This window comes from Peromyscus leucopus, chromosome X (assembly GCF_004664715.2).
Source record: "Peromyscus leucopus breed LL Stock chromosome X, UCI_PerLeu_2.1, whole genome shotgun sequence".
Lineage (NCBI taxonomy): Eukaryota > Metazoa > Chordata > Mammalia > Rodentia > Cricetidae > Peromyscus > Peromyscus leucopus.
The window spans coordinates 40484117-40628295 of NC_051083.1; the positions used below are offsets into that span (position 1 = coordinate 40484117).

The 144179-nt window shown below is 37.9% G+C and overlaps 1 protein-coding gene and 1 long non-coding RNA gene across 2 annotated transcripts in view; both read right to left on the reverse strand.

The window, feature by feature from the left end:
- Nucleotides 1–2385, reverse strand: part of Prrg1 (proline rich and Gla domain 1) — a 3880-nt gene extending 1495 nt beyond the window's left edge. Inside the window, exon 1 of the mRNA XM_028872039.2 lies at nt 1–2385. This exon is cut by the window's left edge and continues 1495 nt beyond it. Coding sequence (XP_028727872.1) covers nt 1651–2220 — 570 coding nt within the window. The 5' untranslated portion in view covers nt 2221–2385 and the 3' untranslated portion in view covers nt 1–1650.
- A 51940-nt stretch (nt 2386–54325) lies between these two features.
- Nucleotides 54326–115790, reverse strand: LOC119086629. Its single transcript, XR_005089961.1, has 2 exons — nt 115639–115790; nt 54326–54359 (listed from the first exon to the last, which is right to left on the reverse strand). It is a non-coding gene; the product is annotated as an uncharacterized LOC119086629 (long non-coding RNA).
- Between the last annotated feature and the right edge of the window lie 28389 nt (nt 115791–144179).

Genomic DNA, 144179 nt, shown 5'->3' on the forward strand with positions numbered 1-144179 from the left:
CCTAAATTTTCAGTGATAAACAACACATATCTCCTCATCCACACTGAATCAAACATCTCTAACTTCAGATTTAATTAGAAAGGAAAAATTATATAGTCAGAAAAAATTCAAAGCAATATTGCTGTGCTAAGATATAATATTTTTCATCTATCAGACCTATAACTAATTCACGTACTTTGGTGTAATTTCCAGCATTTATTCATCCTATGCTGCATTGGCAAATATACTTAAATTGGCACAGCTTTTATACAGTCCAGATTATGTCAGAAGGTAAGTAATATCCTGGACATTCATATTAGGAAAATATTAGCTATTTATGGAGAAGACTGCTCTAGTTCTCAATATGTGAAAGCTCTGCTCAATTCTAGGGAAACAGAGAAATGTCCCCTTGTAGCACAATATTAATATTAGCGTCTTAATAGTTCTTCACATTGCACAAATTACTTGTACATATATCATTTCATTTGACCTTTCTTATTCTTCTGAAATAGTTTATTTTGGCAGTTCATTCACAACCTGCTCCCTCTACTCAAAGGGAAAGAAATAAAACTATTGCAGCTAAAAAAAAAAAAGATAGACTGTAAAACAAAACAGCAACACTAATGAAATCTATGTGGGACTATACTAGATTGAGTGTGCACCTGCTATAGCAGATACTGTGTAATCACCTTCCATCAACACAGTGTCAATTCCAAAGTCACAGCTTATAACTAAATGGAAAATTGTGAAGATTTCAGCCTGTATAAAACATTAAGAAAATACATCAAAAAATTGGTTTTAGCTAAACTCTTGAGTGCATGAAGAATATATGATAGCAATGAGAGAATACAAATTAGTGTAAAAGAAAAAATGTTACCCAACACAATGAGCAAAGGGGTAGTCAGAATCTACTCCCTGTCACTAACACATACATTATTCCATTACCTAGAAATTCTTACAAACAAGATATTAATATGAGTAGCATGAAACATTCAAAGATGCTTTTAATGGGACAGTGAGTAGTACTTAGCCAAGAAGAAAAACCCTAGTACGAAATGAGCTAAATGCCGCTAATGACTAATGATTTCCTTGTTATACTCTACAATCAGTCTGTCTTTCTCTGTGAGATGTTTCTAAAACTGAGAATGAATCCATGTATATTTTTCCTTTGAAGAAAGAAATGGGAGGTTAACCGATGTCTATAATAGTTAGAAAACATTGCATGTTGCTGACTATCACATAAACTGTTGGTGCCCCCCCTGTCCTTTTCAATTTTGGGGAGTAATGCTGTCTTTATGGGTGGTGTGGTGGAAGTTAGTTAATTATACAAGAGTTATACACATACTGGATGATGCACATGTGGCTATATGCATATATATGTATATACACATACATACATATGCATATTTGTACAGACATGTGTATGTTATACAGCACATAAAGACCTTCACTGGCATGTCTTTCCTTCATGTTTTCTCTTGTAAAAATGAATGTGGATAATACTTTTATAATAAGAAACAAAACTAAAGATAAATCAACCAGTAAATGTGAAGTGGTATGCTGTAGGAGTCTAATAAGATAAGTCAATGCACATTTATGTAGTGGTAAAGTGCTAGAAAGTTCTTCCATTAGTATTTTAGAAATGATTAGAGTAAAAAGAGGTTTGCAGCTTCATTTGATGGTGGTGACCACAGGCACCATAGCAATGGCACTAGCTGAGCTGGAGTTAATTATGTCTTCATATTCTGGTGGTGGGTCTAAGTGAGGTTCTGTTTCACTTCTTCTCAAGTTCATCTGGCCAGTTGCTTCCTCATAGGTCGGCGGGGGATCACAGTTGGAAAGTCGAGTGGAGACAGAATCTGAGCGCCCAACAACGTATTCTAAAAAGCCTGGAGACAATCCACTGTTATCGAAGACTTCATCTGGTGGAGGAGGTGGAGTAATAATATTAAGATGTTGAGGAAAAGGAATGTGGCTTTCAGCTACTGTTTGTCTCCGAGTTTTATTTCTTAGAAAGCATCTCCAGATTAAGAAGATGACAAGGAGAATAATGAAGAGGCCAAAGATTAATGGAAAAGTAAGATAAAATTGAAACCAGTCACTTCCTCTGTTGGTCTCTCCTTGTTGTGCTTTTGTGTAGGTGCTCCAAAATTCTTTCTGAAAATACAAAACAAAATAAATAGGAAAAAAAATCAGTATGGTCAAAACACGGTAAGTATGAACAAATTCCTGTGTTCTCATACTGACAAAAACCCAGAATCAGATGTGTTGGTTCAAGTGACAAAGCCTTATTTTACATTCCAGCAAATAACAAATATAGAAGCCCCTCATTAGAATGGGGTTATTCCCAAAGAAACTGATTATCATTTGAAAACATCGTTAATTTGTTGTATTTAATAAACTTAACTACCAAGTATCATAGCTTATAGATAAGTACACTGAAGTTTCTGGTCTCTTATGGTTGCATGGCTGACAAAGGTAATGAAGAGCTGCAGCTTTTAATATTGTATACTTTTGGTATAATGGTCAATTTTACAACTACTAATTTTCATTACATAAAATGACATTTAGAATACAGATTTTAAACTAAACAGCTAAAAGAGAAACAAATTACTTGCAATTTTATCACAAAGACATTAAACATTATTAATATTTTGGTATCTATCATTTAAAAAAAACTTTGAGTCTGTTCAGAGTAAGTTTTCTTGTATCTCCATGTGACATTTTTATCATCTTCCTAGTCCCTTAGATTACCACATCCTGTTTCTGTTTTATCTTATCAATGAATATAAATGTGTAAATATGATTTTGAGAAATTACCTGTCACCTTAGATAAAAACAATAAAATGTGGGGTTGGGGATTCAGCTCAGGCCCTGGGTTCAGTCCTCAGCTCTGGAAAAAAAAAAAGAAAGAAAGAAAGAAAAAAAGAAAGAAAGAAAGAGAGAGAGAGAGAGAGAGAGAGAGAGAGAGAGAGAGAGAGAGAGAGAGAGAAAGAAAGAAAGAAAGAAAGAAAGAAAGAAAGAAAGAAAGAAAGAAAGAAAAAGAAGGAAGGAAGGAAGGAAGGAAGGAAAGAAAGAAGGAAAGAAAGAAAGAAAAAGAAAAAGAAGGAAGGAAGGAAGGAAGGAAGGAAAGAAAGAAGGAAAGAAAGAAAGAAAAAGAAAAAACAATAAAATGTGTTTCTAAAACATGAAAATGATTTGGAGAGCTAGCTCAATGGTTAAGAGCATTCGTTACTCTTGCAGCAGATCTGGGTTCAGTTCTCAGCAGCCATATGGTGGCTCGCATCCATATGGTGGCTCACAACCACTGGCAACTCCAGTTCCAGTAGATTCAATTCCCTTTTCTAGTCTCCTTGAGCACAGTAGATATTCATGTAGGAAAAAAAATCCACACACATAAAATATACATGACTAAAAGTTAAGCAGGAAAGAAAAGAGAAAGAAAATGAGTCATTTTTACATATACAGTTTGCATAATTCAATTTCTTGTTTCTTCAATATGATGGGAGCTTAAAATCCAGGGACTAATATTTTTGTTTGATTTAGAAAGTTAAAGAAAAACAATCAAACTTTTATTTTGAAAAAAGAAAAGAAACTTTTAGGCAAAAGCAGATTTGTTAAACCTATTTTTCTATTTACATATAGTGAAAGTTTTTCCATACAACCAATACTGTATTATTGTATTGTTTATCATACCTATCTTGCAAGTGAGGAAAGGGAGGCCCATAGTGGATACATAGTATTAAACTTTTAATTTGTAAATTTGAGCTGGAATTTCAACCAGGAGGCCTGGAACCAAAGCAAACTAAGAAGCAGTCTGTGTTAACATGATATAACATAAACCAATTTGGCCATCTCTTGGAAAATTAAATGTTTCTTTTATATTTATTGTATAATTAAAAGTCAGCCAACATATTTTACAGATAAAATATTTTCAATTAATGCAACAATGATATAAATAAAAAGGTACCGGCAAATTATTTCCCTGGGATGTGGAATTATTTTGTCCTTGAGTCCAGGAGTTCAGAGAAAGAAAGAATTACTAAAGGTAATTTATATTTTTTTCTGTTTGTTTTGTTTTGCATTGCTGGAGACTGAACTCAGGGCCTTGCACATACTGGACAAGTACTATACCAATGAACTACAACCCTAGCCAGGGAAATTCATAATTTTAGAGCAGGCTAAAAGTATTCAAAAGGTAAATATATTCTAAAGCTGTCAGAAAGGTTGGAAAATCATTCCAGAGAGAAGAGGAGCATGGGGGAAGCATCTTATTATGGAAGGGAAATTACAGAGGAGAATTCAATAGGTTAACGATTCTTTGAAAGAATATTTGACTCTCTTTAAATATGTAATTTTCTATTTAAATTTCCTCACTGACACTTATGAATAGGATCTGAGTGATTCAAGCAAGGCCTTAACAGCTCTACAAATAATTGGAAAGAGTAGAACTGCTCATGTTTTTTAAGATTAAAAAATATTTATGTATATGTGTGAATGCATGTCATATGTGGAGACTAGAGATCATGTTGGAATCCATGCAGATGGGGTTACAATCAATTCAACTGCCCAACATTGGTGCCAGCCCCATAACTGTTCATGTTTTACCTTCTTTGATTATTTAGCTCAGAACCCATCTGGGAAGGCAGAGAAATGGCTGATTTCGCAGTTCATTTGAACTGCTGAGGATGGCTTAAAAGTATTTACTACAATTCTTTCTTGAAAAAGAAGCACATGTAAGGGGGGGTGGAGAGATGGCTCAGTAGTTAAGAATGTTTTCTTCATGCAAGGTCCCCTTACAAGCAGGACAAATGAATAAGAGCAAGTATCTTGAAAGGGACACGTTTCTTATGTCTGATGTAGATTGATTGTGATTTATTGCTTGAAACTGGACATACTGTCACTGTCTCCAAATCACTGTTGATTTAACAAGGAAGGAATAAAATGGCTATTTGATAATGTCACAGTTTAAATCTGAACTGTTTCCTAATGGCTAATACTTTAAATGTTTGTTTCTTAAGTGTTATGATTTAGACCTTTTAGACCTTTAGTCAAGCTGGTTAGATTTATAATCACCTAAGACACATTTTCAGGAAGGTATTTTCAGGGAGGTTTTTTTTTTTTAATGGAAGATAGGCCTACCCTGAATATGGAAAGCTAGGGTACTAGACTGAAGAAAAAAGAAAAAAAAAAGAGGAAGTCAACTGAGTACCAGCATCGAATATCTTTCCCTGTTTCCTGGCTATGCAATAAGACCAGCTTCCTAGTGATCCTGCCACCACAGATAGAATACTGTGGCCACCATGCCTTCCCCACACAAATTTTAAGGTAAAATAAACCATTGCTTCCCCAAGTTGTTTTTTTTGTCAGGTATTTAATAGCAGTACCAAGACAGTAACTAATACAGAAAAATGGTACCAAGAAGTAGGCCAACTCCTGACATAAATCTGACCATATGATAGTTTATGGGAAAAAATTTATGGTAAGAATGTAGAAGAGTTTGCAGTTGTGGGCTAGATAGACAAACCTTACCATGCTATAAGCAGAGGTTAGTGGGCCATGAAGCTGCAATCTATAAAATCATACACCAAAATAAAATAATAATAAGGACAGGGGAGGCCCAGTACACAGGTTTCAGAGTGGAACAAGGATGCCACTGGGAAGTTAGATTCTGGCTACTTGTATTATACTCTGGCAGAGTCATGTAGCATTTTATCAGTGTCCTGAAAATTTGTGTGAAGCTGAATGTAAAAGTAATGGAGGTCATTTAGTGGAAGAAATTTTAGGAGATAATCTAACATTCAAGCTGTGACATAGTTCCTGCTAATTGCTCTTATTCAGATTTCCAGTGAGAGAGAGAACAGCAAAATACATGCTTTGGGAAAGAAAGGAACAAATCAAGAGTATGAACAAGTTATGGGAACTTAGAACCAAGTTGCAGTCAAAGGGGGTACAGAAAGCAGCTAAAGAGAAACCCCACTGCTCAGCACTGGAACAATAGGAAAGGTACCCTCCTTAAGGAAAGACCCCATCCATAAGAACTGACTGTTTAAAAAATGCAAATCCAGTCATGTGTTTTGGCATATGTCTTTGATTCCAGCACATGGTAGGTAGAGGCAGGTGGATCTCTGTAAGTTCAAGGCCAGGCCTGGTCTACATACTGAGTTCTAGGCCAGCCAGGGATACATAGAGTGACCCATCTTAAAAATGCAAATTTACTTGGAGGGAGAGCCAGAGCCAGAACATTACTTCAAGGGTTCTCTGCTCTAAAATAGCAACCTAGGGATATATTTTCCCAGATTCAGAGATTGTTTTAGACTATGTTTAACTCTGTTAAGTGGAACTTTTCAACAATCTTTAAACTGTGAAGGCAATGGGAACTTCTGAATTGGAATTTGGTATTATAAGCTAGCCATATGCCTTTGAGAGTTAGGGGTGGAATGTTATACTTTAAAGTGATGTGTTTAGCAACCAAGTTAACAATTGGTAGGGCCGGGCGGTGGTGGCACATGCCTTTAATTCCAGCACTTGGGAGGCAGAGGCAGGCAGATCTCTATGAGTTCGAGGCCAGCCTGGACTACCAAGTGAGTCCCAGGAAAGGCGCAAAGCTACACATAGAAACCCTGTCTCGAAAAACCCAAAACAAAAACAAAACAAACAAACAAAAAAAACAATTGGTAGAGTTGTAGTAATTAGCTAAAACGATTATTTATTAGTTAATTTATTTAATATTATGTGTATGAGTTCTTTGCCTACATGCATGTATATGTATCACATGCATGCCTGCCTGTTGCCCACAAAGGCCAAAGAGGGCATTAGATCTACTGGAACTGGAGTTATAAAGGTTGTAAATCACCATATGGGTGCTGGGAACCAAACCCAGGTCCTCTACAAGGGAAACAAGAGCTCTTAACCACTGAGCCAACTCTCTAGGCTCCATGGTAGTCAATTTCAATTACTGACTTGACTGGATTTATAATCACCTAGGAGACACAACCTTTGGGTATATCTGTAAGGCCTCTTCTAGAGAGATTTCCCCAGGGTGCAAAGAACCACCCTGGATGTGGATAGTATAATTTCATGGACTGGGGTCCGGGACTGAATAAAAAGAGAAAAGGATAGACTCAGGTTAAGCATTCATCTCCCTGCTTCCTGACTGTGGAGGCCATGTGTTCAGATACTTCATGCTTCCACCACAACCACCACCACCACCACCATGCTTTCTCTATCATCAAACTGTGAGACAAACAAACCCTTCCTTAACTTTTTTTCTTGTAACTTTATTTTGTTGTTGTTATTGTTTTTGTTTTATGAGACAGGGTCTCAGTATGTTGCTCTGGCTGTCCTGTAACTCACTCTGTAGATCTCTGTAGATCTTTGTAGGCCTTAAACTCAGAGATCTGCCTGCCTCTGACTCCTGAGTTCTATGATTAAAGGTGAGTACCACTATGCCATGCTTTTTAGGTTGCAGTGATAAGACAGTAACTATTATACCAGCCAATGGTATGTCTGAAAGATTATGGAACATTTCAGGAAGTGGGCCTAACTGCGATTCAGCAGTCATTCGGAATGGGCTTTGAAACTTATATCAAGTCCCTTTACCTGGTATGTTGTGTTGTGAAAAGCCTCCACTATAAAGCTTACACTGAGCTCTTCTACCAGGTATTTCTTTCCCTGACAAACTGAAATCTGAAACCATAAGCCAAAATGAATTTTCCTCTTTTAAATAATTTTTATCTGGTATTTTTTTGTCATTTCCATGGAAAAGTAACTCATACAGGTAAGTAGCCATGTGCCTACCATACTTCTAATGACTAGAGACATGAAATTCAACAGTATCATCTTAGGCTAAAAGTATGTAGTACATTGCTTTTCTTTCTGCCAGATAATACCTACACTATAGAAATCATCTGAGCACATCATAGTCATGAAACAGTTGTACACTGAGAATTATTTGTCAGCACCAGGTAAATTTAGATACTGTTATAACTTACTATAAAATAGTATCAGTAAGGGGCTAAAAAGATGGTTCAGCAGTTAAGAGCACTTGCTGCTCTTGCAGAGGACTCAGGTTAGGCTTCCAGCACCCACGTGGCAGTTAATAACTTTATAATAAAATGATTAAAAGTGTGCATGAGGCCGGGCGGTGGTGGCGCACGCCTTTAATCCCAGCACTCGGGAGGCAGAGACAGGCGGATCTTTGTGAGTTCGAGGCCAGCCTGGGCTACCAAGTGAGTTCCAGGAAAGGCGCAAAGCTACACAGAGAAACCCTGTCTTGAAAAACCAAAAAAAAAAAAAAAGTATGCATGTTTAGTGCTTATATGTGTATGTATAAAACATAAATGGAAAGCAGAAATTTTCTAGTTTTCTAGGAAATTTGCTAATTCAATTGTTGTTGAAGTATAATACATTTTCAGTGTTTGGTCCAGTATTTGCAAGAGGCCCTGACTACATAAGTGATTTAAGCACTCTTATTTTTCAGCATCCTAAACTACCTCAAGGTATATCATGTTTGACAATCAGGGTGCTAAAGAGTACTTTACAAAAGTGATTTGTTAAGGTATAGATTCTAATTCAGGAAGATGGGGCTTGAGAGTTTGCCTTGCAAACAAGCTGTGAGGCCATATAGTTGATGCTAGGCCACAGACCACTCTCTGAATCATTATGATGCAAATGCTGGTGCTCAGTGCTTGCCAACCAAGATGTCTCCCAGAGGTTAAGGCGTTCAGTCTGATAGGGACCTACAGGATGATACTTCTAAACTTCTTTAGGGAAGTTGTACATATAGAATAGGTAGAACACCTCTATGCTAAAGCTCATAGTGAACTATTACTTTTATTTATGATGATATTAGTGGCTCTAATGTCCCTTTTGCTCATTTACTTCCCAACCTGCCCATCCATTCCTGTCTGTTTTAAGTTCAGGTGACCAGGTTAGCATTGCAACTTTTTGCTCTTCTTCGGCTTAGGAAGAGCAAAGGCGGCAATCTATCTTCCTGTCAAGCAAAGCAACAGCTAAAGATTTTCCCTTTCAAATGTGCAGTAATCTTGTTAGTTGTAACACAAGAGAGACCTCCAGTGGTGAAATAATGGATGTGTACTCCATTTCCTAAAGCCTAAGTACCAAAAAGAAACCTAGAAGTGAGTGTAACATGACACTGGCTGCCGTGGTGATGGATAATAAAGGAATGCAGTGTGCTGTGAATTATCTGACTTACATACACAATCTCCATAATGAAAAGGGATTAATATTTTTGTTATTCTGTTTTACATAGGAGGAAAACAGAGGCAGAGACTTTAAAGAATTTACCTAAGACTACTGAAGACAAGTAGCTAAAGTGAAACTTTCACCCAGCAATCTGTACATAAAGATTACTATAGCAAACTGCTCCTCTAAAACACAGAAACAAGAAGGATCCATTGAATTGACAGGTTTTTTATTTTTAATACAATTAGATGACTATTTTTTCCTCATATGTACAAGGGAGCAATGTATTGACATTTTCATATGGAGGGTGAGAGGGAGAGAGAGAATGTAAATATGAATATGAAATAATATTCCGAGGCTCATGTATTGGAGGCTTGGTTGACAGCTTCTAGGAAGTGGTTGGATCCTAAGGGCTCTGTCCTAATCCTTTGTTTGATTCAAAATACAATGACATTATTAGGAAGTGGTAAAATGTAGGTAGGTGGTCAGGCCCGCTGTGGGAAATACGCTACTAGTGGTGTCAATTTGAAAGATTTACATTGCTCCCAGCTCCTTCTCTCTCTGCCCTCCACGCAGCCTCAGTAGGGCCTGGATCCTAATCCACTGGCCCCTCCCATAATGTAAGCAGACAGTTGTCATGCCCTTCCACTGTGACATTCTGCCTCACCTTAGTCCTAGAAATGTGAAGCCAGCTGAATATAAACTAAAAATGCAAGCCAAAAAATTTTTTTCACCTTGAAATGGTTTTGCTCAGTTTTTTGGTCATGGAATTGAAAAGCCTAAGACAGAAGTTTTCAAAACAAACAGCTAAAGAAAGACCAAGTTAGACTTAAGAGTGGCAAAGGAAAAAGAATACTTTATGGAAACTTGATTAACATGGCTTGAGGGATGGCTCAGCATTTAAGAGAACTGACTGCTCTTCTATAGGACTCAGGTTTAATTCCCAGTACCCAACCTTACAAACATCTTTAACTCCAGTTTCAGAGTATTCCATACCCTCTTCTTGCTTCCTCAAGCACCACATGCATATAGTACATAGAGATAAAACAAAAACAAAAAATCATTGAACCAAACAAGATGTCCATCAACAGACAAATGGATAATGAAAATGTGATACATATAAAACATGGTATTCAGCTTTATAGGAAATCATGAAATGTGCAGAAAAATGGATGGGCCTGGAAAGTACAATATTGAGCAAGATGAGGCAAACTCAGAAAGAATGAAAGAATAACAAAACAAAACATGCATACTGTACCTCGTATGTAGACGCTAACCCTATAATGTGTACATTTATAAAGAGGTCTAATTGTGGGTTAAAGCAAAAACAAACAAACAAACAAACAAACAAAGATCCCCAAAAACAGAAAAAGAAAACAGAAAGACCAAGAGAGAGTAATAATAGATAATGAGGAAAGATAAGGGGTGGGCAAAAGGATGCATAGTACATAAAAGAGGAAGACACATGAAGCTACAAGGGAACTAAGGGTAGCAGAGTAGCAGAGGATGTGGTGGGGGAAGGCAAGTCACTAAAACAAACTTTGTCCAAAAATGTCATGATATTTAACACTTTGTATACTAATTTGAAAAATGACAAGAATGTGGGAAAAAGACTTGCAGGGAGGGGATAGGTAAAAGGAATGGAAGGGACATAAGAGAGTGAGGGTGATAGTAATCAGAGTTACTTTATATATGCATTAAACTGTTAAGGAATAAATTTAATAAAATATTTTTTTTAAAAAAAGAATCATCGTACATATTGTCTTAGCTACTTTTCTATTGCTGTGCTAAGATACCATAACCAAAGCAACTTATAGGAGAAACATTTTATTGGGGGCTTACAGTTTCAGAGGGTGAGTCCATGATCATAGTAGAGAGCATGGCAGCAGGCAAGCAGGCATGGCTTTGGAACAGTAGCTTAGAGCTTACATCCTGACCCACAATCATGAGGCAGATGTGGGGGGCTGTTGTGGAATGTTCTGTATGTTGTAAATATGTATTGCTCTGATTGGTTGATAATTAAATGCTGATTGGCCAGTAGCCAGGCTGGAAGTATAGGTGGGGCAAGCAGACAAAGAGAATTCTGGGAAGAGGAAGGATGTGGTAATATTGTGTTCACCAAAATATTGTGCACTCTAATAAACTTATCTGGGTCAGAGAACAGAACAGCCACTAGATATAGAGGCCAGAAAATGGTGGCACACACGCCTTTAATCCCAGCATTCCAAAGGCAGAGATCCATCTGTCTGGATCTCTGTGAGTTCAAAGCCATACTGGAAACAGTCAGGCATGGTAACACATGCCTTTAATCCCAGGAAGTGATGGCAGGAAGCAGAAAGGTATATAAGGCGTGAGGACCAGAAACTAGAAGCTTTTGGCTGGTTAAGCTTTTAGGCTTTTGAGCAGCAGTTCATCTGAGATCCATTTGGATGAGGACTCAAAGTCTTCCAGTCTGAGGAAATAGGATCAGCTGAGAAATTTGCGAGATGAGGAAGCTATGGCTTGTTCTGCTTCTCTGATCTTCCAGCATTCACCCCAATACCTGGCTCCAGGTTTGCTTTTATTAATAAGACCTTTTAAGATTCATGCTACAGAAAGACAGAGTCAGGAGTTGCCAGCCAGACACAGAGGAATCAAGATGACAAGGCAGAACTGAGAAAAGGTACTGAAAGGGAAAAGTCAGTAGCTATCTTGAGAGATGCCTCCCCTCCCCTCCTCCAAAGGTATTTGCTGACCAGCAGTTTAGAAGGGATTAGAAGTTGAACTTAAGGCTGGGAAAATAAACCTATGTATCCTGGACTTGGCAAAACAAGGTATGGGGAGTAATGGACTCAACTGACCAGAAGTTGACCTTAGAGGAGTGTAGGACTGCAACAATAAATCTGAATGTATCAACAAAACAGGACATGGGGAAGCAAAATTTATGTCTCCATAGATACCCTGAATCTTGTTAGCAGTTAGTAACCTTATGCTTACCTCACCCCTAACCCCCTCATCCAATCCCAAACTGCATGTAAACTTTTCCTATATAAACCCCTTAAAGTGAGTGCTGGGGGCTGTTCTCCTCCACCATGTCAGATGTTGGATGGTAGACCTCTGTGTGCTTGCCTGGGATAATGGCTCTGTGGTGGTCTCACATGGGGGTCTTGTGACCTGGGCACAACAGTACCAAGCCATGTGGCTAAATATAGATAAGAATTATGGGTTAATTTAAGTGTAAGAGCTAATCAGTAATAAGTCTGAGCTAATGGCAAAGTAGTTATAATTAATATAAACTTCTAAGTGATTATTTTATAAGCTGGCTGTGGGACTGCAAGGGCTTGGCGGGATCCAAGAAAAACTTCTGGCTACAGGGGAGGGGGTGTTAGCTAACTGGGAGTGGCATGGGCTTTTGAAACTTCAAAGCCTACCTCCAGTAACATACCTCTTCCAACAAGACCATACTTCCTAATCCTTCCCAAACAGTTCTACCAACTACAGAACAAGCATTCAAATATTTGAGACCATGGAGGCCATTCTCTTTGCCTCTTAGAGTCCAGGTGGATTGTCAGGTTTTCAAATAGACATTTGAGAAACATCATGGTTTTGATGTAATGTGCCTGGATAATCTCACTAGAAAGAGAACAAAAAACATTGAGGATACCTGCACATTTAAAGGAGGTATCCAGAAGAGCTGTTGGCCCCACCTTGAAAATGTGTAAGCTACTAAGTATCTAAACATGTTCACAGTTTATCTAATATTTAAACCAATTAGTTAGCTGGCGGAAATCATAACCCCCACGCCCCTGCCTCCGCTACCCATTTTTATCCTTTTCATCTCATTCCTCATGTGTTCTAATCTTTTTGAAATATCACATGTAAGAGACAAGAATGACCAGAATATTAATTCAAAAGTATGATAATGGTGGGCTTGAGTTATATTCCCAGCTAACTAATTGGTTAAATTTAGATAAACTGGTGAACATGTTAGATCTTAGTAGCACACATTTTTCAGAGGGTGGGCCAACCTTTCTGGATCTCTTTAAATGTGCAGGTACCCTATGTTTCTGTTCACTTCTTCTAGTGACGATTATGCCAGGCACAATAGATCAAAACATGATGTTTCTTCAATGTCTATTTGAAACCTGAATCATCCACCTGGACTCTAAGAGGCAAAGAGAAAGGCCTACCATGGCGTTCAAATTTTGAATGCTTGTTCTGTATTGGTAGACTGTTGGGAAGGATTAGGAAGTATGGTCTTGTTGGAAGAGGTAATGTTACGGAGGTAGCTCGGAGTTTCAAAAGCCCATGCATATCCAGTTAAGCTAACACCCCCTCCCCTGTAGCAGAAGGTTTTCAAAATAGTCTGGACCACCACTGTCCATACCTGTGCAGTCCCCGCCAGCACTTTTGAATTTAAATATAATAATTCTAAGTCTACATTTTAGATATTTGTATAATTATATGGTTTAATTGATATTAATTTTTTTTTTACACAGCGTTATTTAGCTACAGAAGGTTACTTATACATATCAACTTGATGGTGTGAATTTTGGCTAAGTACGCAGTACACTCATTAACGTATATGCCGAAACCACTTAATCAATTAGGACATACTCACAAAATATTATAATATTTAACCTATGTATCTCTACCTTCGCATTAAATGTTTCTTCTGCAGTTAGGAAAATGAGCTTTTCTATCTAGGACCATGGCCATAGAGATCAGGTTGAGATATGTAGAATTTCTCTCTACACACCCAAGATTATACCTAAAATCAAAACAGGCAGATACGGGCTGAGATTTGATGACATAGCCAGTGCAAAGTCAGGTCGGATGAGAAACGAAGCCTTCTTACTTGGGTGGTTTCTCTAAATGAGCAGGTAGCACCCTGACTAGTTCTGTCAATGGATTCTCGCTTTACTTCTGGAGACGCTTATGCTACTATAATACAGAACCATCCTGTAGGAAGAGTTTATGTCTTCTAAACCTGTCTCATTTATAAAACAAGCAACGTCTTCACTTGACACCTGGAGTCGAGTGATGATTAACGGACGCAGTCACCTAGAGGCACTCATCTGTTAACCAATCTTATCATAGACATTCCTACTTTTATGTGCAACAGGAATACAATTTATACCTAAATACAATAACATTATTTTCTTCAGTGCTCTAGCCCTAGGTGAGCTCATTTCAAGCATTTTCAAAGTTAAATGATAGCATCTTCACAACAGTTAAACTGCATATGAATCTATATTATTGTACATTCATCATTCAGTTACTCGCCATCATAGGACACAATCAGTTACTTGTACGGATCTGAAATATGTATTTTCAAGTACAACCTTCAGTTAGCACTGAGTAAGTTACAATGCAGACATATATTTGCACCTCTGTACTGATATCAATGTATTGATGGCTTATCCATTATATGAGCTAGAGTAACCACTTGATTTAAAAAAATTCTGTGTAAAGTAGACCATTTAGGTATAGTGTTCTTGTGAGAATTATTCTCAAGAGGTGTATGTGCGCAAACAGGTGAGAGCAAATAAGTGCTAAGAACATGATTAGGGTATTCTTAATTAATAGAGAGGATATCACGCATCTCATTTAGCTACAGACATATCGTCAGCAAGTCACAAATGCCATCGCAACTATACCAATATATATTATTTTTTTATATGTCCACAAAGAGCAAAAAGCAAGGAAGATAAAATGTAATGTTCAAACGTCACTTTCTCAAATATGTTTGTACTTGCTGACACAAATGGCCTACCAGTCTGTCAATCATCAACTATTGCATTCACCTATTTTCTAAATATCTTCAGACCCTCGGCTATTCGTGATTATTAGCGTGAGAGGATCGGATTTAAATAGCTCTAATTGATTCTTTGTCTGACAGAGTTCAGGCTTCATTGAACGCTGTGGAACCCAAAAGCTGCATACAGCCAGTCATACTCAAGAATATGCGCTAACTGTAGTAATCACCAGGCTTGGTAGTCTAATATCACATTACCTAGATAATACCCTGCTCCTTATTATTCATTACCAGTTATTCCTTACAACTCTCGGTTGAATTCATATTCCACGCGTACTACTCATTTATTTCCTACTAGAGCTAGCTGGCCTGCGCAGTTAGTTGCTTCACTGTAACTGACTCTTACTGGGATATTTTATGCTTTTTATATTTAATAGTCACAAATGATGACCTTTTTACTGCAATATGCATCTTACATGATTAGTTGTTTTTGCCCTACATGAGAGGAGTGAGTATTTTTTTAGAATGTGCACACACGAGCGCACAGGATTCAGGTTGAGGATCCATTATAGGTTAAACTAGTACGAGGATAGTATAAATGATTTAGAAAACAAAACATCGAAATTGCAGGAAGTATTAGGTAGAGAGGTAAAATAATGCATAAGCCTATATCGGCTGATCCATGAAGTACATCACTCGTGCTTCACTCGGAGAAGTCAGGCGAACACATACTTTCCTCCAGAAATGATGCCTACTTCTCCACTTCAGTATCACGGGGAACAGGTACGCAGTGTGTGAGACATGATTGCAGATAATTCTTTTTAGCGCGGACACTCACTCTTCATGGCTTCTTTCTGCTGGGCCTAGACATTAAGAACATCACCATATTTAACTATAGCGATAACAAATTTATTCCATGAGAGTGCAGTATGAACTGCATCCGTTTCTTCTTTAGTTTTAGAGAGTACTCAGAGATTGGAACCAGAGGACCCACACGAGGCCAATAAATATATAAGGCTTAACTAAATCTGGAGACTAAGGTCTTTTGTTTTAATCTTTGCTCCATTTTGTTCGCTCTATTTTTGCGCCCCAAGGCCAGACACAAATGCTTCCTCTCGCGTTATGGGTATCTTTCGTGGAGGTGGGCGGACCCTCAGAAACAAGTCTCAACCTGTAGTCACTAATCTTAAGCTCACATTTTCTGGCATATTTACCTGCTCACTTCCGCCACCCCCACCCCCCTGCTCAAGCTATCAATTTATCACAGAACGGGGTAAGTGGTGTTAGGCAGGGCCACAGAATTTTCCCACACCTCTCACCCTATTAGAAGAACACTGGGCTATAAGAGTGTAGTTAGGCTACAAAGATGTGGCAGAACTCACTGAGACCATCCCTACTAGAGGGCAATCGGACGCTTCTAATTCATTAAAAGGTGAGAAATATTTTTCAGCTTAAGTGAGGGTAATCATCACACATGGAGTATTTTTGCTGAGAACTAACACATCAACTTTTATAGGAAACAGTTAAGCACAAGAATGAGAAAGAAAACTAGTGTACATTTTGCTGTCTAAGGCCGCATAATTGGATGAAGTTGGCGATTGGAAATGACCCAGAGGAGCGACATCGCTACATGGCTCGAGATGTTTTGAGCTCTAATTCTCTGTCATCTCTAGGGGTGCGACGCTTACTATAAATTCTACAGATACTGCAAGGCGCTTAGAATCATCAAATGGTTCTCTTCCTAACGCCAGTCCACCATGTGTATGTAACGAGGTTTTGCAGCGCCAAACAGTTATTGGGTGGGAAACACAATTATTAACCCACAATTGCACCATAACCTCACTCTTCTGGATGACCACACCTGAACTCGAGGCTGCATGTACAGGTGGCTGGCTGTACTGGAGAGCCTGCATATAGATGGCATTCACTTTGGCTCATCGAAACGCCCATGTGTTACAATGTCAAGTGCACGACTGGTCACTCGACTGGTATGCCTACAGGCTGGACAGGGAGACGTCCCATGGCATGACATAAGCATCATATTTACCCAATCCTAATCGGTTCTTGATTTTTTTCATGTCGCGGAAGGAACCACTTGAAGCCTCACGCTCTGTATCGGAAGTGTCTCTATAAGAACATCTATGAGTGCCGTACAATTATGAACTATGTCACTCAGGAAAGGAAGATGAGGTCACAAGCTGCATTCCACGTCGCGTCTCCGCCAACTCATATGCAGTTGCCAATTGCCAAGCAAGCACACCGTGGCAGGTAAACGTATGGGAGATGTAGATTGCTGAAATTGCGAATGTGGCTGTGTGACTGGCGCAGCTGCACACGTCAGCGACTGTCGCACTGAGAGGATCAGCACGATCAGGGTGGCTGGCAGAGCGGCAGCATATATTCATCTGGAGTGCGAGCGAGCACTTGGTGAGGATGGGCTGCTCGCGACTAGATCCTCATGTTCTTGGGTCTCACCTGGGCGTAACTAAGAATGCGCAGGGCTCCGTGCCGCTTGCCCGAGGATGGCAACCTCCTGACGCGTCACCTGAAAGGACGGTTAAATGTGCGGCGAATCAGAATATGAGACTGAATTCCTTAATCAGAGGGTAAGCGGTCAGGGGTCAAGGGCCTTGTGACGAAGAGGCACAAACTCGCTGCCTTTGTTAGAAAGCACGCGCCAAAGTCCAAAGAAAGGTACATGTATGAGTTCTAATTTCGGTGTAGCAATATCTAGATTAAACGCTCATTTTTAAATTTACTAAGAGCCCTACATATTGGATTAAGTTTCAGGGGCAGATCGAAACGGGGTGAACTGACATTATTCTATTATAGATCACGCAGAGAATCCGTATTAATGTAAGGAGAATAAACTTGTCTGTCTGATTCCACAAGATGTTGTGTGTGGTATTTGTGTTCACTCTCTAATATAGTGTAAACCTAATTATAATAAATACATGTGAGTATGACAGTACTATGCCACCTAGATCACGATGGCTAGAAATTATGGTGGGGCACTCGCGCACATCACTTATAGGTCCACTCGCACTCCGAAGAATATGAAACCCTCTGGACTTGTGAGTTCAAGGCCTCATTGGATAAGCCACACGTCATGCGTGAGTAGCTATCGCCTCTCTAATCCCGAGCAGAATATGTCTATCCTTTAATCCCCGGGCAGTGTGTAAGAAAGCAGGCAACGTATATATACCATGGCGATGAGGGAATTGAGAACTAGAAGCATTTTGTGCTGGTTTAGGCAATCCTTGCGCTGTTCCAACTTCCAGGCTTTTCCGAACAAACAGTTCTTAGCTGTAGATTTCCATTATCTTCTAGATGTATAGCAATACAGTAGGTTAGTACCACAGAATGTGCTCTTCGGAAACAGTGAGACCTAGCAGAGGTAAAGTGGCAAGGAGAAGCTGAAGAAGATTGTGGCCATGTGTCTGATATCTCTCTAGAGATACCTTATTGCCAGCATGGTACCTTAGCTGACTCTCAGATACACTCGCCTCAGGTTTGCATTTTATTCAATCCAATGAACTTTTCAGATTCCCCTGAGCATTCACACTCTGCTACTTACTCGAGCAGAGCTACAAGTGAGCCGTAGCATGCATATACCTGGCATACTAATTGAGCCAACGACACAAATGCACCCTTCTATTAAAGTGTTTGTTTTTAAAGTTATTGCAAATCAAGTAGCATTCTTTTTAGTAACATCTGGATACGTCCGTGTTCTCTTCATTTTTAAAAATTAATTTAATGTGTAATGGCATAATCTCTTGCCAGCATTTATGTCTGTGTACCACATGCATGCCAATACTCTGCACAGATAGATGGCATCGCATTCTCTTGAGCACTAAAGGTAGCAGATAGAGATGTGAACGTGCTATGGGAACATCATCTCGTTATGACCTTCTAGCGCAAACAGCATTGTCCAGATAGCTATTTACCACTGACGCCTTAGCTTCTATCGCTCAGCGCCCGCAAACTTCTCACATATAACTCTTTTTAATTATTTTTTAGATCACTTATATTACATGTCTATTGTCTTCTTCCCGAAGTTATTTATATTCACCTTCTTTATAATAATGCTAAAGATGTAAATATTTGTGTAGGAGAGAAGAGTTCTCGCCATCGGTATATTTTATGTGTTATTGTTATTCTATGGGTCTGGTGTTTGTTTATACTAGGTGCTGTGCTGGCGAGTGGGTCGCCTGTCCGTATGGACAGGACACTGCGAATTGACAAATGGCAATTATGAGCGATAGGACACCCTCAACCCCACATATAGGTTATTATAAGCTAGAGTGCTAACACATTACTCTCCATGAGCGACTTCATCCAGTCCGCCTCTCTAGCTCCAATTCATCGATCACGTTACATCGTAGTCGTACTCCCAACATTTCTTGAGATAGGTCTCTGGTTAATGAGGCTCAGGCTGGTACTTGAAACCACCTAAGTAGCCATAGTAGCACACTTGTGAATTTCGTGTCTTCCTTCCCTTCAATTGTGTCCTCTAAGATAACGACGCAATATATTATCATGCTGTGTTCTTATGAGATGATGCGAACTGAACTAGGGCTTTTCATCATGCTGGGTTCAATGCGCTGATCAGCAACTGCTGCTGATAAAGTCTTCATCACTTTTCCTGGTGTTTTTTTTATTTTGTTATGTCAAGTCATCTGAAATTTGCTGCTTCAAAGTACAATGCCTTTCGTTAACATGAATAGTTCCTCTATCTGTTCTGGTACAGATGCCATTCAATTAATATATAAATTCTTTTATCTTGAAGCGCAATATTTTTATCATGTGACATTAATGTCTACTGACATTTCTGAAAAAGGAGGTCACAGAGTTCAGGGGCAATGATAGACGGCACGCGCTAAGGCTTTCTTTGAGTTTCCTTATACTCTCACTTATCGCTGGTCCATTGCGCATGGTCTTGGCCATTATATTCATGGAAATTTTATTTTATAATGTTTGTATTTATCTAAGTATTCGTCTTCATTTATCTGCCTCCTTTTTTAGTGTTGGTCAGCTATCGTAATAGCTCTTTTGGGACATATTCTTTTTGTTTTTTTTTTGTGTTTTCATGAGTGTTATTTTTCTGTGATGTATATCAGTGTGTTTTTCTCTGTGTAGTCTTTGATGCGCCTTATCCCCTTGGATTGACTATCTACTTGGTAGCATACCAAGGTCTGGGCCTCGAAACTGCACTGAGTAGAGTCCCCGCCTTGTCCTCTGCCTGCAACGATAGCTGGATCTAAGGCAGGTAGAGCGCAAAGGGTTGAGCACATGACGGCGGCTGCTATGGTAACATATCATAGGAGAGCTCCTATAGCAGATAGTTGCCTTTATTAAGAATCGCATTGAAATTCACAAGTGGTTTGTTTATGGTTGTAGGAGGATACTACAGGTGCATGGCTGGTGTGGAAATGAATAACAATATGCCTTTGAGTCTGAGGCACGACGACATTATGGATCATGGTAAGTTCCCTTAGAGAACGTTAGACAGCCACACGAATTCGCACCGTTTCCCTCCTTAAACACTCAAACTTTAGACTTGGAGTATTGAAATGTTTTTAGATCTGAACCCTTCCTCTAATGCTAAAAGGCTCCAATGCTTTTATTGAACCAGTACTTCAAACCATGACTCACAATAATTGTTTTCTCATGTATCTATATATACTGTTATATGTAATTGTCAGTTTATCTTTCACGCAGTTAACAGAGCTCGAACTTAAACTCTGTATACACACCGTATCGCCGCTCGCTAAGAAAGTGAACTGGTACGGCAATGGTACTGCCATCAATGTTTTTTCTCCCATCTATAATTAGTTATTTACTTGTATGGGCTCATTGTTCTTGTATTATTGAAAACTTTACGGTTAATAAGTGTTCCAAAGTAAATGTTTCCATTGATATGCTATCTTAGCTGAAATTCACCTTATGTTCCTTAATTTATACACCTTATGTACCACGAGGATAAATAAAAATGGAGCATGGCAATCTAGTATCTCATTATCAAGGTCTGAATGAAAATTATAAATAAAACTTGTAGATTTTGAGGGCTTGAGGCATAAGTTATGTGAGTAGTGTATGAAATAAACTCATAACTCTCGAGCATAAGAGCTTATACATACATTTTTTTCTCTTACCTGGCTAACGTCACGCTTCTAGCATGTAAACAAGAACATGAGGTTCCTGAAATCGGAGTAGTTGGCATAGAAGTCAGGTAAAGGGAGACAGTTCACTACATATCAGTTGGGACCTAAAATGCAATATAGTGCGCAACAACATCATCTAGATAATAAAAGCGTATTGAGTCTGCTTAGTTTCATAAACAAGGAAACTTTAGGATGTACAGGCACTTGAAAGCGCATAGAATGCAACAAAGCTAATATGGAATAGAGAGAAACATCATTTGTTAATGTCTACTTTTCTCATCTAACTCCATGGAACAAAGAAGTTAGAGATAACTTCTTCCATGTTCTAAATGTATTTTCTACGTATCACATCATTACTTAATTTCTTATCTATCAACGTAATTGGTATATAGCTGCTATTATGTGGGCAGACTTCATAGCTAGAAACCAAGACAAATGTTGAAATAGCTGCTGCCCATACGCGATAAAAGTTTTGGGGAAGAAAGACACACTGACCATACATGCCAACAAATTCAATGCCAGATGGTGATAAATATTCCTAGGGCTTGGGCGGGGAGGTCACAAAAGATAGAATAGTTTCCTTATTGAGGAGTGGTGGACAGTCTGCACGGAGGATGACCCCTGACTGCAATCATCAAGCTCAAGGGTATATTTATTTAGGGTATATATATATTATAGTAATCTATATATATATATAATAGGTTTGGAAGGTAGAAACAGAAAGCAGGGATATAGACAATGGCAGCCACCACGGATGGCATTTGAGGGCAATGTAAGGGCAAAGCAGAAATGTCCACAACAAATGTCCAATTGAGGTTGGTAGAGTCTATAGGAAGATGTGGATAAAGATTGTGACTCTTACTGTAGGCCCGAAATGACAAAGTGATAAGAGTGAAACAGTATGGGCTACTTTAATAGGTGACTACTGAATTCTCTAGGCTCTTTACTGAGGGAGTTATTGAAGCGCAATTACCAGAGATTACTAAAGTTGCTTTGTTTTGGTTCTCTCTCAGGACTGTTGGTGCCTTATAACTCATGTGACAGCCACTAGACCTGGATCTCACTACCATAGTCTTTAACGGTTTATTTAACATTTATTCAATCTTCCTCTAACCTAACTGAGTATTGTTTCTATAGTATGATGCTACTATGCCAAGAGTGATTAAGAAATAATTTATTAAAATTGTGTCATTTCTAGGACATGCTCTATTTAACAAAAATATAGAATACCAAATGATTCAAGAGATGGCTAAGTTGAGTAATTTAAGGTACGTGCCACTAAGCTTTGCATGACTGAGGGCAGCCAGCATAGAACTCACATGCATGTAAAAACGTTAGTTACTAACTTGTTCAGACTGTCGCTCTGACACTTACCCTGAGCATGATGCCCCTCCCCTCTATCCTCTCTTAAAAAATAATATAAGAGTATGGCAAACAAAGCCTCTGAGTAGGCCACTGGGAAGCGGCGAAGTGGATCTTGGCAATAAGCAGCGGAGGGGAACGGTCAGAGCTAGAGTTAGTACTAACAACTTTTCCTACAAACGTAACTCTTGACTTGAAGAATGTTCAAAAAAAATAAATTTTATCCTACTGATGATGAATATGTGATAAACATTTATACTCCTCTGAGAGTGGGTGGTTCTTGTCATGCTTTCTCAACTTGACTCCAAAATTATCATTTGAACATATTGTCAATACATTGGCTCTCCTGTTTTGGTCTAGTGCAGCATATGATAGAAACATTAGATAAGGTGCAAACAGTATCGATAAGGAAGTTGAGATTAAATTTAATTGATTATAATGAAATTTAGGAGGTATAAAAAGATGTAATAGCTCGGTGTTCAGAATAATCATTCATGCTATTGGGTTAGAGTCCTCTTGCAGGTTCGAATGTTCGCGTCGTGAGATATTTAAGGATAAGTGGATAAACCAGGGTTGTATAGGCCTAATGTGTGTGGAGGGTTTATATTTCACCCTTTATGGTGGTCAGGCAGCTAAGCAGAAGAGGCAATGGAGGGTGCGAGAAATGAAAGCTATAACACGGTTAAAAGGTGCATTCCTCACCTCAGCTTGGCCTATTTTTCTCTTCCCACTGAGGTTCCACTCCTCTTTCTAAAGTTGGTTCCAGGAGGTTAGAACAAAGCAAGCTTTCAACTTTACAATGAGTCTGGTGGAATTCACTTACACTTTATTTCAAAACGGGGGCATATTACAAAAACTAGTTTTTGTTGCTATAAGATGCAACAAGTACATGGGTGAAGTTTTTAACATACTGTACCAGGCGCCAAGTCAGCGATGGCTATTTGGAAGGAGTGCAATACTGAAAAAAAAATTCCGCAATTTAAATACTGACTCACAACTAACCTTCATTCTTATGGTATAAACAACCAATTAGGTAAATAACATAAAAGTAATAACATGAAAAAAAGAAGTGCCAATTGATTTTACTACCTGGGTAGGTAAGCAAGAGCCTTTCACATAAGCTATTTGTACGCACACTACCATAATCAATTGGTATGAAACTACTAATCTAAAGTTTGAAGACTATTCAGGGGACACACATGTACAATTGTCCTTCTGAAAGGAGAGGAAAGATAAAACTCGAAGCAGTACAAATCCAAAAGAATAGATAATTTGTACCGAAGCAAATACGCATATAAGGCAAACTAACCAGCGGAGAAGTAAATATTCTGGCACTAAGGAAAATATATACCTAAGAGATAAATAAAATGGCTATGGTGAAAGGAGGGGCTGCATTGTTAGAAATGTTGTGTCTGGTATCCATTGGTAGTTATTTATCCATATGCACAAAAAAATTCAACTCACCTACAATTATTCTGTACATATGAAATCAATTGTGAGGTAAAAGGGATCAGCAAAAGGGCTGATGAGACTAAAGTTTGGTGTTCGTATTTATACAGATTCGAGAATTTTTTGCATTTATGCTTTGGGCCCGCTAGCATTTTACTCATAGAGTGCAATCTCCTTCGATGTGCTCCGGCTGTACTTCTTCAGCTGCACACCCCCCTCCCTTAGGACCTCATTCTGGGAGGCCTTTATTCTTTAATCCAAAACAAAAAAGCAACCGTCCCACTCCATTCTTTAAAAATATGCTAATGCTAAACTCTCGCCGTGATATGCCTGCAGCTTAGGTTGATGTTCTCTTCTCTGTTTTAGGGTATTTACCATCTGACAACCACCACGCCTTTATTTAGCATATTAGTATTATTATTTTTCTTGGTGGCAATAAGCGCATGGGGATCTTTCACACAAACAGTAACCTCACCGGTTGTTTTGGAATTCCCACCTGTAGAGCAGACTGAATGAGGGAATTAACATCCTTGGTTTTGCTTTAAAACTCCTAATAGCCCCTTGGCTTTTCGCTCTTTGCTTGAACAGGCTATGATAACAAGCATTTGCCAGTTCAGAGCCTAAAGGATAAGAAAGTAAGTGCTCTCTTGTTAACCTCGTTGTACAAAGAAGACCAAAGAACGCCAGAAATGGAGAACTAAAAGCAGATTTTCTCATAGGATACAAAAAATACTTGGATACTGCGAGGAACTGAGCTCATAGCTATTGCGAGAGGCGAAGCATCACTACCACTGAACGCTATACCCTGCCTGTAGTCCCAGGAAGCAATAACAATATCTTAAATTACTCGAAAGCTGTCCCTTACTTTACCTACACCAGACTTTCACTGGCTCATCATCGGTATTCGGGCTCTACGGTCTGGCGGGTCGTCAAAGGTCTCACATGAGCCTCTAAAATGCCCGTAATCTAGCCTAAGCTCCACCATCATATCTACTTCTAAAATATTCCATCATACAAGTCTAGCTCATTAGTGACTCACAGAACGTAAAGACAGCACCTACTTTTATATCTGAGGGACTTCTAGGACAGCTATGAGTGTAGAATGAGGCATTGTCGTTTGCCACTATATAAATTTCTATGCTAAGCACAGCACTGTAAGTAATGATGGCTCCACAAAGACAAGCACAATGCTTTAGACCGTTGCCTCTTACCATAGTACACAGCATCACTATTCAATAGATGTTACATGAAGGATTTAAACTTTATATTATGCCTGTTTAAGTGTGAAAAGCATGTACATCTGTTAAAGTTGGAGACACATTATGAAACGCTGGTCCAAATATTAACACATCATACCTATGGCGCAAGAGAGGCAAATTCCTTGTTGGGGGACACAATAGGGTCTACTTTTGAGGCAGCGTACCAGAAATTTTATTCTGGGTGACATTTATTTTTTAATGCATTGATTTTCATGCAAAAGTGCGTCTCTGGTTCTCTTGGTCGTGATCGTGAGAAAGCATACAACTAATTTGCTCTCAACATTGTGTTTTCATTCGCTACACGGCAAACTCACCAGCCCCTCTTCCTGATTAGAATCTTGGTACCTTAACACAATCACTTTTAAAGTACTTTAGCAGCCTCACATGTATTTTTGCTCCAACAAGCTCACTTATTTATGATCCACTTCGGTTACAAAAGCTCACGTCATTTAGGTGGAATTCTTGGCTTAGGTGTGTATATACAGAGATATTTAAGGACGTTTTGTGTGCTTTAGCTGATCTCGAGAATTATTACATAGGTTAAGGAATACCGAATACAGATAATAAGCATAAAGAGTGCGTAATAAGTTACCACACTTTCATGTGGCCGCGAAAGTTATAGACTTAGGAATTACCAAAACACATTGGAAGAAAAATCTGACTAATACATTCAATGCTCTCCCTCACAAAACCACATTCGAACGACATCTTAATAAACAATCCTTTAATAGTAATACGTGGAGTGAAATATATCGTCTTAACTTCAGAACCAAAGCTATTTGATACTTTGTCAATTATACAAAAAAGGAATATGTGCTTTTAGTCACTGTGGCCGGGAGGAAACCAGTAGCATAATTAACGCATGTTATACTAGCTTTCTCAGCAATTTTAGCACATATTCTGTGAGCAACTCATGGTTGTTTTAATAAATAGACTAATTAAATCGACGATATGCACTAACTTATATATTCATTACTGTAAGTGGATATCACCCAAGAGCTCATATCTGCAAACCAAAACCAAAAGCGAGTCTACTGGCTACCTAAAATAAAATACAAATCCAATGCCCAGTAAATTTATATTAAACTTAGAGAACTAATTACTTCAAAAAGACTTAATCATGGTGAATAGTCTCATTATATGATCTTCGTCTTATATGTAAAAGAATATATAGGATTATATTCCATAGAGAGAGCTTTGCTGAATATCATCACACACATAATAAAAGATATAAAGATTTACTGCTACACATCAGTCCAAATAAGAAAAAGTATTATAATATTTCCATTCATAATGTCATGATGTGTCACGCTATACTTGTAATGCATCTTCAAGTCTCAATTTCCAACATCATTAAAAGACACAAATTATTAATCTCCAATGAATTAAATGTAGAAGTTTATATCTTAATTAAAAATATTATGAAAACTCGCACTCTGTGGAGCCTCAGGGGTCGGAATCAAATGAAATCAAGCACAGTGCCATAACCACTCTGGGCTATACAGTTGAGGGCAGAACTACTGAAAGACAAACAGTTGGTTGGAGAATTATCACGCGTTCAATCGGTAGCCTACTATCTTCGCCTTTGCCCTCCAGTGGTGGTCTAAAAGATGGCACGGGTGCTCTGGATTCAAATACGCAGCGCCCAGGCCAGGCTGGCCAATGACCAATCGCAAATGAAGAATGAAACTCGACGCTGAGCACATTTGCCAAAAAGCAATACAGCACAACCTTGTTACTTAACATATTAGTATCATTTTTGTCACATGTTTACCCTTATGGGGGATGCTTTTAATATTTATATATAACACAGAAATTTAAATAAGTTTTTAAACTTTCTGTTAATTCTTCGCCTGCAAGTTGGTGTCGTATTTTGCCCCTGTCAGGTATAAAAAGCCTATGACCCGTGCCAAGTCATCCTCACATGCCTATAAAGAACTCGTTTTAAGTTGTAAAAAATGATTAGAACTACTTTGCTATTTTATAGACACTATGTGCCTAACTCATGGTTCAAAAAAGCTATACGTGACCATTGAAGGAGTCTGAAAAAGTCCAATGTGTTTCTTATGTTGGTTAAGAGAGCACTTGACCTCTGTCTTACTATGTAGGATTAACCAAGCTTATTAGTCTCCAGCTACCCAGTTAAGTGATTTATACCCCACAAACTATCTGTATAGGAGATCTTAGAGAGCTCGCAACCTCCAATTACCCTTCTTGGTCTACTATGGACACTGTGCATATTCGTATTAAATAAATTCACACATTTTTCTATATTTTTTAAATTATTTATTGAATTTTTATATTCTCTTCTTGGTTTTGCGACCTAGGATACTCTCATGATCTAGGCTTATTAAACAACATGCTAAACTTTTAATTGTTAGCTCCAAAAACTTGATCAGCCATATTTTTGACATTTCCATTAACAAGTCAGTAATTCCAAGTATTAGTCACCATAGTGAGCCGCTAGATGAAAGTTTCTCAAAACCTGAATCACACTTAGGTCAATATTAAAATAATGGCTTCAACATTTGTAGTAGCATTCATTTGACAAAGAAATGGAGGTTATATAATTTCAAGATACATTGCTTCTCTATGAAGCAAAATGGCATTTTACAAATCACATTCCACTTCAATGCTAAATGTTAACCTTAGCCCTACCTCATATCGGGCTTCTCTCAACCCCCTCTCCTGCCTTCATAATTCCTGGTCAACATTACCTATTTGTCATCTATATAAGTTTAAAAGCATAAGTAAGTGATATGTCAGATTGTAGACTCCGTAAGGCAAGGTCCTCCAGTTACCACACACCAGTTTGAGAGAGTCTCACTTTAACCCCACGCTATACTGAAGTAATCTATGTTCCATCTCTGATTTACACAAGTTGGGTCTAAATGATAATTATGGAAACCTTAGAAAGATTTTAAGCACGCACTTGTAGCATATTTAATTAAAACTAGTCTACGACTTTAAGGTCTTTAATGTCTATTACAAGGTGAGAGGTATAAATTATTACTATTTTTATTAATGGCTTATGGTTTCATAACGATGTAAAATTATGTATAGGGTCGTAGTGAGAGGTAATATGGAGTATTGACTCATCGCGTGTGGATTTAGAAGGAACCTTCAGTGTAAAGGCTTTTTATATTAGTGAAAGCCTATTATCACAATCTCTCACTGACAAATTCAAACATTTTATTCCCAAGTCAACAGTGGTGTGCAACTTCGATTATCATAAAGTCTTTCTTCAAAATAAAGATGGCTCCCTCATTCCCCAACCTTACATGTGAATAATGAAACAGCTATCTGATTTTAACTGAGAGCACCTAGACATTTTTTTTTCCGCGCCTATAGACATTTTTATTCGTGCTTCCATCTGATATTTCATGTAAGTGAATATCACTTAATGGATACATTGGGATGCAATCCTTTTCCTATAACTCTCATTTAAACCAATTGTCTGTGTTTTCGAATGTATACACTACAGTACGACACAATCAGAAATTGATCTCAGTAAGTGTTCCAGCTCGCTAATTCACTTATTATTTAAACAGTTTACCATATGTCTGAAGGTTTCTTCTCCATATCTGTAAAAACCTATACCCAAATTTTACAGATCAGCTTCCTGACGCACATAATCAAGATAGTATAGAAGAATAAGAGATATCTTGAACTTTCAACACGGAAAACAAAGCATAAATATCATGAAGTAGGAAATTATCAACTTCTCATAAGGTGGCTACCTAAACCGGAAATGAGCATTAGCAAAGTAGCTTAACGTCATAATGTAGAAAGCAAAGTAATGCAAAGGATGATACTGATATCGAGCGCACACGAAAACTTATTAATCCTCCAGATCGAATGGTTCAAATTAAACCAGGAGCATTCCACTATATAACATCTCTACGTAATTTCCTTCTAGCAAAGAAGCCAAGGTAATATAATACCTGCAGGAACTACTAGATGTTAGGCAAGTCATTCTTTATCTCCTGCCAAATGACTTTTAATATAGAGATATTCACTACATGAAGGTAAAATTTGAGCGCAATATAGGGCAAAAAAATGAATAGTATTCATATGAGGATACAGTTTTATCTGCCATGTAATCTATGGGAAGCAAGAAAGGGAAGAACAGACATTATGACAGAACTCTTCTAAAAAGTGAGCTAATTCAAGAAATATCTAATGTAGACTCTGCATAAGTGAACCTAATAATGTCTACCATTAGGAGAGGGACTCTAATTTGAGAATAAATATCATTCAGCCAAGTATGACGAAGCCTTGCCAAGACGCCTACAAAATTCAAAGTTCAGAAAAAAAAGTTAGTCGAAGGGAGCGTTGATTCTTGATCCACATGGAACTCACGAGTGTGGGAGGTTGTTAAACCTTTAAATTCGACGCACTCCATTCCGACCAAATATGCAACACACATGCTTAATGCACTAGTATAGGAGGCACACACGCTGGTGGTCGTCGTGAGGTGAGAATGTGATTTAGTGGGTTAGTGATATTTGTACATAGAGTAGAATACCGGACAATCTAATGCCTTATAGAATAGAAAAATTCACTCCCATCATGGCCTGTCCACATTATGCTCTTTTTTGTATTGTTTTTCTTATTGAAAAATAAATTTTTTCATATGGTTCCTCCAACCATGGCGCCTCAATTGCTCCCCCAGAGTATCCTACGCCATAACACCCATTTTTATGTATTTCTTGGGAGTCTTATTTGCATATTGTTTCAGTATAAAACAAACTAGGCTAAATAAACAATAAACAAAAACCAACTGGAAGATACGAAATAGAAATCAACCCGCTTATCCTCATATGAATTACAATCCATTCTCCAATGCAAATATTCCATGAAACACAAATTGGTCAACGCATACTCTAAAAGTACAAGTCCCACGGGGAAGCCCACCCAGTAAGACAATTACCAAGTTGCCCAACACACCAAAGTCAAGTAAGATATGATAAAAAGTTACTCACCAAAAATTGCACCTTGAGTTCACATTTGCTAAGTGTGCCCTCAGGGTCGGTATCCTTTAGGTGCACTCGCGGCATGGGGCGCTACTCATAGGTTGGGGGTCAATATATGTCTCCTCAGAAATGGAGACTGCCGACCTTATAAGATAGACCAAACTAGGTTTGTGATTGTAACACTAGAGATTATGTATTCATCACTTTGGTTAGGGGATAAGTTCCACTTTCCTCCCATCTCAATGCGTGGAATCCTAGTCAGTTCTGTACATGGTCGGGAACCTGATAAACAGGCCAAATACGGGGTGGTTGGCGTGCAGATGTCCACGCAGCTTTCAAGGCATTAGCCTTGCCGCGTACATGTTGTCAGCTGATGGCTAGGCAGTTGGACTTGCATTGAGAACTTTTAAATTTCTAAACGCTAGAAATCGCTCCTAAGGGTATATTTCATGGTGTTATATGTTCTTCAGCATACTGCTTTAGCAGAGCGCGATGCCGTGTGGGTCAATTTGCTTCCCCACGTAGCTTAACAAACATTAACATTTCAAGAGTCGATCGATCTCACATACCACAACGGCTTCACTATACTCCAGTTCCCAGCTGTGCCACGATGGTATACAAGACCTTGGGCAAGAATTCCACTGCTCAGGTGCAGGCCACACTAGATCATGCTAAGATAATCCGGAGGTGGGGTCGTTGTTATTGGGTCTGTCCGTCGCCAGCTGGAGGCTGCCACCACTCATCTCCCGCGTAGATCTTTGGATTCCCCAGGAGACCCCATTCTACACCTGCTCCTCCACACCGATCATTGTCAGCACGAATGAGCCATTGACAGGAACTTATCACCCATGCTTGGCTGCCATAGTGGGAGATCATAAGGCACTAGTCCAGCCAAGGACAGATGAATAGGCCACAAGCAGTCAGTAAGGACACAGACCAACTCTTGCTGCACTCCGCAATTAAAGAGCAACACCACGATATATTAACCATTAGAAGGAATAACCATACAGTTAAATTCCCAAATTGGAACAGAGAATTTACCTATAATCAGAATCATTTGCAGGTCATACCAACCTCCAGAAATTTTCAGGGACCATACAAATTAGCATCTAGAACGTACTAAAAGGGAAACCGAAAACAATAGTGTAATTTTTTTCTTATATGTTATACAGCCTACCCTAACAAAGACATAACTGGCATGATCAGTGAGCTTTGTTTTTTGTTTTTCTAGACCAAATCATCACATTCCAAAAATTTGTCTAAATGGCCGAGCGCTTATAAGTTCAGAAAGCAAACATGAGAAAGATACTTTAGGGCAACTAGGTTACCTACCCTCTGGGTTGAGATGTCCAGACTAGTCCAGAAACATCAAGACTGAATACCTTCTAATTGCAGATGCAGTTGAGGCAACGCGCAAAATGACCTGACTTTAAATTTGTATGAAGATGTACTCAGAGGGCACTTAACACTTGGTTAGTAGGAAATGAAACACAAGGCCTCGCCGCGCTTAAAGGACAATCATCATAAGAAGTTAAAATCTGGCCACATAGCCGCCTCCCAAGTGCTGGATTAAAAAGGCTATCATCGCACATGAGAACACCACCCTGTCTCGAAAACCCGAACCAACACGCACTACAAATATGATCATTTAACAAAAAAAAAACAAAATTTGAAGAGTATGCATAAAAGCACATTACTTAAAGTAAAAAAAGAAACAGCAATATATCATCTAGAAATACGCATGAACGCTAAAAAATTGGAGCCAAAATCGAAGCACAAAGCTTCCTTGTAAAAATGCCGGCACATGATAAGCCAAAGAAAACACAAAATATTAGTCCAAGCCAAAAAAACTATTTCCAAAATTTGACCTCACAAAGGGAAAAAAGATTCAACCGAAAGCTAAGAGAGAGGCACCATATTGAAAGAGGAATTTTTAAATAGAATAGATGTGAAATGATGAGAGGTCATTAGAATCCAGAGTCATTTACACAGGATTAGCAACCATGACGGGATCACAACCACATCTCCATGGGAAATACAATTCGTGAAGAGGAAAAAGAGAGAATCTTTAGTGTGATAGAGATAACAGCTAGCAAATATGTAGGTTTCATTCTCGGGTCAAAACTACACAATGTTTATCTATATCTTAAGGAAACAGGACGATGTAACTTAACACATAAACCATTGAAGTTAATTGCTTTCACTGGGCTCTGGGCTGCACACTCCAAAGTTACTAGGTTACACTATGAACAAGTACCAAACTTAAGAATAATAAGAAAGAAGGATGAGAATATGAATAACAACTCGAAAACAAAGAAAACTATTTTTTTAAGAATATATCATGAATGGGAAACTTTTCCCTACACTCTAAAGTAAAGGACATTTGCTTATGAAGGTAGCAAGAATGGTTTACAGACACCAGACCCAAGACATTAGGACTTGTACTCAGCTAAAAGAAGAGTACCCCACACCACCAATAATGCTAAGACCAGGGCCTTCGTAGGCCTTATTGCGGCAAAACCATCTTACAAGTAAGTAACACCCACCGAACCAAGTTGAAACGAACATACTTTATCATTACAAGGCCCTTACTCAAGACGCAAAAAAGGATAAGAATTAACATGACATTGAAGGCGAGATCTAATCATAAAACGAAATTATTGCCATTACAACACCCCCATTTAGTTCTCAATCTGGAAGACTATTTGCTAAAAATCATTGAAGGGCATGGTATTCTTGTATGTCTTTTGGACAAGACACTCCATGAGATGACTATCTCCTGATTTACTGGGATCCGGGGAGGTCCACGTTACCTATTCCTACTCTTAACACTGCAGGAGCGAAAGAGCTTTACCATATCCACTAATTGTGGGAGAGTGGAGTCCACAAACATAGGGATTGCAGATTCCTGATTCAAAGTTAAATTTAAACCAAAAGCTTATCATACAATTTCAGAGAGTACGGTATTGATAGTCTTAGAATGGAATTTAACAGCTCGCTGTCACCTTTTATTCTTGGATGACCACCATGCATAAACCGCTGGGTAATGGACCGTAAGGACACAGCTATAAGTTTATTAAAGATCCGATTTCCACGCATAACTAGAACAACTGCTTCTACTGAATTATCACTGGGTCAAGGAAGAAACAAAGAAATTAAAGACTTTCTAGAATTCAATGAAAATGAATGCATAACATCCAAATTTTGGGACACAATGAAAGCCATGCTCAGAGGAAAGTTCATAGCATTAAGTGCCTTCAAAAAAAATTTGGAGAGAATTCATCCTAGCAAATTAAAGCCCTAGAACAAAAAGAAGTACACACACCCAAGAGGAGTAGATGGCAGGAAATAATCAAACTGAGGGCTGAAATGAATAAAATAGAAACAAAGAACAATACAAAGAATCAAGGAAACAAAGAGTTGGTTCACTGAGAAAAATCAACTAGATAGACTAACCCTCATCTAAATGAACTAAAAGGCAGAAAGCGAATATCCAAATTAACAAAATTAGAAATGAAAAAGGGGACATAAAGCAAACACCGAGGAAATCCAAAGAATCATGTCATACTTCAAAAACCAGTACTCCACAGAACTGGAAAATCTAAAAGAAAAGGACAAAGTGGATAGATACCACTTACCAAAGTTAAATCAGGATTAGATAAATAATTTAAACAGACCTATAACACCTAAGAAATAGAAGCAGTCATTAAAAAAGTCTCACAATCAAAAAAAGCCCAGGGCCAGAAGGTTTTAGTGCAGAGTTTTAACAGACATTCAAAGAAGTTAATATCAATACTCCTCAAATTATTCCACAAAATAGAAACAGAATGAACACTGACAAATTCTTTTTATGAGGCTACAGTCACTCTGATACCCAAAGCATACAAAGACTCAACAAAGAAACAGAATTACAGACCAATTTCCCTCAAGAACACTAATGCAAAAATACTCAATAATATACTGGCAAACCAAATCCATGAACTCATCAAAAAATCATCCACCATGATCAAGTAGACTTCATCCCAGAGATGAAGTAATGGTTCAACATGCAAAATTTTGTCAATGTAATCCATTATATAAACAAACTGAAAGAGAAAAAACAACATGATCATCTCATTGGATGCTGAAAAAGCCTTTGACAAAATCTAACACCCCTTCATGATAAAAGTCTTAGAGATATCAAGGATACAAGGGACATACCTAAATATAATAAAAGAAATATACAGCAAGCCAATAGCCAACATCAAATTAAATGGACAGATACTCAAAGCAATTCCACTAAAATCAGGGACAAGAAAAGGCTGTCTACTCTCTCCCTATCAATTCAATATAGTACTTGATTTTTCAGCTAGAGCAATAAGACAACTAAAGGAAATCAAGGGATAGAAACTGGAAAGGAAGAAGTCAAAGTATTGTTATTTGAAGATGATATGATAGTATACATAAGCACCCTCAGAATTCTACCAGTAACTCTTACAGCTGACAAGCATCTTCAGCAAAGTGTCTGGATACAAAATTAACTCAAAAAAGTTAGTATCTGTCCTATATACAAATGATAAAGGGGCAGAGAAAAAAATCAGGGAAACAACACCCTTCACAATAGCCACAAATAATATAAAATATCTTGGTGTAATTATAACTAAACAAGTGAAAGACCTGTATGACAAGAACTTCAAGTCTTTGAAGAAAGACATTGGAGAAGATAACAAATGATGGAAAGATCTCCCATGCTCATGGAACAGTAGGATTAACATGGTAAAAATGGCCATTTTACCAAAAACAATCTACAGATTCAATGCAATCCCCATCAAAATTCCAACACAATTCTTCACAGATCTTGAAAGAACAATACTCAACTTCATATGAAAACACAAAAAACTGAGGATAGCTAAAACAATCCTGTACAAAAAAACAAACAAACAAACAAACAAAAACTTTTGGAGGTATCACCATTTCTGATTTCAAGCTGAACTACATAGCTAGCTATAGTAATAAAAACTGCATGGTATTGGCCTAAAAACAGACAGGTTGATCAATAAAATAGAATTAAAGAACCAGACATAAATCCACATACCTATGGACACTTGATTTTTGACAAAGAAAGCAAAGTTATATAAAGGAAAAAGGAAAGCCTCTTCGGCAACTGGTGCTGGCATAACTGGATGCTGGCATGTAGATGAATGTAAATATATCCATATTTATCATCCTGCATATATCTCAATTCCAAGTCGACCAAAGTCCTCAACATAAAACCAGATACACTGAACAAGACAGAGGAGAAAATGGGAAATAGCCTTCAACATATTGGCACAGGAGACAACTTCCTGAACAGAACATCAATAACACAGGCACTAAGATGAGCAATTAATAAATGAGACCTCATGAAACTGAAAAGATTTTGTAAGGCAAAAGACATGGTCAAAAGGACAAAACATCAGCCTACAGAATGGGAAAGAAATCTTCACCAACCCGACATGTGACATAGGGATGATCTCCAAAATATATAAAGAACTCAAGAAATTAGACATCAACAAACCAAATAATTCAACTAAAAAATGTGGTACAGATCTAAATAGAGAATTCTCAACAGAAGAATCTCAAATGGCCAAGAGAAAATTAAATGTTTAACATCCTTAATCATTAGCAGAATGCAAATTAAAATGACTCTGAGATTCCATCTTACACGTGTCAGAATGGCTAGGATCCAAAACAGAAGTGTCAGCTCCTGCTGGAGAGGATGTGGAGCAAGGGCAGCACTCCTCCATTGCTGGTGGGAATTAAAACTTGTATAGACATTTTGGATATCAGTATGGCAGTTTGTCAGTAAACTGGGAATTGATCTACCTCAAGACGCAGCTATGCCATTTCTGGGCATATACCCAAAGGATGCTCAATCATACCACAAGGACACTTGCTCAAGTATGTTCATAGCAGCTTCATTACTAATAGCTAGAAACTGGAAACTGTCCCTCAACTGAAGAATGGGTTAAGAAAATGTGGTACATTTACACAAACAATGACATCATGAAATTTGCAGGAAAATGGATGGAACTAGGAAAGACCATCCTTAGCGAGGTAACCCAGACCCATAAGATAAACTTGGTATGTACTCACTCAAAAGTGGCTATCAGCCACAAAGTAAAGGATAACCATGTTACACTCCCATACCCAGAGAAAGTAACATGGAGGACTCAAGGGGAGATGTATGAATCTCACTTTAATGGGGAAATAGAATAGACATCACTGGTGGGGGGAGGGGTCTAGATGGGGGGATGGGGATGGTAACAGAAGGGATCAGGTAGAAGGATCAGGTGGGGGAAGGATGGAGGAAGAGAGTACTGGAAGAGACAACTGGGGTTGGGGTCATCATCTTCTAGCATGAGCTAGAAGAAACCTAGTGCAATGGAAACTCCCAGGAACCTATGAGGGTGACTCTAGCTAAGACTACTAGCAATGGGAGATATGGAGCTTGAACTGGCCATCTCTAACCAGGCAAGGCTTTCAGTGCAGGGATTGGAATACCAACGAACTTGTGGGAGTGGCCAACCAATGCCTGGTCCAACCTGAGACCCATACCATGAAAGAGAGTCCACCCCCCACACTGCCTGGAGGGACAGGACCCAGAGGTGGGATAGCCCAGAGTCCTAGGATAGTACCAAACACAATTGTCAAAAAAAAGTCAATGAAATGATTCTAATGATATTCTTTGCATCATTAAAACAAATGTTCACAGCATAAACAAAGGTAAAATAATATTCTCCAACATAAAGCTTCTTGCTGTGCCTTAAGTTACAGAAAGTCATGCATCTCCACATGGGTATTGGGAATCTCCAGGCCTCTGGAAGAGAGTAGCAAGCCCTCTTAACTGCTGAACTCTTTCTCCCACACCATTACTGTGGCTTTGATAAGAAGGATGAAGGTTAGTCCTCTGCACAATCCACTCCTATCACTCAGTCATAGAGTATTTTCACCTAGTATTTCCTTGGCCACTTTAGTTCATAGCCTTGCCTGAGAATAAAATAGGCACTATGGTTTGTATGCTGCTTGCCTGTCAAAAGGTTTGTGTGTTAAAGGCTTGGGTCTCATTCGGATAGAAGGAAATGGTAGACCTTTGAGTGGTAAAGAATAGCAAGAAATCCTTAGGTCACTGGAAGAGTATCCTAAGAAGGGCTTGTGGAAACCCATTATCTTCGTGGCTCCCATTTGAAAATATGATTTGTTTCTGTTATAGGGTGTTATAGCAATTCACCCTGAAGTGACTCAGCTAATAGAAGTTTTAAGCTGTGGGCTAACCAAAACTGTTTTCTTTATAAAGTCACTATACCTTAATCATTTCAATACAGTAACACCCCATAAGCATGGGAAAGTGAAATTCTAGGTAGAATGGTGTCATGCTAGCATTGTTGTAAATTACTATCAGCCCGGTTGGACAACCTATGCATCAGGAACTGTACTGCTCATTTTAGTGACATTGGAACTATTCTGAGTACCAGAAAGATTGGTTTGCATGCTCTGTTAATTTTCTTTTTGCTATCTTCTTTTATTTAAAAGAAAAACAGTCTTATTACATGTAGCCCAGGCTAGGATCAAACTTGGGGTCTTTCTGCCTCAACCTCGCAAGTGCTGGAATTACAGGCAAATGATCTGTTTTGCTGTAAGACTCTTACCAGCACAACAAGAAAATCCAGATTAACAGAGAAAGGCAACGTTCTACAAATGAACTGTTGAAAAGTGGAAGGTCTACCCCTATAGACTTATAGTGCGTAACTCTAGACTTCATGGGTTTCCTATGGGAATATTGTTGAAATGGAAAGAAAAAAAGAATTCATTTTTTTCATTATGGGAAGCTTATAGTTATTTGAGTAACAAATATGATCTAACTAATATCTCAAAGTTGTTAAGTGGCAAACAAGGTAGAAAATAAGACAAAGTGTCCCATCAAACAGCTCCGTGAAAAAAGAGAAATCCAAAGCATTGGTTCTTCAGTAAATTTAGAAGAATAGTATCAATCTCAAAATTACTCATGAGATACTATACATAGATGAAGGTTTGCTAAGTTCAAGGCTTAGCAAATACTGGATGGCCAATAAGTAGTAATTTGACTTATGGCAGTTATTCCATGTAAATAAAACAACAGATTTACTCAACTGATAATAAAATTTACAGTGGAAATCTGGAATAAACACAGACAGGGCTGGCTTACACTAAGTCTGTCTTAATTCCTTTCAATTATCCATTGTTGTATGCTTGCTACAGTATGCTGTGATGAATCATAAATATTTGGGGTGAGATAATCAGGATCAAAAACTTCAGAAATTATTCTGAATGTATTTGAGGACTAGTTTTTGTAAATGCCATGTGTTTGTAACAAAATCATGAAGAAATATCCTTTACCATAATTTATATGCTGATTTTTAATTTTATTTTTGTTAGCTGTTTGTTGATAGGCTCATCTTTGGAATTTTAACAACAGGCCACAAAAGGAGCTGTTATGAAAGAAAGGAAAAATAAATATGCAACAGGTATGTAGGCTTTGAGAATCATGCATAGTTACAAGAAAAATAATACTGGATTAATTATATTGTTTTGAATTTAGGTGGATAATCCAAATGTGTATTCAAATATTTTATGTACTAATTTTGGGCATAATAGTAATATTTCACTTATTCAGAAGTAGTCAAATAAATCTAATCTCACATGCAAATGTGTACATTTTATGCTTACCTTACAGTGAAGCCCCGTTCCTTTAGACAAATCAAGAGTCCCTTTATTCTATCCATATCCTCAAGACAAACTATGAGACTTGAAAGACACATTGAACATTAACACTGAAAAGCACAGCAGGAAGACATAAACTGAACTAAATCAATATGCTGACAGGAACAAGAAGGGAAAGCCAATTAATCTAAATACAGGGTAAAAGAAAATAAAAGAAAGCCCTTCAAGGGTTAATTAGAGAAGAATCTAACTTCTCTTACACTGACATGTCTCAAAGCACTAGCCATCACTATTTTTATCATGGTGAATGAGTCACCAATAAAGGAACATATCATGTTCAGGATAATGTTCATAAAGACAGTACATTTACACAATCTAATTTAGAACCGTTTGCACAAAAAATTAAGTGCATGGCTTTGTGCATGGTAGGCCAGTGCCCTGCCTCTGAGCTATACACCCAACTTAAAAGTAAGTGTTTTTTAGAAATTTTAATTTATTTTTTTAAAATTTCTGTTGTATTACTGGGCCTTGAACTTGATGCTGTACTACATGCTAGGAAGGTTCTCTACTACTGAGCTTCACTTTCAGCCCAGGTTTTCAAGCAATCAATCTATGCTAGTTATACAAATGAAAAATTTGTTCCCAGATAATGAGTAAATGTTGGTATATCAGACACTAAATCTATAAGGAGTCCACAAACTAATAAAAAAAGCTTTTTATTTTTTTCTGAAATAAATCTCTGACGTCTTATTTATTTGTGAATTTCTTATGCAAGACTGGACAACACACAAAGGTATCAGCTTATTCAAGTTTCCTGACTGTCACATGAAGCTGCCTTTAGTGATGCATTGTTCAAATCTAAGAGGCAAGTGAAAGTGAAGAATGAGAACAGCGCTGTGGTGAAAAGGCTCTGCATTTGTAGATAAGACATATGCATTCCTGTTCCTGCTTTGGTACTAATCTGACTGCATGATTCTAATGCCTGTTACTTAGCTTATCAGAGTTAGCTTCTTAATTATTGAAGTGAAAGTGCTGGATGAGAATTCTTAAAGTTGTGACAGTAGAGAGATCCACCACTGGAAAGACTTTGAAAAATTGGAATACTACTTCATATACAAATCTTTGGGGGACATATACATACTATTTTTTAGCCAAGGTTTCACCATCCCCCAAACCAACAAACATACATACACAGAAGAAAAATCAGCAAAGTATCATCCTTGTCTAATTCTGTGCTGAGATTTTTTTTTTTGAATCTTATAAAGTAGCCAGGAATGGTGTTAGTAGCCAGGTGTGGTGTTGCATGCCTTTAACTCCAGATCTTGGGAGGCAGAGGCAGGTGGATTTCTGAGTTAGAGGCTAGCCTAGTCTACAGAACAAGTTCCAGGACAACCAGGGCTACACAGATAAACTTGTCTCAGAAAAAAAAATCTTTTGAAGTGTCACACTCATAATCCCACATTTACTTCCTCATAAGCCAGAGTGATATCATTAATTACTCCATTGTATCTGCATGAAATACAATGCCTGCAAGCTTATTTTTTTATGTCAACTTAGGTATTAAATGAGTACTTATCAGACTGATGGAAATAGCTATCCTTAGGAAAACGAAGTCTCACATTCTAAAGCAACATTATACTTACTAAAATAATTAAATTATGCAAATAAAAGATGCTTCTTAGGCCATTCTCTTTGACTTACAATTGTAGGAAAAGTATATATTTCAATATTATTTTAAAACAATAACCTATTTATGGAAACCACAAATTGGTATTTATGAGGCTGGTAAATATCAATCACACAATTATAATTCAAAATGCCTTGTTATAACCAATCAGGTTATCATAAACTTATTCAAGAGTTCAGGGATTTAAAAACTAACTTGAAGTTGTAGAAGTTCTCATAAGCCCTGAACATCTAAAAATATTAGAGAAAAAAATAATTGTTATAAAAAGCTTTAATATCCCAAACCTGGTTCCTAAGGACATGATGGGTATGAAGACTACCTAAGACTTCAAAAATTATCACTGTAATGCAGGAGGCACACAATAAAATATCAAATAACAGGCAATGTTCCTGGAATGGAGAATGTGCCAGGAATGGATTTGTATAACAGAGAAGACAAAAGAAGTAATGGATATCTATAAGCCAATATTCTTTAAAAGCAAAATACACATGGTTCATCAGCAGTGACACTAACTACTTCAATAAGGTTTTCATAAAAGCTACATTTTAGGTTGTATATTCAGATGTCTCTTTTCTAGTGATTTTATGCTGCATAAAGAAAAATGAGATGCAGAGAAATTGTCTAATAGAGTCTCCCACAAAGGAAAGTAAATAGTTGATGACTTTCGTTTGAAGGACTTTTAAAATGTGTAACCTCTTACAAAAACAATTCCTCATGAAAGGGCAGATGATAGTACCAATTCTGTACTATCAATTCTGTCAAATTTCTAGCAATTACACCAATTGATTTAAAGATACAGTATGTTAGTACATGTTATTTCTACACTAGAGACAATGGCTTACCTAAAGAAATCAAATATAAAAGTTCAATGGTCTAATTTGGCATAATTAAATACATAATAGAGTGGAGTCATCAAAACAGGATGACTATTCCATGATGGCTAGTTCTCCTGTAACTAATGTCTCAATTGTATCAGCAAAGAATATAAGTAGTCTTAGTGCTTACACACACTACCACAATAAAACTTCTATTTGGATTTATGGGTCTTGTCTATACTGATTATTTTTCTGTCCCAAACAAAAGAACTACTTACCTTTACGTAAGGGGCAAAAGGAAGCCATATATAACTCATTAAATCTAAGCTACAGTTCTGAACACATAGATTTATGCTATAGTGATTGCTTTACTATCCATCAACACAGACAGTATAATATGTATTCTATTTGACAGCTGCAGTCTAGACTCTAAAAGTGGATAATTGTCCTAGTCAGACCCCTAATACATTCAATCAAAATGTCACATTTCACAGGTACCACAAAAACATTCAGCTACACTTCTCTCTAGCCTACAAATAGAGCACAAAACAAATCAGGGAAGTGAAGTTTCAGTAACAAATGTGTTCTTGTTTTTTTTTTTGTTGTTGTTGTTGTTGTTTTTTTTTTAGAATATGGATTTTTGGGATTTCGGGGACTTTAGGGGTGAAATTAGCTCTTAAATGTTAATTTGCTCTAGAAATGATAGCATGGAAGTTCAGCTTGAACACAGTATTCTTAAGAAGGCTGGTCAGTAGTAAGCTTACAAGGCCCTGTGTGCATCTGCTGACTTGAGTATTGCTGGTCACTTTTAACTAACTAGAGAGTTTAGAGGAATACCATTGCTAGAAATATGTCATATGTCACAGAAGAATTTTTCATCTAAGACATTGTGATATTATCTGAAAGGGTAAAAAAAATGAGATTTCAGGGAGTTTAAAGAGTAGGACATATAACAAGTATATGCCAAAAGATTAATTTTTACTTTATGTGTATAGATATTCTTGCCTGCATGTATGTCTGTGCACCACATGTATGTCTGATGCCCAAAGACACCAGAAGAAAATGTCAGATCCCCTGGAACTAGAATTACAGGTCATGAGCCACCATGTAGGTGCTGGGACTCAAACCACTCTGAAAGATGAGCCAGTGCTCTTAACCGCTAAGCCCCCTTTCCAGTCTGCATATGTGCCTTCTTACTGATAAAAGTCTTCATGTAGCAAAATATGGTCTAAGACCTTAGCTGACACCAGGTTAGTAGATAGCAGAGAGGCCTATATCCTATAAGCCTTTAACAAGCAGATACTACAAATATTTACTAAGAAACAACCTAATAATCATTAAAGCCAAATTGATCACCAAAATTGTGGATTTTTTTTTCTGTTTGCACACTGAAATAACTTCAGTAGGTGCAAATTAGTGTTTACAAAACACAGGATCTAAAATGTGAAAAGCATTTTTTGAGATTCATTTAATCAAATGGTGGTATCCTAAAGTTAACTAGTCAAGGAATCCTCTTCAAATCAAAGCTATCGGAAGAAAAAAGACAAAAAAAAATTTCTAAAATGGAGTTATTCTGTCTGAAGCCCTTCCTTTTCTCCCTTCCCTCAGGGGCACCTTTAGAAAACTTAATGCTTCACTGAGTGTAAGAGAAACCACTGATCCATCTCAATCCTTTTATTTAACTGACTAGGAAATGGAAATGTACAAGCTAAGTGACTAAACCAAAAACATAGACATTTGATTATAGGGTTAGAATTTGCCTCAGTCTCTAGAACCATCTGCTTCTCTCTCTTTGACTCATAAGAAACATAATCATATCATAAGGATGAAAGACAAACCGCAGGCTGGGTAACAATTTTACAAATTATATGTGATAAAAGACCATTACACAAAGCAAAAGCACGAGGACCGCAAGTTCAAGGTTAGCCCTGGCTACATACTCAGTCCTTGAGTCAAAAATTCCAAAAGAAAAAATCATTTCATTACATGGATAAACAACTCTTAAAACTCAAGAATAAAATACCAAACAGATGGATTAACAAATGTGCCAAAGACCTTAACAAATACCTCACCAAAGTCAAGTATATAGATATCAAATGGACCTATAAAACAATACTACTGTAGCAGTGATTCTCAACCTTTCTAATGCTGTGACCCTTTAATACAGTTCTTCATGTTGTGATGACCCCCAACCACAAAATTATTTTTGTTGCTACTTCATAACTGTAATTTTGTTACTGCTGTGAATCATAATGTAAATATCTGATATGTAGGATATCTGATATGTGACCCTTGTGAAAGGGTTTTTTGACCTTAAAGGAGTCATGATCCACTGGTTGAGAACCACTGTTCTACAGTATATATCATTAGGGAACTCAAGTAACATACCACATGATTCCATTTATATGAAATATCTAGACTAGTTGAATTTGTAGAAACAGAAGGCAGAATAGAAATTTCCAGGGTCTTTAAGGTGGAGAAAATATACAGTTACAGATTACTGGGTATGGGATCTTCTTTATGACTGATGAAAGTGGTTTAGAAATTGTTGGCAGAACTAAATGTGAAGTTGGTGGGTAAACACCCCACAGAATGGTGCCATGAACAGGTTCTAAAGACAAATGAACAGGGACTAAAGACAAAGGAATAGAGTCTAAAGAAAAAAAAGTAGGAACTAAAGACAAAGGAAAATAATAGTTTTATACAGAGTTTTTGGTGATAATGTTGAGTTAGATCCTGCCAGTGGAAAAAGGGATATGTCCAGTGTTATAATGGAATATATATATATGTGGGGGTTTATCCTCAAGAGAAAAGGAAAAACGGACTGGAAGGATGTCTGATGCTGCAGTGCAAAAATCTCCTCTTTCAAGTTTTCTATTTTCTATCTCTTTAATTTATACCTGTGAAAAATAAGTATAAGGTATAGTGTAGTAATATACTATAGGAAAAACTTAGAAGTGTAAGAGCTTGTAGAAAAAATATTTAAGATAAGTTAGGCAACTAGACAGAACAACTTTAATTTTCTAACTTTGGAGGCTAGGAATGCAAACGTGGAAAGAAAAATCTTTCTTTGAGCTTTATGGGTAGTAAAAAGGCTCTGAGTTTATCGGACAGAAAAAAGTTTCCTATGGAAGCTTTTGGTCTGGGGACAGCTGAAATACTAAGTCCAAGAGGCAGGAGAAAGTGATTTCTCCCTGAGGCAAAAATGCGAGTGTAAGAAGCCAAAATGTTTAAAGTTCAGAAGTTTTGGGAAAAGTTGGTCTTTCTCTTTTGGGGAAAAAAAAATCTTTCTCTTAAACTAATAGCCTTTCTTGGGAAAATTGGAAAAAAAATCTCTCTAAAAAGCCTTAATCTTTCTCAAACTAAAAGCTCTCTTAAAAAAACATAAACTAAAACCTTTCAGAAATTTCTCTCAGAAGTGTGAAAAATTAGAATCACCTGAAGATTAGCTCTAAGGGAAAACAACAAACCTCTTATAATAGCAAAACCTCTCTAAGTCTGTCTTTCGAGCCAGAAAAATCCTCCCTGCAATGAAGGAGGCAGGGATGGAGTTCCCAAAAAACTCTCTAAGCTCTGTCTCTTCAAGCTAGTAAAAGGTAGCAGGTCAGAATATCCTGAGGAAACGCTTGGGAGAGTCCAATGGGCAACAAACTGTTTACTTGGGAAAAGCAAAAAAGCCAAGCCTTTCAGTTACAGCTGAGCTGAGGCATCAAGGGTTTTGTTTCTGAGTGAGCACTTGTTGGAATGAAAGGGTACTCCCAATTGCCCTAACAAAAAGATCCCCTGAAGCAATGAGCTTAAACTCTGTTAAGTGTTGTATGCTCACTTCTAACCAACAACTGAGAAGCAACTAGCCAGTACCTCCAAGTTTGAGTACATTCTGGGGATACCAGAGTTCCTGCAGTTGTGAATAACTTCCTGGAGTGTAGAGCTGAGGCAGCAAGGTGCAGGACCCAGGGGAAAACTGCTAATGAACAAACAAAGCTAAAGGTGGCAGGAACGGCACAGTTGCCCGCTTTCCTGCAAGTCCTGGGTTGTTAGGTGGGGCTACACAGTGTCCACAGCTGCAAAAAGAAATCTCTCTGAGAAAAGCTTTCCTAGAAGAGAAAGGACCTTTCTGGGAAAGCAGTAAAGCAAAACAGTGTCTGCAGTTGGGCTACTGAGTCAGGAATGCTGCCTGGGGAAAGAGCCCAGCCAGGGCAGAACAGAAAACTATCCAGGAGTAAAGCTTTCTTTTCTATCAGAGATAGCATCTTTCTGAAAAATAACTTTGTTTCAACTGACTCCTGGTGAGATGAAGGAGTGTAGCCCTGAGGGGTGACTGCCTCTGGCATAAACTCTGTCCTTGAGCACCCGGACAAACAAATGCAACCCCCTGGGGGACTGGGTCAGGTAAAAGGCCTGATGAGGGAAGTACACCTGTCTTAATGTGAGTTTAGAGATGCCAAAAACCTCCCTTGTTAAAAAAGCAGAAGCTTGATTTTTCAATCTGTTCACAAATCACACAGACCCCGAAAATAGAGACAGACTAAAGACCCTACCTTCAGAAGCAGAGAATGGAAACACATAAACTATGAACCAAAGGCTGAGGGGCCTCCAACTGGATCAGGCCCTCTGAATAGGTGAGACAGTTGATTGGCTTGATCTGTTTGGGAAGCAGTGGTACCAGGTCCTGTGCTCATTGCATGAGTTGGCTGTTTGAAACCTGGGTCTTATGCAGGGACGCTTGGCTTAATCTGGGAGGAGAGGACTGGACCTGCCTGGACTGAGTCTACCAGGTCTATCTCAGTCCTCGAGGGAGGCTTTGCCCTGGAGGAGGTGGGAATGGGGGATGGGCTGGGGGGAAGGGGAGGGGGGCAGGAAGGGGGAGAACAAGGGAATCCGTGGCTGTTATGTAGAAATGAATGGTATTGTAAAATAAAATAAAAAGGGAAAAAAGGCAAAAAAAAAAAAAGAGTTCAAGTTGTAAGACTGAGAAAATAGTAACTAACGTATAGCAATATTTATGTTATCATGTTACTGGGAATGATGGACTAAGGCATTCTTTAGGTTTGCAAATGCATTAAGAGTTTTTGGTTTAGAAAGGGTTTGATGCAGCTAAGACTGCTCTAGTCACCCAATCCAAAAAAGAAATGCCATCTTTATCATCCTCTCCTCCCATACTGGGAGGTATAACAGCTATGGAGATTGCTGTGAGCTTTTAACGAGTTATTTTTATATATTAAGAAAGGGGGACCTGTGGGAGCCCATTTTCAGGTTCCTAGTGGCTTTATCCAGCAGGTCTACATAGAGAGGATGATTAGGAACACGGGCGTGAGTGCAGGTGTCTGAGATGGTCTGCACTTGGCTGTGCTGGGGGAGGAGGTCTTTTGCTCCACACCTTAGTGTTTCTATAAATACCCTGGGGCAGAGACAGTCAGGACCCTTTGGAATAGGTTCCAGGCCTCTCGAGGCTATCCTGTACTTTGTTTATCTCCACAATCTAAATCTTTCTAGCTAATATTTCCTGCTGCTCTCACTCAAGAAAACTCTGGGGAACTGTGGGGGTTGATGGGTAAACACCCCGCACCTACATACTTTGAAATGACTATGCTTGGCCAGGCAGCAGTGGCGAATGCCTTTAATCCCAGCACTTGGGAAGCAGAGTCAGGTAGATTTCTGTGAGTTCGAGGCCAGCCTGGTCTACAGAGGGAGATTCAGAACAGGCACCAAAACTACACAGAGAAACCCTGTCTTGAAAAACCAAACATAAAGATAAAAAAATAAAATGGCCACACTTATGTCACTTTGGACTCAATTTTAAAAGGTCAATTATTTTGAGATTAAGAAATCATTAAAAACACATATTTTGATAAATAGCTATGCTTATACTCACAGACAAAAGATACTCCTAACCTTAATCAGAATAGCCTCCTCTGACAATGAAAGGTGGTGAATGCAGAGCCTCATGGCTACCCAAAATGTACAGAATAAACAATGGTTGTAGGCCCAGTCCTAAACAACCCTTTCTAAGGCTAAGAAAATACTGTGCAAGAGGGTATTAGGAAGTATGTAAAAGCCAGAATAGATGGTGTGGGGCTGTGAAATACCATTCTCTGGACTTGACACTACCTTTGCAATCAGTCAAAGATCAGGGTATAAATAATCTGTGAAGGAAAAGGGAAGGAGAATCAGGGAGCCCTTCACTTTACCCTCTGAACTATTGGTTTATTGACAGGTTCTAAGAAAGGAAAAGGCACTGTCTTAGATTGTATACCTATTGCTGAGCCCACCAACCTCCAGCCATTCGCTCCAAACCCATGATCATACAGACGCCCTGGTTAATCTCAGTGAGTCACTGTGGTAGTTTCAAAGAAAATGGTCCCCAAAGGGAGCAGCACTATTATGAGGTATGGCTTTGTTGGAGTAGGTATGGTCTTTTTTGAGGAAGTGTGTCCCTGTAGAGGCGGGCTTTAAGTTCTCATATATGCTCAAGCCACACCCAGTGTCTCAGTTCTCTTCCTGTTGCCTTTGGATAAAGATGTTAAGGACTCTCAGCTCCAGGACCATGTCTGCCTGCATGTTGCCCTGCTTCCCACCATGATAATATACTAAACCTGTGAACTGTAAGCAAGCCACCACATTAAATATTTCCATTTATAAGAGTTGCCATGGTCATGGTATCTCTTCACAGCAATAGAAACCCTAACTAAGTTAGTCATAAAACAAAATGAATAGATATAAACATGAGAGAGAGATTTGTAGGGAGGGTAAGAATTAACAGAGGTGGTGAGGAGGTGGGAGTTTAAAGTGGACACTATGCATTGTGTACATGTGTAAAGTTGTCTAAAAACAAATTTAAATAAAAAATTTAAAAACTCAACTTATGAACTGAGTGTTATATTCTCAAATCTATATAAAAGGCAAAAAAGAGACTACATCAATGACAAAAGGTCACTTTAGTGGGTTTTAAGAGCTAGCATGTCCATTAAACAGCCCATTTTTTTCTAGTGGAAAACACTTGCCAGGAGTAAATAATGGTAGCTGTCAAACCCAAGTAGATTTGTATTACTGTTATAAAATTAGGAAGATAAGTGCTTACAATAAACTAGTGACATCATCTAAACTGCAGCAACACAAATGTCACCATAATACAGAGACTCTAAGATCTAATAAAGGCAAGAAAATGAAATAATTAATTGACATTAAATAAATGTCATTACTTGAACTATACAAATCAAAGAGCTTCCAAATAACATTAGGCCATATGTTAAGAGACTGTCAATTTACAACTTGTCAATTGAAGACTCATTCCTTGTTTGAAAAATATGGAGCTTTATGCCAAAGTTGACATTCAGAATGCAAAGATTTGAGATGTGCTGTGTCCGTAGTAAGCCATCTTTCCTCATATTGTCATGCTGCATAACTCTTGGCTTAATTCATATTATTGTCCTTTTTACCTCAAAGAACTCAACCATGTTTCCAATGTATCAAGACTTTGTATGAGGATAGATCACTAGTCTATGCAGGACTACCAGTGTTTGTTTGCTTATTTTGTCTTGTTATTTTTTTAAGTATTTTTTTCTGAGTTTAAGGATTTTACACTATATCCCTTAAGGGATCAGAATACTGGCTGGAAAGATGACTCAGCCCTTAAAAGCTCACAACCAAAAAGAGAACAGAATACATTAATTGTTTTGTGTTTGTTTCATTTTTATCAAACTGTTCCTTCTACAGTTGGGAATAATAAGCCTTTAACAACAGCAGAGATCACAAAGAGCCTATGAGTTATGAAATGTGAAATCGCAAAGCTCATTTTCTAAATCATTTATTCTTTTAATTAAAATATTTTTTGAAATTTTTATATAGGGGTTCTTTCTTTTTAGTTTTTTAATCTCTTTCAGGAGTTCTTAATCACCATATTATTACTATCATCATGGAAGGGTTTTTTTTTTTTTTGGTTTGTTTTTGTCATTTGTTTTGTTTTGTTTTGTTTTGTTTTTTGAACAGGTTTTCACATAGGGCAAGCTGGTCTTCAACTGTGAAGTTGACTTTGAGTTCATCTTTTTCTCTTTACCTTCTGAGGGCCTGGTGTATAGGCTTGTGCCATCTTGTCTGGCCCAAGGAATGCCACCATTGAGAGCACTGCTCTTTGTTCATTCACAGCTGAACAGCAAGGGCATGCTACCATTATGTATGGAACATGAAGGTAAGAAGTGACTTTTCAGACTCAGATTTTATAGGTCTAAAACACTCTTTTAAATTTAGAACTCTGCTTCTTGCCTCAGCGTTTAAATGAGCTCTGAAATCTCAATACCAGAAAAGGAAAAAGAGAAAGAGTTAAACTACTTTCTCACTTTTTCTCTTTATCTTGCCAAATAATACCTGCTTGCTATTCCAGATATGTTAGTTTCTGTAAAGAAAAGCAAAACAAACAAACAAACAAACAAAACCATGTGTTTAAAGATGCATGGCCATACTTCCTATTTCGTAAATAGGGCACCTATGTCTTACTGTTATTGAAACACCACGATGAGCCTCCTCAGCACCTCTGTTCTTTTTTTCTTTTTATTTATTGTATTTGTCTTTTACATCATGTATTTTGAACCCATTCATTTCCCCATCCCTTCGCATCTTCCCTTCGCCCGTACACACAAATAAAACAAAACTGAAGAGAAAAAAATTTTAAAAATGGAAAAAAATATAAAACATCTCATCATGGAAGCTGCAGAGTGACAGTGAGTCATGCTGTAAACTCCTCTGTTCATACATCTTTATTTGCAAGTGTTCATTGCAAAGAGTCATTGGTCTGGTTTGAGGCCTCTGGTTTCTACTTATACTATCTATGCTGGGCCCTCACTGGGACTCTTCCTGGATATCCTGTTTTTGCCCTGTGTTGTGGATATCCTGTAGCTTTGGGTCTATGGGTCAGGTCACTTCACATGCTCCAGCAGATCATAGATGGGGTGAATGTTGGGGTGGGCCAAGTTATAACCCTGGATCTGGGCATGGGCAGCTGTAGGGTTGGTCCACCAGCCAGTTCTCACCTGTCCTCACCACCAGGGAGAGCTCTCCAGCACTGCCCCAACTAATTCACCTCTTGCAGCAATGAGTGAAGGGTAGGGCCAGTTCTCCTGCTTTCATGCCCTCAGGATTGGCTCTCCCACTCCAGCTCTATTATGTTGCCCATACAAAGTACAGGGGCCATTCTACCGCGTGCTGCAGCTGGCGAGGGGTAGGGACAGCCCTCCTGTTCTTATGAGCCCAGGGCCAGCTCCTCCACCTGTCTCAGGCACTGATGGTCTGCAGGTGGTGGGGAGGGCATCTCTCTTCTGCTCATGCTACCACATGTCAGGTGAGTAATGGGGGCAGCTCTCCTTTGTTCATAACATCAGGGCTGGGTCACCCTCACCTCCAACCACTGAGCAGCTCTACTGTACTGCCTAGGGGAGAGGCAGGGCCCATTTCCTGAATGCTGTAGCTAGTTCATCAACTCTCCCCCACCCATGCCACCCCAAAGTAGATGGGTAATGGAGACAGCTCTCCCATCCTCACAATTTTGGGGCTTGCTCACCCACACTTGTGCTAACAGGGTTGGTTCTATTGTGCTGTCCTGGTGAGAGAGCACCTCTGTTCTTAAAGTGAAGACAGGAAAATTAGCCATGAATAACAAACAGATGTAACAAATACTGCAAAAGCACTTGTAGATGTGATGAATTCTAACACAGAAAAAATTTCCATATGAATAGATATATCTTAAAAGAATCAGAACACAGATAATAATAAAAATCACAGTAAAATCAATTTGTTTTATGGATAAAGACATTATTCAGAGTACTGTGTTGTCTAAAAATCATTTTGTTAGAAATGTACTAATTAGGGGAAGAATAGTAAAAATAAAACTTTTTTTCACCTGAAAAGGCAAAGTCTTCCCATTCTCTTCTTTGTAAAAATGCTAATTTTCTACTACAAGTTTACATATAATCATACATCGTTCTTTTTTTGAACCAGCATCTCATAATTTCATGTCATAAAATTATGGGTTACATGACACATTATATTCTTTTTTCAAGAAAAGGCATAAAGATAAAAGGTCTTTAGCCAAAAGGATAACTTTCACATAGGACATGTGAATAGTGCTGACTGAGCCTTTTCTTTTATGGGCCTTTGCTTGTGGAATGTTCAGAACAAAGCTTGTGAAGTGAAATGTCTTGACATCTGCTATGATCTTTGACCAACTGTGCTGCTGGCCTTTGAATTTCTGCAGTCCTGGGTCATTGTTTGTTACAGGATTATTATATTTGTGGCACTTTGCTATCTGAAACAGCTGTGTGATTTTGCTGTCACCAAAAATGTAGTGGACACTGAGCTATTTCACTTTGATTATCTGTCTATACCCCCATGATATCAGAATATCCTTATGGATCTGAAAAAAAATAATTACCCCATACTTTTCTTAGCAACAGAGGGCTCCTGTCATGTAATCAACTTGACACATTACTAATAATTAGGATATTTAGAGTTCATCAGAAGAAATGAAAACTTATGATGACATAAGACCTAGTTCTGCATTTTCACTCTCTAATATATAAACTATTTATAGGTTATTCACTATAGATATTTTCTAAATCAGTTTCAGTTTATATATAAATATATTACCTTAATTTTATAATAAGAGTTTTCTTACAACACAAGATAAATAAGATAATTGTCAGAGGAAACATCTGTGAGTTACAAAGTACTGCAAATACTTATTGATATAAAAATAACTACAAATTCTTGAGTCCTAAATTATAAGTCCTAATAAAATACTTCATAAAGAGTAAAAGCAATTTCAATACTACACACAGTGAACACTATAAACACTGATTATAGTCAAATAAGAAATTAAATATACATGTCTTTTCTTTACCTGCCCTCCCATTTTATTGTGATGAGGTCTCATGAATTACAGGCTGGTGTCAGAATAGCTATATGTTCAAGGTTAGTCCTGAATACTTGGTCTCATATCCTTCATTTCCCAAGTACTAGAAGTGTCAACATGTACCAACTGCTCATGCAATGCTCGAGACTAAATCCAGCACTCTAACAACTGAACTACATAGTCCCCGCTCCTCCTTTAAAAAATTTAAACTTTATGATCTTTCATGTCCCATTAATAAAAGTTTCATATACTTGCAAAATATTGATTTGTCTTTATTAAAGAATAGTAAAATACATTAACTTCAATTTAAATTTCTCACACAAGTCTGGTCTCATCTTTGCAATTGTGTCCTGTTGTATGCTGTACTGAGTTATGTTTGTGAGAATGTTTACCAAATGCAGTAAAAATTTCATTATACAGAACCAAAAAAGAAAAATATAAGCACACATAGTAACATTCTCTTTTTTCCACTAAAAGTATCGGCAATTAACCAATATAATCAAGCAAACCTAAGTAAAGCTTAAAGAAAAAAGGATGGTGTCTCTTTGACATTTATAAGAATGCTTTCAATGTGGTTACCACCTGCAGTCAAAAAGCAGCTCTCACAAGCTTTCTGTGTTTGTAAAAACAACATTATGTGAAGCACTTCCGTTTTTCAATCTCCAGACTGGAAATATGCCCATCTTTGCAGACTACATTACTATATCACAGTATGCTAACCACATCCTCCTGAGGCTGGAAGTACAGGATGCATTAATTCTACTTCAGAGATGAAAAAAATCCCATTTAGGGAATCTTTGAGATTTAACTGAAGTAGTGGCTATGGAACTTGAATTTCGGCCTTTAAACTCTGGATCCATATGTTTCATAGCATAGTATTCCACACAGCATCTTTCCTCAATACCCTTTATAGCATGTTGCTTTTCTTGGTGTGTGTGTGTGTGTGTGTGTGTGTGTGTGTGTGTGTGTGTGTGTGTGTGAATGGTTCAAGACAGAGTTTCCTTTGCTGTCCTGAAACACACTTTGTATACCACACTGGCCTCAAAATTGGAGATCCACCTTCCTGGCTTTGCCTCCCATGTGCTGGGATTAAAGGCATGTGCCACCATCACCCGGTTTAGCATGTTGTTTATATTATTTATATGGATTAGAATTATTTATGAAGTCATTGTTATGGATGGTCCATATTAGTAATGAAATGAACCTAAATTTCTCTATTGTCTACTGTCCATAATAACTTCATGTAAAAGCAAAAATAAGCACAAAGAATTCATGCAATGGTTCTTAGTGCTGACTTTTTCACTTTAAAAGAAACTAAAAACACTGGCTGCATAAAAGCAACTTTTTTGTTTGTGTTATTATTTTCTTTAAAAAAATATTTAGTAATTTATTTTTGTGTATGTGTGCCCAAATGAGTTTGTGTGTTCAACATGCACACACATGCCTACAGAGGCCACAGGTATTGAAACACCTGAAATTGGTGTTACAGCCAATTGTGAGTTGCCTGGTGTTGGTACAGGCAAACAAAACTAGATCCTGAAAGGAGCAGTAAGTAAATTAAGAGCTCTTAATTACTGATCCAGCCCATTTGTGTTACTATATATAAAACTTAGATACCATCAAAGCATATGGGTAACTCTGGCAAGAGTTATAAAGAAGTTGGAATTTGGGAAGATTTATACAATATCAAATTTGAACTATTTCTACCTGTACTGCCAGATACACACACACACACACACACACACACACACACACCACACACACATACACACACACTACTATCACCACCACCACCACCACCACCACCACCACCACCACCACCACCAAAAACAAATATCAGAAGAAATAAAAGAACCAGTGAGTAACACAAAGTATGTTGATCTATTTCTGCATAGCGCTGGATCACATCAAATTTTCTATCACCAAAAAAAAAAAAAAAAAAAAACACAACATAAGTATCTACAAACATATTTCTAGTTTCAATTTCCCTGGAACACTAGATTACTATTAGGAGAATCTAAATCGTTTCAAAAGAGAAGAGAAACTTACCCCTCCCCATTTTTTTTTTCTTGTGGCTTCTGGCAGGTCCTGGATGATGATTCTCTGCACAAAACAGAGCACATACACAGTCAGATTCACAGAGGCTGAGTCACTACATCAGATAAGCTCCATTACAGCTGATGTAGTCAGTGTGAGCATTTCATTTCAATGCATTCTAATCTTGCTTCCCGACAAAACTCTTTTCTCGATCACAGATACCCAACCTCAGAGAACAGAAACAGTATTTTGGAAAGCATGGGCTGTCTATATCAACTTAACTATGACCTTCATTATCTGGTATAAGTTTTTGCCCTTGCCAAATAAAACTCATCAAATTGACTCATTCTTATCTTTTAGGAGGACAGCCTTATCAACAAAAGATGACAGGCAAAAATGCCAAAGGCTGGATGTTAATATACCAGGCTATTAGCTTGCCTGTCTCTGCCTTCCCTTCATTGGCATTCTGTGACAAGTACAATACCCTTTACCATGTAACATTTTCCTGAATGGTGTCAAACAGCAGTGCCCCTAATCAAATTATCCTTGAGGCAAAGCAGCCCACAATTATTTCCAATAAACATCATGAATCAAGGATCATGGATTCCCAACAACAAAAGCATAAGAGAAACAAAGGAAATACACAAATTGCAATTATAGTGGGAGAAAGGTACATATGGCAAAACAGAAATTCTGTTTTATAGATGAAAAAACAACATACACAGAAGCCAATGTATATAATTAATGCTTCAATTTCTTACAGGTATAAACCATGAAGCTACTAGTTACCAGTAACTTGTCATGCTCTCAATGTGTAGTTAAGCAGCTGAGTGCAGGGTGTGTGTGTGTGTGTGTGTGTGTGTGTGTGTGTGTGTGTGTGTGTGTGTGAGAAAAGATATGATCTATCAGCCCATTAAGAAACTTACTTGAAGTTCCGTAGGGGAAATCAAGAATAAATACTAGACTGAAACTTGATAACTAGTTGTACGGCACCAGATAAACCATTTTCTATTTCAAATTATTCACAAAGTATACTCTGTATACTCTATAGGGTGTTAAAATATGTGATTCAAAAGCAAAGGCTCTCTATTAAAATAAATCTATAAAATGCTGATATAAGCCTATCACATTTGTCACCAAACTTTTCAGATACTTAAAATGATAGTGATGGGCTGGAGAGAGAGCTCAATGGTTAGGAACACTTGTTGCTCTTACAGAGGCCCTGCATTCAGTACTCAGAACCCACATGGTGGTTCACTACTATCCTTAACTCTTGTTTCTGCAGATCAGACTCTCTCTTCTGACTTTCACAGGCACAAGGAACATATACACTCATGCACAGACGATAAAACAACCTAAATTTTTAAAAACAGGTATTGAGAAATATAGCAAAACTATAACAACTTATTTGGCATTTTACTATGAGCAACATTTCTCTGCATTTGATTCTTTAGGGCATTCTGTATCATTTCATCTTTTGAAATCAGTTGAAGTTCCTCAAAAAACTTTATACAGGGAAGGGTCAGGTCTTATGAGCTCCTCACAAAAACACCAAACAAAGAAAACAGAAAGAAATGAATGAGCCGGGCGGTGATGGTGCATGCTTTTAATCCCAGCACTCAGGAGGCAGAGCCAGGTGGATCTCTATGAGTTCGAGGCCAGCCTGGGCTACTAAGTGAGTTCCAGGAAAGACACAAAGCTACACAGAGAAACCCAATCTCGAAAAACCAAGAAAATAAAATGAATGAATGAATGAATGAATGAATAATGAGTAATCGAGAAGAAGGGGATTGGGGAAGTGGGAGGGGAACAAAAGAGGATAATGGAGGGTTAATATGACTAAAATGCATTATATACATATATGAAATTATAATAAAATCCACTATTATATAATTAATATGTACCAATAAAAAGGTTATCTTAAACTTTTATGAAAAACACTGGTTAATATATAGGTTGACTCTTCAAGCTAAATTAAGGTACAGAATTACCCTAGTCCCACTCACTGGGATTTCTCCTTGAAGTCATCTGTATATACTGTCTCCAGAAACCAAGAGTCTAAAGTGTCAGTTGCCTCCTGATCTTTCAAGTGAAATTATTCTGGGACAGCATTAGAAAAAAAGCCCATACAGCAAAGGGTAATCCATCTATGTACAAATGATGACTTGAAAAGTTAAGTGGGGTAATGGTGGTGTGCCGCAGCTTGGATTTTAAGAGGGTAGCACTGGCAAATACGGGGAAAGGAGAATTAAGGAGTGAAGATAGCTTCACTGGAGACAGTGATATCAAAGATGCTAAAGAAATCTGGCAGGGCTTAATTTTATTTTTTTTTTTAATTTCTTGTTTGTTCTTCTTTAATATTTAATCAATCTCTTTAGAAAAGAATCAAGCCTATTTCTGTTGTTAGTGGGAACCACAAAGGAAAGGACTATGAGGCATGGGCTGGGATTTTCAAAGAGCAGCTGCCTCCTTAGAGGTCAGAATGGTGGGGGTAAGAGATGTCATGTAGGATTGCTTTCTTCCTGAAGAAGATGAAACCAAGGAAGCAAAAGTCTGTATCTACCCTAGTCAATACCTACCTCACCTAGACATCTACTGGCAAACCTCTAAAGATCACTGTTTTATTTTAAACAAAATGATTTCCTTAAAGATACAGAGTTTCGAGCCTACTATGCGCATTACCCCAAGCCAAGCTCTATTTCAAGTTGTCTCTTGCTTTTGCTTCTGCTGCCAAGGTTCAATGTGTTTCTTCAACTCTGATCCTTTCATCTCGGGTCTCCTTTCATCTGAGGGGTAGGTGTGTGTGTGTGTGTGTGTGTGTGTGTGTGTGTGTGTGTGTGTGTGTGTGTATATGCATATGTGGTGATATTGTGTTCCCCAAAATATTGTGCACCCTAATAAACTTATCTGGGGTCAGAGAACAGAACAGCCACTAGATATAGAGGCCAGAAAATGGTGGCACACACACCTTTAATCCTAGCATTCCTAAGGCAGAGATCCATTTGGATCTCTGTGAGTTCAAGGCCACACTGGAAATAGCCAGACATGGTGACTCATGTCTTTAATCCCAGGAAGTGAGCCTTTAATCCCAGGAAGTAATGGCAGAAAGCAGAAAGGTATATAAGGCGTGAAACCAGGAACTAGAGCTAGTTAAGCATTCAGGCTTCCGAGAAGCAGTTCAGCTTGGATGAGAACTCAGAGGCTTCCAGTCTGACGAAACAGGATCAGCTGAGGAATTGGCAAGGTGAGGTTAGCTGTGGCTTGTTCTGTCTCTCTGATCTTCCAGCGTTCACCCCAACACCTGGCCCTGGGTTTGTTTTTATTAATAAGAACTTTTAAGATTCCTGCTACATGCATATATGTATGTTTGAGTTTGTGTTCTGTGTGAGGTACTTAAAGGTTTTACTTCTCTAAAAATGGGTTCTTCTCAATCTTCTTTCCCAGTCAGGTCCCTATCTTAAACTAAATAGCACTCGCAGCTCTTCCATTTATTTACCTAGCCTAGCACTAAATAACCTCTATAACAATGGTTGTAAACCTGAGGTTGCAACCCCTTTTGCAAACATCTAGTTCCAAAAATATTTACATTATAATTCATAACAGTAGCAAAATTACAGTTATGAAGTAGCAATAAAAATAATTTTATGGTTGGGGGTCATCACAACATGAAGAACTACAGTAAAGGGTCACAGCATTAGGAAGGTTAAAAACCACTGCTCTATAACCAGATCCTGTTTTCCTGAAAAGAAATATATCAACCATTAGTGTTAGTGTACACCTTTAATACTAGCACTTAGGAGGCAGTCAGGTAGATATCAGGTGAGTTTGAGGCCACTGTGGTCTACATAGGCAGAGATACATGTCAGACTCTATCTCTCTATAATATAACCCTTTCAAAAAGGTCTCTAGTTGCCCCATAATTATGCTTTGAACAGTTGTAAGTCTATGCCTCAGATTATTTGATCTGTATTGTCTACTCTACAAAAATCCCACTCATTCCTCAATATGAGTAGTGGCACCTTCCCTCATTATCTAATTAAGGTGTACTTTTTCTTTGAACCCATAGTCTGAAGTTTTGGCCCTATTACATACAAATATGCATACTTTATAGTACCTATCAGACTAATTCTCACAAAGTAATTAATGTTTCTTCTATATATGTATGGAGTCTGCACAGGGTAAAAGATTATTCCCATTGAAAGATCTAATGGCCTACACAAACAGATTTAGGGTATGATCTTCTAACGAATATATTGAGGACACAACATTTACCTTAGTTTCCCTTAGTTTAGATTAGTGGCTAAAAACTCTAGTAACTCTATATGCCATATTAATCAATTTTAAGAATTGTTAAAAATATTTTATTTACTATTTTTTAGATTTTAGATTTTTTATATGTATGGGTGATTTTCCTGTATGTATGTGCACCACATGCATGTCAGGTGCCCAAGGAGACCAGAATAGGGCATTAGATCCCCTATAGCTGTCATTTCAGATGGTTGCAAGCCATGATATGGGTGCTCAGAACAGAACTTGGGTCCTCTGTAAGAACAGCAAGTGCTCTTAACTGCTGAGACATCTCTCCAATGCCCAATGTTAAGATCTCTTACAAAATTCATCTATTTACACATAATTAATGGTCTTTCAATTATGTTACATTTTTACTTCAGCTTTTATTCACTTTAGATTTGTCCTTTAAATTAGTATTATTTCATTGCTTTTAGTAGGATTAGTACAATTTAGAAATGACAATTTGATGGAAATGTCATGTTCCAGATAGTACTGAGGTAAACTAATATATATATCAGATCAACCTTTGTCATTATCTGGGAAGTATTATTATTTTAATTCACCAAATACCAAACATAAATTAATAATACTCAGCATTTAAATATAAATTAAATAATTAGTTCGTAACAATATATTAGGCCAATTTTTAGGCTCTTTTATAGTCCTAGTAGTTAAGATGTCCTCAATTTGGTAAAATAATTATAATTATGTAGCTTACCTCATATTTTCTCTAATTTTAGTTTTATATATATATATAAAATTATGTTGTCATATATATGTATATATACACATATATAAAAAACTATGTTGTATGTTCTGCTTATTTTCAACCTCTGAATTGTTTATTATTGTATTTTTAAACTGCCTATGTTTAACATGTAGAACACAATGTTATGACATATATTTCTTGACAGAATATGCATAAAGTGATTACTACAGGAAAGCATAGCCCTTTAAATAACAACAAGGCCACTTTTCCAAAGGCTGGAGTATCTGGCCATTGGGGTAGGGAAACTAAGGGTTGCTGTGGGACAATCTGTATGTTAAATGTGTTGTTCTGATTGGTTAATAAATAAAACACTGATTGGCCAGTAGCCAGGCAGGAAGTATAGGTGGGACAAGGAGAGAGGAGAATTCTGGGAAGTGGAAGGCTGAGGCAGACACTGCCAGCCGCCACTATGAAAAGCAAGATGTAAGGTACTGGTAAGCCACGAGCCACGTGGCAACTTATAAACTAATAGATATGGGTTAATTTAAGATATAAGAACTAGATAACAAGAAGCCTGTTATGGCCATACAGTTTGTAAACAATATATGTCTCTGTGCTTACTTCGTTGGGTCTAAGTGGCTGCGGAACTGGCGGGTGAGAGAGATTTGTCCTGACCGTGGGCCAGGCAGGACTGGAGAAAACTCCAGCTACAAAGGGTCACGGATATTACTCTAATCCAGTTCCATACAGATATCCAGCCTCCCACGTGGCCTTCCCAACGCCATGATGACCAAGAGAAAGGTCAGCTTGGAAGGGCCTAGGAGGAGCCTAAGTGCCCCCCCCCCCTGCAAGGCCGTCAAGCCTGAGCCACTCCTGCCAAGGTAGCAACAAGAAATATTCTGAAAACACCTAAGTGAAAGAATAAGCTCAAAATTGATTGTTGTAGTTACTCATTGTACATAAATTAATTAACTGTAGTAGGGTAGCCAACATGATCTTATAGAATAGTATGTTGCCCAGAATAAGTCACCAGACAAAAAAGTGCAAACAAAAGGAGAAGGGATAGCAAAGGGCAAACAGGCTGGCGTGACTAACCAAGAAACTAAAGAAGATTTACCCACATAAAAGGGAGACACTGAAAACTATAGAGTCCTGCCTCTAGAGCAGAAGAGAAAGAAGCCAAATCCAACTGATCATGTGTCATGTCTCTTAGTATGCCCTGTCTTCCTTTTTCTACAAGCCAGAGCAATGTCCTTATATGCTATTTTGTAAATGTTGAGTTTCTTAGGAGCTCTAGAAATATTTTTTTAAAAAGGAGGAAATCCCACCTCATCGCAATTTTAAGTGTAAATAATTAAGAGGTGAAGTCATTCACTGGTTGTTTATGTTTTGGTATAACCAGAAGATAGCAGGATACTAAATCAAGGAAGACTGTCATTGTCTGAGAGTCCAGAGGGGACTAGTTTTATATTCTTCAAAATAAAGTATGCTAAAGAACAATTCTGAGTCTAGTCATGTATTTGTGTCTAGATTGTTTTGAATTACTTCTGGTCTGATGTTTTTAATAGAACAATTTACAAACAAACAAGCAACAACAAAAACACTTATTGGTTCTTGCCCTGTCAAAACTTTGGTTCCCTCTATTCTGGTTATTATAGTCAGTTTTCCTAACAATTTTGATAATGTTCTAGAAGAAAGAAAATTTGAGGATATGATGTATGTGATATAAAACCATGAATCAGTGGATGTAAAAGATTATACACATTTGACAGTTATGTGAGATCTTCTTTAAGGAAAATGTGTGGACAAATCAGAAACTGGAACATTAGTGTAAAAACTGTTGAAAACAAACACAAGGGCTAGAGAGTTGGCTTAGCAGTTAAGAGGACTTGTTCCTCTTGCAGAGGATCTGGATTGAATTTTCAACACTCACTTAGGGGCTCCAGTCCCAAGGTATCTGACACCCTCTTCTGACTTTCACAGGAACCAAGCACACATATGGTACACACACATACATTCAGGTAAAACACTCACATATATAAAATAATAAAATGAATATATATATATATATATATATATATATATACTAAAATAAATATACACACAATGCATGGCTCTTCAGATTTTTATGTGTGTTAGGAATTGTGTATGAATTGAAATGTCTATGCACTGATCCTCAACCAATAAGTTCTAAGTTACAAAAGATAAAAATAAGTAAGTGAATGAATAAATAAATAAATGGCAGGTTATATATAATTTGATAAAAAAAAATCTAACAAAAGGTGAAAGCACAGTACAGGTTTTGGAATTTACTATCTTAGACAACTCATTTAACCTTTTAAGCCTTTCTTTCACCATATTGGGATTATCCATGGAATCTCTAACTTCATAGGCCTTGAGGGGAGTTTAAATGAAAACAGCTATAATAGTTCTTGGGATCAGTAAGTAAGATTATGAAGGTGTTAACAAAGGTTTGGCAACTCCTACCCAAATGGTTTGGTTCCATCTGATTCTTCTGGTTTCTTTTCAGTTGGTCAATCTGGCTGAATGCATTCAGAATTAATAATTACAACTTAAGAGAGAAAGGTAGTATAACATTTATTTTATTAGTAGGATTAAGAAAATTAAAATTGATTTTTAAGATTTTGCTTCAGATATAGTATTAAACTTTGGGATGGCAATCTTTAAGCATGTCCTTTATTGTTTCTGCAAACACTTGCCCTCTTTTCCCCCTGTAGTTATTCTTCTAAAAATCCCCTGAGATTCAATTACAATTAGCTATTAGTTTCAAATACTGCAGGCTACATTTTAATTTGTGGAGATGCACACTGTTTTACTTTTCAGTCACAAGGATATCATGGATGGTTAGGCAAGCTGCTCACTTCTCAGCCTTCCCTTGCATGTTGACACACGGTAACAATCACCTCTGGCCAACTGCTTATGGCTTTACCAGTCCGAATGTGTAGTTTCTTTAACACATCCCAAGGCCCTTCTAATTTCAAGGTTTAAAAGGCCAAAGGGTCCTGTAGTGCACCCTAGAGATGAGGTAGTCCCTTGAACCCTTCCCTCCTATGATATCTCCTAAAGCTTTAGACCCTTTCAGCTGTCAGGGGGTTCATCTGTAAGACCTTTGTCTTGAGACAGGGCCATACAGTATAGCCTGGGTTAGCCTGGAACTCACAGAGATACTTCTCCCCAACCCAGTGGTGTGACATGTACCGCCACACCTGGATAAGTTTATTCTATTAGGCCTCTGGAAGCTTCACTTTCATAGTTTTTTTGATCCTATATACTACAAATAATAAAGTTTCAACTGGTATTTGTTGCATGTATGTTGTTGTGACAAGGCAATTTCTCTTGGGTCATCTTATCAGGGCCCAAAACAACCCTATGAGGAAGAAATAATAATATCTATTGATAAATTTGAAGAAATCAAATTCCTCATGTTTACATAGCTAGAATGTAAGAGCATTTCAGGATTTGGTTAACATCTCAACACATTTATATTGAAAATGCTACTATTGTAATTTGTTAATCTTCGGAGATATTTGGGATAGTCTGGATCTGAAAACAATCCACAAAGGCCATGTGTTATAGGCTTGGTCACCAGCTAATGGCACTACTAAAAGGTTGCAAAACTTTAGGACATAGAACCAAATGGCATGAAATAGGTCCTGGGAAGCATGTCCCAAAAGAACATATTGTGTCCCTGTTCCCTTTATTATTCCCTACTTCCTGGCAGCCATAAGAGTACAGCATTCTTCCATCACAGCCTTCTGTTGTGATGCACTGACTTAGCACAAGGAGAGAAACAAGAGAGCCAAGTGACCATGGACTGAAACTTGTGAAACCGAAAGAAATCCTTCCCCCTGGCTGATTTCCTTAGGTATTTCATTTCACAGAAGGAAAGCTGAGTAACACAACACCAGTGTTATTAACATATTGATCAAGATTTAGAATACATTTCAAGACCTTTTTTTGTTTTTGCTTGTTTGTTTGGTTTTTTTTTCAAGACAGGGTTTCTCTGTGTAGCTTTGGAGCCTGTCCTGGAACTTGCTTTGTAGACCAGGCTGGCCTCAAATTCAGAGATCCGCCTGCCTCTGCCTCCCAAGTGCTAGGATTAGAGGCGTGGGCCACTACCACCCAGCACATTTCAAGATCTTGACATAGGGTTTCTGACAGCAAATCTGGTATTCTTTCAGTCAAGTATTTAATCATAAAATAGCTATTTACTTTAAGGCTAGAGCTTAAACTAGTAGTTTAACTGGTAGAGTGCTTGCCTAGCATGACAAAGGTCATGGGTTCAATTTCCAGCCCCATGTAAAACTTAGCATGGTGGTGCATACCTATAATTCCAGCACTAGGCTGTGCAGACAGAAGGTTCTGATGTTCAGGGTCATCCTTGTCTATATAGTAAATTCAAGGCCAGCCTGGAATACATGAGATCCTGTTTCAAAAGTCAAAACCAAATGTTTACTTAATATCATATTTCAGTAATTTTCCTGAACATTAGGGTGTTAATGGTAAATAAGACAGATGTATTCACTGCCGAGTAAAGCTTAGACTTTGTGGAGATGTGTGTGTGTGTGTGTGTGTGTGTGTGTGTGTGTGTGTGTGTGTGTGTGTTCATTATATTTATTTTTTATGTTCAGAATATTTTTAAGGTGTAAATAAAGGAACCTAATTAAAGAAAAGCTAAAAGTCCAGTACAATGTTAGCATGGTAAATGAGAGAAGGTTAAAGATAAAAGTAAGTGGTCAAATTATTCAAAGCTTTGTGAGTTGAGTTGTTACAGCATTAGGTATCTGTTCTCACTGCAGTGAAAAAACCATTAACCAATTCCCTTGTGTCCATCAAACAACCTATTCCCTGAGAGCTTAATGAATTCTTCTAAATTCCACTAACCTTTAGCTGCTTCCTATTCACTTCACCAGCTCCATTGTCTATAATGTATAAAAGCAATAACATATAAAAGATTGAGATACAAATACACATAAGTGAATACTATGTATTAAGTGAATACTATATATTAATATTTACTTTTTAAAAATTCATAAACTATTAAATTAAAATACTATAACACTACAGATACTTTATATTTAGTATGCAGTAAATAATTCATATAGATATATACATATGTGTATATGCATGAATGCAATTCCTCACTAGGTAGATGCACCAAAATCGTATCAAATACTGCTGAATTTTGAGATACACTGTAGAATCTGTGCCACAATACTAGCCAAGTTATACAATTAAACAAAGAGTACTTTCTGCCTTGTTTTCCAGTTTTTTTCAGATTAGAGTAGAGTAATATGCAAGAAAATCATCACAGTCATCTTTTCAATTCAACAAACTGCCTCCCAGATATATATTGTGTGTCTGTTAAAATGCCTAGGTCCCTGGGAGTGCAGCAGTACACAATACAGACAAAAATCTCTGACCTCATGAAAGTTACAACTTAGAAGGCAAAAAACAAAATTATTTCTGTGCCAGTTTATTTAAATAAGTAAAATATGTAATACTTTAAATAATGAGAAATAGTGGTAGATATTAAAGAGAAAACAATTATGGAGGAAGAACAAAAATTATTAAAATAATAATTGTGTAAGATAAGCATTTCTGTTACTTTTATTCTTACTATTTGTATGCTTGCTTGTTTGTTTGAGATGGGGTCTTAGTATAAAGCCAAGGGTGATCTAGAACTCATGATCCTCTTGCCTCAACCTTCCAAGTGCTCGAATTACAGAAGTACACCATCTTTCCAGACTCACTTCTGATCTTCTGGTACTTGTTTGTTACTAGTTTGACACAGCAGTTGGTATTACTATATGTGAGTGGTAAGTAGACTTTTTCTATAGCATATTCAAGAGTAAATATTTACATTTCAAAGGTCTCTGTTATGACTAATTCTTCTGATATAGTATTAAAGCAGGCATAGAAGTAAATTTGTATGTAACTATGATTTAAGGAGGCCAGTGAGAGGGTTCACAGTGGGTTAGGGAACTTGTCCCCAAGCCTGACAACCCAAGTTCGATCCCCAGGACCCATACGGTTAAAGAAGACAACCCATTCCTGCAAGTTGTCCTCTGACCTCCACATACATTCTGCAGTATGTACCCTCTCCCATCCCCACAGGAAGACAGATAAATAAAAATGCAAAAAGTTTGCACTTTATGCAAGGATATTAAAATTTGAATTTTGTATAACTGTCATGTGTCACAAATTTTTAAATATTTTTCCATCATTTAACATGACTCTTGCCTCCTAACTATACAGAAATAGGCAGTAGGTTGTTATTTTCTAACCTCTAGTTAATTCAGAAATTTCATAAACAAGTGAAAAGAAATATAAGGCTATTCACTGTAAACATTATTGAAACATAAAGATCCATAACCATCAATAACAAGCTAAAAATTCTCCAATAACTTTCAAGTGAGAGATACTTAATTTTATATGACAATGGTTAAGTTTCAAGTATATGATAAAATATTAAAGATAATGGTATAACAATCTAAATCATGATAAACACATGTCAGTGAATATGAATTAATCTTTGCATACTACATCAAACAATCTAGATGCCTATAAATCACTTATTGATGTCTATTGTATTTCCTAACAGAAAGTTATTTTATCCACTGTACTTCAGTTAATACTTACATTCCAACAAAATACCAAAGTTTATATTCAGCCTTGTCCTCTCCCTTTAATTCCACAATTTCAAATGCCTCAAAAAATCTATAAAGATATTTTACCACCATCTGAAATACTACAGGTTCAAATTCAAGTATTTTTCTACTATACAAGTAAATTAGCTCTTCCTCAATTTCATTATATTAGTGACACATTGGACCATAACCCCCCCCCCAAAGAAAAAAGTAAAGGGGCACTCTCTGGACACTCTGGGAGTGATAGCAGCACTGGTTTTCATAGTAGTAAGGGCACCTCTTGGACTAGGTATGAGGAAAGTACTGTTAGGTACTCATAATCCCTAGCCTGGTTCCTTTTTATTATACATGAATTTAAACTGTTTACACTCTTTACATAAATGGGATCAAAATATTTATAAATACTTTTTGTTGTAGCTTCTTTTGCTGAATATTTTGTTGTCGTCTTGTAACATTTAATCTGTAATGTGTTTATTTGCACAATTGATTCATATGTACTACTGTTTAACTTGTGCTATGGTGTGATATAAATATTGGTATTTCCATAAAATCCTATGAATTTCTAATCTTTGAGCTCTATCCTCATGAGCAGGATTAGGATCCTGATAAAAGAGGCATGAAGGTGTCACCAGCCCCACCTATCATATGAACATGCAGCAAAGTGTCATCTTAAAAGAATGAGTCTTCAGAGACACTGAAACTACTTCCTAACTACACAGACTGTAGGAAATACATCTCTAAAGTTTATAAATTACCTAGTATCAGGTCATTGGCTACAGAAAATTTTGATATATATACGCAATCCACATTTTGACATATTAGTTTATAAGGCCTTGGATTTTTTTAAAGCATCTTATTTCTGATATCTACAAGCATATGAAATAACCCTAAGGCCTATCTCTGTAATACTCCTCTCTTCCTTTTCAGCAATATGCTAACAGTGGGATAGTACTGAAGTGAAAATAAAAAGGAAGAGGTCCTTTCTGGTAGGTACTTTCTGGTCTATTTAAATGCAAGGCCCTGCAAACTATAGTTTTAGTACTGTCAGGAGAAATTGAAAAGAAGACTTTAGCATAACAACTCATGAAAATAATAGCAGCAGATAAGATAGCATACTCTTATCAGATCATTACATAAAGTTTATTTGGGTAATCTTATGACTTAAACACAGTACTATCATTACTCCCATTCTGTAGATAAGGAATTGGGCATATAATGGTTAAGTGATTTTCTCAAGATCATAATAGTATCTGATATGATAGAGTTCAAATTATAACATGGCTTGAGGAAACCCAGTAAGAGAAAAAATATGCCATGTTCAGTTGATACCTCTGGGAGACTTGTTTTTTTTTTTTTTCTTAAGGCAAACTGAGAAGGAGTGGATCTGGGGTAGAGTGCAGATAGTGGGGGAAGACCAGGAGGAGTTGTGGGAGAGGAAACTGCAGTAATGTAATATATGTGATGATGAGAGAAGAATAAAGGAAAAAAAATCTTCAAAAAAAACCAAACAAAAATGAAAAAAAATATTGTAATATGGCTCAATGATATCAATGACACCATAAATCTGTTGAAACCAAAATTTAGATTGAGCTCTCTGTATAAGTGTTGATCTTCAAGATATTCTCTGTATAGAGAGAATTATGATACATATACAATATATATATATATATAGAGAGAGAGAGAGAGAGGGTGGAATTTACTCACAAATAAGTTCAGGTAAGTTGGTACATGCCTTTGATCTGAATACTAAAGAAGCAGAAGAATTAGAACCATTTCAAGTCCAGTCTTCAGCGACATTAGGAGTTTGTGTCCCAAAAAAATGAGCAATGAAAGCAGAGATTACAAAGGAACAGAAGGAAGCTCTTTGAAGGTGGGTAGGAGAGTGTAATCGCTTATTCATTATCTTGATTATGACAACAATTTCATGAGTAGATACATACATGCAAAATGCTTCCAAATCTTCAAACATAAGCATGATACCAATTTACATGACAATTATACTTCAATAAAGCTGGACATTAAAAGGCTGAACTACACTATTCAATACTCCAATCATAAAACAAAAAAACAAAAGTATTTCCACATAGTATTGAGTGAAGAACAAAACACTTCAGAAGAGTAACTGTATACATTTCATTTATTATAGACATATAAACACATATGCAAAACATGGTTCTGGACTTACAATGGATCAATTTACTGGTTTTCAACTTCATAACTGTATGAAAGTGATATACATTCAAAAGAAAAAGCATATGAACTTTCAATCTGGATCTTATTATATTGTATGTTACCAGGCTGGTAATATATAATCTGATCCTCTCTTGTTTTTGTTAGGCAGTGGCAATGAGCCACAAATACCAGCCAGCCAAGCAAAACTGCCATGACTCTATGTGGCTGAACTATGATATGTGAACTGCATTTTCAACTTAAGATAGTTTCAAGTCATGATGAGTTTAATCTTTGTGTAACCCCAATGTAAGATTGAATGTAAAATGTTACCTCTCTGTGTGTATGTATATACATGCTTTAGCTTTGGTTAGTACAAAGTGCTTTTGCTGAGGCTTGTCTCAATTATGCATGTGAGTCAACAATCTTGGAAGCAGACTCTCAAACCCTTTCAAGCCTTCAAATAACTATAGCCCTGGCCAACATCTTGATAGTCATATGAAAGTAATATGCTATACTAAAACCAGACAGTTATACTACTCCTGAATTTCTGATTCTCAGAAAAACACATTTGCTAATTGAAGCTGCTAAATATAATTTATTGTACAGCATGACATAGATAACACAGCACATATTCTTTTATGTAATAGTTTTAAATATAGCATATATATTATATAGGTAAGGGAGACTCAACTCTTTGTGGGGCCCTAGTGTGGGAGTTAAGCATTGTTAAGTACTATTAATTATTTTTACATGTATTAGAAATGTTAGTTCTATGTTGTTTTTCCTGTCTTAGATAGGATTTCTATTGCTGTAAAGAGACACCATGCCCATGGTAACTCTTTTTTGTTGTTGTTGTTTGTTTGATTTTTTTTTTTTTTGAGACAGTTTCTCTGTGTAGTTTTGGTGCCTGCCCTGGATCTCACTCTGTAGACCAGGCTGGCCTCAAACTCAGAGATCCGCCTGGCTGCCTCTCGAATGCTGGGATTAAAGGCGTGTGCCACTACCACCTGGCTTCCACAGTAACTCTTATAAAGAAATAACATTTAATTGGGATGGCTTACATTTTCAGAGGTTTAGTACATTATTATCATCATGGCGCAACATGATGTCATGCAGGCAGACATGGTGTTGGAGAAGTAGCCGAGTGTCCTACACCTTGGCTTGCAGGCAACAGAAAGTGGTCTGAGTGTCACACTAAGTAAAGCTTGAGCAAAGGAGACATCAAAGCCCACTCCCACAATGATACCTATTCCAACAAAGCAACATTTCCTAATAGTGCCACTCCCTATAGGCTTATGGGGGACAATTACATTCAAACTACCACACTACTCTATTTGCAGTACTACTTTTAATGTTTTCTTTGAGTGATTAAAAGTGCCAATGATATGGACTGCTCAGTGGTTAAGAGTACTGATTGCTCTTGCAGAGGACCTAAGTTCATTTCCCAGCACCTACATGGTAGATTACCACCATCTGTAACTCCAGTTCCAGGTGATCTCAGGCCCTCTTCCTGACTTGCATGGGCACCAGGAATGCGTGTAGTACACATACATTCAGGCAAAACATTCAGACACATAAAATAAATAAATCTAATATTTTTAAAGTAAAAAAAGAAACATGCCAATAATAGGTAGCATTTGACAGGCCCCTTTCTTTTTATTTTCCTTTTATTTATTTATTCTTCTCTCATACAATACATCTGACTATAGCCACCCCTCCCTCTACTCCTTCCAGTTTTTCTACCTCACCCCTCACCCCCCACCCCCAACAAAGAGGGAGAGGAAGGATTGTAGGAGCTAGAGGGCTAGAAGACACCATAAGAACACAGCCCACAGAATCAACTAAGTAGGGCTCATGGGGCCTCAGAGACTGAAGTAACAATTATGGAGCCTGAATGGGTCTGTACTAGGCCCTCCGCATAAATATGTTATGGTTGTGAGGCTTAGTGTTCTTGTGGGACTCCTAAAAGTGGGAATGGGTGCTGTCTCTGACTCTTTTGCCTGCTCTTGGGTCCCTTTTACTCCTATTGAGTTGTCTTATCCAGCCTTGATCTGAGAGTTTGTGTCTGGTCTAATTGCACCTTGCACCTTGTTATGCCATGTTTTGTTGATATTCCTGGGAAATAGAGGAGCAGTGGCTCTGGGGGAAGTGTGTGTGTGTTGGGGAGAGGGCTGCTTCCCCTGGTGTTGCAACATTGGACTCATTAAGAGGCTTCTCTTTAGTGTTTTGTCATTGGCAGGACAGGCTATACTGGTAATATGAAGACTATACAATGGAAGCAGCAGAGCTGCAGCAGTGATGAAGGAAGCAGCAGCAATGCCACCATTGAACAGATGTAGAGTTCCAGAGAGAGAAGAGGACAATGCTAAAGACCATGAAGGTCTGCAAGAAACAAACTTGTTCTTGGTCATTGGAAGTAACAACAGTCATTGTTGTTGGAAGCCAAGGATTAGAGCAGCTGCAGAGTGCCAAGTGCAGATTAGGACACTGATCAAAATTTTATGGGCACCCTAGAAGTCCTCCACATATCCAGTCCTTACATTCCTACAAGGATAGTCACTAGGCTGATTGCACTCAATTTTACACTGTAGTTTAGTTTTACATAAATTTTAGATGGGGTAGTTAAGACAGGGTTTTACCACACAGTCTAAACTTGCCCTGAACTCACTATGTATTCAGGCTAGCCCCAAACTCAGAATCTTCCTGCCTCAACATTGCCTCTTCCTGCTCTGAGTGCTGGGGTTACAGGTGTGTGGCAACATGCCTAGCATAGTTTTGCATGTTTTAGAATGTTTCATAAATGGCATCACAGTGTGCACTCCTTTACATCAAGGTCCTTTGGCTCATTACCACATTTATGAGATTCATTCACATTGTATGGACCTGGAGTATGCTCATTTTCACTACTGATTCTATGTTAGGTGCATGTTAACTTTATACTATCAATGAACATTGAGTTATTTCAGATATGTTTCCTATAAATGGCATTGTATACATTCTTATATATGTCTCTTACTGAAAATGTCTGCCTATTTCTTTTGACTATATGCCTATAAATAGAATTATTGATTCATAGACATGCCTACGTTCAGTTTTATTCATTTGAATGAAGCCATTTTCCTATGCAGTTGTACAGCAGGCTTCCAGTTGTACATTCTTGAAGACTTTTTTTCAGTACTCTGATAGAAGGAAGTAGTATTACATTGTGCACTTTGTTAGTGAGTGAGAAATTTGAATACACTTTCTGTGTGTTAATTGATCTTTTGGAGATCTTTTGTTTACTAGTTGTTTCAAGTGATATGCATTGAAGTATATATTTTTGTTTGTGTTTTAACATTATTTGTATATGTAAACATGTGCACATGCCCACGTGATAAATATTTGTGGCCAATTGTGCCATAGCACATGTTTAAAGTTCAGAGAAAAACACTGTAGAAACAGCATTTTACTTCTACTATATATAGATTCCAATGAACAAAGTCTGGTCACCAAGCCTGGCTGTCCCCAAACTTGCTATGTAGGCAACTTGAAGGTTACCCTTCAACTCTTGGTCATCCTATCTCAAACTCCCAAATTCTGGAGTTACATAAATGAGACAAGAAACTAGGCTGGGGCATATATGTTTAAAATAAGCAAAGGGTCATAATTTTATAAAACTCTATATGGCACTTTGAAAACAAAGGCTTGAGAAGTAGAACCCTCATTAAGAAAGAGAGGGCTTGTGAGATGGCTCAATGGGTAAATGTGCTTACCACCTAAGCCTGGCCAATCCTCAGAACCCATGTAAAAGGGAGAAAAAGAGAACTGACTTCACAGGGTTGTCCTCTGACCTCCATATGTACATGCGTTAACATACAAATACCATGGGCACATAAACTATAATCTTTTTAAAAAGAAAAAGAACATCTAGTGGGAACATCTCTAGTTATCTCTTCCAAATTATAAAGACTGAGAATGAAAACAAGAAAAGCAGTAAAGAAAAGGAACCTATAAAGCAAGAACAAGACAAGTGGTGGATATTATAGAAAAGCATGTGAGTTAAGATATTCATCTTTTTATTAGATAGGAAGTAAACCACAAACAGGAAATAGGTCAAGAAACATGTTAGCCATAGTCAAAGTCCAGAAAGGCTTTTCTGAATAAAAGAAGAGGTTACAGATGGTCTTTACTCCCATTTTTATAGTGCTATGTAATTCAGGGCAGTCCAGCATTCTTAGGATAAAACACTAATAAATTTTCCATAAACAGAAATGTATACAACTTGCAAATGGTATACATATCTCAAGGGACAGAAATCCATCCTTTATAGATACTATTGAATTAGTCAGCAAGGATATATTAACTTTTCTTCAACCTCAAAAGCCAACATTAGGCTTTACTTTCCTTCTTCTTATTATTTTTCTTTCTTTTATGAGTTACCAGAATGTACTATGTCATTAGCTGCTTATTTTAGTTTACTTATTAAATTTTTAATAAGACTCTTCAGAAAGCAGAACAATCAGTAAAAGAAAGTTAATATTACTGAACAAGATCAATGCCTAATGGACACCACATGTGAGTGAAAAAGTAGAAGAATAAATAATGTGGCTTTGGTTTCAAAATCTTAGGCACATTACAGCACAGAATTTTGGCCCAGAATGCCAAAAAAAACTAGTATGTTTTAAATGTGGTCTTATAAGAGATTCAGATACTGTATTTTTTAAATGAATTAGATCATATATAACAAGAGCTCAACAAAACCAATTAAACCAGAAGAAACAGATTGTGATAATTAAAATTCTGGCATTATCATATTCTGAAAGTATGTCACCAAAACAGACACTGAATAATCACTGTAAATAGCATATGAAACAAATTTGCTAGGTTTCAGAGGCCTTAAAAGGAAAGAGTCATTCCTAACCTATATATTGCTATTACATCACTATATAACAAATCATGCCACTGTAATAAAAAATACTTAAGGATATCACACTAATGCTATTGGGAGAACCAAAATTCAGTTGCCTGACATACACAATTAAAACATTAACCTCAATTCCCAAGACTAAATAAGAACCTGCAAACATGGCTCCACAGTTAAGAGCATTTTAGTGCTCTTGCAGAGAACCTGGGTTCAGGTTCCCAGGACCCATATCAGATGGTTCATAACTACCTGTAATTCTAGTTCCATGGGATCTGATGCCATCTTCCGCCTTCTGTGGTGACCAGGAGTGCACATGATGCACATATATACTTATACATGTGCAGTTACACATACACTTAAAATAAAAAAAACATATACCTTCAGAGAATGATTATTTTGAAGGATTAAATTCTGAAATAAACAAGATTTATAATACCTTCAATAATTGTTTCTGCTGGATTAGATACACACACAGAAAAAAAATTATTTGAGGGCTGGAACTATAGGTCACTCTAGAGTGTTGCCTAACATGCACAAGCCTCTAGCATCTCAAAAAATTTAATAGTGTAAAGTTTTTCTTATCAACGATCTATTTCCTACAAACTAATACTACCCCACATAAAGTAAGAATTACAACCCATAAAAACACAAAAGTAGGTTTGTTTATAAAACAAAATTTAAAATAATCCTGAGGAAGTGCTATTTCCTTTTGCAAACTAATAACTTGCCCTGCAAAAGCAGCCCAAAGAAATTCATGATGGATTCCTTGAAGATTATATTGTTTTGTGACACTAACCACAAAGACAAAGAAAACCTAAAAGATGATGGGCAGTACTAGGCTTCAGTTGTCTGTTTTGTTTTTAAACTCTTTTCTATCTAATTGAACTGGAAAGTTACGAAGCCTCAGGAAATAAAAAGCAGAATTATGAATTGAGGGTGAAAGAAAATTCTACCAACTAGAAAATAAGCTTAATCATATTTAACTAAAAATTACAAATTCCTAAAGGGAGATATAATCTCATAAAGTCTTATTTTGTTTAACATAGACTCGTGTTTATCACTATACTTGAAATATACTAATATATTTTAATAAGCTGAGCTTATGTGATATTCTGTTTTGTGATCTACTTTTTAGAACCATTCACTCTAAGAACTTTCCTATAAAATTAAATTTAACAAGTGTTAATGGCTATAGGATATTCATGTATAATAATTTAACCATGTCCTAAATGTATTGCTCTTTGAAAATAAAGTTTGCTAAATCTAATCATTTAAAATAAGCATTCTGTAAGAACTGATCTATTATTTGCTGTTAACAATAATGTAGCAGGAGGCTGGAGAGATGGCTCAGCAGTTAACAGCATTGGCAACTCTTACAGAGGATCTGGATTCAATTTCCAGCACCCACATAATGGCTTACAACGGTCACTAACTCTAGTTCCAGGGGATCTGACACACTCTTCTAGCCTCCCTGGACAACAGGTATAGATGTGGTACAAAGACATATGTGGAGACAAAACATTCTTACACATAAAATGATAATTAAATGTTTTAAAGAACCTCCTTTACAATAAACAAACAAACAAACAAATAAATATAATGTAGCAGACCAGGCATAGAGGTGCATGCCTTTAATCCCAGCACTTGTGAGGCAGAAGCAGGCAGATCTCTATGAGTTCCAGGCTAGTCTGGTCTACATAATTCTAGGCCAGCCATAAATGAGATCTAATTGAAACTGCAGTGAGACATTGTAATAGTAGTAGTAGCAGTAGCAGCAGCAATGTAACAGTATTTTAAAATAGCAATTTTAATTCTCACTTCTGTTTACTTCCTTGGGACAAATAAATGAGACCACCAGATATGGAAATCTGTAGATCCAGCTATCTTATCCTTTGAAGCAAGCATATATATACTTCTGGGAAAATTAAACAAATGATTAATAGCTCTTTATATATAAGTAAATTAATTGAACCAATTTAAGGACTAATGCTGAATGAAGACAGTATGACAGTGGCAAAGATAGAGCATAGATTGTAAGTACAAGGTAATTGACACCAAATGAGGCAACTCCTATCAGGTCAGTGTGTTCTGTTTCTTAGTCAGTTGTGAAGTATTTGTAGGACAATGTTTTATCTTTCATTGAAAGGTTTCCTGGTTAAATGTACTGAGACTCAGGAAAGCTTGCAAAGGACAACTCAAGGAGTTGCTTCATACACTTAAAGTGTTTATTGCAGGAATTCTTGTATGCACATGATAGTTGTCTCTATAACTCTCAAACTGATGTATTTATAGGCCCAATTATATATTTTTGATCTCGCTTAATTTGGTACCATAGACTATAGCCAAATAAAAAAGAAATAGTGTACACTAATTCAACACATTAAACTTAGTATTTCAGTATCAAATGCAATTTATCCACCTGCTGTGGGATGTCTTTCTGTATGCTGTGAATATGTATTGCTCTGATTGGTTGATAAGTAAAGCTGTATTGGCCTGTGACAAGGCAGCTTAGAGGCAGGCAGGAAATACAAGCAGATGAATAGGAAGGAGAAAGGCAGAAGGGAAGAGATACGAGCCAGAGCCCAAGGAGCAATATGTAATGGGATGCAGGTAAAGCCACGGAACATGTGGTGATACATAGATTAATAGTTATGGGTTAATTTAAGATATAAGAGCTAGCTAGCAAGAGGCCTGCCATAGACTATACAGTTTGTAAATAATATAAGCCTCTGTGTGTTTACTTGGGTCTGAGAGGCTGCACACCGGGCAGGCCACAGGAAAACTTTCGACTACATTCACCTGGTTTTCTGAAGAATTAAAAATTATGTAGGTTAAATGATATAATAAAAAAAGATAATATGAAGTTTATAAATACAAAGCATTTGAAGAAAACATGACACAAAAAAATTAAAAATATATAATACAAAAGATTCAAGTTTGTACATAAAACTAGCTGAAAGGTTTTGTAACATTGATTAAAAAAAAAAATATAGTAGTAGATAGGGCCAAGAAACAGAGTTACACAAGCCATGGTGTCACTAACATAAAAATAAACTCATTTCCCAGAAGCTTCATCACTTATGATTTGAGACTAAAGGAAAAAACTTACTCTGCTATCCTCAAAAGAAAAGCAATGAAAAGTCTTCAATATGCACATGAGCAGATTTTATAGTAAGTTTCTTATGCCTTTTAGTTTTGAAGTAGTGCAACAGCAATACAGCACAGAATATACACTACATTTATATATTTATAAATTAGCCCACACAAATGGTTTCCTAAAATTGCCTAGATATAAAGTATACCAATGGAGTGACCACGACTAAGACAATACTTTGGACTTACTTGATCCAGAATAATGCCTGATGGCTATTCTATAAACAAAACCTGAAAGATCTGACTCATTCTGCTGGCCCTTCTCCAAAAATGGAAGCAAGCAGTCCTGAAAGAAATGCTGATAAGCAAGCAAGCACAGGGGCCAAGAGACTTTAGAATGCCATTCCATGCTAAATTAAGGGCAAAGTTTACAGTTCATTTGAGGGAAGCCTTGGATCCTAAGAATTACCACTTAACAACAGTAGATTGTTGAAAGCTTGAAAAGTTGATTCCCCAAATCTGTACCGCCCTGGAAGCCAACAATCAAACCAAATCAGGATATCTGTTATCATAAAGTCGCAGATAAAAAGAAACCTCTACACCTTGTGTTGGAGTTCCATCTAGAGATGATGTACTACTGTTTTGGTATTTTTTTCTTGGATTTTTATCACTTTGGTATTCCACTTTCAGGTGAGTGAAACTGTTTCTGTTAATCCTTTATTTCTTTTAGATACACACTATTCTTTTCATTGGAATTGAAGTAAGGAATAGGTGCAAAGCAGATTTGATTTGAAAATTTTAGTTTTGCTGTCTCTGCCCTACATTGAGAACATTATACTATTTCACTTCATCTGTGTATTAAGATCCCTGTAAAGCCAGGTACAGTGGTACATGCCTTTAATCCCAGCACCACAGAAGCAGAGGCACACAGATTTCTGAGTTCAAGACCTGCCTGAGCTACACAGTGAGACAATGTTTCAAAAACAAATAAAGCAAACAAACAAAAACAAAAGCCCTGAAAAGCCAACATGCAAGAGGGCAGAACATGCTTATAATCCCAGCTCTCAGGAAGTAGATAACTCTTTTTTTCTAGGCATTTGACCTCATAAATTTACTTGGCTCAGTTTCTCTATATTCTAAAGGAGTTAGGAAATAAAAATTGGTAAAAGAAAATGGTTTGAATTACAATTTGGCCAAAGGGGAGGTCTAATTTCCTACCCACTGTGCCTATGGCTATTTTACAATTTATAGAAATCCACACATGGGGCAAAGGCTAGAACACCTACATTTTTGGTAGAAAGCAGAAAAATGACATGTATTCAATGTGGCCACATTGGGAAGGTGGAACTAGAAATCCACTGAGCATCCCCTGCCACCACCACCACCACCAAATCCATCTTAGGGTCCTGAAGTAACATTAAAAAAAAAATAAGCAGAAGGTCAAGAACACACAAATCTAAGAAGTCCCAGTCTAGGTGTAGTCCTGCTCACCACTGAACTGAGTTTTCATTGAATGGACTTTAGTCTAATCCTTAAAAACTGTGAAATCTCTCCAGGGAGACAAGTTTCCACTCTGGCTAGGGCTTTTTCCTTCTCCCAGCAAGAGATTTCTGGGGAAATTACCATTCCTTTGAGATTCATTGATTCAATAGTCTGATAAATAGAAAGACTCAAATGTCTCTAGACTATCATCATTTCTGCTAGGCCCGTTACATTTCCCCACTTTCTGTTTTAACACCTCAATTTTGAGGTAGAATATGTATATGTCTGAAGCAAATACAATAAACAGAACACAAGTAGGGACAAGAGTTAGAACAAAGTGCTAGGTAGTAGCCGTGTATTAAGAACCATTTTCATAACCTCTTGGCTTTTCGTTACTTTCAGAAGGGCTGGTACAAGCACCATCATCTTGTTTGTTTGAAACACAGTCCTGTCATGAAGCCTAGGCTAGCCTCAAACATATGATCCTCTTGTTTTCACTTCCCAAGTGCTAGATTATAGGCAAAAGCTGCCATGCCTAATGTAACATCTACAAATTTAACTGTGACATACACTTAACTGCGTGTGTTGGTTTGAATGAGAATGGCTCCCATAGGCTCATATACTTGAATGCTTGGTTCCCAGTTAGTGGAACTGTTTGAGGAAGATTAGAAGGTATGGCCTTCTTAGAGGAGGTGTATCACTTGGAGTGGGCTTTAAGGTTTCAAAAGTCCATACCAGTCTCGTTCTTATTCTTTCTCTGTCTCCAGCTTGTGGATCAGATGTAAGCATTCAGCTACTGCTCCAGCACCATGCTTTCCTGCCTGCTGCCAAGCTCGTCCCTGTCAGGGCTGTGGAATCACCCTCTGAATCTGTAAGCAAGTCACCAATTAAATGTTTTCTCTTACATGTTGTCTTGGTCGCTGTGTCTCTTCACAGCAACAGAAAAGTAACTAAGAAGTTGTCCTTTGCAGAGGAGAGAATTGTGGGTAAGAAAAATGGGGTTTTAAGGAGTCTCCATTTCAAAAGATATGATGTTTGGGGGAATAGAGGAGTCCTACCCACTTAGTCTTTGTAGGAGCTCTTTGTCCACAAGTTTGGCAGGCAAGAACTGGCAATGTTTCTGTCTTTTCTTTGGAGACTAGCTTCAAGCCCTAACCTCCTTAATTCCTGTTTTACATACCAATTTTGCAAGTAAAAATGGGTACCTGATGGGTTAAAGGAGGAACAAGTGTCTTTCTTTAGAATATATCTTGTCAGCCGGGAGGTGGTGGCACACGCCTTTAATCCCAGCACTCGGGAGGCAGAGCCAGGGGGATCTCTGTGAGTTCGAGGCCAGCCTGGGCTACCAAGTGAGCTCCAGGAAAGACGCAAAGCTACGCAGAGAAACCCTGTCTAGAAAAACAAAAAAAAAAAGAATATATCTTGTCATGACAGGGCTTTTATATAGCATCAGAGTTCTGTGAGCCCAGAATGAAAAATAATATTACTATTTCACAAATAAGAAAACCAAAGATTAGCTTTGGGGTTTTTTCACAAAACCACTACATGATTAGTACTACTACTGTGTCCCGGGTCAGATTCATACTCAAATACTATCCTTATTATAACATTAAGCTAACAATGGAAAAACAATCAGTTTTTTTTCCCTGAAAATAGATTCTAGTCTAAAGTAGATGTTGATATTTAAAAGGCCATTTTTGCAAAGCTGAACCACAAGTCCTAACCCAAGACTTTCAAACATGGAGTCCAGAGATACTCTTTCAAGACTATAATGAGAATGTTATAATTGAATCAACCCAGCCCTCTACATATGCTGAATAACTTTCTACTTCAAAGACTTTGCTCATACTATGTGGCTTTATTTAAATGTTAGTTCCTCGTAAAAACTTAATTGATTGTGATTAAGAGCAGTACAATTCCCTTCCTCCTTAGAAAAGCATGTTAGTTAGGCAGCATAAATTATCTCTATCCTCTGAATTTCGATAGGATTCAAATCACATGTACTCATTCTTATTAGCAAACTTTCTAACTGTGCATAGTATTTCCCTCAGATTGCAAACTACTTAAAAGATGAGGGCATGACTTGGCCTATGCCAGCATCATTCAGCAACCAGCTGGCACAGAAAATGCTTAGGAGCTGAGAGCTCAGACACCAAATCTCCTCAGCAATCTAAATAAACCAGGTGTCTGCTTCACTACTTTCGTTAACTATAAATTCCACTAATCTTTTTGTTCCCTTGACAAACTATTGCTTTCATTGTCAACAATAAACAGTGAAATGTGGGCAATATATCACATAATTGGTTTTCTTCTTTATGTTGCTTTGCTTTTTTATTTAATTTTCTTCTAGTTTCATATAAAATAATTGGTTTCCTTAAGACAGTTTCATACATGTATATCATTGTATATGGATTTCCCATTTTTCTTTACTTTTATTTTTCTACTTTGTCCCTAAAACAAAGCCATCTGTGTTATCACTGAACTAAATATAGATTCTTGTGTGATATGGCTGAAGAATATTTTCTGTTCATCAAACTGATTTACAGCCTTTAAGGTCATCAACCCATGAAATGCATACATTTTATTAGATGCTTTATAACCCCTTACATGCAGTTATTTATTTAACCAGTCCTCAACGTTTGTTCATTTAAGATGGTTTCATTTCATTATAAACAAGAGAAAAGCACACTCCTCTATATGTTTATACACATCTGTTATTATTTTCGAATATTAAACGTCTTGGGTGAATCATCATTAGGTAACTTGCCATCCAGAAGGATGTGATGAATTTCATTTTACTACCAGTGTAACAAGAGTGTTACATTCCAGAATGGCAGCAAGGGGACTGGTAACAGAAGAAGGAAGCAAATCAAATTAGAGAAGAAAAAAAACCTTTATAAAACATATTTAAAATCAAATGGCAAGTACAGATTTTTCTACTATACTGGTGTTTCTACTTTAGGGTACCTTGATCTTTTATATTTAAAAGAAAGAACTTTTTGTCAGGCATGGTTGAACATACCAGTCACCCTAGCACTTTGAAGATGAAACAGGAGGACTGCTGCTAGTTCAAGATGAGTGTAGTCTACATCGTGAGTACCAAGCCAGTGAGGGCTATAAAGCTAGACCATATCTCAAACAAGTAACACTAAAAGCAACAGAATTCTTTCTTAAAACAGTACCTTAACACATGTGAGTGAATATTTGTTTTTCAACTTTAACTCAATAAGTTAAAATATGATCCCTCATTAGTTTAGAATTCCTTGATCACTCATTGAACATGTACATATAGGCTGGACAAAATTATCTCTCCAGCCTTTTCTTTCTGCATGAAACCTTACAGTTTCTTTTTTTTTCCCATGGGTATGCCCATTTTCAGAAACTTAAATCTTCTACAGACATGAACTATGCTGTTAGAATCTTCTTACATATATGGTCTTTTTATTCTTTGGTGGTGTGGTCTCGGATAAGTTGTCCTTGCTCTACTCAATCACCTCCTACCACACAGAATATGTTACTCCTATTAAATTCAGTGGGGCAGACACAAAAAGATGACATGAAAGCAGAAGGGAAATTTCTTAAGAATGATTCCAGAAACAAAGAGTGGAAAAGAATAGAGGGGTGAAAGTGACTAAATTCATTATATAAACATATGAAATTGTAATTAAAACAAATAAATAAATCTATGAAAACTATTTATTTCCCTATATCACCTACTTTTTACATCTCCCCAGAAAAACAAAAAAGCATTGTTTTTAATAGGTCTGGCAGAAATGAAGCTATTTTGTGACTCTCAATCTGACTCTCAGACTATTGAAACAATGGGCTCCAAAGAAATGGAATATGCTGGTAGAAGGAAAAGATAGCAGAGGGGTAACTTGTTTCAAAGAAAAGTGATTTCAAAGAGTTCTAACAACTTCTCAGACCACTTTACACATGAAATTGAAGCCTAAACAATGACGGGTCCATGGTGGGTAGAACTATGCTTTGGTGGGGACTGCTTAGAGTGTCCTTGACCTTCTATTTAAACTTCAATCTTATTTCAAAACCAGTTCACTGGGTCTCTTTTTCCCCTCTTCCCAATGTTGCCACATTAAATAAATCTCCCTTCCCTGCTTTCCACTATTAGCTCTTTTCATTGACGACAAGTGGCCAAACCTGGCTTGGGCACAGGCTTTGATCCCTAAGTTTGATAACATACTGAGTAACTATATCATTCTATGGAGAATTGAAATCTTTGGTCACAGAGTTAAGAGCTGTTAGTTTCACAGCCCAAAAAACCTTCTTTAAAACTACATTAACATCTTCTAAGGCCATTACCACCTTGAACATACCAAATCAGGACTGAAATAACCTAACATATGGGGTCTTGTTCAATCTTTTCTTCCTCAATGTGTTCTTTAATGAAGAAAACGCTGTATTATGAAACTGGACACAATTTTCTGAAAATAAAAAAAATACAGAAACATTATTAAGAGCTCTTTTTTTTTCAAAAGCCTGTAGAGGGAACCACACAGTCTCTGAGGGAAAAGATTAGTCTAATAGATATCAGTATCAAAATGGCATTTTCCTATTAATGTAGCAAGGACATAGGAAGTCATGTAAACAAATGTTTTGTATATAAAGAAAGAATAAGACATAAGAACTGACAACTATCTGAAGAATGTATAAAAAATACATATAAACTCAGAAATTATAGGAAGGAGGCCCTTAAGTGGAAAATATAGGTGGTCAGAAGTGGTGCACGTCTTTAATCCCAGAACTCGGGAGGCAGAGCCAGGCGAATCTCTGTGAGTTCAAGGCCAGCCTGGTCTACAGAGCGAGATCCAGGACAGGCACCAAAACTAAACAGAGAAACCCTGTCTTGAAAAACCAAAACGAAAATATATATATATAAAAAAAAACAGAGATAGAATAACCCACCCAAAACAAACAAACAAACAAACAAAAAACACAAAAACCTTGGATCCTGAAGTTTTCCAAATGGCCCAAGCCTCATTCCAACCAGATGAAAAATCATTGATAACCAGAGATTCTGTTGGATGCATCTATTAAACAAATTCACCACAAACTCTATCACCAAGTTTTGCAAGCAGGGAAAGGGTTAGAGAGTTATAACAACTCAGCTGGTAAGAACTTGCCTAGCATGCACAAAGATCTGGGTTTGATCCTTACCATGAACCAAACATGTGAAGATGCCTGTTATTATAGCTCACCTCCAGGAAGTGGAAACAAGAGAATCAATTCAAGATAATCTTTAGTTATATAGTGAGTTCAGAAAAATCCCTATTTAAGGCCAGACTGAATACACACACACAAAAAAAAAACCACACATACACAAACAAACAAAAAAACAGGGCATTTAGAATTCTAAGAAGCACAGATTATTTTAATATTCATAGATTTAGCTTTTACAGAAATGAATGTTTTCCATACTGCTGTGACTCTTATGGAGTTGATCACTTACATACTTATAAAACTTCTGTATTACTGAGGCCAAGCTCTTGGAATCATATTACCTTCTACTATTGACATCTCTATTTCTTATGATATTCTTCCATCTTAGAAATAGTCAAAGTAACTTTAATTTGAAACTATGTGCCAGATAATACTTTAAAAATAAATACATTTCTCTGATGGCTACTGATGTTGGATATTTTTCATATGTCTATTGGTCATTCATGCTTCATCTTTTGAGAATTGTGCCCTCATTTCAATAACATATTTATTGATTAGGTTACTAAATTTCTTGGTTAGTTTTTTGAATTTTTAATATAATTTATATCTTAATCCTATACATAACATCAGATATGTAGCTAGCAGTATTTTCTCACTCTACAGACTATATTTTCACTTGATTAATAACTGATTCTTTGCTATGAAACAGTTAAAAAAAATTTTCTTAACTCCCATCTGTGTCAATCATTGACACTATTTCACGAGTGAGTAGAGTTCTATTCAGAACTGTTTGCCAATGCTAATGTACTGATGTATTTTTCTTCAATTAGTTTAAGAGTTCTAATCTTACATTAAGGTCTTTGATCCATTTTGAATTGGTTTTCATACAGAATGTAAGACAGGGATCTACTTCCATTATCCTACATGTGGATAATCTGTCAGCACCATGTATTGAAGAAGCTATTTTTTTCTCCAATATATGTTTTTGGCATCTTTGTCAAAAATCAGGTGTCTATAATAAAAACCACACTGAGATACTACCTTACCCCTATCAGAATTGTAGTCATTAAGAAAAAAATAATAATAAAATGTTGTTAAGGATAAAAGTGAACCTTTATACATTGGTGGAAGGAAAGGAAATGTAAACTAGTCTGGCTGTTATAGAAATACGTATGAAGGGTTCCTCAAAAAAACTAAAAAAAGACTTACAATATGACTCACATGTACCATTTTTTAGTATTTATTCAAAAGATTATTATAATTCAATAATTTACAGAGACACTTGCATATCAATGTTTATTGTAGCACTATTCACAGCAGTTAAGTCATGGAACTATCTTAGGTGCCCAGCAACATAGGAATGAACTTAAAACTGTAGTTTGTACACACATAAAAAAGAAAGAAGTTATATCTTTTGAAGGAGAATTAATACAACTAGAGATAATCATATTAAGTCAATTGAGTCAGTCTCAAAAAGACAAATATCATGTTCCCTCTTATTTATGAATCACAGACACATAAAATCATATGTATACCAATGACATATGCATAGAAATGAAACTGGTGAAAAGCGGGGACTAGTGCAGAGGTAAGGGGTGAAAAGGATGGTAATAAAGTATGGTGGTATGCTCAAAGTACATTATACACTTGCCTGAAAATGGCTTTTTATAACTCGGTATAATAAAAAGAAAACAATAAATGCAAAGACTGAAGGAATACCAAAAAGAGATGTTGAGCTTGAGACTTAACATGGTATGTCTATTTCTAAAATATATATGTAACATAATTGACTGTACATGTGTCATGGCCTATTAAGGAGTGGGGAGCAACCATTGCACATGTTTCTTTAGGCCAGTTCTATAAATGCTCTTTACAATGCCTTTCCCCCTTGCCTTTTTCTAGTATAAGGGCTGGAAATTTTTTCAGATTTCTGTATAACCCAATTTTACCCAAAAGTGATGTAAAAAAAAGTCTTCTTTGTAAGAAATTATTATTCTGACACACACTCCTTCTATTTGCCCTCTTTCTTCCTGCATGGAATAGAGTTATCTGAACAATTACAGCAATGAGAAAGCCTGAGGTTATGACTGGCAGACTGAAAAAATAGAAAAAGTATCATCTTGAAGACAGTCATTCTGAACTATGCATTTGCAAACTTACTCTATGAAATAGCTATATATACCTACCTAAGGCTCTATTTATGGCACTTCCTATTTTCAAGAAAGGTGGATGCAACAAAGATGGACAGATGAGTAATAATTAAGCTCTCTACTTGCATGAGAAAGGCAGATACACATCTTATATTCTACAAAAGGACACACTGTGAGAAAAACAAGGTTGGCTACATCTGGAAAAATTTATGAAGATAAAGACTTGCTTGCCAGGAGCAAAAGGGAAAGAACACATTATTCTGCCTTCTGCCCACCTCTATTCCCATGCTAAAAAAGATTGGAAGCCTAGAACATTGTAATGAAAGATAATTTCTTATCTTTACAACAATATTTAAAAAGAATTTATCACAGCCAACTACTATGCCAGAGCTCAATGATTACCAAAATTAATATAAAACTTGTCCCATACTGTATATACTGTAATAATGGACATAGCCAAGGCTACTTCACTAAACCAACTAGTCACAACTCAGTGACTACATAAGTATGTATCAGATATACTGTTGCATCTGATTTGAAGTCTGATTTTTCAAATCTTCTGACTAAAACCTATCTCATTCCTTACCATGTAGTAATCACTTCACTTCCAGAATAAAGAGAAAAGCATCATGATGTCATTTGTGATCATTAAAAAATCTCAGTGCAATTATGATCTCTGGCAAAGATCCCAGGAGACTAAATCAGACTATTGTGTAACTCACAGCTTCAAAGTTCAAAGTCTTTAGAGACTAACTGGATTTAAGAACTTTAAAAAGTTACCTCACCATCTATTCATTTCCTTGGAAACTGCCTCTGAAATGTCTAGCTGCAACATTAACTACCAAGAAAAGTCAGTCTTAGAAAATGTTCCTCCTACAAACCAATGTGTCTACTAATTTGAGGAGAAAATTGTCTTTGACCAAGTATTTGCTAAACTTCATCACATAATGTGGTTCCAACACGTTATATGATTAATTCTAAAACAGACTTTCTGTCTGTAACACAAACATTGAAATAGGAGTCAAGTCCCTTGAAAGCACATGCCCTTATTTCTCATTTAACTGAGGCATCCATCTACCATAGAGATGTGAGAGTAAGGCAAAGGATAGAAATTAATACAGTTTTTATAGAGAATCAACAGAAATGCAACTGGATCCTCAGAAGAATCAAAACACTCCATTAAATTACAATGCTGTGGGATGTCTTTCTGCATACTGTGAATATACATTGCTCCCAATGACTAATAAATAAAGCAGCTTTGGCCTATAGCAAGGCAGCTTAGAGGCAGGCGGGAAATCCAAGCAGAGATACAGAGAGAAGAAAGGCAGAGAGGGGGAAGATGCCAGCCCATCATCCAAGGAGCAGCATGTAAGGGACATAGGTAAAGCCATAGAAAACATGGCAATACATAGATTAATAGGAATGGGTTGAATTAAGTTGTAAGAGCAAGTTAATATAAGCTGAAGCCATAGGCCATACAGTTTGTAATTAATATGAGCCTCTGAGTGATTGTTTTATAAGTGGATGCAGGACCACGGGTGAGAGAGATTTTTCCAGACCGCAGGGCCGGGGCGGGACTGGAGAAACTTCTAGCTACTTTTTGGTGTTCAATGTGGTAGCAAGAATTTCCATGCCAAACCTGAGAAAACTTTTTTAAAAAGGGTTCTAAAATGGAGCCAAGAGCAACTTCCTAGTTTATGTCACTCATGGTGGGCATCGGTACAGAGACATGTCCCCTGGCCACAGAAGGTTTCAATAGCAACATGGCAGACTCCTGAAGTCTCTGATGAGCTAGGCTGTGATACAGAGAGGCTTCTGCCAGCCACTGCTTGTTGGTTTGGGATCACTGACTTGGGCTTAACAACACAGGCATACTACTTAATACTGCTTCCCAGAATTGGGGAGGTAAGTGTGACTCCTTGGTACCTGTGCCATGTTGAAAAACCAAGTAGAGTGGAGCCAGCAGCCAGGGATGCTGCCGCTTTGATCTAGCCATGCAGCTTAACAGTTTAAAATCTCTCCTGGTCAAAAAATGATTATAGATACACATTAGGACAGATTCAGATGGAAAAAAACTCTAAATAGGTTACACTGTATGTAAAAAGGTGCATAGTCTTGAGAGAGAGAAAAGAAAGGATATAGATAGTCATAAAAATAAAACAAAGTCTTAAAAGTAAAATAATATAAAAATACAGTAAGTCACATAAAGATGGAAATTACACAGAGTTGTCTTTGGGATTTTTAATTATGTTGTCTTTGGGATTTTTAACTAGAGAGAGACATTTGATTGTAAAGGCTGCTGAGTTAAACCTATATATATATTTTAAAGGGATCTTGACTTCAAAATTTTGGTCTAAGGATATGTTATTTTGGAAAAGAGGTTCTACTTTTTTTTTTTTTTTGAGAAGTTGTGGATTCCTTCCAGGTTAATATGGTTCCATCAAGGAAGACCCCCTGAGAGGTCTCCAGATGATCCAACATCCAGAACAGCTTCAAGGCAACTGGCTGAGATGATCCAGCCTCAAAGACTACTCCAGTTAAGACAGATTAACAGTGCCCCCAATCAGCAGGAAGTAGCCTAGAACACTATGCCCATATTCCCTAAAAATGGATTATGGATATTTGTCTTTGTTTAGGGGGTAGGTTAAAAAATTTTGTTGGTCATTGTCAATCTCTCTCTAAATGAAGAAAGGGGGATATAATGCAGAAAGGCATGATATGGAAATGATAGGATAAAAGGGTAGATTATTGAATCTAATTTAATCCAAAAAATAATTATTAATCTTACATACCTTACATTAGTATAGATTTTGGTTTACTGATACAAATTTAAAGTTAATTTTGTTATACTGTATGTATATTTGTACTCTTGCTTAAGGTATTATGTTTATGCAACTCACTTAAAATTGTAATATATAAGTAGGAAATACAGATTAATAGTCATCTATGATAACCAAGCTTATAATTATGTTAGTTAAGTTTTTTAGGTATGCAAAGATATATTTAAATTAGGTAGATAATCTTCAAACACTTCAAAGACAGAGTGTGGCATTTAAAATGTTTTAAGAACTTAGACTTTTCTGGACAGTGAGATATGTCTGTTCCTAGCAACGCCAATTGCTTCAAAGAAGATATGGACATCAAAGAAACTCATCATGGGGTTTATCTTCTTGGCAAAACTAGCCAGCCATTTGGGCAAGAAACAGCTGCTCTAGCCTGGACTGCTTGACTGTTTGTTGTGTAACCTGGGCATGCAGGACCCATGGGAAAGTGACTACTGAACTTTGCAAGGCAAAGTTGTCCTTCAGGTTCCTGCTTCACAAAGGAGACTGCAAGACATTCTGCAGGACACAGGGAGAAGCAACTGATGAATTTTGCCAATAGGCGAGACAATCCTTTAAATTTCCTGCTTCACTAAATAGTTTGCCAGAGACTCCAGACCTGTAAGCTAAAGATGGATGCCTCAACTTTACAGAGGAATTTGGATGACTGTCCAGGTAGCTAAATGTCTCTGTCATTTCTAGAATTATAGAAGTTGCTTGCCATGCACTTCCTGTTTACTCAGGTAATATTATGTCCTTCTGGGGTCTTTGATGTAATTGAAGACTAGATAGTTATAATTTTCTTTGGTTATGATAAAAGATAAATTAGATATAAAACTTTAGACTCACAAAAATAGGATAAATGATAAAATATTTTCTTTAATTTTGCCAAATACTAATATACTAGATATTATAACTATAATTCTTGCTTAATAATTGTGTTGTTATATATAATATTACTATGTTAAAGTTAAAACCTTCCTTTATGATTAGACAGAAAAAGGGAAGTGCTGTGGGAAGTCTTTCTGTATGTCTTGCCCCCATTGGCTAATAAATAAAGCTGTTCTGGCCAATGGCAAGAAAGCTAACACCCAGGTGGGAAAACGAAGAGAAATAGAGAGAGAAGAAAGGCAGAGTCAGGGTAAATGTGATCCAGCCATCCAAGTAGGAAGATGTAAAAGTACTGATAAGCCACAAAGCCATGTGGCAAGACATACATCAATAGCAATGGGTTGAAATAAGTTGTAAGAGCTAGCTAATATAATCTGAAGCTATAAGCCACACAGTTATAATTAATATAAGCCTCTGAGTGATTATTTTTTAAGTGGTTGCGGGACCACAGGTGCGAGAGATTTGTCAGGACTGCAGTGCAGGGTGGGACTGGAGAAACTTCCAGCTACATTACAAATTAATCTTTTTGAATCATATGGGGGGGGAGTGTACCATTGGCAACATGCATGAATATCCATTAAAAACATTCTTTAGCCTTACTTGCCTTGTTATTCTCGTCTTAAATTGTTGTCCTCATTTTCAGTCTTCACTGATGCAATTAAAGCCTGAAAGTAGCTTAGAATGCTTTATTTGAACTCATGATACCCAAGAGAAAAAAAAGCTACTTATAAGTTGAATATATAGCTATGGATCACAAGAGGAACAGCAAGATGATTACTTAAGGAACTGAGAAATGCCCAAATATTTTCAGGGTTCCCCAATCTACCTATATCACTAAGTGCAGACCTAGGGCAAAGAACTGAAAGCACTTTCTGGTTTATGAGGCTGAATACTTGAGTGAATACCAGAAAAGAGTTCCATATTTGCATCTCCTTTAAATAAATCACCCTAACAAGTCAATGCCAAATGTTCAACTTTAGTGAGAGTTCAACAAGGTGATTTTGACTCCATTCCCATTCAGTACTGAAGACTACACTAAGGACTTTAATTTACCATAACAGTATCAAGAACTGATAATTTCTTACATGTGTATTAATGTGATAGGTAATGAGCCCAAAGTCAAATGGTAATTTAATAAATTTTAATGAACATGTTAACCTCCAAATCAGAAATAAAAACCTTTCCTTCTTTGCTGTTCTACACTTTTAAGTCTGTGATAATTTTCTCAAGTCTCCTATTTCTATATGCATCAAGGTATTCCTATAAATAATCTCATTCACTTTGCCTTTTGTCTATAAGGCAGAAACTACGAAATGAACTTTATTTAATTACCTAGCTTACTATTCCCTACAGTCCTCCAATAAATGAGTTAGCCGTACAAAAACATCATTACAGGGATTTCCCCACAACAGTTCATTACATAGCACTATATAACAAAGCATATCACAATAGGCTAGTGTTTACTTAACATGGTTTCAACATGTCTGTTTAAATACATGACTACAGGAAAACTTAAAAATATTTTTCTTTAATGTTCACCCTTAGCTAATATGTAATTTATTAGGGCAAGTGCATTGAATACCCAATTATCCAGTAGGCCTTGTATTAGATGCAGTTTCTATAAAGCAAGCATTTGTCTCAAAACAGCTGTAAATAGTTTTCTTTTTATTTAAAAAATCTTCAGAGTCTGTAAAAAATATTTTCAAATTCAATATAATTTGGAGAGGTGGGATTACATAAGGTGCTCATAGCCTCCAAAGGGTTATTCTTACCTCTAAAAATTGTCACACTTACTCATTGTTTTATGGAAACAAAAGACTTGAACATATTAAGAACAGTAACTAAAGGTAATTTTGAGAAGATGATTCAGTAAAGCAGAGGTGGGTGTTTCCTTTGGTTTAGTTGGATTTTCCATCCTAAGGGAAAAATGGGCCTCAAATCTTTCCACTTCTGGATCTATATAGGATCCCCATACTAATAGGATCCCCACATACAAAGAGGAAAGAATTATAAAGTCTAAAAATCCAAATATAATAAAAAGATAAATGAACTTAAGGTATAGGACAGAGGCATACAGAATCTGAAAAGGAACTCAGAATTTCTAGGAGGGATGGAAGACACATGGAGCTCTTAACCTTGGCTTTTGGCCAGGGCTACGCATAGTGCATATGGTGAAAGCAGCAAGAGAGAGCAGTGTGGGAACCCATTCTCGGGTTCCTCGTGGTTTACCCAGAAGGTCCGAATAGAGGATGATCAGGACCACGGGCCTGAGTGCAGATGTCTGAGATGGCCTGCACTTGGCTGTGCTGGGGAAGGAGGTCTTTTGCTCCACCCCTTGGTGTCTCTATAAAAACCCTGGGCCAGAGATAGTCGGGGCCCGTTGGAATAGGTTCCAGGCCCTCTCGAGGCTATCCTTTATTTTCTATCTGTTTATCTCCGTGATATTCTCTGCAATAAATCCTTCTATCGAATATTTCCTGCTGATTGCACTCAAGAAAACTCTGGGGAATTGTGGGGGTGGTGGGTAAACGCCCCACAGAGCAGTTAGAGCACATGGGATAAACTTCTAATTTTTCTGATCTACAGAATCATAAAAGCCATGTTGGAAAATACTGAAGAGTGTGGAAATAAAAGGAGGAAGAGTCAGGGAGAGTCTACAATATTTTGTCATCCAATATCTCTAAGTGAACCCTAGATTAAGCTCCTGGAGAATAGCTATGAAACAAAATAATTGTAAACTGAGACTAGAACTGACACTGTGAATTCACCAATATGTGCCAAAGAAACAAAGAAAAGTAGAATTGGGAAAAAATTTTCTAGTAGAAATGAGATGAAAATTTGGAACTATATGGTAATGAAACTACATCAGAATCTGTAAAGTGCAATTAATAGTGCTTAGAAGGAAATTTAAAGTCTCAACTATGTTTTAAAAGGACATAATGTAATATTAACAGTGTATTAGGTTTTCTTTTGCTGTGATAAAAACATCATGACCAAGGCAACTTATAGAAGGAAAGGCTTATTCAAGGCTAACAGTTCTAGAGGGATAGGAGTCCATTACTATCATGGAGGAGAATATGGCAGTGGGCAGGCAGGCATGGCACTGGAGCAGCAGCTAAGCTCACATTCTGATCCACAATCAGGAAGCAGAGAATGCAGGGCACATTGGGAATGGCTGAGAGTTTTGAAACACTAAAGCCCACACCATACTTCCTCCAACAATGCCACACCCCCTAATCCTTCCAAACTGTTCCATCAACTTGGAACTAAATATTCAAACACATGAACCTATAGAAGCCATTTTTATTAAAACCACCATAGATAAGTATTACGGAAACATTTCTTTTAAAAACGTAAAATTTAGAAAATATTTTTCATGAATCCTATTATTTTCTAGAGATAATGGCAGAATAAGAATACCTGCAAATGCTTACACAGTAAAACCTTGCTTCCTTAGAGACTCAAAACACCGCAGATTGAACAAATCACTGGATAGATGAACAGGAGGCAAGAACATATTTCAAGGTTATTAGTCTGAATAAACCCAAACACTGTCACTACTATTCCTTTCCTACCAAGATTCAGATAAATGTTTCTAGAGGGAGTGGCTTCAGAATTGCCATATTTCTTCCAACTTTGAAAACAAGAATTTCTAATGAGGGAGATGTTGTTGTTTAACTTAGTGTGACAATGTAAGAAAAGCATTTCAGATTAATCCCAATAGAAAGCTCTGCCTTCTGTCTACCTGAAAAACTAAGGGTCCCATTCTGCCCAAAGATAGGCTCAAGGAATATCCCAAGGCATACATGCCAGCCCAGCTGAGTTGTTTCTTGTGTCACAAAAACATCATTAATGTGGTAACACAGCGGCTTAGAGGCCCATGTGCATTACTACTATACCTGTCATGTTACCTTAATAAAGGTACACCACTTATTTAGCTGTTAAAGAGACAATATATTATTTATACAGACAGCAAAAACAAAATCAAGAATGGTATTACTTTCCCAAAGCAGAAAGTCCTTCACTCAACTGAAACTAGGAAGTATGTGAGGAATGACCTTAAGGTAGTTTCCCATCCATTTCTCCATCGCTGGGCAATCCATGCGTCCTTCCTAGGGTCCTCCTTACTAGCTAGCCTCCCTGGAGCTGTGGGTTAAAGTCTGGTTAGCCTTTGCTTTACATCTAGTATCCACTTGGTAAGACACTTTGCACAGCCTTGGTGCAGGGAGGAGGGTTTTCAACCTGCCTCAACTGAATGTACCAGGCTCTGTTGACTCCCCATGGGAGACCTTGCCTTGGAGGAGGTGGGAATGGGGTGTGGGTTGTGGAAGAAGGCTGGGGGGCAGGAAGAGGGAGGACAGGGGAATCTGTAGTTGGTATGTAAAATGAATAGAAAAATCTCTTAATAAAAAAAAAGAAACCCGTGGGGGAAAAAGGTAGGTTCCCATTTAATATAAGAAAGGAAGGGCACATGGACATAAATGATGAGAAGAGATGGGAGAGGTAATGGGAGTAAGGATTAGGAGTATCGGGGAGATGAGAAGAAAGGAGAATCTTCTAAAACATACTTAGTTCAAAATGTAACATATCCAATACTTTGTATAATAAGTTAATAATTTAAAAAAAATAAGCAAAGAGGGGAAGGTATAACAGATATACAAGTGAGGCAGGAGGCAGGGGAAGAAATTCTGTACTAAGTGATTTTAGTTTATGATAGGCAGTCATGTCCATGTTCTTCAGTCTTCATGAAAAAGATCTGGTTAAATAAGTTTTCTATGTACAAAATGAGTTTGAGTCATGAAGATAATTGATTGCATTAGCCAAACAAAGGGTAAAAGGTGAGAAAGGAGTTTAAGAGAAAACTCGAGTTAAAAACTATAAATTTGAGTGATCTATCATAGGAAAAATACTATTAAAAATTATCTTTCTACCTTCCCCAAATTCACACCATCCCAGCTAGTCCCCAGTCCCAAAAACTTCCACCAAGCAGGCCCAGGTCACACAAGCCAGAACAGTTGAGTGGCAGGCATATGAGGGGAACTGTACCCCTCCCTGGATTCTGTTCCCCATGATCCTCCCCCGGGTCAATGACATCCCAGCTTGTCCCTAGCCCTGCTGCTGCTGGACCTCTACCCCCAATCCCAGTAGACTTCCACTACTGAGGCACAGACCACAACAGCCACAACTGCCCTCACCAGTAAATAAGTGGCCCTTCCTCAGAACTTAAGCAGACTCCATAGGCCCAGACACAATCCATACCAGTTAGAAGAACACGGGCCATAGGCCTACACACAGCCCACACCAGTGGAAAGAATAGCCCCAGCAGCTCTACTGGAGGCCAGGATGCTCCTAAGTGCTCCAGAAGACGACTCAGGCTTTACTGGAGGCCAGGCTGGATCTAAGGACCCAAAAAATCTTGGGATGTACTAGAGACCAGACTGGATCAAGGGACACAAGGCCCCCAAAATCCCAGCAGAGACACCCTACTGGACCTGAAGACTTATCAGTCACCAGGACCCTTGGCCATTTAGGTCAGAAGACAGAGAGGAAACAGAAACCAAGGAACAAAACACCCATCCAACAAAGACAAACACAGGAATTAATACCTAGACCTATAATCACCACAAAATCCAAATGCCTCTTATGTCAGTGTAAGAACACAATCAAAAACAAAAAGGGCAATAAGTCACCACCAGAAACCAGCTCTCCTAGCACAGCAAGATCTAAACATTACAACACAGTTGAAGCACAAGAAAAAACCTTAAAATAACTTTATGAAGATGGCAGATGTCCTTAAAGAGGAAATGAAAGAAAAATATCCTTAAAGAAATAGAGAAAAAGACAGTCAAAAAATTGGAGGAAGTCAATGAATCTCTTAAAGAATGTCAAGAAAACCAAGAAAAAAAAAACAACAAACAGTTGACAAAAACAAATAAAATTGTTCAAGTCATGAAAGTGGAAATAGAAGCAATAAGGAAAACATAAACTGAAGATATTCTGGAAACAGAAAATCTGGGTAAGAAAACAGGAACCACAGATGCAAGCATCACCAACAGAATACAAGAGAGGGAAGAGAGAATTTCAGGAACTGAAGATACAATAAAGGAACAGATTCATGAATCAAAGAAAATGTTAAATCTAAACCTGAAAAAAAAAATCGAGGAAATCTGGGACACTATGAGAAGACCAAACCTAAGAATAATAAGAATAAAAGAAGAATCCCTGCTCAAAGGCCCAGAAAATATATTCAACAAAATCACAGAAAATAATTTTCACAAACTAAAGAATGACATATTTAAAAAGAGACAAGAAGTTAACAGAACACCAAATAAACTTACAGAATACCAACAGAAAACAAAAGTCCCTTTGGCACATAATTATCAAAAGACTAAACATACAGAACAAAGAAAGGATATTAAAAGCTGCAAAGGAAAAAGAGAAAGTGCCATATAAAGGTAGACCTATTGGAATTACAACCAACGTCTCACTGGAGACCCTAAAACCTAGAAGTGCTGCAGACTCTAAGAGACCACAGATGCCAGCCCAAATTACTATACTCAGCAAAACTTTCAGTTGCCATAGATGAAGAAAACAAGATATTCCATGATAAAGTCAAATTTAATCAATATCTATCCATAAAACCAGCTCCACAGAAGGTACTAGAAGGAAAACTCAACCCAGGGAAGTTAGCTACACCCATGAAAACATAGGCAATAGATAATCCCATACCAGAAGGAAACACACACACACACACACACACACACACACACACACACACACACACCCCACCACCACCACCACCACCACCAACCACCACCACCACCACCACCACCATCACCACCGCCAAAAACAAGAACAACAAAATAAGGGGAATTAACAATCACCAGTCAATACCTCTCAATATTAATGGAATCAATTCACCAATTTAAAAAAAACACAGGCTAAAAGAATGGATATGACAACAGGACTCATCCTTCTGCTGCATACAAGAAACATACCTCAACATCAAAGATAGATACTACCTCAGAGTAATGGGTTGGAAAAAGATTTTCCAACCAAATGGACCAAAGAAGCAAGCTTGTGTATCTATCCTAACATCTAAAGAAATAGACTTCAAACCAAAATTAATAAAAAGATATGGAGAAGGACATTTCAAATTCATCAAGAGAAAAATCTACCAAGATGATGTCTCAATTCTGAACATCTATGCCCCAAATACAAGGGCGGCCACATTTGTAAAAGAAACATTACTAAAGCTTAAATCACATGGTGAACCCCACACATTAACAGTGGGAGACTTCAACACCCCACTCTTACCAATCGTCAGGTCGTCCAGACAGAAACTAAACAGACAAGTAATAGACGTAACAAACAACTACAGAATGTTTTTCCCAAACACACAAAAAAATACCTTCTTCTCAGCATCTCATGGAACCTTCTCCAAAAATGACCACATACTTGGTCACAAAGCAAGTCTTAACAGATACAAAAAAAAAAAATTTGAAATAACCTTCTGTATCTCTTCAGATCACCATAGATTAAAGTTGGAATTCAATAACAACACAAACCACAGAAAGCTTAAAACTCATGGAAACTGAACAAATCTCAACTGAATTACCACTGGGTCAAGGAAGAAATAAAGAAAGAAATTAAAGACTTCCTAGATTTCAATGAAAATGAATGTACAACATACCCAATCTTATGGGACACAATGAAAGTAGTGCGCAGAGGAAAGTTCATAGCATAAAGAATATGGAGAAATTTCATACTATCAACTTAACAGCACACCTGAAAGCTTTAGAACAAAAAGAAGCAAGCACATTCAAGAGGAATAGATGGCAGGAAATAATCAAACTGAAGACCGAAACCAATGTAATAGAAACAAATAAAACAATACAAGAATCAATGAAACAGAGTTGTTTTGTTGAAAAAAATCAACAAGATAGACAAATCCTTATCCAAACTAACAGATGACATGTTAGTATATATAAGAGACACCAAAAATTCTATCAGGGAACTCCTACAGCTGATAAATACCTTTAGCGAAGTGGCTGGATACAAGATAAACTAAAAAAAAAAAAAAAATCAGTAACCTTCTTACATACAATTGACAAAAGGGCAGAAAAGAAATCACGGAAACAAATCTTTCAGAATAGCCACAAACAATATAACATGTCTTAGTGTATCTCTAACCAGTCAAGTAAATGATCTGTACAACAAGAACTACAAGTCTTTGAAGAAAGAAACTGGAGAAGATACAGGAGATGGAAAGATCTCCCATGCTCATGGGTCAGTAGGATTAACATAGTGAAAATAGCCATTTTACCAACAGCAATTGAAATCCCCATTAAAATCCCAACACAATTCTTTATAGACCTTGACAGAGTAATACGCAATTTCACATGAAAAAACAAAAGACCCAGGATAGCCAAAACAATCCTGTACAATAAAAGAACTGCCAGAGGTATCACCATCCCTGATCTCAAGCTCTACTATAGAGCTATAGTAATAAACACTGTATGGTACTGGCATAAAAACAGACATATTGTTTAATGGAATCAAATCAAAGACCAGACATAAATCCACACACCTACAGACACTTGATTTTTTTTTTTACAAAAAGCCAAAACTATACAATGGAGAAAAGAGCATCTTTAACAAATGGTGCTGGCATAACTGGATGTTGGCATGTAGAAGAATACAAATAGATCCATATCTATCACCCTGCACAAAATTCAAATCCAAGTAGATCAAATAACTCAACATAAATCTAGTTACACTGAGCCTGATAGAAGAGAAACTGGGAAGCAGCCTTGAATGTATTGGCACAGGAGACCACTTTCTGAATACAACACCAATAGCACAGACACTAAGATGGACAATTAATAAATGGGACCTTATGAAACTGAAAGCTTCTGTAAGGCAAAGGACACCGTCAATAAGCCAAAATGGCAGGTTACAGATAGGAAAAGATCTTCACCAACCCCACATCTGACAGAGGGCTTATCTCCAAAATACATAAAGATCTCAAAAAACTAGACATCAAAATATCAAATAATTCGATTAAAAAATGGGGTACAGGCCTAACCAGAAAATTCTCAACAGAAGAATCTCAAATATCTGAGAAACACTTAAAGAAATGTACATCATCCTTAGCCATCTGGGAAATTGAAATCAAAACGACTCTGAGATTCCATCTTAAACCTATCAGAATGGCTAAGATCAAAAATACAAATAACAGCCTGTGTTGGAGAGGATATGGAATAAGGGAAAGACTCCTCCATTGCTGGTGGGAGTGCAAACTTGTAAAGCCACTTTGGAAATCAATATGGCGGTTTGTCTGTAAACTGGGAATCAATCTATCTCAAGACCCTGTTGCTGTGGGATGGTCTGTATGTCAAATAAAACACTGATTGGCCAGTAGCCAGGCAGAAAGTATAGGTGGGACTAACAGGCAGGAGAACTGAGAGAACAGGAAGGCGGAAGGAGACACTGCCAGCCGCCGCCATGACAAGCAGCTTGTGAAGATGCCGGTAAGCCACGAGCCACATGGCAAGGTACAGATTTATAGAAATGGGTTAATTTAAGATATAAGAACAGTTAACAAGAAGCCTGAGCCATTAGGCCAAACAGTTTAAATAATATAAGCATCTGTGTGTTTATTTTATAAGTGGGCTGTCGGACTGTCAGGGCTTGGCGGAACCCAGAGAGAAAACTCTCCAGCTACACCCTGTGATACCACTCTTTGGCATATACCCAAAGGATGCCCAATCATACCACAAGAACACTTGGTCAACTATGTTCATAGCAGTATTATTTGCAATAGCCAGAACAGGCAAACAACCTAGATGCCCCTCAACTGAAGAATGGATACAGAAAATGTGGTACATTTACACAATGGCGTATTACTCAGACATTAGAAACAATGACATCATGAAATTTGAACACAAATGGATGAAATGAGAAAAAAATCATCCCAAGTGAAGTAATATAGACCCAAAAAGAAAAACATGGTATGTACTCACTCACAAGTAGATATTAACTGGTAAAGGATAATCATGCTATAATCCACATACTCAGAGAGGCTAGGTAACAAGAAGGACCTAAAGGTAACCTATGGATCTCCCTGGTAAGGGGAAATAGAAGAGATCTCATAGGTGGACTGGAGTCAGGTGGGCATGAGAACTTAAAAGATGGGGTTGGGCGATGGGTGGAGTACTGGAAGAGATAATAGAAAGGGAGAATGTGGGGGTCAAGTAGAAACCTGGTGTAAAGGAAACTCACATGAATCTGTAAAGATGACCCCAGCTAAAACTCCTAGTAATAGTGGATATGTAGCTTGATCTGACCACCCCTTGTGATCAGATTGGTGACTATACCAACTGTCATCAGAGAGGCTTCATCCAGTAATTGACAGAAACAGATACAGAGACCCACAGCCAAACATTAGGCTGAGCTTGGAGAACCATGCTGAAGAGAGGGAGGAAGGATTGTAGGAGCCAGAAGGGTCAAGGGCATCACAAGAATACCTTTAGAAACAACTGACCTGGCTCAAAGGAACTCACAGAGTGAACCAACACACCAGGGAGCTTGCATGGATCTGACCTAAGTTCTCTGCATATATGTGGCAGTTGTATAGTTTAGTCTATTTGTGGGACTCCTAACAATGGGATCAGGAGATGTCCTTAATCCTTTGGCGAACCTAAAAGGGGAGGTGCTTAGTCATATGGCAACTTGATACACCATGCTTTGCTGATACCCATGGAAGGCCTGCCCCTTTCTGAACAGAAACACAGGAGTAGATTAAAGGGGAAGGGGTTGGCAGAGGGAAGAGAGGAAAGGAATGGAAGGAGGGGAAGGAGGAGAAGCCGTGGTTGGGTGCTGCAACCTGCAAGAATATATTACAGAGATTCAGCTGTATATAATAAGGCTATACCTAGAAAGGTCAAGGAATCTTTTCTAGAGGGAAGCCATTTATCAGGGATTATTTGGTGTTATTCAGCTTTTAATACATCAGCTGTCTTCTGCTATGAATTCTTGTGTGCTCATATACTACTAGGCCATATGTCAAACAATATAAGCTTCTCAACCCCACTGCTGATCTACTAGGTAACACCCCTACAGAGCATAGGAGACAACAGACTATAGATGCATATCGTTGTTTCTTGTGCAAATGAAGCTCAGACCATCTCTTTCCTTCAGGCCCAGTGGCATGCCAGAGCTATTGACTCAAGACAAAAGAGTTTTTCCGCATAACCAGGTGCAGTAAAGACTGGAGCAGAATTCCTGGTCTAGGCCGATTCACATGGTCAGAGAGAAGAGAACAAGGCAGAATTTCTGTAGATGCTAAGGCGGACTGGCTCAGGTCAAGAATAAGGAGCAAGGAAATGTTTTACAGACTGTAGGTGGATTTGAATCAGGTCAGGTGAGTAGAAGAGAAAGGAAAGATGGAGGATGAAGGAACAGAGGATGAAGATGAGATTGAAAGCATATGAGCTTAGTTACAGCTATAAGAGGACAGAAAAAGAGAGGACAGAGAGGAGCTAAGCATGAGGGCAGAAAAGAAGCTGTGTAGAGAGAGAACTGACTCAGAAGAATAAAGTGTATGGACTAAGAGTTTTGTGTAAATAGATTTATTTAATACCATCAAAGATTAGATTATCAGTGGGTTGTAGATTCTTCCTGGCCCCTGGGAGTGGGCTATTGAGGGGCTGGACTTCTCATAGTCTGCAATAGTTGGAATGTAAAATAAACAAATAAATTTAATTTTAAAATTAGCTTTCTCAGTTGGATGTGATGGTGCACAGTTTTAATCTCAGTGCTTGGGAGACAGAGGCAGGCAGATTTCTGAGCTTGATGTAATCCTAGTCTACATAGTGAATTCCAGAGCAGCCAGGGCTATAAAGAGAGGCATTGTCTCAAATGAACAGACAAACAAACAAATAATTAATCTTGCTTTTCACCACAACATTGGACATGTCATTCAAATACTTACATCATTAGCATATCTGTTTTAATAGAAAAGTCAAATGGATATCATTAACTCAACAATACTGGGATGGAAAACATCAATGTAAACATTTTGAACATTTACAAATTTCTGACATTATAGGTAGAAGACTCATAATGAGCAGGAGATTCATAATTACAGGGAGACTGCTCTTTTTACTACATAGTATTCATTTGGCAACATACCAGGTAAAACAGCCATATACATAAAATAGAATTTTTGTTTCCTTGTTTTTAAAAGTGGGTTTGTGTCACTGAGAAAAATACAAAATCTCATTGTATATGGGATTTTTTCCAGGCACTTTACTTTTCTGGTCTGCTGAAGACTCACCAGACAGAGGCAGGCAATTTATGAGCTTGAGTTAATCCACTGAAGCACTGAAATGTGTCTAAGAGTTCAAACAGTTATTTCTATTTTGATCTATTTAATTGTCAAACCTTTCAAGAAGATAATACATATTATTATCAAAAATTCATCACAAGTCTTTGAACGAGCTTGAAAATAACTATACCAACTATTGCCATATAACATAGAGAAAGCAAGGCCACTATGAACATTTTAAGATCTGTGATCACCCCATCTCATGGCTCTTTGGCTATTTCATTATGCCTGATAACATTTTAAGTAGTATTTTTGCATTTAATTACAAAGGATAAAGCCTGTATAAGACCCTTTGTACTCCAAGGGTACTTAATAAATGCTGAATTGGAGTTTATCATATATATTTTTTAAGACGTACTTCTTTCTATTTTATTTACATAAAATATTTGCTTACATATATGTAAACACATCATGTACATGCCTCGTACAAACATATTTCTGAAACTGGAGTTACAGAAGCTTTATGAGCCACCATGTGGCATTGAGAACTGGACCCAGGTCCTCTATAAGAACAGCAGTGTTCTTAACTGCTGAGCTGTCCTTCTACCCCCTAATGTATATATTCATATCTATAATTCTTAAGTCTGAGCTCCTATTTGCAACATAAAATGGCACAGAGTAAACCATCTCTACTCTGAAGTGGAAAAATAGAAACAATGAAAGGGAGACATGTGGCCAAAGGGAGACCAAGATCAAACCAAGAAAGAATCAAATCCTGTAGCTGCATGTCCAAGCATCTGAGGGACACAGCATGATTGAACGTCAAAGGACTTGGAAAACCCTATCCCTAGGGTCTTGCAATCAGCAATTCATATGGTACCTCTCTTGGAATAACTCAGTTTACTGCCCGTAGCTTTCCTCAGCAGAAACCCCACCTTCCTTCCCTCTCCAACTTCTGAGTCTCCACTGCATTCATATCTTACTACATTATCTTCTCAGGGACTAACTGCAGAGATCCTGACTCTGCCACATACTGCCTGCACGCACGCGCGTGCACACACACACACACACACACACACACACGCACGCACACGCACACGCACAGAGAGAGAGAGAGAGACTTACCTTTATTTTGAAATGTGGGTAAAAGCTTTCAGGACTTCTCAAATCTTGTCTCCGTAAATGCCTACGAAGTTAACACCATATGCATGATAGCGAAGTTTCCTACCAGTTCAAGCAGTAGGCTGAGCCCCCTTGAATAATGATTGCAAAGGCTTCTGAGTGTTTACACAACTGAACAGATGGAACCACTTCCTTATATGGCCCTTTGCAAGCAGGGCACCACAGTGTAGAGGGATAATTTGCATTTGTCAACATAACTGGATATGCTATCACCTAGGAGGCACATCTCTGGGCTAACCCGTGAGGGCACACCTAAAGAGGCTTTAGAGTAGAGAAGACCTGAACATGGGAAACACCATCCCATGGACTGGTGTCTCATGCTTAATTAAAAAGAAAAAAAGGGTCAACATTCATTAATTAATAAAAAGGTGAAAAATGAAGCCAACATTCATTTCTCTGCTTCTTTTTTAAAAGATTTATTATTATTTTATGGGCATGAGTGTTTTGCCTGCATGTATGTATGTGTACCACATACACAGCCAGTACCCATGGAAGCCAAAAGAGGACACTGAATCACCCAGAACTAGAATTACAGATGGCTGTGAGCTGCCATGCAGGTGCTGGGAACTGAACCTGGGTCCTCGAGAAAAGCAACAAGTGCTCTTAACTGCTGAATTATCTCTCAAACCTCATTTCTCTGCTTCTTGACTACAGTTAAAATGTGACTAGATATAGCAGGATTCAAGATGGCAGTGGTGGCTGAGAAACCCATGGAGGCTTTGAGGAGAGACTCAGTGGTGAAGGATGAACCTGCAGAGCCCGCAGTACATCTAAAACAACTAAAAAAGTGGTCTCACAGAAGTCTTCTATGTCTCTCATTCCCAACTGTGAGTCTGCAGTCATCATACCACTACAAAAGAAGCTTCCTTGCCCTTTGCAGTAAGAAACAGCACAGAACATGGACTTCCCCATGGATTCTGGTGAAAGCACCCCTCTCCACCTTAAAAAAAAAAAGAAAATAGTCAGACAGGAAGCTATTGAAGAGAGTTCTTAAAAATTATGACAAAGATGCTGAAGTATAGCTCATCACAATTGACGGTTTCTGGCAAGAGTGGGGGAGTGGGAGGTTGGGGGTTGCGGGGAAGGACTTAGTTTTTAAGGGCTGGCCACTGGAAATTTGACCATGCTCCAGTGAGGTGAGTATATGGAGAACACAAACTGGACTTCCTGTATTTTTTTTCTTTGTGTGTGTGTGTGTGTGGCTACAAGGGTGTGTATGGGCAGGGTGGGCATTGGACTAGGAAGTAAGTTTCATTGGGGTGCATTATGTGACATTCCCAAATTATAAATAAAAGTAATATGTTGAAAAAATAAATGGTCTCTAGCCGGGCGGTGGTGGCACACGCTTTAAATCCCAGTACTCGGGAGGCAGAGCCAGGCGGATTTCTGTGAGTTCGAGGACAGCCTGGTCTCCAAAGCGAGTTCCAGGAAAGGCGCAAAGCTACACAGAGAAACCCTGTCTCAAAAAAACAAAAAAAAAGTAAATAAATAAATAAAAATAAGTGGTCTCATGGAAGTGGAAAAAATGATGACAGAGCAGAGCAGGATGTAGCACAGAGACTCGGGAGCAGTGATGCGGACAAAGGAGCATGCCGTTGCCAAGTAAAACTGGTCCTCGGCCTGCCAGGAGGCTCAGGCCAGTGGGCCCAGCCCAACAGCATAAAGCCACCACTGCTGCAGAAGAGCTCAGGGCCACGGCACTGCCTATGGACTGCAAACACAATAGTCGTGCCTGGTGTGGGAGGAGGTGCAGAGGGCAGGGAGCAGTGCAGCTGCCTGGAGCTCGAGTGGATTCTGCCCCTTACAAGCTGTCCAACTACAAGATTACCCTGACTCTGGGCAACAACAGGATATCTGTGATGAGTCTCAGCAATAGTCTAGCATTTACCAGAAACCTTGAATCAGATCAATGACTTGCTGCAACAAGTATTTGCATGTAAAGCTGTTTGATCAAAAAAATATACTGTGTAACACACAGTGGTTTGCAATGCTACTTTAATAAATGAATATGCAATAGGAGGTGGGAAAGATGATGGAATGGAGGAGTGTGAGAGCTGAGGAGACAGGGAGAACTATGAAAATGTTGCTGCAGCAGACAAAAGAGCATGTCCTTGCTGATTAGAGCTGGCAGGGTGTTATACAGCAGCCTGGAGCTCATGCAGGCTGTGCTGCCCAGCCACACGATCACCCTGGCTCTGAGTAACAAGATATCCAATATGAAGAATGGTTCATTGTCTGGAGTAAGCCTTCTTGAAAGATCTTCATGATATATGCTGCTACCAGAAGTTATATTGGTGTTCATGGTCCATGCTACAGCTGAGGCCAGTGCTGGTGTCTATAGTTCATGCTGCGACTACAGGCCATGTTGATATTTGTGGTCCATGTTGCCACCGCAGGTCATGTAGATGCCTGTGATCTATACTGCTGCCTGAGGCCATGTTTGTGTCTGTGATCTGTGCTGCCACTTGTAGTCCATGTTAACATCTGTGGCCTATTCTGCCAATGGAAACCATGTCAAAGTCTATGATCCATGCTGCTGCCAGCTGTTATGAGCAAGCAAGCTTCTTTTGCAGGGTTATCAATGACAGCAGACTCAAAATTGAGAATGAGAGACATGGAAGGCTTCTATGGCAGCCCCCCCCCCAAAAAAAAAGCAGTCTAGACAGGAAGCTACTGAAGAATTCTTAAAAATTGTGACAAAGATGTTGAAGTGTCCTAGGTCCATGTTGGTGTCTGAGGGTCATTCTGCCACCAGGGCCATACAGCTCTGAGTGCCCTGCACTGCCATTTTGGATCATGGTGTCACTTTCACCTGAGCCACAGCCTAGGACCATGCCTGAGTCTGTAGTCCTACCACAGTGAGGGTCTGTGTTGACCTCCATGGCCCATGTTGCTACCAAAGCCCACAAGGATGCCTGGGTTCTGGACTGCCACTTGTGGCCATGTTGGGGTCCAAGAGATGTGCTGCTAGTGGGCCATGTTGATCTGGGTAGTCTCTGCTGCCACTCAGGGACATGGTATCATCTGGGTCTGAGCTGCTGCCGAGTACTGGTGAAATTATTAAGGCCACTCCACGTAGTTAAAAGGGAGGTTTATTTTGTGGGGTAACTGACAAGTGAAGGGATAGTTTACAGGGTCTGGAAAAGGTGTGGCGCAGTCCGGTGGTGTTCTCTGGAGAACTCTGCTCGGTCTGCCTCCAGCGTCCAGGGTCCAGGAACCAAAATGGCCGGCAGATCCGGATCTCGGGTCTTCAGGGTCCTCCCTTGGCCTCGCCTTATAGGCGTGACAGTTACCGAAGCCTCAATGGGGGTTGGAACTTCCAGATCAAAGCTGGAATCGCTACCCACTATAGCCAAGGGCCATGTCTTGGTCTGTGGCCCTACTGAGGCCAGTGTCTGCATCAATGTCTGTGGCTCCTCTCACTACCAAAGGCTATGCAGAGCCCAGGGTCTAGGCTGACACCTCAGGCTATGTTGGCACCTGAGGGTGAGGCTGCTGCCAGGGCTGTACAAATTGGGGTGGCCTGCACTACTCCCTCCCCCCGGGGGCCATACTGATGTTAGGGCCTAAGTTGTAGACAGGGCCATGTCTGGGTTCGTAGTCATACTGCAGCCAGGGTCTGTGTTGATACCTATGGCTCCTGTTACCATCAAAGGCTGTCGGACTGTTTGGGGTCTGGGCTGCCACCTGGGGTCATGTTGGAGTCCTGGGACCATGCTACTGTACTACCACCTGGAGCTATGGTGACAACCAGGCCAAAGATACTGCTAATGGCCATGTCTGTGTCTATAGTCCAGATGCAGCCAGGATCTGTGTTGATATCCATTGCCCATGTTATCACAGGGACCCATGTGTTCAACCATGTGTTGAAGTATGAGGGCCATGCCCAACTCAGCTACCACCCTGGCCCACATCCAGCACTTTGAGTTGGCACTCCCCAACATCAACCCCATCTATGACCTGCTGGCATGCATGAAGGGACTGACCCTGCTGAACCATAACCACAGGATCTCCATGAATCAGCACAACAGCCAGATATCCCAGAGGAGTTTTGGTGAGGGTCCAGCATCGGTGGTATACCAGAAGCCAGAGGTCTTGAATCTGACCAATAACATACTATACAATGAACACTTGCAAGTAAAGCTACTTGGTCAAAAGAGTATACTGCATGATACATAGCAGCTCCCAACATCACTAAGACAAATGAAGAGGTGATGGAGAAGTGAGAAAGATAGAGGAGCAAAGTGGTTTTTATTTTTTTGTTTTGAGGTTTTAGTTTGTTTTTGTTTTTTGTTTTCTTTAATATTCTTATTTTTATTATTTCTTTTTAAGTGTTCCTTGTGAGGGGATGCTACAAGGCAGAGAGACTGGGAGATGAGTAAGATTGTGATGCTTGATATGAAATTCCCAAAGAATCAATTTAAAAAAATCATGTAATAAAAATGATGCTGAAGTGTAGCTCATCACAGTTGATGGTTTCTGGCTGGGGGAAAGCGAAGGACTCACTTTTCTTTAAGGGCTAGCCACTGGGTGTTTGAGCATGCTCCAATGAGTATATGGACAACACAAATTAGACTTGGTGTGTTTTTCCTTTCGAGGGGAGGGCACAAGGGTGAGAGTATGGACCTGGGAGGAATAGGAAGCCAGTGTGATGGGGTATATTGTATGAAATCCCCAAATAATAGGGATATTATGTTGGGAAGAAAATAAAGAAAAAATTTAAAAAAGGAAAATGAACACCATAGCAACTTAAAGGAACATAGAAAATCAACTTCATTTGTTATTAAAAACTATGACTAGGTATCTAATATTCTCAACACTGTGCCTTCTGTGTAATGAACTGAACTCAGGTTGTTTTCAAGAGCAACAAGTGCTCTTAACTGCTGATCATTCATCTCTCCAGCCCCCCAATACCAGCGATCTCTCCTCAAAGCAAAGTCTTTAAAATTAGTTAACTCTTTATACTCTTGACTCTGTGATAAAGCATCTTTACAATTGTCTTGCTGCAAGTTGTTGGCTTGTTTTTAGATGTTTGTTTGTTTATGTACTGGGGCGGGTCTATCTATCTCTTTGTATCTGTATCTGTGTGTTTGTTTGAGTGTTCTTGTATGTGTGGTAGCCAAAAGGTGTCTGGTGTTCTCCTCTACAACTCTCCATATTTTTCTTTTAAGGCAATGGTCTCTTCCTGAACAGGTATTTTCCTGTTGAGGCTGAAAGCCAGCAAGCCTAAGCAATCCTCTTATTTCTTCCCTCTTAGAGTTGGATATATGATTTCAGAATAATCACCACTGAGCCACCTCTCTGACCCCTAGTTGACTTGTTTTTATTAAGCATAGTCTCTTTAGCAGCAATACCTCTCTTGGTCCCAGTTTTACAAAAGCTACACCTATCTTGCCCCAACTTTCAGGAAAACTGTAAGTTTTCAATTATTTTTTTTCTTTACTTTTTGCTTTCAGTTCTCACTATAAATCTCTATAAAAGCAGCAAGCAAAGCCCACATTTCAGAATGAATGCTGCACTGTGTAGAAATAACTTCTACCAGGCTAATTAGTCTATCACCTTCTAATTTAACCTCTCATAAAGGCTTAGGGCATAGGCAAAATGTAGAAAAGATATTTGCCACACATGAAACATGAATATCTAGTCTAATTATCAATGGAATCCGTATTTCCATCTGAAATGGCCTGAGCAGTTTTTGCTGCCCACATCCCTGTCTAAGCTAAGGTTCTGGGCAAATCATACACTTACCTCTGGTTTTAGAATTCTGGGGCTTTCCTTAATCCTCATCTCTATTTCTCTCCAAATTCTTCCAACAAACATGCTCTAAAACCATCTTAACCACAGTCATGTCATCACAGCAACAACCTCACCTCTCTGGTACTTACAACCTCACCTCTCTGGTACTTACAACCTCACCTCTCTGGTACTTATTCTCTGTGCTAGACTTTTTCCTTGCAATCACTGTGATAAATACTGAAAAACTGAACTTAGAGGTCACATTTTCAGAAATTTCGGTTGATAACTGGCTATGTTCATATTTTTGGGCCTGTAATAAGGCAAAATGTCATGGCAGGAGGGCACAGTATAAGAAAGCCCCTCAGCACAGATGAGTCAGGAAAGAAAGAATATGGGCCTGTGCTAACAGCTCTCTTCCTGTAATTTATTCCATCTGAGCCTTCAGTTTATGCTGATGCTGCTCATATTCAAGGTGAGTCTTACTTTCCTTAATTGTTTCTCTGAAAATTCCCCAAGAACACACCCAGAAACGTGTTTTATCTCCTGGACATCTTTCAACCCAATCAAGTTAAAAGTCAAGATTAATCAGTACAGAAGACTTCCTTAACTTCACATAAACAATCTGTTCCTAAAAAAATTACTAATAACATATTTAATTGTTCGAAACAAAAAGCATTCCGTCTAAACTCAGAAACAAGGCAAATATGTCTCCTTTTACCACTGATTTCTACATCATACTGGAAATTCTACCAAGGTAAATTACTAAAGGAAAGGAAGTAATATACAGTTAGGACCAAGAAATAAAACTGCATTTGTTTACATATGACATGGATATCTCAGTAGAAAATATCAAAGAATTGACAAAACAGTTCCTAGAATTAGTACAACTAGATTGCATAAGGTTAATAAACACAACTCAAATTTCTTCCTATTTTATCAATAATAAACAATCAGGAATTGAAACTTAAAACACAACACAATTTATATTGACATATCTTTGATATTAATTTGGTAACAATCTAATAACATTTTTATAAGATGTCTATTAGGAAAACTCGAAAACTCTGATGAAATATACAAAAAGACCAAGCAAATTAAAATGGCTTCAGAATCAAGGATACAAAGAACTAATAGTTTCAAGGTATTATTAGTTCTTTCCAACTTGATCCGTAAATTCAATACAACTCCCCGCCCCCGCAAAAAAAAAAAAACCCTAAACAACTTATTTTACGACTATATAATTGGTTCTGAAATTTATATTGAAAGGCAGAAGATAGGGAATAGCCAATTCAATATTAGGAAAGAGTAAAGGCAGTGGAACATTACCACCAATTTCTAGACTGTACTGACTACTCATCTCATTCCTGTGACAAAGTACATGGCAAAAGCAACGTAAGGAAGTATTTTTTTCCCATTACAATTCCAGGGGATATAATCCACCATGGCAGGAAGGAACAACGGCAAGAGCAGGAAACAGCTGGTCAAACTGTGTCCACAGCAGAGAGAGAGTGATGAATGCCTGTGATCACCTCACTTTCTTCTTTTTATTTATTCAGTCTGGGGCCACAGCCCATGGAATGGTACAACTCACATTTTGGCTGATTTTTCTTATGTCAAATTAACTTATTTAATCAGGGCAATACCTCACAGACATGCCCAGAGATTGTTTCCATGGTGTTTCTAAATCTCACTAAATAGAAGAATATGGGGAAATAGAAAGCATGACCAGAATATACTGTATTAAATTTCAGTTAAAAAAAAGATTAGCCCCCACAAAGACTTACTATAAGACTAAAGTGATAAAACCAATGTGGTATTTGCAAAATAATAGACAAGTTAATCAATGTAATAGAAAAAGTTTCCATAAATGGATACATATTAATGCAGCTAACTTGTCTTTGACAAAGGACAAAAGAAAACATAATGAAGAAAATATAAGTTTTTCAATTAATGCTGCCAGAACTGGATAACTGTATGCAAAAACAAAAATGAATATAGAAAACCAGGCTTGGTGGCTACACATCCTAAGTCCCAGCACTCAGGAGACAGAGGCAGGCAGATCTCTGTGAGTTTGAGGTCAGCTCTGTCTACAAAACAAGTTCCAGGACAGTCAGGTCTTTACAATGAGATCCCATCTCAAATAAAATGAATATAGAGCTGATACAAGTAGTTCAGTTGGTAGAGTGTTTGCCTAACATACATGAAGCCCTGGGTTCAAAGAGCAATAGACAAAAAGTCTAGATGCAGACTTCATACCCAGAGCAATTAACATTAAATGCATTGTTAACCTAAAATGGGCCACAATTGAGGTATAAAATATAAAACATTAAAACTCCTAGAAGATAACATAAAAGGAAATCTAGATGACTTCTGATATGATGAGGATGATCCATAAAATGAACAATTAGTAAACTGGGCTTCATTAAAACATAAAACTTCTGCTCTACAAAAGATACTGTCAAGAAAATTAAAAGAAAAGCTACACATTACTAGAAAATATACTCACAATTCTATATTGTGCCAAATATAGAAGTACTTGGTTTAAAAAATAGCTAAAAGATCTGAAGAGATGTCTCAGTAAAAAAGAAATACAGATGGAAAACAAACTTATGAAAAGATGCTCAACATTATGTGTTTTTAGGAAGCTCAATTTAAAGCAACAATGGAATACCACTATACGTCTATTAAAATAGCCAAAATAGAGAACACTTACACTACCAAATGTTGTTAAGAATGCAGAACAGGCCTCTCATTTGCTACCAGTGCAACTGAAAAAAGTAGTACAGTCACTGTGTATGTTGTCAGCTTCTAGCAAAACCAAACTTATTCTTAATATAGAATACAGCTCTCATACTCCTTGGTATTTACTCAAAGGAGTTGGGAAGATATGGTGTGGGAAGAGTGGGGGAGGTTACAGAATACTGATGTTTACAATAGCTTTATTTACTATTGTTAAAACGTAGAAGTGACAAAGAATAGTTTCTTAGAAGGTAAATAGATAAACTGTGGCATAGCCAGGTGAGGTGTTATTACCCAGCACTTAAGATAAATAAGATATCAAACCACAGGAAGACATGTAGGAAGTTTAAATGCACATTACTAAATGAAAGGAATGGGGGGACCTACATATTGTATGGTCCTAAGTATACAGTATTTTGCACAAGGTGAATGTGTGGGAATAGTGGAAGGATCAATAGTTACTAGAGGTTAGAGAGGTAAGTGATAAACAGATGTGTTGTGGAATAGGATATTTGTTTAACTATGCAAAAATGTATTTGTTTAATTATGTAAAGGTATCTAGCTTTTGTGATGCTGAATGTGTTTAATTATATAAAGATGTGTTGCTGTTTTACCTTGCCTGCCTAAGGTACCTGATTGGTCTAATAAAAAGCTGAATGGACAATAGCTAGGCAGGAGGGATAGGTGGGGCTGGTGGGTGCAGAGAAAAGGAGGGCCAGCCAGCAGGGGGCTGGGTGGGGGCAACCAGCTAGACACAGAGAAAGCAGGAAAGCAGGATGGACAGTATGTAGATGAGGTAAATGCGCCAAGCATTCATAATTAGTAGTGTCTATGTCATGATTTGGGAGCTAGCAACCAAGAATGCCTGCTATACAGATGAAGCAAAGAGGATTTGTAGGGCAGTCCAGTTATCTGTATGATATGACAATGGTGAATGCAAATCATTATAATTTTGTCCAAACCTATAGAATGTTCAACTCAAAGAGAAAAGCCTATGTAAACAATACACCTTAGGTAATAATGGTGTGTCAGTGTAAATTTATCAGCTGAAACAATGGTACCACTGTATATTTGTTATCCTAGTACAGGAAATACAGGAGGCATATAAGAACTCTATTTCCTACTTAATTTCCCTGTTATCCTGAAACTTCTCTAAAAATAGAACACACTGATTAAAAAATTAATAACCTCTGCACTTATGATTTGATTTATTCCTAGAGTTTTCTATTCAGAAACACCTACAAACTTTACCTGGATATTAAATAAGAATCTCAAATAGATTTACTGAGAAATACTATTCATCACTTAATAAAACACACAAAAAGAATACTGTCAGCTTCATCCATCTCTGCTTTTAAACTTATGTTTTAATTCATTCTTTTCTCTTCTCTCAGTGTGCCCATTCTCACTGCTCCAGGCTCCCTGCTCTAGTACTCTATTCCATTAATATCTTCGAGCATTACACCTTCAGCCACTCCTGCACTCTAACAGGCTTTTTAATTGTCTTTGGTGCATTCCCATTGCATTGAACTCTTTAAAATCCTCAAACTGTAATGTTTGTCTTAACTTCTTTTGTCAATAATTTACACACAAAAGTAGTCTATTTTCACTGTCTCCACATCCTGACTTCCATTACTCAAAAGTATTTCTGAAACAGAGTGGACCTCAAAAATCTCCCAAGGTTTTCCTTTGTTTTGTTGTTGTTTTAGTTTCTACATCCTTATTACTAATTTGATGTGTTTATATGAAGGAAAGATAATAAATATAAACATGTTTGTTGAAAGAGCCTCCTAACAGCAGAGTATTATACATATGCAAATTAAAAACTATTACTCCAAATACCTGCAATGTCTTTCTAGTCCTAAGAATAATAATAGTTCACCAACTGAAGAATATAATTAAGTCAATCCTCTGCACATAAACCAAAAAAGGAAAAAAGTTTAAAAGAGAGAGAGAGAGAGAGAGAGAGAGAGAGAGAGAGAGAGAGAGAGAGAGAGCGCCTCTTTGGTTATTAAATACAAGTATCTTCCCTTGGTTGTGTCCTTTCCACCCTCACATGATATGACAACCCCAGCTTTACGCACACTCGGTTGTTTAGCTATAGAAACACAGGAAAACACCAGAGACACAAAGAGGAAGTCTGGATGAGGAAAATTCAAGGGAGAAAAATATAAAGTAACCAAAGTAGTTTGGTATCAATTTTTTTCAATAAATGTGTGCATGAATCCAAAAATATGTAGAATTTTTAAATAAAAATATTCATGGAGTACTCGGCCTTTCTGCATCTCAAACTTTACTCATAAATATCAAACATGTGAAGCACTATTTTAAGGAGGGTGACTATTTTAAAATTCACATAAAAAAACAACTTTACATTTAGGTGGACGGGGAGAAGTTAAGTAAGGGAAGAAAAACAGGGGTTACTAATGACTAGGACAAGTTCTATGCTTTTCAGGCATAGACTCTGGATCAATCAAGTTGCCATATCCTGAGTCATTTTTAAACAAAAGAATAAAATCATTCTTTGAAAGCCAGTATTTGCTTAGGATACTCTTGGCAATGAGTAAATCCATTCAGGAAATGAAAGTTGGGGACAGGACTGTTGAGACTGAGTAGAGGTAATTGGAAAGTCAGTAATACTGTTGGAGTTAAGAGAGATGTCAAAAACAAGCTAGCAGAAATTGTCAGACCAAGCTGATTAAGGGTACAGTATACAAAAGTCCCATTAGCTAAAGGCTCAAACCACCTTAAGACTCAGGAGTACAATATAATGTAGGCTTCAATTTTCTTTATCCATGTGTTAACCTTTACTAAATAGTACCTAGTGAGCTGTATTCATTTTTAGTATTTCCTAAATTCAAGCAGCACCTTATTCATGTCTTTTTGCAAATGACAAATTACACATTCCAGTGTATATACTGACTATTCACTAGCTTAGTTTTCTTTTAAAGTGTGCATTTTTGTGATCCTCATTTTCCTTTTTACTACAGATTTTTACACCTCTTTTAAGTGGATAAACTATCACTGATACATGAGAATGTATGTATGTTCTCACTCCTAATCCACAGTCAAAAATGTTGCTTAAACATTAAAGTTCAGAATTTCTTCTATTACTCCATGAACTCCATCCAGGATGATTTATCTTTCTAATAACATTTAATAATATGCAAGTTTATTAATAATAGTAAATTTATTGGGCACTCCCCATATGCAAGGCAGCTATTTGGATAGCAAGAGAGAAAATAAGGCTAGTGCTATCAAACTGATAAAGCATGATTACTTCTAAGGGAGTTGACAAATTTTTGCAATAAGTTAATAAGAATGAGTCTGGAAGGATAAATAGGGGTTCACTAGGTTCTTGGAATAGGCAAAAGAAATCCCTAACATCCCCCTCACAAGATTGATAATATCACCACCAAAGGCCTTTGAATAATTGGAGTAAAGAAATGAATAAATAAAATAACAAGAAAACATGAAGAAATTCTGTTTAAACATTTCAGATCTGAGAGTAAATGTTTATAAAATAGGATTCACAGTCAAGAAAAAGGGGTGGAGAAGGAGGAAGCTAAGTTTATTATGTTGTATTAAGTTAAAACAAATGAGTTAAAATATAAACATCTGCGCTTGGGACCACATACCATCTTTCATAAAAGTTCATAAAAAAATTAAAATGAAAGCATACAGATCTTTATCCAAGACTTTCGCTAATGTTTTATATTCTTAACATCATTTTTAAAGTTTCTAAAGTGAGTCTGCCTAAGAATCTGGCAGCACTATATCACTAAGAATACACTCTTCATTGAAACAATGAACACTACTTTAGCTAAAATTTCAGTTACTGATTTGTACACCTTCATAGTTTTCAAAGTCTGGCCTTATACTGTGACTATCCAAAGGGATTCGTCTAGCTCTAAGGTTTGCCACTCCACCTCTTCTCACCTTTAATTCACATTCACATATTTCTTCTCAAATTTCATTAGTTATGTTTTTCTCCCGTTGGAACTCTTAAAAATGTATATGAATAACAAAATCACACACACACACACACACACACACACACACACACACACACACACACAAAATGGCTGCAGCCAGAGCATGAACACACACCAATATCCAGGCACATTCCTATGGGGGATATTCTTACTCAAAATCAACAGACTAGGAAAAAGAAAAAAGCCTCCGCAGGAAAGTTGCTAGGTTTCTCCATTCCTCCAACTCTAGGCCCTCTTAGATTCCCCACCCCCTAGGGCGGCAACGTGACTGACTTCTGCGCGCGCGCACACACACACACCACACACCACACACCACACACACACACACACACACACACACACACACACACACACACACACACACCACGTGTGTGGTGTGTGTGTGCGCGCGTACCCGCGCGCGCGTCACCCCCTGTCACCCGCCACTGCCAACAAAACAGTTATAGCCTTTGTTAAAAATGTCCAGGCACAATGCATCAGAAGAGTGGCACATTCCCGAGGAAAAGAAAGTCGTAGGAACGAACGCCACACCCTCTATTACAACAGCCCAGGCCCTTAGCCCACCTCTCCCCAACCCTCTCCCCAGCGACAGGACACATTCCTGGCAACTCTGCACCCCGAGAAAGCCGAGCGAGAGTAGAGAGTAAGCAGGAACATCGCTCAGGGGCACCAAGCAGGGGGGACCGAACTTGAAGCTGGGCCACCCTCCACGGCCCTCAAGCAAATTTCCCGGCCTGGCCAAGCCCAAGTGCGGACTTCCAGCGTCTACACTCCCTTCTTCCTTCTTCTAATTCAGCCGCTCCCACACACCTTGCCGAGTCCCGCCACGGCTCACTCCTCTGCCCACGCGGCGGGAGCCAAGAAACCTCGGGCAGCGCCGCCACCGACCCAGCTGCACGAGTTTCCCTGAACCGGGTCAAAGTCCTCCCCTGCACGCCCTGGCCCCCCTCGGGCTGCAAACACGTTCTCTCCGAGGAGTCCCGCACTGCAGCCGCACTCACCGAGAGTCCCGCTCCGCTACTAGGCGCTAGGAGAGCCGCAAGCCGCGCCTGCGCCCTTCCGCTACTGCCGGGCCAGGACCGGAGAACGGAGTCAGCAGCTGCTGCGAACCGAACCTTCGGCAGCTGTGGGGAGGACTCCGCCACGGTTAAGGAAGAAGGGGAGGGGCCAGGAGGTGTGGGAAGCAAGGGGCGGGGCCGGCAGGGCGGGAAAGGGAAGAGTGGAGCCTGGGCAGTGCCTTAGGCTATTCACTCTCAGTGCCTGAAAACTGCCTTTGGCCCCTCTGTGTGTTCCCATATCCACCCATGAGCAAACCTTGCTTGGAGCAGGATCAAACAGTTGTTGGAGCAGCCGGTCTCTTTCTCAAACCACATTGTCAGTTTCAGTACAAGAGCATTATCCCACAGCACACCACCCCATTAATTCTTTTCCTTTGTTAATTCTCATTCTACATTTTCCTTGGCCCTCTTCAAGAGAGTGGAATGGCAATTTCTCATCTACAGACCTCCTAGGAAGATATGTATGTGAGCCAGTCCAGGACTAATGACTAGCCAACCAACCTTTGGCTGTTGTCACAGCTCAGAGAATTGCCCTCTCCCTGGGGTCAAATTTGCACTACTTCTGAACAACTTGAGGCCAACAATCTGCATTCTCTTTAAAACAAATTTTATTTACTTACTTACTTATTTTTGAGACAGGGTCTTGCTTTGATGCCCTGGCTTTTTAAAAATACTCTGAATATCACCCAGGCTGGCCTCTACCTCATAAGGAGCCTACCTCAGCCTCCCAAGTGCTGGTATTATAGGTGTGTGTCACAGCACACTGCTCTGAATAATTACGTTGGTAAAATCCATCCGAATGCCTCGGGAAATGAGAACACAACTTGTCAAATAAGACCTATTTTTAAAATGTCTTTAGGTGTTTGTTTTATAATTTGAACACTAGAGGTCTAAAAGCCCCTCTTAGATATGTTTTTGTTTAGACTTTCCTGTCATGATTAGAAGCCTTCTGGTGGTTAGCAATTCAAGGAGCCTAAAGTGATTATTATTCTATGCTGCATGCATGCTTAGTTTTAAGTCCTGAGCTCTTCTGTTTAAGACTCTGGTCAGCTGTGGCATCCATCTCACATGCTTTCAGATCAGCTATTAAAATAAGCACACCTCAGTGAACCCAAAGTGAATTGGGTGTGGCTTGAAGTGATTTGTCCCAAGCTAATTTGCCCCCATCCCCTTTTTACTTTGGTCAGTGATGGATTTAGGGCCACACTAGTACACACACCCAATAAATACTTCAGTTGTGACTGGAACATTTTATGGGGCAGTCTGGTCATTGTTACTAAAGATCTAAATATACCAAAATTCCTCTCATTAGATTTGTAGTTCTTTCATCTGTGTATTTTACAAAGTAGACTTTCCTGAGCTCCTTTCTACTTTGCATTTGTGAAAAAACAAAAAAAAAATGCTTAGGGGGATTGTGCGTTGTAGGAAGTGATTATTGATGAAAGGTATGCTGGCAAGTTTTGCAGAATGAATCTTTAAGTGGCTGAAAATGTAACCTTGTTTCTATTCCTTTTGCTACTAAAACATTCCCTGTAAAGAAGGTGCTTTAACAATACAGTGGGTCAAAAAGGTGATTTTTTACACATCTAATAGAGGTAGATATGTGGGAGATTTCACTTTTAATTTGATTGCTGGTGTATTCTTCTTTTTTCCCTTAATGTTTATTTTGGTGGAAGTAACAAATACTAAATTGAAATAGCTTAAGCAAAATGGCAAAGTTATTGTGTAGCCCAAATTGTGAAAGGGTAAGTCTGTTGTTAGCCATGAGAATAAATAATACCAAAAAGTAGAATGTTTGAAATTCCATCTCAGGCTCTCAATCTTTCCTCTCTCAGACAGGGTCACTCTTTCAGAACCTCCCAAAGTCACATACTACAGGCTTGGAATCACAGCCTCTGACCAACACTGGGTTCAAACTATCATGTTGGGCCAGATAGAAGATGTTTCTCTGCCCTCAGTTCAGATTTTTAAAGCACCAGCTGAAGTGTTTGATTGGGTAGAATATCATAACTGATTCTGGACAGAAAATATATAGATAATATGTAAATGGGACCCTGCACACACACACACACACACACACACACACACACACACACACACACACGGAAAAAAGCAAAGAAAAAATTTCTGAATGAAAATATAAGATAGGAAGAAATGACCCTCTGATCTGAAAAATGACAGAGCACTGAGCTTTGTTTTTAAATTTTTAAATTGTACTTTATGTGTATTGCTGTTTTGCCTGCATGACTGTCTATGTACACCCATGTATACAGTGTCAATAGAAGTCACAAGAGAGTCCAGATTTCATGAAACTGGAGTGACAGACAGTTGTGACCTGCTGCATGGGTGCTGGAAATCTAACCCAGGTCAGAAGAATATTCAATCTTTTTCATCACTGAGCCATTTCTCCAGCCCTGAGATGTTGTTTACAGAAGAAAAGTATTAAACAGACAAAAATAAACAAAATGCACACTGGGCTGGAGAGATGGCTTAGAGGTTATGAGCACTTGCTGCTCATGAATAGGACCCAGATTCAATTCTCAGAACCCACATAGTGGTTTACAATTGCCTATAATTCCAGTTCCAGGAGATCTGACACCCTCTTATGGCCTCCACTGGCACCAGGCACACATGTGGTACACCTACATACATACAGGCACTCACACATACACATAAAATAAATAAATATTTTCTTAAAAAAGAAGATACACAAAATACAATGTCTGTATTTAAGGACCACAGAGTTGGAATATTTGCAGATTCTCTGTCTCTCTGTCTGTCTCTGTCTCTGCCTCTCTCTGTCTGTCTCTGTTTCTCTCTGTCTCTCTGTCTCTGTCTCTGTCTCTGTCTCTCTCCTCTCTCTCTCGTCTTTCAATAATGTGGGTGTTTGTTTTCTATGGCTGCTATGACAAACTTGCTGTTTTAGAACACAAATTTATTGAAGACCACCTTCTGCTCATGCCAAATACCCAGATTTAGTTTGGAGCACCTACATCAGGAGATTCAAAACTACCCAACTTTCAACTCCAACCACAGGGGATCTGGTGCCCTCTGACTTCTTTGAATTCTTGCTACACAATAAACTAATGTAGGCATGCACACACACATAAAAATGTTCAAAAACATATTTAAAAACTCAAATGAAGCAAAAATTAATTGCACTACATTTTGGAGACCAGAAGTGAGAGTGGAGTTCCTTTTAGGAGACTCTTTGGGACTGCCTTGTTTAAACTCAAAATGTCATAAATAATTTGTAGTCAGCTTAATTTTCCTTAAATTACTTTCCCCTGATTTACTTCTTGCTTAATAAATGAGGCAGATTCAAAGTAAATTTTATAGTTGGTATTGTAAATGTAATATCTGTTTCACCATCACCCCATATCACAGTTATTCCATATTCTTCTACTCAGAAGACTCGAAGGAGCCTCCTCCAATATCCCAGTCTCAGACATATAAAACATGTAGATCCAGTCTTCTGCTTGATTGATATCAGCATCAATTACTTGTAAATCATATACCTGGCTCTAAATTCTCTACTGGTTTTAAAAATCTATAGATTCAACTAAGTAGTGAATTATTTTTCTGTAAGCTATAAAAAAGAGATTAATTTTTCTCCCCAAATCTTTTTTCTCAAATTTCCTTTCCTTGTTAGTGAAACCACCATGAGTACACATATTTGAATTGGTAAATAATTTATAGATGCTCTTTTCTGAAGCATTTGTATTTGATTCATATTTATCTCCTATATATGTCCATATTGTTTTCTTTTTCCTTTTGATTAATCTCAACCACCTGAGCTACAACATGGCTGTAGCTATAGTTTTCCTGGTCTTGCCTGGCCCTTAGTCAGGACAAATCTCTCACCTTCCAGTCCCAAAGCCACTCAGACCCAACCAAGTAAACACACAGAGACTTATATTACTTATAAACTGTATGGCCGTAGCAGGCTTCTTGCTATCTGCTTTTTTTTTTTTTTTTTTTTTTTTTTTTTTTTTTTTTTTTTTTTTAGTTTTTCAAGACAGGGTTTCTCTGTGTAGCTTTGCGCCTTTCCTGGAGCTCACTTGGTAGCCCAGGCTGGCCTCGAACTCACAGAGATCCGCCTGCCTCTGCCTCCCGAGTGCTGGGATTAAAGGCATGTGCCACCACCGCCCGGCTGCTATTTGTTCTTATATCTTAAATTAACCCATTTCTATTAGTCTATAAGTTGTCACATGGCTCATGGCTTACCAGTACCTTACAGCTCAATTGTCATGGAGGCAGCTGGCAACATCTCTCTGCCTCAGCCTTCCACCTCCCAGAATTTAACTCCTCCTTGTCCCACCTACCCTATCCTTCCTGCCTGGCTACTGGCCAATCAGAGTTTTATTTATTCACAACAAAAAGGACATCCCACAGCACTTCCCCTTTTCTGTTTTTTTTTTTGTTTTTGTTTTTGTTTTGTTTTGTTTTGTTTTGTTTTGTTTTAAGCTGGAGTTTTCTCTCCGGGGCCAGTATCTTACATGTTGGTACTCATGGCCAGGCTGGCAGTGTCTCCTGACTCAGCCTTCCTGTTCCCAGAATTCTCTTCTCTGCTTGTGGCATGAATTCACAAAAAAGCTACTTGCCTGTGGCCTTGAGTGCCGCAGATCAGGCCCAAGCTACACATTGCCTGTTGTGGTGGCACACTGGTTGGATCTACTGAAGGAGGCAGAGGCAGGAGGACCCCAAGTTTGAGGCTAGCCTAGGAGGCTTGCTAAGGAGAAGCTTCAGCCTGGACCAAGCCACAAACAGTGGTGGGACTATGGAGGCAGTGGCTGCTGCTCCAAGTTGCCAGCTGCTACTCATCGTGTTGGTGATGCTGCTACCTGGAACAAAGGGTTTACTGCTGCTTGTTCAGAGAACAATTGCCAGGACCATCATGTTAAAAGAAAGCATTGGCAAAGGTCAGTTTGGAAAAGTTTGGCAAGAGAATTGGTGGGGAAAAATTGCTGTGAAGATGTTCTCTTCTAAGGAAAAACATTCATGGTACTGAGAGACAGACATTTATCAGACTGTGATTGCTCCAAACCACCGAGGAGGCACACAAAAAAATTGGGAACCTAACAGCAACTTTGAAATCTTCAAAAGGATGACAGGCCCCCACAAAGATGATTCCACATGGACTATGATAAAGTCATTAAGCTGATTAACACCACAGAAAGAACGACTTTGGGCTACAAACTGGTCAGGACAATTTTGAGATGGCTAGCTAAGATGATCCAGCCTGACAAACTACTCAAGTAAGGAATTGTGACAAGACCTGCACTTTCCCAATATGCAGAGACTGAACAAATGATACAGGACTTGACACATGGCCTTCCAATTCTTTTCATCTTTAGTTTCTTCAAGATCCAATCTGCCTTGCCCAATTTTTGCAATTGTTTTAAAAACACAAATATGGTCAAGTTACTGATCTGCTTACATATATTCCTAGGGCTTTCTGGGGAGCAATGTGGATGTTCCATTTAGACCCAAGCACTCCATGGTCACTTCTTTCAGCATTTTTACAGCTGTGAGTGTGTTAGCCATTGCCCTGTGCCAAAAGAAACTTTTCTGACACAGCCTGACAACAGCAATAGTCTATAGGCATAAATATAAATGTTTAGGAGGCATTTAGGATCCAGGGAACCTCAATGAAGAAAGCCAGAAAGATTTTAAGAGATGGAAGATGGAGAGAAGTGCTCTGAAACTGTATCTTCTGGATGTGGTATGACTATTGCAATCACAAACACACAGTAGATGTTCCCATCTGCACAAGACCTGTATAACATAAGGATATAGAAGGAAGAGGCAGCCAGATCTCTGTGAGTTTAAGGCCAGCCAAGACTACATAAAGAGAACTTATCTCAATACTTTTTCTTCCTACTCCCTTTAACAAAACAAATGAAAACTTCTTTAAAACAAAAAAATCTTCTAATCTTGTTCTGTTACATCATTAGAAATGCATATTCTTACTTCACACACACACACACACACACACACACACACACACACACACACACAAACACCTTGTTACTAACTGTGTTTGAAATTTATCCACCTCCCTCTCTCTATCTCTCTAGATAAAGTTGAATTTTACTTATTAAACAAACTAAATACCATTTGGAATTAGGAAAGTTCTAGATTTTATTCATAATTTTTTAGTCATAATTGCAGGAATACACAGAGCTACAAATCAAGACTAAAACAGGAAAGCCATGAAGAATTCCAGAAACATCTTGGAAATTTCCAAAGAAGTATACAGATGTCTAAGTCTCTTAAGCTAAACCCTAATTGCCCAACATGCTTTATTCACTTATATATTTAATTTCACAATAAGTTAGTCCTTATTGTCATAATTATTATTCCATCTCTTTGAAGAGACACCATAGCCAAAGCAACTATTATAAATGAAAACTTTCACTTTCTTAGAAACTTGGGAGTCAATCTCCCCCAAGATCCAGCTATACCACTCTTGGGCATATACCCAAGAAATGCTCATTCATACCACAAGAGCACTTGCACAGCTATGTTTATATCAGCATTGTTTGTAATAGCCAAAACCTGGAAACAACCTAGATGCCCTTCAACTGAAGAATGGATAAATAAATTGTGGCACATATACACAATGGAATACTACTCAGCAGAGAAAAGTAATGACATAATGAGGTTTGCAGGCAAATGGATGGATCTAGAAAAAATCATCCTGTGAGGTAACCCAGACTCAGAAAGACAAATATGGTATGTACTCACTCATAGGAGGATACTAGATGTGGAACAAGGATGACTGGACTGCTACTCACATCACCAGTGAGGCTACCTGTAAAACAGGACCCCAAGAAAGACACGGGGATCACCCAATGACAGAGAAATGGATGAGATCTACATGAACAGCCTGGACATGAGTGGGAGCAATGAACGGCGAGGGTCAAGAGAAAGAGAGCGGGAGATCCCACCTGGATCAAGAACAGAGAGGGAGAACAAGGAACAGGAGACCATGGTAAATGAAGGCCACATGAGAAAAGGAAGAAACAAAGTGCTAAAGAGGCCCACCAAAATCCACAAAGATACCCCCACAAAAGACTGCTGGCAATGGTCGAGAGACAGCCAGGACTCACCTACTCTGGTGATGGGATGGCCAAATACCCTAATAGTTGTGCCATAAACCCCATCCAAGGACTGAGGAATCTGGATGCAGACATCCACGGCTAGGCCCCCGGGTGGAGCGCTGGGAGTCTAATTAGCGAGAAAGAGGAGGGTTTATATGAGCGAGAATTGTTGAAACCAAGGTTGGATAAAGCACAGGAACAGAGAGCCAAACAAATGGAAACACATGAACTATGAACCAAAGGCTGAGGGGCTCCCAACTGGATCAAGCCCTCTGAATAGGTGAGACAGTTGATTGGCTTGATCTGTTTGGGAGGCATCTAGGCAGTGGTACCAGGTCCTGAGCTCGCTGCATGAGATAGCTGTTTGAAACCTGGGACTTATGCAGGGACACTTGGCTCGATCTGGGAGGAGGGGACTGGACCTGCCTGGACTAAGTCTATCAGGTCGATCTCAGTCCTCGGGGGTGGCCTTGATCTGGAGGTGGTGGGAATGGGGCGTGGGCTGGGGGGAAGGGGAGGAGGGCAGGAAGGGGGTGAACAAGGGAATCTGTGGCTGTTATGTAGAACTGAATAGTATTGTAAAATAAAAAGAAAAAAAATAAATGAAACCTTTACTGGAGCCTTACTTACAGTTTTAGAGGATTAATCCATGATCATCATGGAAGGAAGCAGAGAAGCATGGTGTTGGAGCAGTAGCTGAAATTTCCATCCTGATTGTCAAGCAGCAGGAAGGGGAGTTGGGGGAGGTAGGCCTGGCATGGGCTTTTGAAATCCCAAAGCTCACCCTTAGTGACACACTTCTTTCAAAAAGGCCACAGCTACTCCAACAAGGCCACACCTCCTAATCCTTCCCAAACAGTTCTACCAACTGGGGACAAATCATGTGAATATATGAACCTATGCGCGTCATCCTCATTCAAACTACAATAGCTATGTATTCTTTCAGATACCTTCTACTTTGTCAAAATTTAACTCTGCAGTAAAAAAAAAAATTCTATTTTTATTCAGTTTTATTATTGTGCTAAACCACACTTACCTGGATGTTTGTGTCACCCACCTAAATGTTTATGCCATTAGCTTCACACTGCCTTGATAGTGATGACATATTTTGTCTGTGTTTTTGAACTAATAATAATATGCAGATTTCCATAGAGTCTTGTAGAATATTAGTTGAAGATGTGTTATGTTTATTTATGCTGTGGAACAGTTGTTTAATGATGCAAAGACGTGTTGCATTTTTTTTATGTTGCATTTGTTTAACTCTGTGAAGCTGTGTTACTATGCCTGTCTAAAACACCTGATGGTCTAATAAAGGACTGAATGGCCAATAGTTAGGAATGAGAGAGGACAGGTGGGGCTGGAAGGCAGAGAGAATAAATAGAAGGAGAAATCTTGGAGGAAAGGAAGAACGGCCAAGAAAACAAGGAGAGGAGAATGCAAGGGGCCAGTCACCCAGCCAGCCATCAAGTAGGAGTGAAAGTAAGATTACAGAAGTAAGAAAAGGAAAAAGCCCAGAGGCAAAAGGTAGATGGGATCATCTAAAGTTAAGAAAAGCTTGGCAAGAAACAAGCCAAGCTAAGGCCAGGTATTTATAATTAAGAATAAGCCTCTGTGTGTGAATTATTTGTAAGATGGGTGATGGGCACCCCAAAAGAGCAAAAACAAACAACATCAGCTATCAACTTCTTATTAACAATGAGAACAATACATGTTCACAGTGTACAGAAGGATTATTCCAAGCACCTAGTGACATACTTTCTTTAGTAAGCCTGAACCTTGTAAACCTCCCCAAACTGTGCCACCAAATATATAGTAGTATTCAAATATGGGAGCCTCTGGGGGACACTCTTATTTAAACCTTGTACTTGACTTTATAACCCTCACATATGGGCATGGAATGAAAATTGTATTTCTGTCACAGTTCATAATCTCCTTATGCACATGAGAAAGAATAGCAAAATGATGTATATGGAGTTTAGTTATTGTTCAAGGTCATAAAACATCTGTACTTCCTCATGATCTTGTACCTGTCTCACAATTTCATGCTGTCAGGACATCACTATTTTGGGTTAGCCAAAAGGACACTCATTTTGTAAGTTCTTTTTGGTGTCACTCCAGCCAAAGTAAAGGCTGATTATTTTGCTGAGTACCAATCAAATGGCTTACAACCAGAACATATTTTATAGATTTCTTCAACATTTCTTATAAAAACAAAGGAGAGATATAAACACTAATTATGTCTTTACAGTGATTGATGCTTTCCTCTAGGACTTTTAAAATCATTTCTGTGCTTAATCTATACTGACAATGAAATTTTAGCTTTTGCTAATTTTGTCATATTGTTCTATATGCTTATATACTTTCTAATCAAGTGTGTGTGTGTGTGTGTGTGTGTGTGTGTGTGTGTGTGTAGATGTGTGTATACCATGTGTGTACAGGTGTCACTCAAGGCCAAAAAAGGGCACTGAAGCCCTGGAACTGGAGTTATAGGTGGTCATAAGGCCCTCAACACTGGTTCTGGGAACTGAACACAAGTTCTCTGAAAAAACAGTAATCACTCAACTCCCATCTCTCAAGCCCAACAAGCTTAGATTTTTAACTTCAAGTGATTGATAAACTGTAAGAAAGCAGGATATGATCTTTATATTTCTTTTGCAACTTCTGAAAAAAAAAGACATGATAAATATCCATGAAGCAAGATAAATCATATTATGGACCACAAAACTACAATTAATAGATATGAAAGAAGTAAAATTATACTGACTATGTGCCCAAAATACAATAAAATTAAAAATTAATATCTGTATGATATTTAGAAAAATCACAAATAAGGAAAATAGATAACATTAAATGTTAGAAAATAAAATTTAAAAATAATTGTATTCATAGTAATATCAAAACTTAAAAAATTTCATATAAGAAAAACTGCAAAATCTCTATTATAATCTACAAAACACTGCTAAGAGAAACTCACTGAGAACTAACTAAATGGAAGGATATACCATGTTTTGAGTATGAAGACTCAACCTTGTCAAGATACCTCGTTTTAATTTTCTATTGCCTTTGACAAAACGCCATGACCAAGGCAACTTATAGAAGAAAGTATTTAATATGGGCTTACAGTTTCCTACATCAGTCCATGACCATCATGACAGGGAGCATGGCAGCAGGCAAGAAGGCATTGTGCTGGAGCAGTAGCTGATAAATTACATCTGCTTCACAAGCATGAAGCAGAGAAAGAGCTAACTGGGAATGCCATGACCTTTTAAAACCCCAAATTCTGTCCCTAACAGCACATTCCATCAAACACAGCCACACCTCCTAATCCTTCCCAAACAGTTCCACCAACCGGGGACCAAGTTTTCAAACAAATACAACCATTCTTAGAACAGAACACTTAACTGGAATGATCAGATGTAGGTTTGAATATCACTGCTCAAGTATTTAAAGTTACTATGTTTCAATATTCAAATGTTATTAATTGTTCCACAACAGTTAAGAAAAAGATCAGTTAAAAAAGTTCTGCTACATTTAAATTCTTCTATTTTACAGTGGTTTACTGATACTGGATACTATAAGAATACATTCATATGATTACAGAATAAATATCATCTAATAATTCCAGCCAGAAGATAAAAAGCAACATTAAAATAAAGAGAATTTCTTACTTTTATGGACTTTAGAGCTAAAATTAAGAAGCCAACCCTATTGTTTTACCGTACATTGAAGCTGTTATAAGCTAGAGGTTTAGCATTTCAGGAAAGAAACTAGATAGTATATAAGACATTGCTGATCCCCCCTGTAGGGACACCAGATGTGATCCAACAGTGGTTTAATTATAGAACACAAAAACTTTCAATGCTTTTCTAACATCATTCTTCACCATGCAAATATTTAATACATCTTTGGTTTTTAAAATTGCTAACTGAGATGCTTTTTGAGTTTTTTGAATTTAAAAAACAATTGTTAACTGAATTTTGCCTTGGGATTAGGGCAGAATTTCTAACAATTTCTTAAATGGCCCTTAAAAAACTCCCCCTGTCCCCTATTTTGTACTGTATATTGTGTGAAGCAGTATTCTCAACATTGTCAATTACAAAATCAAAATATGTTTAACTCTGAGAGTGTTCTACAACCTACAGTGCCAAATATTTTGTCACAATCTGTATTAGTTTGCTTTTTTTGTTATTGCTGTGACAAATACCATAACCAAAAGTGACTTGGGTAAGGAAGTGTTTATTTCATCTTGAATGTTACAGTCCATCATTGAGGGAAGCCAGGGCAGGAACTCAAAACAGCTGTTCTGGTTAGTTTTTTGTTTGTTTTGTTTTGTTTTGTTGTCAACATGAAAGAAGCTAGAGTAATTTAAGAAGGAACCACAACTGAGAAAATGCCTCTATAAGATTGGCATGTAGGCAAGTCTGTGTTGAATATTCTTGTTTAAAGACTGATGTGGGTGTTTCCAGCCTACTGTGGGCTGGCACTATCCTTGGGCAGGTCTTAGAGGGTACAAGAAAGCAACCTGAGCAAGCCATGGAGAGCAAGCCAGTAAGTAGAGTCCCTCTGTGGTGGTTTGAAAGAAAATGTCCCCCACAGGGAGTAGAACTCTTAGGAGATGTGGCTTTGTTGGAGTAGGTATGGCATGGTTGGAAGAAGTGTGTCACTGTGTGGGTAGCCTTTGAGGTCTCCTATGCTCAAGCTATGCCCAATGTGGACACTCTTTACTTCCTGTTGCCTAAGGATCAAGATGTAGAACTCTTAGCTCCTTCTCCAGCACTATGTCTGCCTGTATGACACCATGTATTACCATGATGATAATGGACTAAACCTCTGAAACTGTAAGCCATCCCAATTAAATGTTTTTTCCTTATAAGAGTTGTGAGGTCATGGTATCTCTTCACAGCAATAAAACTCTAAGAAACCCTCTGTGACCTCTGTTTCAGTTCCTACCTCTAGGTTCCTGCCTTCAGTTCCTGACCTGACTTCCTGTTATGATGGACTATAAGCTGTAAAAGCTGAAATAAACCTTTTCCTCCCCAAGTTTCTTTCATTCATAGTTTTTATCACAGCAGTAGAAACCCAAAAGACACTAGTGTGAGAGCTAATTCCTTTCATTTATTTTTATTTAAGAGAAATTATTAAATTAACTAATAATTAATTTGTGCTAACCAATTGGTTGCTTTCTCTTGCCTATGGGTACCTGGGAACACACTTCAGAATACAGACAAAATCAAATTGTGCCCTCCTTTTCTTACTAGAACAACTTTGTTAAGGCCCTTATTGTCATTCCTTTTTCTTTCCTTATCATCTCACTCTAAAGCTCTCTTGTGCATAAAACAAAAGAAGACTCTATTTTTTCCATAACAGTAGAAAGACTTTTGTTGTTCTTTTGTAATGACTTTTTACTTTGTTGTATTTCTCTTAAAGATACATGGAGAGATGACTTGGTACAAGACCTGGGTTCAGTTCCCAGCATTCATACAGCAGCTCACAACTATCTGCAACTCCAATTACTGGAGATCTGATATCCTCTTCTGAGCTCTATGGGTATCAGGTATGCACATACATACATTCAATCAAAACACTCATATACATAAAATATAATAAATATTTCTAAAAGAGAGAAAAAAGAAATACCATGAAGTTGAATAACTACAGTGGTGGAGAGGATCTGAGAGTTGTTGAGGGAAGAGAATGAATATGATCAAAATATAATGAATGAAAACTTTTAATAAAAATTTTTAAAGATATGAACTGAAGTATGTTAATATGCATATTTACTGAACAATAAAATAAATGTGTACAAAAATTGTCTTAATTATCTGTAGCTAGAGTTTTCCTGCCTGGCCCACAGTCAGGACAAATCTCTTACCCGCCAGCCCCGCAGCCACTCAGACCCACCCAAGTAAACACAGAGACTTATATTACTTATAAACTGTTTGGCCTAATGGCTCAGGCTTCTTGCTAACTATTCTTACATCTTAAATTAACCCATTTCTATAAATCTATACCTTGCCACATGGCTCGTGGCTTAACAGTATCTTACATGTTGGTACCCATGGCTGGCAGCATCTCCTGACTCAGCCTTCCTGTTCCAGAATTCTCTTCTCTGCTTGTCCTGCCTATACTTCCTGCCTGGCTACTGGCCAATCTGTGTTTTATTTATTAACCAATCAGAGCAACACATTTAACATACTTTCTTGTTCCTGCCTGGTTCACTGTAAGGACAAATCTCTCTCACCCGCCAGTCCCACAGCCACTTAGACCCAACCAAGTAAACATAGAGACTTATATTTTTTACAAACTGTATGGCCGCAGCAGGCTTCTTGTTATCTAGTTCTTATATCTTAAATTAACCCATATCTATTAGTCTATAAGTTGCCACGTGGCTCGTAGCTTACCGGTACCTTACATCTCACTTTTCATTGCAGCATCTGGCAGTATCTCTCTCCCTCAGCCTTCCACTTCCCAGAATTCTTTTCTCTGCCTGTCCTGCCTATCCTTCCTGCCTGGCTACTGGCCAATCAGTGTTTTATTTATTAACCAATCAGAGCAACACATTTAACATACAGAACATCCCACAGGAATTATCTTTGCCATTTGTGACTTAATTTTTCTTTTTAAAAAGTAATAATTTTCTTTTCTTCCTTTTTAAAAGGGGCTGGCTTAAATTTCAGAGTTATAGTGCATTATGTTCATGATAAGAAGCATGGCAGCATGTAGGCTGACATGGCGCTGGAGAAGTAGCTGAAAGTTCTACATCTGCATTATTAGGCAGCATGAAGAGAGTGAGACTCTGGGCCTGACTTGGGCATCTGAAACCTCAAAATCCATCCCTTGAAACACACTTCCTCCAGCAAGGCCACACCTCCAATTATGCCACTCCCTATGATTCTATGGTGACCATTTTCATTCTAACAATCACACTGCACTCCTTGCCCCCTATAGGCTTATAGCCATATCATAATGTAAAAATTCATTTAGTCTAACTTCAAAAGTCCCTGTTGACTTTGACAGTCTCAACCCTCTTTAAAAGTTCAAAGTTCAAAGTCTCTTCTGAGACTAATTGCAATCTCTTATGTATAACCGTGGTAAAATCAAAATAAAAAAGCAGATCATATACTTCCAACATACAATGGCATTGAATATACATTACCATTCCAAAAGGGAGGAAAGGGAGCATACCTGGACCAAAACAAGACCGAAAGTCAGCTGGGCAAACTCCAACCTCTGCATCTTCATGTTTGATGTCAAAGTGTTCTTCAGATGTCCAACTTCTTTCAAATTTGTTGACTGCAACACACTTCTTTCTCTTGAGCTAGTTCCACTCCATGTTAGCAACTTTCCTCAGCAGGTATTCCACAGCTCTGACATCTCCAACATCTTAGAGACTCCAAGGCAACCCAGGCTTCACCTTTTTAGCTTCAAGGAATGGCTTCTCTGCACCTCCATCCAGGGACACCCCTGACACATGTCTGGCCTCAGTGGCTTTTGTGAGTCACAGAGGGAGATTCTAGAACCCCTTTCTTGTATCCACGTGGCCAAAGCTGCCAAGTTCTGCTTTTTGCTGGGGCTGGAACATGTTCCCCTCATTCAAATACATTTTCACCAGCCTTCTGTTTTTGATGATGTCCTTCACTGAGTAAGCTTGGCTGTCCTAAAACTTGCTCTGTAGACCAGGCTGGCCTTGAACTCTGAAATCAGTCTGCCTCTGCCTCCCCAGTGCTGGCATTAAAGGCATGTGCCACCACACTAGGCCCTAATCTTTTCTTTAATTCCTTTTCACAATTTGGAAGATTAGCTGGGTGGGGTCTTGCCCTGATGTCATCATTTCATGTATTCCATCTAGCATCAGGCTTTTCTTTCATCTTTTTTTTTAAAGATTTATTTATTTATTTATTATGTATACAGTGTTCTGCGTGCATGTATGTCTGCAGGCCAGAAGAGGGCACTAGATTTCATTACAGATGGTGGTTGTGAGCCACCATGTGGTTGCTGGGAATTGAACTCAGGACCTCTGGAAGAGAAGTCAGTGTTCTTAACCTCTGAGCCATCTCTCCAGCCCCTTCTTTCATCTTTTTATTGCCTTGAACACAGAATTGAGTTCCAATAAATTTCCTGATGCCCCCTTTCTCCTCAAACTGTACATTTCTATTTGGCCTTGCTCACCTTGCTCCTTTTCATTATAGATCTTCATAAGGCTGGCCTTAATAACCACATGATACAATTGATGTCAGACTGTTTTGAAATGTCCTCTGCCAAAGCTGTTAATTCAGAATTCTTCAATTTAGCCTCAGGCAGATATTGTGGACAAGGACAGAAAAGAGCCACGTTCTTCACCAAAGTATCACAATGATGGTTTCCAGAGCACATACTAATATTCTTTGCTGAAACCTCTTGAACCAGTCCCTCACAGTTCAAACCACCCTCAGCACCACTGCCTTCCATGGTCCTACTAATTTGTTTCATTAAGCCCCACATAACGTGTTGAACTGCTTTTCTAATCAGAAGTCCCAAAGCACACATTGCTCCAAATAAAAGGATGGCCATGCCTATCATAATACCCTAGTCCCTGGTACCATAACTCCTGAGAATCACCATATGGGGACTCTGCAAGTGCAGAGCATTGAGTGATCTAAACTGCTGAGCCATCTCTCCAGACCCTATGAAGTTGATATTTTAAACAAGGTACTAGAACACCTAACTATGAGAAATTAAAAGCTGTCTCTTTTGCAAGTGATTTAATAGTTTTTGATAGTATATAACTTTCCAAATTGAATTTTAGACCTTGTACCATATATGGGCCACTTCTTTAAAAACCATTTATATAAAACTTTACAAAAAAAAAAACCTTCTGTCATCTACTTCTCCTCTTGTCCTGCTTTGTTTTCTGTTTCTTCCTTTCCTTGCCTCATTCATACTCGCCAATAAATTCATCGATGATTCTATGCAAGTTCCTGAGTCTTTGCACTAATTTATTATACAGCTTTGGCTCACTAATAACGTTTCCTTTATTGTCATTCCTAAATAGAAAAGTGTACTTAATTGAAAAAGGTAATTATTAGAAATAATAACTGATGGCTCATTTCCCAAGGTTTCTTGAACTATCTTAGGTCCACTTAGAAATGAATAGAAACTACATATCGCCCGTTAATGTCTGTAGTTTGGCTAGGTCTGTTTATCCCAGCCTTGGTAAGTTATCCCCTATACAAATTAAAAATTTAAAGTGGAAAATTACTAACAGCCAAACTTGCATACAAGGTCATGAATCTGATAAGTTATCAAATAAATAGGAGGTAAGATACAGAGATATACCCACACACAGTTTTTGTAGAGAAAATGTCAAATATAATCAACAGATAGAAAGATAAGAACATACCCCCATGATTACTCCAATAACATGAAAAGAATAGAAGTAGAAAGGGGTTCAAGGTTATTAAGATTGTTCTCTGCCTCATTCAGCATGCCTGCCATTCAAGGCTGACACCCAGCTTTGCAAGGTCATAAAATGAACTGCTTCACTTTCACTACTTATAGAAAGTGTATCTTTGATAGGTTCATCTTTATCAGTTAGGTTGTTTAAATTGTTTTATTATAACAGCCTATTAGCAAAAAATGCATTGAAACCTTAAACTTGTTTATAAAGTTCACTTAAAGTTATATTATGGGAAATTATATTGAGCTTTAGAATTTGGATAATTTGTTTAATTCCAACAGAGGAAATAATTTAAAAGTTGGCAAGTAATCCAAAATTGACTTGGAGACATAGAAGAATAAATAAAAACAGGTGGGTACTGGAGAAGACAAGAAATTAGAAAGAAGTAACAGAGTGCAAGGGTCAGTCTTCCATCTTACAGCCGCATGGTATATTGAAGATGGCCAACACTGTGTAGCTAGAACTCTGACAGAAAACCTGTAACATTTCTGTTCTAAAGATCCAGAAGACATAGTTCAGAAAAGTGAAGAGAATTGGAAATTGAGGTGATAATAAAAAGGAAAGATAGGAAGAGTTCACCAAATTTTCTCTATAAATGTTCTTCAATTTGATGGCTAACCTCTGAACCACAAATTAATACAGCTCAAAAATAAGAACTGAAAATTGAATGCTGCCACTTCATGATATTTAGACTATCTAATCTGAGACCAACACACAATATGTTTGACTCAAAACAAAACAAAACAACAACAGTAACAAAGCCATATCAAAATCAGCTTTTTATGAGACATGGTCTCAGTATATATCCCTGGCTGTCCTAAAACTCATTATTTAGTTTAGGCTGACCTTGAAATCACAGAGATCCTTGTGCCTCTGCCTCCATAGTGCTGGGATTAAAGGTGTGTGCCAAAGTGCCCAGCCTTCAAATCACTTCTATTTTAACGACAGATGATGTTCATAGGGATACCATGACAATTACTTTATATTTATGATTTTTTTGTTTGTTTTTCGAGACAGGGTTTCTCTGTGTAGCTTTGCGCCTTTCCTGGAACTCACTTGGTAGCCCAGGCTAGCCTCGAACTCACAGAGATCCGCCTGGCTCTGCCTCCCGAGTGCAGGGATTAAAGGCATGCACCACCACCGCCCGGCTATACTTATGATTTTTAAAAATCTGTATTTTTCAAACTATTCATCATTCTCATTGTCTTCTTTCTTCCAATTCTGTATTATTGCCATTTCAAACCCCATTTCCCTTTAATGCTACTCTTTTAACTTCTATTAGGATAAGAAGTCCCTTAGTTTACAAAGAAAAAAAGAAGTTGCTGGGAAGGTTAAAAACCAAGGGGAACAGACACCAAGGATGCATTTATGTCACAGGAATCTTGGTTAAAGGGAACAGAGTTTGGATTCCCAGTCTCAATAGATTAACTCTCTCTCTCTCTCTCTCTCTCTCTCTCTCTCTCTCTCTCTCTCTCTCTCTCTCTCTCTCTCTCTCTGTTAAATGATTACTCATTTTCTGGAAACACTCTGAGAAATAACATAAAATGTGTTTAACTGTCACAACATTGCAATTTATGCATTCTCAAGTAAGTCCCATTGTTTTAAAACATGTACATGGAATTATTGTTTTCTGATGCTTTTTATTATGTTACAGTATCTCTTTGGGACATCATTTATTGAACTTACATTTTAATTCAGTCACATGGTAGAAACATATGTATTGAATATGATGATCTCTGAATACTCTGCTTTCTTCTTTTGCTTTCAATTCAAATTCAAAATATACATGTGGAATTTTTCCCTTCTTTTTTCTCATTCAATGGCTACCCTACAGTTAAAAAGAAAGCCTGAAAAAGCACACCAGTGATGCTACACAGGTAATGTTTTCACAGTTTTGAAAGATGGAATTCATTAATTACATGACCCCCTCTGTCTCTTTTCATTATATCTTTCCACTGCTATTTTTGTGTGTTCGCAGCAGATCTTTGCATGACTTCTTAGATTATTTCTCACAGTTCTCAGAACAAAGAATAATTGTGTCCCAAGGCTGAAGGAACAATGACAGTTGTCCTTCCTTTGATTTAAAAGTGCATCATTGTTTCTACTCTGTGCATTTGCTCCCTTCCTGATTTGGTTCCAGAGTTTCTTATCATGTAAAATGTTTGTTTCCAAGTTACTGAAACACACATTGTAAAGAAGAGTTTTATTTATCTCATCAGTACAGGTGCCAAATGCAAGTCATTCAACAATTCTATGATAAAACATACTCAACACACAATGTTATTATAGTGTTCATGGAATTGATGTGTAACATGTTTACAAAAAGTACCTGTGTCAAAGGTCTCCACAAAATCCCTTACATTTGAAGATTCACCTGAAAGATTTACAGGACTCAGTACACAAGATTAAAGCTGAATATATTAAGAAGACACAGCTAGATCATAAAAGAAATAGTCTTAAGGAGAACGCGGGAGAATTCACGTACAGACCTTCATCTATATACACTCCTCTCCCTCTTCTTCCCTCCTTCCTCCCTCCCCTGCATCCTTCCCTCCACCGCCCCCTCCCGTCTAGGAGGGATCATACAGGATATTATTTTCCTTCATCAACAAACACTCAGCAATCTTTGCAAGGTTATTCTGCTCAAGGAATCCCGGTATAAACAGTACCTTGGATTGGATTATTACTGATAGTTGTGGATGTACATATTCTCTACTTGTAATATAACAACATATCAGAATACCAAAAGACAAGCAAGATTTCCATATTAAGAACAATGTTGAAGACAGGCGACTGGGGAAATGTCTCAGTGGGAAAAGGCACTTACTGCTGTGCTTGCTGTCACTGTCCTGAGGTCAATTCCGGAAACCCACAAGATAAACAAAGAGAACTGATTCCTGCAAGTTGCCCTCTGACCTCCAAATGTGAGCACTGGCATACACCTCCCACTCCAAACCTTTCCCACAAAAATAAATATATAAATGTAATAAAATTTTAAAAGAGCATTGTTTATACAGATTAGGTACAGGGAGCCACTTTAAAAAATTCTGGGAGTAGTGAGTTCCCACCTGCCATTCAAGAGGCAATCCGTACAAATACATTTCTTTTTAAAAAATAGTATCTTTGTTTATTCTTTGAAATATATTTTATTTTTGAAATTAAATATAATTAAATATAGTTGTATCGTTTCTCCCTTCCCTCTGTCCAAAGTGTTTATTCCCTCTCTTGTATTTATTGCCTCCCCTAACTCTCTGTCAAAATTCATGGCCCCTTTATCTTTAATTGTTGTGATATATATCATCTTTATTCTTTAATTGTTGTGATATATATGTATATATATATACATATATGAATAAATGATATGGATAGCTAATTGAGGGGCTCTTCCCTAGGTAAGACTATTTCTCCCAATCTCAGCATCCTTTAGTTGCCTTTTCCTGACTTAGACTTAATCGGGTTATGGGATCAAGAAATGAGCAGTTTGAAATGAAAAAATAAATTTCAACAGGTCTAATTGTATAGCAAGTTAAACATATTTAATGGCAATATACTGTTCGCTTGAAAAAATGTAGAGAATTTAAGTATGTGCTACCACTATAAAATGATAAATATATAAAATGATCGGTTTGTTTATTAGCTAGATTTAATTTTTCTACAATGTGCATATATTTCAAAACACCATGGTGTGTGTATACACACACATATATGACAGAAACTTGTATTATCTGTGTTAATGCATAATTTCATATTTTATTACCACCTTCAGTTCTAGTTTGATTTTACTTGGCTTTAAGTGATTTCCTGTATCATGTAAAATTGATTTCATATCAATAATCTTTCTTAGCTAAAAATAAATTTTCTGTTCTTTTCCTAAGAGCCCCTTTCTCTGATAATATGCATTCTTAAATCTGCATTAAAATCTTTTCTTAATAAACTACAACTGTGCTTAATGAAAAAATGCATTTGCTAAGATTTCACTATTATTTTATGATGTAAGGTAGGCTCTTTAGCTTTCTGCATCCATGGGCATATATTTAAAGGAGCTAAAGTTTTGTATTTTCTTTGTGCATTATTTATTACTTTCTGTAATATCAGTATTTTATCAAGAATTGACATTTTAAACCATGGTGTCTTTTCTGTCTTTTTAACATGTATTTTTTTTTCTAATGGTGAATAAAAGTAGTGAGAGTAGATGTCTTATTCCTTTGCCAGGAAGAAAAGATTTGAACTTTCACCATGAATTATGATATTAGCATTAGTTTTTCCTATGATGCCATTTAGCATATTGAGGAGGTTCCCTTCTTTTCAGTTTTTCAAAAGTTGCTATTAGGAGTGGTCATTGCAATGTCAAAAACATTTGTCTATGTGTATTGAGGTAATAGTTTGTGGCTTTCATTTATTTATTTAAAGTGTTTTAATATTAAAATATTTTTAGACAAATTGTTTGTTGAAGTAAATATATAACTAAGCCTTTATTTCTGTATGTTGTTATAGTCCCATGTTTCTATGTAGTATATAAACATTTTTCCCATTTGAACTTATATAATCGTTAAAATAATACCATGGTATAGAAATTGCTATAATTTCAAGATGAGACACTGAAAGACTAAGTGACTTGCTCAAACTTACAGTTTGGCAACAGCAAACAGCATAAGGGAGGTCCAAGCAGCGCTCAAAGAATGTATTTCAGAGTTACTGCTTGAAAATACCAATAAAATCCATTTCTTTTGGTCTAAGAACTTCCAGAACAACCATAAAACAAAACAAAACAAAAACAGAAGGATATAGTCTCAGTGAGAAGAATGCCACTCTTTATCTAGGAAGGAGAAAGAGGGTAACGTTTCAATCCTTTTAAGCATAGTTTATTCTTCTCTACAGTGCCCAGGCAGATGTATTAGTTCAACACACCCTTGACCCCACTTCCCACATACCCTCTTTGTTTGCTACATTGACTCACAGTAAGTTTGTGCACCATCTCACAGATTGAACAGCTTGTCAGCCTCATGTACAAATTCAGCTAAAGGAATAAAAATTCAGTATACCAAGACAGGTCTTACTTGCTGTGTGTATATTTAAAGTTAACTTGTACTTGCTATTTATATAGCAGATAAACTGGTTTTTCATAACTTCAGTTATAACGACAATAGTAGCAGATCTCTATACTGAGTTCCTAAGGCCAAAAAAAAAAGCTCTAAGTCACAATGACCTAGGCTCAAGGACTCTTCAAAAGTGGGTGGGGGTGGTGGGGTGCAGATAAGTAAAAGTTGGAGGTTAAACAGGCAAAAAATCATTTCAATGTGACCATGTAGAGGTATAAGTCTAAGGACGGTCATGGATACAAAAATAGTAGATTTGAGCTTCCGTAGAAGAGGAAAGCAAAAAGATAAGCGTTGAGGGGGCTTTCTTATCATAGTCTTATTGGTGCCAAGGATGTTATTGTAGCTAAGTTGAAATCTTCATTTCCTTCACAGAATGTTCATCCCCAAGTCCTGTGATCATGAAAGAGGATAATCTTTATTTTGCAGACTGTTTGTCTCTCAGACTCAGGTCCTTGGAATGTCAGAAATTTGAGGGAAAGAACTCACTGGGAAATAAAAAAAGAGTCAGTTAGGTTAATGATTGGACTTTCTTCAATCTGAAGGGCTTCCGTTGAGTGATGCCGTTGGAAATCTGAACAGAATGGAAAAGGTAACACACTCTTCAGTGCTTTTCACAAAGAGCAGAGGAGTGATTAAAATCAATTAGAATCTCTTGAGAGATAGTTTTCAAAATACAAATATTACTGCTGTGGGACATGAAGGATAATCCTAATTTGTTGTAGTATGAAAATATTCCCAGGGGTTTTCCATGATAAACATTCCCGTTCTAGAGAAAATTGTCTTACTTAATACTAGCAGACGATGCCTTGTTTAAATTGTGTATCCAGACCTCAAAAAATCACTAACAAAGGGTTGGGAGATGGCTCAGCAGGCAAGTATGCTCATTGAATAAGTATGAGGAACTGAGTTCAAGTCCTCAGAACCTACACAAGAAAAACTGAACATGGTCACATATTCCTTTAACTCCAGTTCCTGGGGGTGGAGAAGCAGAAAGAGCAGAGACAGGAGGATTGCTGGAGCTTACTAGCCACCAGCTTAACTCTAGATTCAGTGAGAGACCCTGAATCCCAGTGAGACTCCTTCAAGGGAAAAAGTAGAGAGTAATAGGGCAGGACACCCAATATTCTACCTTGGGCTCCACCTGCACGCAGACACAGGCATCCACATATACATATGTATATATAAAACAGAAACTTATACCACACACACACAAAGTCACTAACGGGGTAGTGTTCCTATATAAAAAGTGACTCAGAATGTAACATTTCTATATTATACCATTATCACCTTCAATTTATTGTATAATATTGATCTTACAGACAGATACTTAAAAAAATCAAAACTTTTATTTCTCTGCTTTAACCTATAAACATCCTTCTTTACAAAGGGAAATTATTTTACAATTACTGTAACCTGATTTGGAATGATCTAGAGAACACCTTGAAACACAGCATGCTTGGCCATACCACAGTTTCTGATTCAGTTAGCAGAGGTTGGGGCTCTAGCTTTTTCACGTATAACAACTGCCCAAGTAATGCTGGTGCTGGTACTTTAGGGATCATACTTGAAAGGCCACTACCTCTTTTCTGATTTCATGCAGAAGTTGCTGCAATAGGTCCACCCCTATTCACCTTGATATAATTCTTATCTAATATATCTTAGCTTCATAGAATGCTTCTGCTTTATTTTTTGGATGTACAGTTTTGACAGCAATACTCTTGTGCTGCCATTTCCTTAGCATTGTGCTCATAATGCATCCTTTTATCCTACCTTATAAATGAGAGATGAGGACATTGTTTTCCACTGTATGATTTTGATATTTACTAGACATTTTGATAGCAGGAAACACACCTCAGCTCTGACTCTATGATTTTTATCCTCTCCTTTTTATTCTTTAAGTAAGCTCAAATACTTTGACCACCCACTTTCCTACTTTTACAGGCAAAATTTGGTTACTGTAAGACAGGAAAGCATTAAGACTCAAAAGCAAAGAAAGAAACCTCAGGCAGTTGGCTATAACAATTTTGAAAGGCAATTTTGAAAAGCATTCATCTTTTAAAGCAGGGGGAGTATTGTGAATGTTATTAGAAAGGTGCTTCAAAGCTCCAGCATATCCTTTTCTGGTTATTCAATCAAATATTAACCTAAGTACTTTTGTGAAGGAATTTAAAAAAATATAGTTATAGTTAGAAACTGATTAACTTTAGAAGAATATCCTTAAGATTCAGTGGAATAAGATGAGCCCAGAAAAAACAGAAGAGAAGGCAGCAAATTCCAGTAGGAAGATTCAAGTAGCAGACAGAGCCAGAGGAGAGTTATGGTAGAATGTGAGGATGGAGAAATTCAAAGTGCTAGAGAAACACAACCTGCTATTACTGGCTTTAAAGATGAAAGGGACCACAAACCATGGAGTTCAAGCAGTCTCCAGAACTGGAGAATGATTTCTGGATAACACCCAACATAAGTAGGAACAAGGATCTCAAGCCTACAACAACATGGAACTGAATTTTGCTGACAGTCTGATTAAGCTGGGATGGAGAATAACTCCTAAAATATCCAGAGAAATGTACAAGACTGCCAGTACCTTGATTTCAGTTTTCTGCAACCCCAAACAGAGAAACTTGTTGACCTAATGTACAATTGTTTTCTTTCTCTTTTAATTTTTCAGTACCCAGAGCCAGGCCAGCAGTCTACCAATGACGTTTTTGTTTGTTTTTGGAGACAGGGTTTCTCTGTGTAGCCTTGGCTGTTCTAGAACTCACTCTGTAGACCAGGCTGGCCCTGAACTCAGAGATCTGCCTGCCTCTGCCTCCTGAATGATGGGATTAAAGGCGTGTGCCACCACCACCTGACTTCCAATTGACATTTTATCTTCAGCCTCAACCCATGCTTTTGACCTACAGAACTATAATATAGTGAGTTTGTGTTTATAGCTGCAAATTTGTAGCATTTTCTTAGGATACTCATTGAAATCAAAAGGACAGTAGAAATAGAAATGAAACACATTTAGAAAGGTATTTGTACTTACATATGTTGAGGAATGTTGACAAGGTAAATAGAAGAAGAAGTCTAAGGGAAAAAAAAACTTCAGTGTTCATGAATTAGACTATCATACCAAAAGACAAATTAAGAAGAGGCAACTGTGTACATTTGTTTAATAAAATGTACCACACTGTGTTGAGTATTTGGAATCTAGAGCCATGCATATGTTAGACAAACAATTTACCACTGATCCATGTTCCAAACTCTAGAAATGTATTGTGTGTCACATGAAAGCATCTAGAAATGAAGACCCAGAACCCCCAAGGAGAATGGTGCATTTTATTCTCTGCTGGATAAATGTGGAGAAACATGGTTGAATGAAATAAGGGTATAGTTAAATGGATATAAGAGGGAGCAGGGGCCACTTAGCAAGGCCTCTTGTGATTCTTCTTGGAACCCCTGTGTGACATTACTTTCCTCTGGTTATAGAGTAAATTCTTTTTAAAATGAGACTTATTTTCCGGACAAGGTCAACTAGGATTTATGACCTCATTCAGAATATCATAAAAAAGGGGGAATTTTTTCTTGTTTCTAATATTACTTACTTGTGTTGTCTTATTTTTAGGCAACGTGTCCTAGATTCCATAAGGAGTCAAAATGTGGTGGAGCTGCATAAATAGCTCATCTGTTAGGAGTGCTTCCAAAGGACTGAAGTTCAGTTCCCAACACCTATGTAGAATCGCCCACAGCCATCTATAACTCAAGGTCCAGCAGATCATGTCTTCTTCTGTTGTCCATGGGTACCTGTAACATGTGGCACACATTTACACAGACACACACATATACATACATTTTAAAAGGAGGGTGATCTTGAATATATGTAAACATTCAAATGTTCAAGACAGTAAGGCACTATGAATCCTTTCTAACACCTTTTTTTGGAGATATGGTCTTGTGTATCCCATGCTAGTTTGATATTATTATGTAGATGAAGATGACCTTGAACTTCTGATCATTGTTGCTGGAGGGCTTCTCTCCAGGTTCCACCAAGCCCTGCAGTCCCACAATCCACGTATAAAATAATCACTCAGACGCTTAGATTACTTATAAACTGTATGGCCATGGCAGGCTTCTTGCTAACTGTTCTTTTATCTTAAATTAACCCATTTTTATAAATCTATATCTTGCCACGTGGCTGGTGGCTTACCGGCATTGTTACATGCTTCTTGTCCTGGCGGTGGCTGCAGTGTCTCTCCCTCCTTCTTCCTGTTTCCCCAATTCTCCTCTCTCCTTGTCCTGCCTATACTTCCTGTCTGGTCACTGGCCATCAGTATTTTATTTATATAGAGTGATATCCACAGCACTTCCCCTTTTCTTCTTTTTTTAAAAAGGAAGGTTTTAACTTTAACATGGTAAAATTACATATAACAAAACAATTATCGAGCAAGAATTACAGTTACAATATTATAGAAGATGTGTTGATGTAACCAACCGTCTTATTAAATAAGAAACACAGAAACAATGTAAAAGAGAAAGCCAAGAGGTCAGAGCTCAGAGCTAAAATCTCACCCTTCCTCCTGCTGTGTCCCAGCTTCCCGAAAGAGAGCTATTTCCTTGTGTGTCAGTCGTTTCAAAGTCATTCTGCCTTCTCATTGGTTGTAAACCCAAACACGTGACTGCCTCGTCACTGTCTATATGTACAGCCCTCTAGGTCTTAAAGGCATATGTCTCCAATGCTGGCTGTATCCCTGAACACACAGAGATCTATGGGATTAAAGGGGTGTGCCACCACCGCCATGCTCTTTCTATGACTCTAATAGCTCTGACCCCTGGGCAACTTTATTTATTAACATACAATCAAAATCACATTTCAGTACAATTAGAATACTACCACAAAGATGTCCTATCCATCTTATATTTGTGAGTTTAAGGTTTTATATCTAACTTATCTTTTATCATAACTGAGGAAATTATAGCTATCTAGTCTTTAACTACATCAAAGACCTGAGAAGGAACATAATGGTACCTGAGAAATGGTAGATAGAGGTAAGCAACTTTCGGGAATCTTGCAAGAGTAGACCAAGACAGCTGGCAGCCTGGACAGTCACCTAATGTTTCTCAGCATTGTTGGTGCATTTAAATTGGCTACAGGCCTAGAGTATCTGACAGACCATTTTTAGAAGCAGGAATTCTAAAAGACCATCTTGCCCTGTCTTGGCAGAGTACAGTGGTCACTTTGCTTGTGTACCACTTGTCCAGAAAGGACAGCATTGTATTTGTACTGTCAGCCATTAAGGCAAGGGCAGTTCTTTGTCCAGTAGGCCATTTTGTACCAAGAAGACAAACTTTCAAATGGAAATGTCTTAGAAGCCCAACATTCTCTCCGGATCAAATTGGTGTAGCCAGGAGCAATTGTGTCTCACTCCAGGAACCCGCCAGTGTTCAAACCCGCGTTTTGCGGCGTCTAGCTGCCCGTATGAGACATGAAGCAGGAACCTGGTTTTGGCTCTGTTTAGAATTGGTTATTAAATATTATCAGGTTTAAGGTGGAAACTTGAGCCGTTGGGCGCTATTTGTAGCTGGAGGGCTTCTCTCCAGGTTCCACCAAGCCCCGCAGTCCCACAATCCACGTATAAAATAATCACTCAGATGCTTAGATTACTTACAAACTGTATGGCCGTGGCAGGCTTCTTGCTAACTGTTCTTTTATCTTAAATTAACCCATTTTTATAAATCTATACCTTGCCATGTGGCTGGTGGCTTACTGGCATCTTTACATGTTGCTTGTCCTGGCGGTGGCTGCAGTGTCTCTCCTCCTTCTTCCTGTTTCCCCAATTCTTCTCTCTCTTTTCCTGCCTATACTTCTTGCCTGGACACTGGCCATCAGTGTTTTATTTATATAGAGTGATATCCACAGCAGATCATCTTGCCTCTACTTCCCAAATGCTGGGATTAGACACATGTGCCACCATATCCAGTTATATTTGGTGCTGGATGTCAAACCTTGGACTTTGTGTATGCTAATCAAGCACTCTATTGAACCACATCCTCAGTTTCATAATAATCCATTTTGTTAGTTGGTTTTTTTAAAAAAATGATTATTTTTTAAAATTTATGGAATGTACTATGATCATATTCTTTCTCCTTCCAGATACCCACCCACCCAACTTCATGCCCTTTCTCACTCAATTTCTTTTTTTTTTTCCAAGACAGGGTTTCTCTGTGTAGCTTTGTGCCTTTCCTGGGACTCACTTGGTAGCCCAGGCTGGCTTCGAACTCACAGAGATCCGCCTGGCTCTGCCTCCCAAGTGCTGGGATTAAAGGCGTGCGCCACCACCACCCGGCATCATTCAATTTCTAATGAAACTTGTGATTAGCTAGCTGTTTCTTTCTTTTATTACCACTATCTAATAAAATTGGATTTATGCCTTTCATGTAATTCAGGATTTCTTCTCTTGTCAAAGTAGCTCCCATGTCTTGCAGGAGTGTCACTCTACTGCATTCTCTGATGAGGATTTGGATTTTGTTATCTGAATGTCAGATATTGAAGGACTATAGTCCAAAGACTGACTTTGCAGATGTGTCTGTTCTTTACTAACATTTCTAACCTTGGTTGTGTGAAATGCATGAATATTTTGCTTCTCTCCTAGCATTGACTGAACCAAACTGGAGAAGGCACTACTGTGGTGGGAACAGCCTCTCAAGTGAAAAACATTTATTGAGAATTTCTTTGTTGTATGGTGAGGATAAATCATCTAGCATTCTGGATAATTAAATGTTGTAACTTAATCATACCAGGACAATGGGCATAATGTATATTGTTCTTCCAAGTTAGTATGAATGTTTATCTTGGCTATATTC